Below are 144,179 nucleotides of genomic sequence, written 5' to 3' on the forward strand. Positions count from 1 at the left end.
TGTCAAATCCATCTTGCACATGCATACCTGTACTGATACCATGTTCCTCAAGAAGCTTAAACTTCCATTCCTTGTGCTTTGCAATGCATACTGCATCTTCAAAAGACTCGGGCCTCTCAACCTCGAACCGCAACCAAGGTGACAAACCATCAACAAAATAACTTTTCTTCAATGAACAAGGGGGGGTCTCATCCTTAAGAGCAACACACCAACGAGTCCATAAATCTGTAAAACCTTGTACATACGCATCAACACCTTGACAAGAACCTTGCTTAAAAGCATTGAGCTCATTCCATACTGCATTTGCATCTTCAAAAACCTGGAAACGCTCTAAAAAAGCTTCTATAAACTTGTCAAGACTCAAACCATAAGAAGAAGCCACTGCTTCTTTAGCTTCCAAATCCATGAACCAAACACGGGCCTCATCTTTCAAAAGCAATCCAAATAGCCTCAAAATCTTGTCCTCATCACACATTTTGTTGCTTATGCATGCCACCTCGACTTGCTCCAGAAATTCTTCCGCATCTTCACCACTTCTTCCATGAAATTCCAGATAAGAGAAAGCCATGGCTACCCAAGTTACAATGCTTTGAGAACCCCTTTGAACACACGTGCAAGAACCCAAGACTTTTGACTACCCAATCCCCAGAAACTTCAATGGAGCTCAGCTTTAGATAAGGACAAACACATGCACATCAAATGAGTTTTCATAGTTGATCATCGGAATTACAACAGGCAAAGGACATTCTAGGATCTCTCTTAATCTTCTTGGCCCAAACATAAAGACTATGCGCTGCTGGAAAAAAATCTTCCTAGACACATGAACATTTATCTGGATTCTCTGAGTTAAATGAAAAGGAGTGAACTGAGGTCCATCGTGATTATCCATTAAAATCCATCCATGTAGCTTCCAAAAAAGCACACTTGACTAATCCTCTGATTTTGCCAAAATTTCAGTAGCATAACAGCATAAATGGCTCAAAAGACCAAGAAACCAGCCATCATAACTTGGAAAAATTTTGACAGAGTTTCCCCAGAAGTAGAGCAGTAGGAACCCAAAATATAGACTGTATATGTATGCATAAACTATCAACAATAGAACCCGAGCATCAAATAGGACTCACTAGTACATAGCCTATAGCGAGGTCACAAAAAGGGTGCTCCAGCTACCTGTATCACCGAAAGGATCTCCACATTTGAGAATCCCCCAGCTCAATAAAAACCTCACGCTATCGACCCTCACACGAAGGCTAATGCAAATCACGTATAGTCAAGTCTCAGAAATGACTATCTTCCAGACCAAGTCTCAGAAATGGCTGGGACTGCCAAATACAACCAAGTATGGCTCCACAAATGCGTACAATGGCAGTTTCCACAAGTAACGTACAATCCAACAGACAATGCGCTCAAACAGGCGCCAAGTGATGCATACCCACAACAACTGCAAGTGACATCACTGCTAGTATATCACTGTACTCCAGCTACCTGTACCTGTGTGAATCACTTGTACCTGTACCTGTCCCTGTAACCTGTAACATGTAACCTGTAATTCTGAATCTCGAAGCTTGAAGCTCGAAGCAGAAGGTACTCGAAGAAGATCCTCCGTGGGGGCGCCAAAAGAATGTGAGCGGGATGAAAACACACACAGCGCCTCTATGACGACCCGACACACACTCTTGGAATGATACACACACACACACACTATGGGGCACCACTCGGCTTAGACAACACACCTGGCCAAGACAGGGAACACACCTCTGGAGTGAGAGGAGAGAGACTATCCACTTGCCCACTCCACACATACACACACACACACACACCCAAAAAACTCAGCTCAAAAGAGGAGAATTTTTTATGTTTAGATACAAATGAGCTTGGGCCAACACCAATGGGGAAAATAGCTCACACAGTATGGGTAAAATAAGCCAGATACAATCACAAACTGGAGCAGAAACTTCGCTCATAGGAGAAACTTACACAGCCAAAACAGCAGAAAAAGAGGGAGGAATTTGGAAAAATGGACAGCGCCATCGCGTCCGGAACGGCCCAAAACCCCAGTCTACAATGTCAAAGTGCTCAAATCCAACCTCGGATGAGCAGTTTACGGTCAAAACAGGCTCCAAAAACCCCAAAAACACAGTTGCGGCTGTTCCTCCTCTCTTCTCCACGTTTTTTCTAGTCTTCTCTCTGTTTTTTCAGTTCCCACACTTAGCTTTATTAGTTGGGCACCCTTGGCCTTTTAGATGACCTCAAACAGACCCCGAACAGTGTTACCATATACATGTGGTAGTGATGTGTGTGAACACACTAGGACCGCCGGGGCATTTTTTCCCTCTTTAGGAGGTTTTTTCCCCCGTGCATTGTATATACGCCCATCACTCTAGGGCTATCTATCTTTCCATCGCACACTAAGTAACACACTCTCTATTGTGTGCCTTGAGCTTCCTTCGTCTTCTCCAAGCTGTGTGTGTTTCTCTGCAACCCTAATTCCAACAATTGGTATCAGAGCAGGTCACATCCTCCCGGGCTTAGTCGCCAGCTGCTCCAGCACACGCCTGCTCACTTTCTCCGATTTCAGTGAGCTTTGGCGAGCGTTCGCAGGTCGACAAATATTTTGGGAGAGCTTGAAGAGCTTGGTCTGCTCAGAATTTTGATTTGGGCTCATTTCAGCCTCCGTTTCCACTACATGCAGTACTGTACAGGCTATTTCGTCATTTTGTGCAGATTTTCTGTCAGTGCCGTTTTCTGCATAATATGTGCCTTATAGTCTTCTACGGTTTGTGCTATATAGCACAAGTTGTTCCCGCTCCATTTCTCCTATTTTCGGGCAGTTTTCACATCAGGTGCAGCATTTACCATGGCTGACAACAACAACACAGATGTGTTCAAGATGTTTGCTGCTGAGGACAGGTTGGATGGGGACAACTACCCTATGTGGGCTTATATGATGCAACATGTTCGTGTGTCAAAAGGTGTCTGGAACATTCTGCAGGGCATTGATGTACGTCCTGGTTCTGAAGATGTAGGCGATGTTGAGGATGTTGCAGGTCTTGCTGCAAGGATTGCAGTTGTTAGAGTTGTTTTGCCTACGGTAGAACAAGCTCGTTGGGATGTTAAGGATGCGCAAGCTCATGCATTGATTGCGTTGTCTGTGAAGCGCACCATTATTCCTCACATCCGTTCAGCAAAATCTGCAAAACAGGCTTGGGATATTCTAGCAGGTCTTTATGCAAGCCGCAATGAGGCTAAAATTGCTTTGCTGCGTAAAGAGCTAGAGTCGAAGATTATGCATGAGGAAGATGATATGGACACTTTCCTTGCTAGTGTCAAGGATATCAATGAGCAACTCATTTCTGCAGGTGAAGTCATTTCGGACAGTTCCCTTGTGCAGACTGTTCTTAATGCCTTACCAGATTCCTACCAGACTTTTGCTAGTACTTGGAGACTGATGACCCAAGGAAATCCTGAAGTTGTCAAGTTTGATGCATTATGCACATTGCTGTTGCAAGAGTCACTTTCTAGAAAAAACAGGACTAGGCAGCGTGCAGTTGAACAGGCTTTTATTGCTTCTCAAAGAAAGGGTGGTAACAGTAATGCAGCCACTTCTTATGGTTCTGCTGTGAGTGGCAAAAATTCTGTTCCTAATGCTTCTGGTGGCAGCACTTCGTCTGGCAATTCTGGTGATAAGGGCAAAAAGAAGATGCGTTGCCATTATTGTAAAGCCAATGATCACTTGATCAAGTCGTGTCCTAAGTTGAAGGCCAAAGAGGCTAAGAAGAAAGAGGGTGGTTCCACTGCAAATGCTGGTTCCACTACAAATGCAGCCATTGTTGAGTCTTCTGTGAAAGGAGATTGTGATGCTGATGTTGATGCAGAATGGGCTTTTAGAGCAGAGTGCACTTACAATCCTTCCGTCCATGATGCATGCTTGTCAGTTGCTGCAGATTCACATGTGTGGTATTTCGACAGTGGTGCTACAAAGCACATTACCTCACATCGTGAATTGTTTACCTCTCTCGAATCTGTCCCTCATGGGAATTCAGTCACTTGTGCCAACAACGCCTCTTATCCAGTTCAGGGAGTTGGAAAGATTGTGCTCACTGCTGCTAATGGCAGTTCCTTCACACTTGTTGATGCACTTTATGTACCTGGGATCAAGAAGAATCTCTTGTCTGTATCCGCACTTGCTAGACTTGGACTTGTAGTCAAATTTGTGGATGACAAATGTACAGTTCATGATCTCAGTTTTGGTGATGAAATTGTTGCATCTGGGCTTTTGTGCCGTGGCCTGTATAAGCTCACTTTGTATGACAAGTGTGGACAAAATTTTGCAAATGCTGTTGTAGATTCAAGGGCTATTTCAGATGCAAAACTTTGGCATGCACGTTTTGGTCATCTGAATTTTGCCAGTTTGCTGCGTTTGCAGAAATCTGATATGGTTGCTTCTTTGCTGCCTCTTGAAGCACCTGTCAAACACGTTTGTGAAGGCTGTATTCTGGGTAAAATGCAGCGTTCTAAGTTTCCAAAGGATGGTTCAGTTAGGGCCACATGCAGGTTGCAGCTTGTGCATAGTGATGTTTGTGGGCCCATGCAAACTCCGTCCTTGGGCAATTACCTATACTTTGTGACTTTCATTGATGATTACTCCAGGCATGCATGGGAATTTCCGCTTAAAGCGAAGTCCGAAGTTTTTATGTGCTTCAAACAATTTTTGGCTATGGCTGAAAATGTCTCAAAATGTACTATGGGCACCCTCCGTTCCGATCGAGGGGGGGAGTATATGTCTCATGAATTTAATGCATTTCTGGCTAGTCATGGGATAAAACACCAATGTACAGTGCCTTATACACCTCAGCAAAATGGTGTTGCTGAGAGGAAAAACAGGTCACTAACGGAAATGGCACGATGTATGGTCAAAAGTCAAGCTTTGCCGCATTATTTTTGGCTTGAGGCCATCATGTGTGCCCCTTATGTACTTAACAGGTGTCCTACGAAAGCTTTGCAGTCTATTACTCCATATGAAGCATGGCATGATAGAAAGCCTTCTATTGAGCACATGCGTGTTTTTGGCTGTTTGGCATATGCTTTGGTGCCACAAGTGCAGCGCAGAAAATTGGATGATAAGGCTGTCAAATGTATTTTTGTTGGTTATAGTGCTGAAAGCAAAGGTTACAGGTTGTATCATCCGCAAACAAAACGTATTCTGGTTTCACGGGATGTAGTGTTTGTGGAAGATTCTGTTCAGCCCTTGCTATCATGTACTAGAGACAGTAATGTAAGCTCACAGGACATTTATGACACTTTGTTGCCTCTTTTCAATGGTGGAAATACGAATGTAAGTTCCAATGAGGCAAATGTACAGCCTATGGGGGTTTCTGAAAATGTTTTAGAACAGCCTATTACTGATGCAGATGTACATGATGTACTTGATGAGGAAAGGGCTGAAAATGAGCAGGCTAGAGGTATGCCAAAATGGCTGGTGCACACTTTGCGTGACAGTAAATTGGATGCACTTTTATCTAGTCGTACTCGTTCAGGCTCTCGCCATGCATCTTATGCATCAGATTGTTATGCTTTGGCTGTGTCTAGTTTACATGATGTTGAGGAGCCTCTGTCTTTTGATGAAGCACAGAATTCAGAAAATTGGATTGCTGCCATGAAATCAGAATATGATGCACTTATAGAGAATGACACATGGACTTTATGTGATTTGCCTCCTGGCAAAAAGGCCATTGGTACGAAGTGGGTTTACAAGTTGAAACGCAAGCCGGATGGTGAGATCGATCGCCATAAGGCTCGACTTGTTGCAAAGGGTTATGTACAACAAAAAGGCATAGATTATGAAGAGACTTTTGCTCCCACTTGTCGTATGACTACTCTGCGTTTTCTATGTGCATTGGCAGCTCATTTTGGTTGGGATGTACATCAATCAGACATTGTTACTGCTTTCTTGAATGGTGACATATTTGAGGAAGTTTATGTAACGCAGCCTCGCGGTTTTGTCATAAAAGGACAAGAGGACAAAGTGTGCAAATGTAAGAAGGCTTTGTATGGGTTGAAGCAATCTCCTCGTGCTTGGTATGAGAAAGCTGACACTCATTTGGTTAAACGAGGCTTTCGTAACAATCCAACAGAAAGCACATTGTATGTAAAGCGTGACGATGATGTATTTCTCATTGTGGTTCTTTATGTTGATGATTTGCTGATCACTGGACCAAATGAGAGACATATTGCTGAATTTAAGGCTGATTTGAATGCTACTTTCAAGATGAAAGATTTGGGGTTGTTGCATCATTACTTGGGTATACAGTTTAAACAGTGTGATGGTGGTATTGCCTTGTGTCAGAAAAGTTACATAGAGACATTGCTATGTAAGTTTGGACTTGAGGATTGCAAACCTATTGCCACTCCCATGGAAACAGGTTTGAAGTTGAGTCTACATGATGCTGGCGATCCTGCTGATGTCACTCTTTACCAAACTGCTGTTGGCTGCCTCATTTATGTATGCAACACAAGGCCAGATATTCAGTTTGCAGTCTCGCAGGTCAGCAGATTTATGCATAGCCCAGGGTCTAAGCATTGGCAGGCTGTCAAGAGGATTTTCCGCTACCTTAGTGGCACTTTACATCTTGGCTTGTTTTATCCCAAGGGGGGATCATTGCCGCCAGACTTACATGCTTTTTCGGACTCAGATTGGGCTGGTTGTTTTGACACGCGAGTGTCCACAAGTGGTTTTTGTTTCATGCTTGGCAGTTCATGTATATCATGGTTGAGCAAGAAGCAACCTACTGTGGCCACTTCGAGTTGTGAGGCTGAGTACAGGGCAGTCTTCACAGCTACGGTTGAGTGTGTATGGCTCAGACGCCTTATGGCTGACTTGGGTGTTGGACAGGACACTGCCAACACTATCTACACTGACAGTCAGAGCGCATTGGCAGTTGCGAGGAACCCAGTTTTTCATGCTCGCACAAAGCACATTGAGGTGCATTACCACTATGTCAGGGAGAGGCTCTCAGCAGGAGAGATCAGCTTGGCTTATGTGCCAACATAGGACAACCTTGCAGATCTTTTCACAAAGGCATTGTCTCGTGAGAAGCTTGAAGCTTTCCGCAAAGCTTTGGGCTTACTCCCCTTTGTGGACTGATCCTGTCCTCAAGGCATGGCACTTTCCTTTACTCATGTGCCAGCTCTCGTTCACCGCATCACTCCAGGGGGGATTTGTTACCATATACATGTGGTAGTGATGTGTGTGAACACACTAGGACCGTCGGGGCATTTTTTCCCTCTTTAGGAGGTTTTTTCCCCCGTGCATTGTATATACGCCCATCACTCTAGGGCTATCTATCTTTCCATCGCACACTAAGTAACACACTCTCTATTGTGTGCCTTGAGCTTCCTTCGTCTTCTCCAAGCTGTGTGTGTTTCTCTGCAACCCTAATTCCAACAAACAGGCCAAAAACTGACCTCGTAGTGCATAGTTGTCACCTTTTTGCATCATCCGCACACCTAGCACTCAGTTTTTTCAAATAATGCATCCCGCAACCACGTGAAGTGGCCCCAAAAAGTGGTCCTAATGATGACCTTTCTGCATAACTCTCACAAGAAAACACCCACGTTGTGTCCGTCCTCATCCGCGTGCAAATATTGACCCCGTTCGCCCTCCTGACGCCACTAGATGCCATCTGACGCACATGCTTATCCCATGTCATCGGCCCGTGGATAGCTTGCTCGAGAAGTTTTACGCGCTATAAACTCCTCATTATTGTAGAAAAAACATACTAGTACTGGTGATAGTGAAAATCGATGCACTATGTACATGCTGTCCTACCTGTACACATGTGGGCCCCACGTAACCACCTGGCTCTGGAAAATGGGCTATTCTTCATTTGATGCACCATGCATGTGTATGTACATATGCACAATCCCTTTCTCCAAAAAACTCCTGACAACGTCACCCTCTTCTCCTTCTTCTTCACCTTCCTCCTCTTCTGACAAAATCTATGGCTATTCTCCTAGAGAATACAAGAGGGGTGGACATCTCAAAACATATCCTACATGGCGAAGGTCACAAAAGTACAAGAAGTTCAAAGAGGGAAGAAAAAGTATCTTTTTGTCACCTATGATGGCACCTTTGGTGCCACCGACAAAGTATTGACCTTCATCCAGCAATTTGATGCGGCCTTTGGAGACGAGGGCTTCACGGAGTCCTCCAAGCTACACCATGTAGCTATGCACTTACAAAAATTGGCTCATCAATGGTGGGCTAGCCTTTGTGGCAATGGCAAAGCCCCAAAGACATGGAAAACTCTACAAGTCTCCATCATGAAGAAACTTTTTTCAAGCGATGCAAAGGACAAAGTGCTTTCCGAATGGTGCAGTTTGAAGCTTGTCTCCCATGAGTCTATCCACAAATACGTAGACAATTTTTGGGACTTACATCTCAAGGTTACTATCTTCCAAAAGATAGGCTTTGCCGAACAAAAGCAACCATTTTCTACGGGATTACCTAAAGAGATGGTCGAGTATATCAACTCTCAACGACCTGGTTCTATCACCAAAGTAATCCACCACACCATGGTTGCTTCACGCATCAATTTCCAACAAGGGGCTAGACAGAATGTCAAGCCCATGGAAAATAAAGGCAAAAGTGATGCCAGGGGGAAAACCAATGCCCAAAATCCTTTCCAAGGCAATTCCAACAACAACAACAATCGATCCAAGGAGAAGGGAATTTACAAAGGTAAAAACAAACTCTCTCCTGAAGAGGTTGAAGCTCTTTGCAAGGACCGTAAGTGTTTTAAGTGTGGGGAGCAAGGACATGGCTATCGTTCTTGCCCCAAGAAAAATGCTCGCAATGAGACTCCTAGGGCTTCCACCATCGAAGCTCCAAAAGAGGATGCTCATTGCAAAGGTGCACCTCTCTCCTATGCTTGAGGAAAGGTAAGGGAGCATGATGCCTTCATCTTGTTTGACCCTGGCTCTACTCACAACGTCATATCAACCGAGTTGGCCACCAAGTTGGGCATTCAAGCTTTCGAGATGGGAGATGCTGTAATGGCTGACAGTGCTTTCAAGGGACAATGAGCCTTTGTTACTCCCTTGATTGGGAAGTTGAGGCTCCATGTCCAAAGATATGTCGACAAAGAAGACTTTTTCATCTCTCCTCTCCAACATGAGGATGATATCCTGGGGGTACCATGGTTCAACCGCATGGCTGCCAACATGAAGTTCCCTGAAAGAAGAATCTACTTCACCTACAGGGGGAAAGAACATGTATATAGATGCTAGTGAGTTTGGTCGTACTATACCACTTGTAAATTCACCTGCTTTTGATAAATCAATGAAGAGCTGAGTTGTAGTGTACATGATTTTTGTGAGTCCCTAAAGGTCCTAACGTTTCATCAAATGTAAAAAGTAGTAATCAAGAAGAGTTAGGCTTGTCTAATTTTCCAAAAGGATTCCAAGATGTGTTCATCGATGATATCCCTATGGACTTACCTCCAAAATGAGGGGATGATGACCATTGAATTGAGCTCCCTGTCGGATTTCTCAACAAGAGTAGATCATGAGGCAAGTACAAGGATTGATAGACAAAGGGATGGTGAGGCCTAGCTCCTCTCCCTTTTGTTCTACAATCATTTTAGTGCAAAAGAAAGATGGTACATATCATATGTGTGTGGAATATCGAGCACTAAACCATATCACTATCAAAAACATATTTCCTGTGCCTCGGGTAGAAGATATGTTTGATAAGCTACAAGGCTCTACCTATTTCAGTAGGATTGACCTTAAAAATGGCTATCATCAAATAAGGATAGTGGATGAAGATATCCTAAAGACCGTGTTTTGTACAACGTTTGGTCTTTATGAATATCTAGTCATGCCTTTTGGCTTGATTAATGCACCAGCCACGTTCAATCGTCTAATGGAGAAAATCTTTAAACCCTATCGCAAATTCACTAGAGTGCTCTTTGATGATATCAACATCTACTCCAAATCTTTAGAGGACATAAGCAATATCCCCAAGTGATTTTTCAAGCACTAAGGGAGAGCAAGCTTTTTCTCAACCAAAAGAAAAATAAATTTTTCCTTCAAGAGATTCAATACTTAGGTCATATTATCTCTCAAGATGGTATCCGTATGGATCCATCGAAGTTAGAGGTAATAAAAGCATGGCCTAATTCAAGGAATCTACATGATCTAAGAAGCTTTATTGGTATGTGTGCATACTTTAGACGCTTCATAGAAAAATTCTCTCATATAGGAGGAGCATTACATGACTTAACAAAGAAGAACGTTAAGTATTTATGGATTGCTAAGGAGAAAAATGCTTTTGAGCTCAAAGAGAAGCTTACCTCCCAACCATTCCTCATGCTTGTGGATCTCTCAGTTCCATTTGAGGTCCAATGTGATGCTTGTGATGATTGCCTTGGAGCAGTCTTGCTTCAAGAAGGGCATGCCATAGCATATGAGAGTTGAAGGCTTAATACAGATGAACGTGTCTTAGGCATTTATGAGAAAGAGCTATTAGCTTTTCTACATGCCCTAGACACATGGAAGCACTATTTATTGGGGACTCCATTTATTCTATGAACCGATCACCAAAGTCTCAAGTACTTCATGACACAAACAAAGATTTTCAACAAGCGAATGAGGTGGGAAAATTTTGTTTCGCAATTTATTTTTCATATTGCTCATGTTGCTAGTAAGCACAATCAAGTGGAAGATGCACTTTCATGACGACCAAAAGTTAATGCGGGGTCTATAGCTACTCACGATGATCTATCTTCTATGATAGACGAGTATGCTACTGACCGTGACTATAGAGACATAATGTCAGCCCTTACTTTGGGGAAGAAGAGGAACCATTCACCTTGCAGGCTGGTTATCTTCTCCACGGAAATAGGCTATGTGTTACCCACTCCCTTCGTGAGAAAGCCATGTATGAATCCCATGCTCCTTTTTATGCGGGGCATAGAGGCATTCCTACTCTCCGAGAAGTAGAAATGTAGTTCTATTGGCCTACCATGAAAGTGGATATACAAGAGTATGTTTCAAAATGTGTGGTATGCCAAAAGACCAAGTATGATAGAGGAAAGTAACCTGGATTACTCCAGCCATTGCCTATTCCAAATTCACCATGGGAGTATATCCATGGATTTCATGGATGTCTCATCTAGGATCTCTAAATAGCTAGTTAGATTACAAGAGTTCGACTACACCATGCAAGTGGGAAACTCCACCAGGGCTAGTTTAGCGGGAATTCTTACTCATCTCCATTATGAGAAGAAGCTGAAGGTCAACACGGAAGCAAAAGAAGAAACGCCAATGGTAGAAAGTCCTAAGCTAGAAAGAGCTCACTCTCTATTCTTTGATGGAGCATACAAAAGAATAGTAGACCAGTCTGCAGCAGCAGCTGGCATAGTTATTTTCAATGAGCAACAAGAAAGAGTATTCTCCATCGGGCAGTTATTACACTCCCACTCCAACAACGAATCAGAGTATGCAACTTTAATTCTTGGGTTGGAACAATGTATTTCACAAGGAATTCAACGCCTAAATGTGTTTGGCGATGCTTTGCTTTTGATAAGGTAGATAAACGGCACTTGGGTTTGTAAAAATCAGGTTTTACTTGGTCAACTAAGCCAAGTAAGGATCTTCTAAGGCAGCTTGAATCAGTGAAACTATTTCATGCCCCCAGAGAAGAAAATTAGGAGGTAGATGCTCTAGCCAAAGAAAGAATACAGGACGTTCCCGTAGGAGCAATCAAACTGAAACTACCCCTCTTTCAAGGTAGTTATGCTATGCCTCATATCATTAACTTTCTAGATACATGAGAATGTCCAAAAGGGTACACCAAAGGCTAGAAATAGTGGCTGGTAAGGAAGGCTACCAGATACCGCCTTGTAAACGACCACTTGTATTGTAAGGGCAAGGATCAGATTCTCAGGTGAGTGCCAACCTCTAGTGAAATCACAGAGGTAATTTCAAGTTGCCATGATGGCGTCTGTGGCTGTCATTTTGCTCTAGATATCACGAGTAGGAAGATTCTACAAGCAGGATACTCTTGGCCTAGTCTAAACAGGGATGTACACCATTGGTGTAAAACATGCAAGGCTTGTCAAGTGGCCTGTGATCACACATTAACCTATGAGCCACAAACTCCTATCATCTCATATGGTCCATTTGAAAAATGGGGAATAGATGCAATCGGTCCTTTACCAAGGGCCCAATCAGGTAAATGTACATTATAATGGGTGTAGACTACATGACTCGATGGGCAGAAGCAACAGCCACCACCCGCATTACAGCCCAAGAGGTAGCAAAGTTCATTTTTGAGCACATCTGTTGCCGTTTTGGCACTCCTCTAAAGATAATATCAGATAAGGGACCAGGTTTCAGAGGCGATCTGGTGGGAGAACTGATGAAAAAGTTAGGCATCACACGCCGACATTCCACACCATACTATCCACAGTGTAATGGCCTAGTAGAAAAGGTAAACGGAATGATTTGCAAAATCATCACAAAATAGGTGAACAATCACACAGGAGACTGGGATAAACATCTCATGGCAGCTCTATGGGCCTACCGAACAACGTTCCGAACATCACTAGGTCTCACCCCTTTCCATCTAGTTTATGGGAAGGAGGCAATTCTACCCATTGAGGTACAGATAGCCAGCTTACGAGTCTTGGCTAGCGAGATACAACGCCCGATTGTAAATCTCCGAAACCACATCCTGGATCTGGAGAGGCTCCAACTAGATAGGAAAGAAGCAATCAATCACTATGCAGTGCAGGCAGAACGACGCCGGCTCACCTTCAATCAAGGGCTTAAACAAAAGGGCCTGGAAAAGGGTATGTTAGTGCTGAGATACGACAACAGATTTGACACCAGGAAGGACAAGAAATTTCAACCCAGATGGGAAGGACCATTCATTGTCAAAAGCTGCTATGACAACGACAGCTATAAGCTGATGGAAGCAGATGGGAGAATTCACAAGACTAGAGTCAATGGATGGAGGCTGAAAAGGTATTTTCTTAGGTTTGATCCAGAGTTCATGCCAGACATTCTAGAAGAGGGGGAACCCTCTAACTCCACAACTAAAGATGCAGAGGAAGGGCTAGAAGCATGAATGCCTCTAGCCAGATAGGAGGGCTAATGATGGTCGGTTTTCAAAACCGTGACCGTGAGAAACACACCCTAAGGAAGGGAAGGCTTATTACCAAAAGAGAAAAAAAAAACAAAAAAAGCTCTTTACCATTCACCATACCCCCCCCCCCCTCTCGAAGGTTAACCCCTAGCGGGGCACCGCCAGTTTGGCCACATCTCTCCATTATTGCTAGAAGACAAACCCATCTCTCTCCTACTGCTCGGCTCCGCCAATATTCTCTCTCTCTCCTACTCTACCGCTACATCACCCGGCCTGGTAGGCGCATAAGACATTGGTGCCTCTATCACAGCCCCGGCAGGCCACCACAGATATTGTATATTCTCCCTCTCTCTCTTTCAAATATTCTCCCTCTCTCTCTCTCTCTCTCTGCTCGTCCACACCCCAGCCCCGGCGGACCACTACATTATACCCACACCCCCCCCCCCCCCTCGTCCACACTCCCTTCAGCCTTATACCCCCCCCTTGTTTCTTCCTAACCGTGGCGGACCACCTCATATTCCACCCCTCCCCTACCTTCACCTAGCTCTAAGTTCCTTTGTCTCTCTCTCTCTCTTAGGAGCGGCCGTGCAAGCCTTAAGGGAAGCCACACTCTCTCTTCCTCTCTCCACTCACTCTCTCTCTCTATTCTCTACCCTCCCACCCTTATCCCCTCACCACCTCACTCTTTCTCTCCCTCTCTCTTACTCCCATGGTGGGAACCCGCCTTAGGGGGACCTCTCTCTCTCTCTCTCTCTCTCTCTCTCTCTCTCTCTCTCTCTCTCTCTCTCTCTCTCTCTCTCTCTCTCTCTCTCTCTCTCTCTCTCTCTCTCTCTCTCTCTCTCTCTCTCTCTGTGACTATTCCCCCCCCCCCCCCCGTTCCCGGCGGCTTCGCTCTCTGTCGCGATCTCTCCCCGGCCCTCGCGGGTGCTGTGAACACCATCCACCCCCCCCCCCCCCCCCCCCCCCCCCCCCCATCCTCTCATATCCCCTCCCCCCTCTCCAAAACTTGCCCCCTCTCTCCCTCGTGCTCTGTGCGCGCATGCCGCAGGCAGGCCCCCCCCCCCCGCTCTCTATTGTGCTCTCCTCTCTGCAGCCCGGAACGCTCACACACAACACACACACACACACACACATATGTGGCGGTGCTTTACTAACAAATGAGGTCCATGGCGTGTTTCTTGGCATGCCTATCATTGGGGTAGGCATGATAGCCGTGGTGTCATCAAGGGAAAGATGAGCTAGAATTGGAAAATTAAAGCTATCACTTGTGGGCTCAGATTGCACTGAGACCCCTGGAGAAACAACATATGGAGGATGTATCAGACTTACCGAGCGAGTCTCCATTTGCGATAAGTTTGGTTGTTTAGCCTTCCCTATATCCAAGAATCTCATGAGACCCGTTGAAGGCATGTGGATCCCCTTGTTCTGACTCTCTAGGTCAATAACCCTATGGATGAGCTCACAAACTCTTTGTTTGATCCTCCACACTAGTAGCACCCGTTGTGGATCGTAGGATGTCCCAGGACAACGGCAAGGCCGGACTAGGCAAGGGCAAGGCCGGGCTAGGCAGTGTGGAAAAGGAGTCCAACTAGGGCAAAGGGCTAGGAGCCATGCTATATAGTGGGTGGTTGGGAGGTGGACTCCTAGGTTCTAGTTCCCCTTGTCTAACATTGGTACAAAGAGCAAGGTTCCTATTTTTGGGAAAGGACGGGCATGGTGTTTGAGAGCCACACAAAACTTTGCATGCTTTGCATGTCGGGGTCAAGAGCACCGTGGAGCGCATCCCCTGTGAAGAGGACGACGAAGGGACTGCGTGGGCAACCCCGCTTGCGAGGAGATGGGCCAAAATTCTTCCTGCACCAAAGCTTCCCCTCTCGGTCTGAGCACTTCCCGTGCCTGTGGCAGGTGCTTTCGACCACCACCCAAGGCGAGGTGAGCAAAAGCTCGCACCTAGCGTTGCCTGCGAGCCACCATCGCCTGTGTTGAGTTTTTTTTCATACTTAGTGGACGCCCAACCCTTTGGGTTCGTGGACACCCTAAGTTTTTTCACAAACAAGGGACGGTACCCATAGCAGGGTACCCCCCCCCCCCCCCCTCTTGTGAAGCTTCGGGTGAAGCTCGACATATCGACAGGGCCAAGCAAGGACAAGGCCGGGAAATACCAAGCAAAAGTTCATGTTCTGCTGCGTATACTGCATATAATTTTTTCAAAAATTCATTCAAGTTGTCTTCAAGTTATCCAAAATACAAAGACCAGTGCAGTACGGGTGCTCAAGGCAAACACACCTACACTATCGGATTGTTTTCTTGGAACACGGAGCAAGATTACATCCTAAGCGGCAATTGGAGCACGAACAAAATTAGCAAGGCTAATAACCAGTATCAACGGGATTCTTTATTGGTATTTACCGATTGCGGTACATCAGGTATTTCTCTTGCTTTTCCTTGCACTGCACTATGTCGTCATGGATTCAGATATCAATATGACTTTTGATTTTGAGCAAAATACACCTGAGAGTCCTGCCCATGATGGCTCACGGCCGGATGCTCTCACGGAAAGTGCCCGCGACGCTATGGCAGGTGACGACACTTATGAACTGCTCGATATTCAAAAATTTCATGCACTTCAGACACGCATATCAGTCATGGAAGGAAATTTTAAATCTTTAAATGAAAACATCACTAAATTATCCATGTTCGTGATCCAGTTAATGCAACAGCAGTCCAAGGGTCCTACTGACACGCACATGCATGAGCACGTTGCTACACAGGGGCAAGGCCCTTCTGATCATGGACAAGGTCCATCTACCGATGCTTTGCACACTCTCACTGTAAAAGAGGTGGATGAGTTGTTGAAAAACACCAAACCACCGACTTTTAAGGGAGAAGATTGAGACCGCAATAAGGATGCAGTGAATATCTTTCTCAGCAAGTGGAATGGAATTCACGCCTTACGGCGTACTCCGGACGCAGTCAGAGCACTGCAAACAAGTTTAACTCTAGAAGGCAAGGCCTACAAATGGTGGATGTCTCTCAAGGAGAAGAATATCATACCACAGAGTTGGGCAGCTTTTGAAACTATGTTTCGCAAAGAATTCTTGCCTACAAATGAGGCAGATCGGAATTGGACGGCTTGGGACACGTGTTCAATGCACCAATACCCATCATTACTTGAATATATATCTCACTATCGGGATGTTATCCTCAAGTTGGAAGGCTTAGATACCTTTCAACAAGTACGGGAGTTTATACGTGGTCTGACCCCAAAGCTTAAGAAGCACGTCAAGACCGAAGACCCTAAAACACTTGAGGAAGCCATAGTGAAAGCACATATTCACGATGATCCAGATGAAAAGAAATCACATCATAATCACGTGCCTGCTAATACACATGGTAATACACGCACACAGTATGGGCACAATAAAAGGAAATTTATAGTAGCCAATTCAGAAGCATCTATAAAACCCAAGGGGTCCAGAGGTCCTCTCTCTCCTGAGGACTTTGATAAAGCTAAGAAAGAGAAAATTATGTTGTCAATGGTTAGGAAGCGGTCATGGCAAAAAGGATTGTCCCAAGGGGAAATATGTTGCTCATAGCAAGGAGAAAGTTGTGCACACGGTGCAACTGCTGCCTCTTGAGTCTTCCTCACGATTCTCTACAGTGGAAGTAACACACACCGAGGTGGTGCATGAATGTTGTCTCACAGCTTCCATGTGGCAACAGACCTTCGGACCACATGAGTTAGTACGTATGCACGAATCTCTGCAAGGGAACAAGGAGTGCATCTTGGTAGATGATGGTGCTACTCACAATTTTATCAATTACGGATTGGTGAAAAAACTCAAATTACCTCAAACTCCGAGTACCCACCGCTACAAGGTAGCAATGAGGAATGGTTGCATAGCCTAGGACCATCACTGAAGCGTAGCTATGAGCACAACAGCTTGATGTTCGAATCCCATGGCACATATGTGTTGTTGTTAGGAGAGAAGGATGTACCTTCTTCACCATTGATATGTACAGCTGAGCTTATGCAGCTCGTTTCTGATAATGAAATAGATCAAGTTTTGTTGTGTTACTCATTGTCTCATTTTCTCTCTAACATTGAATCTGTTGAACATTCCTCAACGCCGCATGCTTCTCTCTCATCTCTTCCACCAATGGCTACTTCCAAACAAGCAAAAGTTGCTAGTGAGTTACAAAATTTATTAAAGTAATTTCACGATGTTTTTCCTAATGATTTGCCACCAGGATTACTGCCAAAACACTCGATGCAACATAGCATCAATGTGGTTGCAGGCAGTAAACCTGTCAATAAACCGCCCTACCATATGAGTTACTCTGAAGCTGCTGAGGTGGAAAGTCAGCTTGCTGACTACCTTAGCAGAGGGTTTATCCAACCGAGTTCTTCACCATGGGCTTCTCCTATCCTATTAGTGAAGAAAAAAGACAGCAGTATGCGCATGTGCGTAGACTACCGTGGCTTAAATGCGGTTACTGTTAAGAAAAAGTACCCATTGCCACACGTGGATGAGTTGTTTGACAAACTCACTCATGCTCGTATTTTTACGAAAATAGACTTGAGGTCAGGCTATCACCAAGTCGACTGGCTGATATACCCAAAACTGCATTGTGAACAAGGTTTGGACACTACGAGTTTTCTGTTATGCCCTCACAACATTCATGACACTTATGGATAGTGTCTTGAAGCCGTATTTGGGCAAATTTGTCATCGTTTTTCTCGATGACATTCTAGTCTACAGTGCTTCGGAAGAAGAACACTTACAACATCTGAGGCAGGTGTTCGAATCGTTACAAACGAATAAATTATATGCCAAGGAATCTAAGTGTGATTTTTTGAAAAAATAAATTCACTATCTTGGGCATGTTATTTCAGCTAATGGGCTATATATGGATCAAGCCAAAGTGGATACAATCCGGCAATGGCCTTCTCCTAAAAATCTGGAGGAGTTACAGATTTTTTTAGGATTTGCAGGTTTTTATCGAAGGTTCGTTAAGAACTATGCTAATATTGTTGTTCCCATGACGGATCAACTAAAAGGCAAAGGCAAAGCTTTTCAGTGGGGACCCGCTCAACAATGCAGTTTTGATACGCTCAAGGATGCATTAGCTACAACTCCCATACTAGCTATTGTAGATCCTTTGAAACCATTTGTTTTGGAAACAGATGCCAATGACCGTGCTATTGGAGCAGTCCTGTTTACAAGATGGACGGCCAATTGCATTTGAAAGCAAGAAGCTTGATGCATCTCAGCAGAACTACTCTGCTTATGAGCGCGAACTCTATGCAATAGTGTCTACCTTAAAAACATGGTGGCATTATTTGTACGGTGCTCAGTTTGAGATTGTGTTTGACCATGAAAGCATTAAATGGTTTACACAACAAACAGATTTGAAGGGTCGGAAAGCCAGGCAAGCCGAGATTCTTCAGGAATATGACACCAAGCTCCATTATCGTAAAGGACGATACAATGTGGTGGACTGACGCTCTAAGTCGTATGCTGGAGATCAATTCTCTCTTGTTCACAGAACTTCGTAGTGAATTTTTGGATTCTCTAAATGGCAAATATAAGTATGATGAAGCATATTCCAAAGTGTGGAGCCATGTACAAATGAGGGATCCTTCTCACTCCAATGATGGTAGTGTAACGTTAACCTCCACACATAGTTCTCCTCTATCGAGTGATGAACTACAGTGATGGAAGCATGTCACCATCGACAATGGGTATCTACTCCACAAGGGGAGAGTTTGTGTACCGACGGACACAAACATTCAGCACCAAATTCTTTATGAATGTCATGATAGTCCAAGTGCAGGGCACCGGGTATTAAAAAGACTTATGCTCTCGTACGACGACAATTTTACTGGCCAGGTTTACATGGCTTTGTTCAAGCTTATGTCTTGCATTGCCAAAAATGTCAAGTTAAAAAAGCAGAGCATCTGAAAGTAGGAGGACTCTTACATCCTTTGGAGATTCCCAATGGAAAATGGGAAAGTATCTCTATGGACTTTATTGTGGGTTTACCAATCACTGTACGAGTCATGACCTCGTACAGTGGTTTACCAACCACTGTACGAGGTCATGACTCGGTATGGTTGGTCGTAGACCGGTTGACTAAACTAGTAAGTTTATTCCAACCAAATCAACGATTAAGACTCCAGAACTAGACAAGTTATTTGTGGACAATCTATACAAGTTATATGGGTTGCCAAGTAACATTGTCAATGATCGTGATCCTAAGTTTAACAGTCATTTTTGGAGGGCTATGTTCAAACGATTGGGTACACAACTAAACCTCAGTACAGCCGATCATCCAGAAACAGATGGTCAGATTGGACGAGTTAACCAAGTGCTAGAGGATATGCTAAGAGCATACATTAGCAACAAACAGTCAGATTGGAAAGAATATTTACCTATTCTCGAGTTTGCCTACAATAGTGCTAAGCATGTCACCACTGGATTTAGTCCATTCATGTTCATGTATGGTTTTCAACCTAGGTCGCCTGTTACGGTAGGGTTGGCAACCCAAAAGCTCCAACATGTTAAGGATTTTCTCCAAGACCAGATGGATATGTTGAAACTCGTTCGTCAGAATGTCCGACAAGCGCAAGATCGATATAAGAAGTACGCTGATGAGAAACATCGGCAAGTTACCTTTGAGGAAGGGGAGGAAGTATTTTTACGTGTGCCAGAACATTCAGAAAGTCTAAAAACTGGGCCAGCACCTAAATTATCTCCACAAACTTGTGGGCCTTTCAAAATACTCAAGTGAGTAGGTGATCGTGCCTACAAATTATTGCTACCTACACATTCTCGTATTCATGCGGTGTTTCATGTAAGCCGTATACATAAGCGGTTACATGGGGACGACAATGTCATTGACCAGTAGATTTTGGTTGATTTCGTTGAACCTCCTACCTTACCGCATGAACCTGAACGCATTCTCGACTATCATGATTTACGTACACGTCATGATGTACGTCAACAAGCCTTAATCAAGTGGAAAGATCGACCTGAGGAAGGCGCCACTTGAAAACATTAGTGTTCTTAAGAAGAAGTTCCCCACTTTTGTTTTCGAGGATGAAAACTCTTATTTAAGGGGGGAGTAATGTCAGGATAATGGCAAGGCCGGACTAGACAAGGGCAAGGCCAGGCTAGGCAGTGTGGAAAGGGAGTCCAACTAGGGCAAAGGGCTAGGAGCCATGCTATATAGTGGGTGATTGGGAGGTGGACTCCTAGGTTCTAGTTCCCCTTGTCTAACATAGGACATCTAACCAACCCATGTGATAGGTGTGACCTGTATATAGGTCGGATAGACTTTTGGTTTGTAGTTCGTACTCCCAGTTCTCATTTACGAACGCTCCATCTAGGATTGAGGTGATAGGGATGTCCTTTGAGCTAGATGCAATGTTGCTCTCTTTGGGTTGGCCCTTAGCGGTTGCTAAGTCAGGAACACTCGATTGCTCTCCTAGCAAGGATATTGACATAGGGGCTTTCGATTTTAAGTCTCTTCGTTGCCCCGCCTTGCGTAAGATCTCGATTTTTTTTTCCCAAGCCGCAATGATATATCGCTCAACTTCTTGTACTTCGGCAAGGCTTCTACCATCAGGTAATATAAACTCGGAGGGGAATAACTCTGAAGAGTCAGGGGGTGCAATGAATGGAGTATTCACGTCCACATTCTCTAAGAGCATGGGGTCTACGTTGGTCATGAATGGCGAATTTACTTCCCCACCCCCCTCATTTACATCCTTAGCTCCATGTTCGGAGCAAGTGGCTCTACTAAAGGTTTCCTTCAAGCGACTAAGCACGCTCGGCCCGGATCGTGGACCCATGGCATGCATGTCTTGACTTGAGCTATGGGGATTAGGCATTGGGAAACCCTCCATGACGTCGTAGTCAGAGGAAGAGTCACTAGCTGCTATGTTTGGGTGTTGGTTTGTACTACCTTGGGTCCCCGCCGAGGGCCCGGAACCTAAGGTAGGTGGATATTGAGAACTCGTTGTCGTGCTGCTCCGCTTCCATGACAAGAAAATGAGCAAAGGGATGTCAATCAGTTTTATTTGAATCCTACATGATTATTCAGCAGTAATAAGGGCTTGCTAACAAGCCAATTTTAAGTTAAAAGTGTGCAAGATGCAGCTCTAAGGGCAAAAAGATGTCTTGGTAATGCTAAACAGTGAGTATGCTTGTAGTGGTCATAGCTGGGATTTTATTTATCAAAGTTGAAGTACTCAAATTGCTCTACAGGCTTGTCTTTACGGCTCGACAATCGGAGCTACAGATAAGAAGTTATGACAGTTTTAAGTTGAGTCAGTAGAAAATTTGTACCGGATTGGGCAACAGCTGATGAAAGGTCGAAGATGATAGGGATGCATGGGTCCTAAGTGCTCACTTCCACGAGCATGTCGGTCTTTCCAGTTTGTCAATCGGGGTTTCGGATGGCAAGATATGGCCAGTTTAAGTATCACCGGGGGCCGGTTCCGTACTGCCCTGGTCGCCTTGATCAGTCAAGTTCATCTGGTAATGTTTGAGCTTCAAACAGATTCTGGGAAATGGAGCCGTCATAGCAGAATTGGTGGCAACTGAAGGCCCATCTCCACTAACAAGGTATTTTCGAGTTGGCCAGTATACAGGCTTAATGCAGTGCAGTGCCGATATGTACGCCAAATGTGGCCGATACGAAAACATTTTGCCTTGACGGACACTTATACTTGCATCTTGAAAGCTATGGTGGCATTCAATGCACTAGAGTGGGCAACACATTCAAGGTGATATTGCTACTCGGGAATGTTGGAAAATGAAGTCGTGCGAGGCTTTGCTTTGGTCGACATATGAGCTAAATGTGATGCCCATCAAACATTGGCCAAGGGCCACAACCTAGGCCACCCAAAATGGGCTAGGCCGCCCAATATTAAAAGGGGCAAGGCCATCCAAGGGCCACCCACAAGACCCTATCATATCAAATGGGTGTGAAGCCATAAATAAAAAAGCATGGCATGAAGAAAAAGATGGCGCAGACAGCGTGGAGGAAGGATGAAGGAGTCGCGTAGGCCAAATGGGTGCTCAGACGAGCTCGGCAAAGAAACAAAAGTTGGAGATCTCGTCAAGGCGCCCAACTTCCGTGCTGGTCCTACAGGATTTCGTGCAAGTCAAAAATCGGCCTGCCATGTCACCAGGGTGCCATTCCCATTAGTGACATCGCTAATGGGTTGGCTAATTTTAGAAAGGAGGCCCATGCAGCCTATAAAAAAGGGGCCGACTCTCTTTTAACGATCTCTCCTCTTTTCATTGAATCTCTTGCTCTTCGGGGGAAGAAAGCCACAGGCGTTTATGGTCTTTACAAGGTTTAACCTGTCTTAATCCATGTACTAATCGAGACAATCATTACTAAAATACCTTGAACTGCTGCTTCTTCCCGCTATGGCTTTATGAGCTTCGACTTCCAATGGCCTTAGGTGGTCCGATTCAGTTTAAGGCTACTGACTTAATTCGGGGTTTGAACAGGTTCAGGCGGTTTAGATAGCTTAGGCTTCGGATTAGAGAGCTTATGATAATGATGGTTTAATAAGATTGGTGCTTTGGCATAGAGCTCGTGATCATCAAGGCTTTTGATGGTTGAGCGGCTTGGCTTAAGGATATTAGGATTAGGCTCGGCTTAAGAGTTTGAGATTAGGCTCGGATTAAGAGTTTGAGATTGGGCTCAACTTAAGGAGTTTGAGATTGGGCTCAGCTTAAGGAGATTAAGGTTTAGGCTTGGCTAATGAAATTTGAGCTTAATCTTTGCTTGAGAGCTCTGGCTTTTCTTCCCCGAAGAGAGGGCGATCAAAATGAAAAAGAGGAGACACCTTCCCCCAGACGAGAGAGACTCCAAGAGATCCCCCCCCCTTTCCTTTATAGGTTGCATGGGCACTTTGCCTTGCTAAAAAATAGCCTACCAATTAGCGATGTCGCTAATGGGTAGCCACCCTATGACATGGCAGTCGTTTTTCAACTCAAATGAAATCCTGCAGGACCAACACCGAAGTTGGGCGCCTTGACAAGATCTCCAACTTTTGTTTCTTCGTTGAGCTCGTCTCAGCACCCGTTTGGCCTGCGCGACTCCTTCATCCTTCCTCCACGCTGTCTGCGCCATCTTTTTCTTCATGCCATGCTTTTTTATTTATGGCTTCACACCCATTTGATATAATAGGGTCTTGTGGGCGGCCCTTGGACGTCCCTACCCCTTTTAATGTTGGGCGGGAGGCCTCCCTTTGGTTGCCTTTGGGTGGCCATAGGTTGAGGGTAGCTTTAGCTTGTTTAAGTGCACCACATTTGGTATACATATCGCCCAAATCAATGCCTCTCATGACTTCATTTCCCAACATCCCTTCACTTAGCAACATCTCCTTGAATTCTTGTTGCCCTCTCTAGTGCTTTGAATGTCACCATAGCTTTCAAGATGCAAGTATAAGTGTCTGTCAAAGCAGAATTGGCAGCAATTGAAGGCCCGTCAACTAGCAGTGTATTTTCGAGTTGGCTAGTATACATGCTTAATGAAGTGCATTACCCGATATATATGCCAAATGTGGGCCAATACAGAAGCATTTTTTTTATATATCTAATGCCTTTCCTTGACGGACACTTATACTTGCATCTTGAAAGCTATGGTGACATTCAAAGCACTAGAGCGTGCAACAGAATTCAAGGAGATATTGCTAAGTCAAGGGATGTTGGGAAATGAAGTCATGAGAGGCATTGCTTTGGGCGATATGTATACCAAATGTGGTGTCCTTAAACAAGCTAAAGCTACCCTCAACCTATGGCCGCCCAAAGGCAACCAAAGGGAGGCCGCCCACCCAACATTAAAAGGGGTAGGGCCATCCAAGGGCCACCCACAAGACCCTATTATATCAAATGGGTGTGAAGCCATAAATAAAACAGCATGGCATGAAGAAAAAGATGGCGCAGACAGCGTGGAGGAAGGATGAAGGAGTCGCGCACGCCAAATAGGTGCTCAGACGAGCTCAACGAAGAAACAAAAGTTGTAGATCTCGTCAAGGCGCCCAACTTCGGTGCTGGTCCCCGAGGATTTCGTGCAAGTCAAAAAATGGCTGCCACGTCATAGGGTGGCTACCCATTAGTGACATCGCTAATGGGTAGGCTATTTTTAGCAAGGCAAAGTGCCCATGCAACCTATAAAGGAAAGGGGGGGGCCTCTCTTGGAGTCTCTCTCGTCTGGGAGAAGGTGTCTCCTCTTTTTCATTTTGATCGCCCTCTCTCCGGGGAAGAAAAGCCAAAGCTCTCAAGCGACGATTAAGCTCGATTTTCATTAGCCAAGCCTAAACCTTAATCTCCTTAAGCCGAGCCTAATCTCAAACTCCTTAAGCAGAGCTCTCAAGCAACGATTAAGCTCGATTTTCATTAGCCAAGCCTAAACCTTAATCTCCTTAAGCCGAGCCTAACCCTAATATCCTTAAGCCAAGCCACTCAACCATCAAAAGCCTTGATGATCACGAGCTCTAAGCCAAAACACCAATCTTATTAAGCCATCATTATCATAAGCTCTCTAATCCGAAGCCTAAGCTATCTAAACCGCCTGAACCCGTTCAAACCTGGAATTAATCCGATAGCCTTAAACCGAATCGGACCACCTAAGGCCATTGGAAGTCGAAGCTCATAAATCCATAGCGGGAAGAAGCAGAAGGAAAACGAAGCAGTTCAAGGCAGTTCAATAATGATTGTCTCGATTAGCACTTGGATTAAAACAGGTTAAACCTTGTAAAGAGCATAAACGCCTCCATTAACATTTGATTAAGCAGGGATACTATTGTTTTAAGCTCTGTTCCCATTAATTGTGTCTGTTTGCAACTCTTTTCCTCGCACCTCTCACAGCCAGGGGCCCTGTGCCTTCCCAGCTCACCTTTCGAATACAAATCCCCAGACATCGCGTAAGTCGAAATGCTCTCTAGTTGCTCGGTCTCTAGCACACGACCAGAGCTCAGATGCATGTGCCTTTGGCACCCTACAAGCGTCGACAAATAACCTCGAAGGTTAACCGCTACTTTTTTAGGCGTCCGTTTTCACTCATTTTTTGATGTTTTTTAATGATCGGTTTTTGGATTAGTGCGTGTGATAGTTCAAAACGAGCGTATTGCTCAGGAGGTCGTGATGTGCTTAACATCATAGTGTTTGGTTACCCGAAGCTCCATTGGTCCTCAAAAAGGTCGAATCTTACGTAGGCATGAGGCTAACATAAGTAATTTTAAAGGGTGACTAAGACCTAAGCCTGAGTGTGGGTTTGGGCTTGGGCTTGGGTCCGGGGAATTTTCTCGACCTTGGTCCTACCTTTAAAATGTTAATTTTTTTTTATTTTTTATTTTTTTAGAGATAAGGTCGCCGCGATCGCGTTGGGCGCGTGAGCACACACACACACCTAATCCACCTACTTACAACTAATAGAGCTAGTGTTATACACTAACACACTACTACAACAACTCATTAGCTAATAGAACTACTTATGGTACTTTACATATAACTAACATTATGGATCTACTACCTTAATTCTAACACCTTATCACATAGAAAACACTTTATGAACATAAAAAACAAAGTACTTTTCAATACCTTATTAACAAAACAATACACAGCATAACAAACTCCTTCTCAACAAACACACCTTCCTTCTCTACATTTCCTACATTTCAAAATGCACCACAAAGCAGCATAGAATGCTACTCAAACTTAATGTAAGGCATTTCCCTGGCAAGGGTGCCAAAAATGTGCGCGTCTGTCGCACGTGTCAATGCAAGAGACTTGCCGTACACTGTGTGCGAGCCACAAATGGCTGCAAGCACACAACCAGACTAATCTAGCAAGATCAAGAGATAAAGGGTGTGTCACTCATCGGCCTATGCTCACCTTTGTGGAGGATTCCTCGCCGCGAAGAAGAAGGAGCTACCGTCGTGCCGCGGTCAACCGCCTCACCGTCGCTATGCCGTCGTCGCAATGCTCGATCGCACACACTCCCTGTCTCTCTCTCTCTCTTTCACGCACACACACACACACACACACACACACAAGGAGATGAAGAAGAAGAAGATGGAGATGGAGCAAGAGCACTCTTCAATTGCACAAATGAAAGAATGCATGATTTTTAGGTTTAGGTGACTTTTATATGAGCTCACCCCATTCACACTTGGGCGCCCATACTTAGCCAACTAACCCTTGAATGTTCCTGTTAGAGTGCGCCTCTCATCGACGATCACTCTTACCCTTTTTCTATTGGACCGACAAGCCCGGCCCATGACTACTAGAAGTGGACGCCAGTGGTTAACATCGCTCCAAACCTCTACTCGTGTCGTGAAAGCTAACCAACAAATCCAAGCACTTGTTTTTAAGCGCCTCTTGTCGGTTGGGGTTAACTTTCAAGTGGTCGAGCTTTGTGTTTGCCATCTTTGTTAATGACTCCTCGACCTTTGGAGTAGACTGCGTGCCACTGTTGGTGGATGTGCCTTGACTTTTGATTTAAGAGGCTTTGGAGTCTTCTTCCCCTCATACCTCACTCATGTTAGTATTTTACTGGGTAGTAGAGGGTACATGGCTAACACAGTTCACATGAGACTCTATCATGGTAGTACTCATCTACCACATCATACAATTTACATGTGTGTTCCTATCATTGTTGGATGTAGTATTGTGTGCTTTATCCAGTCTATATTGGTAGAGTATAGAGCCTCACTTTTTGCGGCATGCCTAGATGCCTTTATCAAAGCCATGGTGTGTGGATCCCATAGATTGATCCCTGATTTTGAGGATTGTTGAATTCCTCATGCATACCCTCCTCACATGGATAAGCTGGTTGACCCATAAGTCCGTCCATTGATCCTTAGATTTTTGTATGCTATCCTCGTCATCTTCAAGTTACAAAATTCCCTTCTTCTTGGACATCCTCGCCTTTTTGGATGGAGCCATCAGTGCAATCTCTTCCATCTCCTCGCCACCCAAGTGTAAATCTTTCTTCGTGGATGGTTTTTTTCACGCTTTAGTAGATTTATGAGAAGAGGGGTTTGGGCTTGGGCCACTCTACATGTGGAGGCTTATGGCACGAGCTGGAGCACATGGTAGTTTTTTTTTTTTTGGGGGGGGGGAGCTTGAATAAGAAAGGAGAGGAAGGTGATGGAGACGTTTGCATGGCCGTGAAGCCATGCGGGGGCATCATGAAGGGGGTGTGGTGTGAAGAAGTAGTAAGAGGGTTGGGAGAATACATTTGGGGATGCATTGTCATCCCCTTATGACTTTCCGAATGTTGAGATGGGTCCATGATTCCTTCATACACAAACAGTTCAAAAGAATAGCTAGTTTTGGTATATATGTATATATATTTATATATCTATACAGCAACGATGATGGTTGCCTTCAATGTGTTTTCGCTAAAAGTTGATGCAATATGTAATTTTTATCGTCGTAGGCATTGTAATAAATTCAAAAACAAAGGCGCAACATTCCATTGCTTTGCACAAATGGAAAATCACCTTTTTGCTCTTGTCACTGTCGATCAAAGAAGGGAGCCCATCCAACAATGCACAAAGTGCATCAAAAAGCTCAAAAGGGGGTTGGGCTTACAGTTTGTGAATTGAACGTTCATAACAAAAGAATGTTGACAAAAGGGAGCATTCGAGAAAACTTTTGATGAGGCTAAAAATTGGAAGGTGGAGAGTGGGCTCATCCCATGTGGACAGAGGCACAAAGAAAACGCTAGATGTGTTTTTTTTTAATTTTGGGGGGAGGGGGGGGGGGGGGGGGAGATTTGAACCCTGGGGGCCTATCCAACCCCTCCCCATGCACACATGGTGATCATGATGGGAAACAAATGCATCCTAAGTAAACTTAGAGAGGGGCAGAAGTAAACTAAGACAAAAAAGATTAACCCGGACACACCCATGTAAAATTGGACGACCGAGCCTACCTCGCATCGCGTGCGCTTAGTTCTTCGTCGTAGATCCCATGATGAGGTCCTCATTAGAGACCTCGTGGAATTTAGTGGGGTGGGAGGTGGGCTTAGGACTAAAGAACATGGGGTCTTGAATAAAGACCCCGTCATGGGATCCACGGAGGAGAACTCCAGGCACAAAAGCAAAGATGCGTGACGCCGCCGGATTTGAAAAAAGCAAACTAGGATAAATTTTGTAAACTCTGACATCGAGAGAGTAAACTTAGACACGCATAAGTAAACGTAAACTTAGAAACGCTCGATGTTCTGCCGTGCATTGGCATGCTAGGCCCCTAACTAGTTTGCCTTGATTGCTTCACTATGTATATGGTAAGAAGTAAAAAAGTGATAGCGGTGTGGATTTTACTGCATGGCACAACTTTCGATGAAGGCTCAACAACATCTTTCCTCGAAGCTTTCGCCAAAAGCTCTATGACCTTGCATCACAAATGAGAGTTTACATGAAAAGATTATGGATGCAAACATTTTCATACTATAATAAAAACAAAACGAGATGCATTATGTGCATTTGAGATGCTTGTGCCCAAAAAAAAAAACCATACGTATGTATGGTGTGGAGTTGGCACCGTTCTCCACATTTATAAAGATACCGTAAGGAACGTGCCCTTCCCCCGCCACTTGTATCCCTTCCAATGTTGAAGGGGGACTTATGCTTCTCCTCCAGTGTTGGACTTTTTATTGTAAAAATATCATAATTGTACAAGGAAGAACTTATTACCGATGTTTTATAAACACATGTATCATTCCACGTTGCCATGTCATGGTGTATTGTCCGTGTGTCCCTTTGTTCGGCATAACAAGTCCTTGTCACCTTCATCTGAAATCTTGCAATAAAAATAATATAAATTTATTGCTTTATTGTATACATGATGTAATCTAAGAACTTTTGAGATCACATAGAGGAAATCAAAACACGAAATATAAGTGCACCTTTGCTATTGGTTGGCTGCATGAAGCACATTGTTGGATGGATTGGCTGCCGGACATCCCTTGCATTGTTGCATCACCTTCCCACCATTATGTGTTGGTCATCATCATCCCTTCTGCGATTTTTGCCAACATGTCGATTGTCACATTCACTTTTTCTATCATGCATACCATTACCTACATTAGTTTTGATGTCCGTGGTCTTAGAGTAGGTTGAAATCTTCCGGATGGTCCGTCCGTAAGCTCACACACATACACGTACACATACACATACACAAACTCGTAGTCTTTGGGGCTCCCCATCTGGCATACATATTGATCAAAGCACGGCCAAGCACAACATCTTTCCGGAAGAGCCCCAAGCCCTCGATTCACATCTGCTGAGAACAACCTAGAGGTTCCGCAATCAGGAGAGAGGTCATCGTTTTGCATCTACCGAAAACTGCCCCTATGGGGCAAATATTGCAATCGGTGCATTCTAGCTCCGGACGGGAAGCTTTTCGAGAAGTTCTGGTGCTCTCTAAACTACACCACATTTAGCAAACATGTCAATCAAGGCATTGCCTGCAAGCACGCCATCTTTTTCAACAACCCCTGACTAACAATATCAGCATGATTTTTTATGCCCCTACCAACATCTTGCATAGAGCCACATGCTTTCAAGATGCACGTGTATGTGATTGCATCAGGAGAGAGGCCGTCAATTTGCATCAGCTAAAAACAACCTAAAGATTTCTACCCTGCTCCTCTTGTGCATAACCCACAATCAATACACTCCAAGAGACGATGTTCCGGACAGGAAGCTCCTCAAGCACTTTCTGTGCTTTCTAAAGTGCACCACGTTTGGTGCACATATCAACCAAACCAAGCATGACATTTTTTGCAACAACCCTCGGACTAACAATATCAGAAGTGAATTTTTAAAGTGCACCACATTTAGCAAACATGTCAACCAAGGCATTCCCAAGCATGACATCTTTTTCAACATTCCCTGACTAACAATATCAATGTGAATTTTTATGCACATATCAGCATCTTGTGTAGAGCCACATGCCTTCAAGATGCACACGTATGTGAGTGCATCAGGAGAGAGGCCATCGCTTTGCATCCGCTAAAAATAGCCTAGAGATTTTTGGTCTTGCTCATGTTGTGCATATCTCGTAATCAATGCACTCCACGAGATGACATTCCAGACATAAATGTCGTCAAGCACTTTCTGTGCTCCCTAAAGTACACCAGATTTGGCCTACATATCGACCAAGGCATTGCAAAGCACGATAACTTTTTGCAACAACTTGAGACTAACCATATCAGAGTGAAATTTGAAGTCCATATCGGCATCCTGCATAGAGCCACATGCCTTCAAGATGCACGCGTAGGTGATTTCATCTGGACAAAGGCCCTCACTTTGCATCCGCTAAAAAATAGCCTAGAGCTTTCTGGCCCTGCTTTTGTTGTGCGTATCCTGCAATCAGTGCTTGGCATACATATCAACCAAGGTAGTGCAAAGTACGACATCTTTTTTCAATAGCCTTTAACTAACAATACAATTGTGAATTTTTGTGCCCACATCAGCATCTTATGTAGAGCCACATGCTTTCAAGATACATACGTAGGTGGTTGCATTTGGAGATAGGCCCTCGCTTCGCATCTGCTGAAAACAAATTGGAGCTTCTTGGCCCTACCCTGTGTGGAAAATCTTTCAATCAGTGCATCGAAGAGTCCATACTCCGGACAAAAAGCTCCTCAAGCACTTTCTATGCTCTCTTAAGAGCACCACATTTAGCAAACATGTCAACCAAGGCATTGTCAAGCACGATACCTTTTTTCAACAGCCCCTAACCAACCATATGAGCAATAATTTTTATGCCCATATCAGTAACTTGCATAGAGCCACATGCCTTCAAGATGCATACGTATATGATTGCACTTGGAGATAAGTCCTCGCTTTGCATCGGCCGCTCGAATCAACCTAGAGTTCTTTTGGCCCTGCTTTTGTTGTGCATATCCTGCAATCACAATGCACTCCAAGAGACGACATTCTGGACAGAAGGTCCTCAAGAGCTTTTTGTGCTTTACAAAGTGCACCACATTCGGCATACATATCGACCAAGCATTGCCAAGCACAACAATCTTTTGCAACAACCCCTCGCTAACAATATCAGAGTAAATTTTTAAGCCCATATCAACATCTTGTGTAGAGTCGCATGCCTTCAAGATGCATGCATAGGTGATTGCATATGGATGGAGGGCTCGCCTCACATTCACATCTTGTGTAGAGCCACATTAATTCAGACGTAGGTGATTGCATTTGGAGAGAGGCCTCGCTTCGCATCTGCTGAAAACAGATTGGTACATCTCCCGTACATCTCTTTTCAGTAGCCTTATACTAACAATATCATTGTGAATTTTTTTATATATCAGCATCTTGCGTGGAGCCACAATGCACATGCCTTTAAGATGCACGTGTAGGTGATTACGTCTGGAGATAGGCCCTTGCTACCCACCAGCTGAAAACAACCCACAGCTTCCTAGCCATGTTTGGGCATATCTTGCAATCAGTGCATTCCACAAGATGACATCCCACACAGTAACCTTGTCATGCTTTTGTTGTGCATATCTCGTAATCATTACACTCCATGAGATGACATTCTAGACACGAATGTCCTCGAGCACTTTCTGTGCTCCCTAAAGTACACCAGATGTGGCGTACATATCGGCCAAGGAATTGCAAAGAATGACATTTTTTTGCAACAACCCGAGACTAACATATAGAGTGAATTTTGAAGCCCATATCGGCATCTTGCATAGAGCCACATGCCTTCAAGATGCACGCATAGGTGATTTCATCTGGACAAAGGCCCTCACTTTGCATCCACTGAAAACAACATAGAAGCCCTTTTCGGCATCCTGCATAGAGCCACATGCCTTCAAGATGCACGCATAGGTGATTTCATCTGGACATAGGTGAATTTTGAAGCCCATATCGGCATCCTGCATAGAGCCACATGCCTTCAAGATGCACGCATAGGTGATTTCATCTGGACAAAGGCCCTCACTTTGCATCCACTGAAAACAACATAGAGCTTTCTAGCCTTGCTCTTGTTGTGCGTATCCCACAATCAATGCTTGGCATACATATCGACCAAAGCAGTGCAAAGTACATCTTCTTTTTCCACAACTAACAATACAATTGTGATTTTTTGTGCCCACATTAGCAGCTTGCGTAGAGCCACATGCTTTCAAGATGCATACGTTAGTGATTGCATTTGGAGAGAGGTCCTCGCTTCGCATCTGCTGAAAATAGGCTGGAGCTTTTTGACCCTAACCCTGTGTGGCAAATCCTTCAATCAGTGCATTCGAAGATTCCACACTCTGAATAGAAAGCTCCTTGAGCACTTTTTGTGCTCTCTTAATTTAAGGGTACCACATTTAGCAAACATGTCAACCAAGGCATTGTCAAGCACGATACCCTTTTTCAACAGCCCCTAAGGAACAATATCAGCAATAATTTTGATGCCCATATCAGTATCTTGCATAGAGTCACATGCCTTCAAGATGCGGAGAGAAGTCCTCGCTTTGCATCCGCCACTGAAATCGTTCTCTAGACATTAGACAGCAACCCCTGACTAATAAGATCAGAATGCATTTTTAAGCTCATATCGGCATCTTGCATAGAGTCACATGCCTTCAAGATGCATGCTTAGGTGATTGCATCAGGACAGATGCCCTCACCTTGCATTTTCTGAAATCAGCACAGAGCTTCTTGCCCAGCGTAGCCTGAAATCACCGCAGAGCTTCCTGCTCGCAGAAAGCTCTCACAGGTCGTGTTTGACGATTTCTGTCTTTTAGTTTAGCGTTTCATTTTACTGCTTTTTTATTCTACACTCAGACATTGGATTACCTCCACAAAGACTCAATTCTCTAGACATTAGACAGCAACCCCTGACTAATAAGATCAGAATGCATTTTTAAGCTCATATCGGCATCTTGCATAGAGTCACATGCCTTCAAGATGCATGCTTAGGTGATTGCATCAGGACAGATGCCCTCACCTTGCATTTTCTGAAATCAGCACAGAGCTTCTTGCCCAGCGTAGCCTGAAATCACCGCAGAGCTTCCTGCTCGCAGAAAGCTCTCACAGGTCGTGTTTGACGATTTCTGTCTTTTAGTTTAGCGTTTCATTTTACTGCTTTTTTATTCTACACTCAGACATTGGATTACCTCCACAAAGACTCAATTCTCTAGACATTAGACAACAACCCCTGACTAATAAGATTAGAATGCATTTTTAAGCTCATATAGGCATCTTGCATAGAGTCGCGTAGCCTGAAATCAATGCATAGCTTCTTGCCTGCCGAAAGCTCTCACAAGTCGTGTTTGACGATTTCTCTTTTTAGTTTAGTCTTTCATTTTACTGCTTTTTATTCTACACTCAGACATTGGATTATCTCCACAAAGATTGTATTAGTTTGGTCTTAAAGGTCGTTTTGGCCTTTTCAAGGCATTATATATATGATTAACTTGTCAGCAGAGCTTCTACCCAGCACATGCTGAAATCAACGCAAAGCTTCCTGCCAGCGTTGCCTCTAATCAGCGCAGAGCTTTTTGCACGCCCCCAAAGGTAGTTTTGAGGCATTATATATATGATTAACTTGTCAACAGAGCTTCTACCCAACACATGCTGAATCAACGCAAAGCTTCCTGCCAACGTAGCCTCAAATCAGTGCAGAGCTTCCTGCCTGCCCCCTCCCCCCCCTCTCTCTCTCTCTCTCTCTCTCTCTCTCTCCCTCTCCCCCCGGCCTGCAAAGAGCCCAAGATTAAAAGAGGGAAGATGAAGGCAAAACAAGAAGGTAACAAAGTAAAAAAATCAAAATTACCTGTGCAAGCGCTCTCTGTCTCTGCTGCAATAGATGCGCTCTCTCTCTCTCTCCTTCTCTCACAAACACAGACACACAATGTCTGTGCAGTCGACTTCTGACGACTTCAAGCCCCTACTTTTTTCAAGTACCCGCTTTATTTTCGAAAAGATAGCTTCATAGCTTCCATACCTTTTTCAACTTCTCTGTCCAATGAAAACCAACCAGCTGGACTGCCTCTCCTTTCAGGTTTTGCTCTTAGATAATCAAGGTAATGAATGCCTATCAGCCCCGCACGAGTCTTTTCACAGCCGCCAGGTCGTCTGAACCCGGCCGTGGAAAGAAGAGATCAGCGCCAACGATTTCATTCTCCTTTAACTTTAAGTTGTTGTGGGGCTCATAAGTATTGCCCCTTGATTGTCTGCTGACTCTGCTCTACGTGCTGCGAGGGTGGGCATGGGAGAGGCACCTGCTTTGATGAACAGCTTCTCTCACGAGAGGATGAAAGCTCTAGCGCATGGCTCTTCTTTGTCGGTAGCCTCCGCCACGTCTTCTTCTTCTGCACGCAGCGTTTCCATCAACCATGAAGGCGCACCCCTGAAGAAGAGTGTTTCCCTCTTTTACTGCGCTGAAACTGAAGACCTTGCCCGTAGTGTGGCTGCTCAATCTGACACTATCGAGCTCAGGACTATTAATTGGAGGTGTGTGCTCCGCGTTTCTTTTGAATCATGGTTTCTGTCTTTCAAACCTCTGCATTCTGCTTGCTAAAAGTCTCCTTGCAATGTAAATACGAGGAACATTTTACATACATCACAACTTTACTGAAAAGAGAAATGTTGCAACTATGGACTACTGTAGATGACCCTGGCCGGCTGATGAGAAGGCACTTTGTCCTGTGCTCATGAAGTTTTACCAAACTGGTGTTTTGTTTCTGCAAGAAAAGCATCAAAAACACCGGTATGCAACTACCCATGCATGCATGGGTGCACACACACGTGTGTGTTTGTGCAAACGTGCAAAGCTTGGGTAGAGATCTCTCCGAAAGGTTGTTTTTCGAGAACTGAGTTGTGTTCCGAGTGTCTAGACTTCAAAAGTAACATTTTTCATGTTTTGATTGCCGAATGTTTGTTTGCAGGAGTCTCTAGGGAGGCAGAGGAAGGCCCTAGGGTTTCATACCCTGAGTTTGGGAGTAGATCCACGGATCTAAGAGTGGTAGACTCTTAAGTTGGGATCAAGGAGTTGAGATTCCCAAGGAAGGATTTTGTGTCTAGGAAAGTAGAGTGTGCTAGAGTTACACCACTGTTGCTTCGCCATTTTGTACGGCTAGCAATTGTCCTGGGTTGGCCATCCATCGCACATCATGTAGATTGCATACACTTTTAGCACGTGTCTGGCCGGTCATTTTTTGAGTCTGGCTGGCTACACACATTTTTAGCCATTTTTGGGCTTATATGTTTTTTGCATCAGTTACACATTTTGCCCTACCTCAACCTACATTTTATAAATAGAATGGTTAGGGTCTTGTAGTCAGACTTGCGATCATATCGATCTACCTCTTGGACTACTCTTTGAGCACGCGACATGTCGACTCCGAAGCAGAAGGGACAACAACAACAATCCCAAAAGGAGGCCAGCGCGTCTTCTGCGACTATGGCCACTTCCATTGCTGGGACTACGTCGGCATCTGCCAACGCAACATCCAACAATTATGTCCTCACCCAGTTTGCTGAGGGGAGGAAGTTGGATTTACACAACTATTCTGTGTGGAGGACACGAGTCCGCACAATCATTGCCTACCATTGACTCTGGGAATGGTTGAATGATTTGACGCATTTGGCTACCAAGCCTTCCCTTCCCATTGCCACTCAAGACCAAATTGAGTGGGTGGATCGAGTCTGCACCTTTCTTATGATGAACCTCTCGAACTGCATCACGAAGGAAGTTTCCAAAGAAGAGCATGCACATCCATTGTGGAGACGAATCTTGACCGGTTTGTAGAGACCTCGTTTGCCAGACAGATCACACTTGAGTGGGAGTTGTACAATGTTCAGTTCAAGGATTTCAACTCATTTGATGGATTGACCCGCCGCATGCAAGAACTTCGGGACGACCTTGTCTCTGTCGGAGGCGACATCACCTCGGAACGCATGGTTGGCCTCTTACTATTCAAGCTTCCCCCATGCTTTGATCCCTACTTTTAGAGTTTGCTGACATCTGGACGTACCTCTTTTCCCACCTGGGACGAGATTCTTTCTTCTCTTAGAAAGATCGAGGGGCACTCCGCATTGTGAGCCGGATGTGTTGTTAATGTAGCGGGAGCTTTGATAGCTCAAGGAGGCAACAAGAAGGTAAAGGTAAGAAGACGAAGAAGAACAAGGACATCGAATGTTACCACTGCCACAAGAAAGGGTGTCATGTGACACATCCCAACCCTATGTGTCCGTGGACAAGCTACACCACAGCAGGGTTCAGTCAGTCCAGTCAGTTTAGATTTAGCAGTGATCTGGCACTTTTGTGAGTCTATTCGTAGACCGTGCATGCCCAGTCACTTAGCATAGATGCATATTCTTTGGTTGCACACAGCATGATCATCAGTATTCCCTTCAGAATCCATCAGATTCAATCAGGGGAATTTTCCAGTACATTTAGCTCATTTTCCCTATTTTTGGTTATTTTCACTTATTATTTTTAAATGACTTTCCGACAAAAGTAGGTAGGGTAATTTCGCTAAGTTAATATATAAGCAAACCCAAGTTAACACTTTCTGGAGAAGAGGCAGCAGGAGCTTCCCGCTCAACATGCAACTTCTTAGCAGTACCCCCTAGCACCTCCTGGCGTTTTTGGATTTCCCAGTCTCGCCTACCCTCAGATCTGGCACTCCCTTCCATTGCAGGATCGCCACCATTACCAGCACCACCTAGCCATTGTAGATTCTCTCCCACCGCACGCAACCCCCATTGCTAGCGTTTTTCCAAATCAGCCCCATCAGCGTTTTTGAATTCTGTCCGAGATCAGCATTAGCGTTTTTGCTAGCTCAGCCTTACATCAGCGTTTTTGAGTTTCAGCCCTAATTTGCAGCAGATACACAGCGTTTTCAGCCTATGGTACAGCAGCAGATCAGCCCCAAGTTGGTTGCAGAAGTTCCCCCAATTTCAGCCATAAAAACGCAGCCAAAACAGTCAATTTCAATCACCGAAACAGTCCCGAATTTCAACGATTAGAAGATCACAGATTTTAGCCCTAAGTCGTCGTCATCATTAGTGTCGTTGTCATCGGCATAGTTCAAGTTGCATCAGTCCATGCATCATCATTGTACACCTTAGTGCAATCAAAGTTAGACCACTCTCGCCGACGAGAGTGGGACCTTCGGAGAAGGGTTTTACAACCTCTCGGGTGTCGTATCTCTTCTCTCTCCTTCTCTCAGTCTCATTCACTTGCACGCACAATATCCACTCACTTTGTTCGTGATCATAGCACCCTCCATAAAGGCGGAAGGCTCTCTCCTTCCCTAAGAGCTAAAAGGAACCTTGAGCAATAAAGATCACTAATCTTGAGAAAATACAACATTCATTCCGCTGCACTTTACATTGGTATCAGAGCTTTAAAAGTGTTCTGCATTACTCAAGGAAAGAACCACAAGAATTTTTTTTGCTTGTTGCGGTCGCACGAACCCAAGCTTACTTGGGTGTGGCGACTCCTAATCGTGTTTTGTTGAAGAGTGACAGGAATCCTAAGAAAGAAGGGCTTGTCCAGCCTCCCCTTGTGTCTCTTTTCACTCATTGAGAGCGGACCGTGCACTTAGTAGCCAGCCAATCGACGTGAGGTGGGAAAAAGCAACCTTGGTGTGAGTGCAAGGCCGCTAAGAGGTGCGTCCGCAAAAAAGGGTAGAACTCGGGTGAAGAGAAGATCCTTCTCCAACGCGATTTGCAAGCGAAAGAAAACCTCAAGACTCTCAAGAACCCAAGAACCCAAGAACCAAGATTCTCAAGAACCCAGGTTCCTCGTGAACTTAAGAACCAAAGATCATAGTGCATGGTCGTCACCCGAAGCGGAATGGATACTTCGCATATAGGTGATGAGCATGAGAGAGGCGGCGAAGATTTTTCCCACCATGAGACTTTTTCGACCCTCCCCCTTCGCCATCTACGCCCCGAGTTGCACTCACTCCTATGGAGATGATGGTCAAGTCGATGCTGGACATGATGGCACAACAACAAGAAACGAATCGAGTTGCATTGGCACAACTTGTCAGCAAAGCAGAACAACAAGAAGCTAGGGACTGTGAGCGTGATGACAGAATTGCAAGAATTGCCGCAGACCAAGAAGCCAAGGACCGCAAGCGCGACGAAAGAAATGCCAGACATGCCGCACAACAGGAAGACAAGCGCCTTGCTTTAGAACGCGAGCGTGACGCAAGAAAAGAAAGAAAAGAACTAAGGAAGAAGGAAGCGGCAGCACAAGCCGTGGCCTTGGAGGCCGAGCGTGAAGCTCGAAGGGAGCTACGCACGCAAGAATTGCTTACCCAAGTCCTAGCCTCGAAGACCGAACCACCCAAAGATCGTGGGAGTTCCTCAAGTGGTACAAGCTACGATGCGGATTCCAACCATCCAGTCACAGAGAAGTTGACCTTCAGTAAGTATGACGGTAAGATGGATGCTACGGTTATTCATTCTTGGTTGCATCAATTTAATGCTTATTTTGCGACAACCAAGAAGACAGGAAATAGCAAAGTTTTAACGGCAGCTATGTACCTTGCCGGTGACGCCATCAATTGGTACCACGCATGGGAAGAGACACAGCTAGCCGCGCACCTATAGGCAGCCGACGGATTCATGCCCCTTTCCTTCGATTGGGCTGATTTCCAAGACAAGCTCAAGGCACAGTTGATGCCACCTCCGTACCTCGCACGATTGAAGGACGATTGGCGCTCTCTCAAGCAAAACGGTATGCCAGTCATGTCTTTTTCTAATCGTGTTTTGCAGCTAGGCACTCAATTACGAAAATCAGATGATGAGCGCAAAGAGGCTTTTCTCTTTGGATTGGACGAGTATATCAAGTACGATGTCGAGGTACTCGATCCAATCGATCTCAACAAGGCTGTATCGATTGCTCTCGCACAGGAGATGAAGCACAACAAGGGAAAGCCTAAGGAGAACAAGACTTCAACAAGTACCTCGTAGACTTCTCAGAACCCTCAGAACCGTAAGAACGGTAAGAATGATAACTCTTCTAACCAATCTTCCAACAGTCTCTCATGAAAGAATTCTTCCAATGAATCTAAGGGTAAGGCTAACACAACTGCTAAACCTAAGCTTACTCCAGATGAAAAGGTAGCATAAGGAATTGTAGGAGGATATATCACGTCGGAAGAACAAAACACTTATTCTAAAGAAGGTCGTTGTTTTCATTGTCACATTAAGGGTCACATAAAAAGAACATGTCCTAAGCTTGAATCGAATGAATCTAAAGAACCCACAGCACCCACTTACTCTGTCAATGCAAGAATGAGAACACGAGTGTGTCCCAAGTTTCTCAGGACCCTCCCATTGATGATTCTCTCATTAAATGTTATGGTCGCACGTCGGGGGACCGTTTTGTTATATTGTTTGACCTCGGTAATATGCATGATGTGATCAGTTTCTCTCTTGTTGAGAGAGCCCGCCTCAAAGTTAGTCCGAGATCTCCTATCGAGGTCTCTGGATTTTGTCCTGGTATGGACGCTCTCATCACAGAGGAATGCCTTGATGTGTTGTTTGCAATTCAACAGACTGCCTTCACTAGAAGATTTGTTGTTTCTCCTCTCTCAGGATGTGATATGATTTTGGGCATTCGATGGTTTCGTGATAATGATGCTCTCATGGATTGGCATAAAATGTGTCAGGTACGTTCATAGTGGACTCTAATATCATTGCATAAAATGTGGACTTTAATATCATTGCTGCACATACTTTACAGTTTATTTTACCGGTTGTCATTGAGGGATGTTTGTCTTTCGACATCCGTAACACAATCTACAAACTTGCAAAGCTGGTGCAATGGATCTCACAAAAGGAGATCAACGTAGACTCCATACCATTCGCCAAACTAAATGCTGCGGAGCTTGTGTGCATGTTTGAGAAACATTTTCCTACTACCATGCTAACCATGGCTAACACTATAACTCTCAATGCCGACAGTGATTCTCCTATTGTCATTCATGGAGAGGACATTGATCCTTCTCCATCTCTCATTGCTAATATGCAGGACAAGGTTGAAAGGATTTGGGATAAGGAGATTCTCTCAATCTCTTCTTCTCCAAAGCATGATACACAGGATTTGCATGATTATGAGAAGCATGATGATTTGAATGACAATGATAAGCATGATGATTTGGATGACAATGACCAGCATGATGATTTGCATGAAGAAGATGTGATTGTTCACAAGGATGATGTGTTAGTTGATGCTTTTTCTAGCGAAGCTAACCTCGTTGTAGATTTGATCAATCACCAAGAATCGATCTTTGCTTTTGAGTCGAGTTTGACAGATCCCCCACAAGAAGATTCGATAGATCGCGAAGAAGCGATCTTGGCTCTCGAGCCTTGGTCCAAAGAACCCTCACAGGAAGTATTATGTGTTCGCATGATTGATACAAGGTTTCCTGTATTTTAGTCAACATCGTTATGTGATCCCTTTTCCTAGGCATGACATATTGTATGTTGAGCACGTTTCTCTCATGCATGGGCACGAATATATGCGGATTGTTCATGAAAAGCTGAAAGGTATGTATGTAAGGAAGTCACATTCCATGTCTCTTCCTTGGCATGACACAGTTTCCGAAAGAGCACATGATAGTATGAGCACCACGCATGGGCATTTCCATTGTGATTTTCCACAATTGATTGATTTCGATCAAATAGAAAAGATTCGATTTCATTATTTGCATGTGTTTGATGAACGGTTTGTCACTCCGTCTCTATGTTCATCTACATTGCATACACAGTCTTTAGAGAAGACAAGATTTTTTTCCTTCACTTTACATGGAATGGGTATGTTCATGGTTTTGTGTTGGAGATGGTTCCAGGAATTTTCAGTCATGGAGATTCTTGAAGACGAAAGAAGCAGATCTCTAGACGAAGTTGACGCAAGAAAGAAGATTCAAACGACTTTGTGTTGCTTTCGGCGCGGCCCAAAGAAGCAAGCGTTGCAGACCTTTATGAAGTTCAAGTACCGCACAACCCACATCTCAGCGTGGGTCGGCGAAGAGTCCCTTCCAAGATTCCGGATGCTATTGGCGATCTCCCTCGACGCCATACAGTTCGGTACCAGTACCTCACTTTGAAAAGGAGGGGATGTCACGTGACACATCCCAACCCTATGTGTGTGTGGACAAGCTACACCACAGGAGGGTTCTGTAAGTCCAGTCAGTTTAGATTTAGCAGTGATCTGGCACTTTTGTGAGTCTATTCGTAGACCGTGCATGCCCAGTCACTTAGCATATCCTCTGGTTGCACACAACATGATCATCAGTATTCCCTTCGGAATCCATCAAATTCAGTCAGGGGAATTTTCCAGTGCATTTAGCCTATTTTCCCTATTTTTGGTTATTTTCACTTATTATTTTTAAGTGACTTTCCAACAAAAGTAGGTAGGGCAATTTTGCTAAGTTAATATATAAACAAACCGAAGTTAGCACTTTTTGGAGAAGAGGCAGCAGGAGCTTCCCGCTCAACATGCAACTTCTCAGCAGTACCCCCTAGCACCTCCTGGCGTTTTTGGATTTCCTAGCCTCGCCTACCCTCAGATCTGGCGCTCCCTTCCATTGCAGGATCGCCACCATTACCAGCACCACCTAGCCATTGTAGATTCTCTCCCACCACACGCAACCCCCATGGCTAGCGTTTTTCCAAATCAGCCCCATCAGCGTTTTTGAATTCTGTCCCAGATCAGCATTAGCGTTTTGCTAGCTCAGCCTTGCATCAGCGTTTTTGAGTTTCAGCCCTAATCTGCAGCAGATACACAGCGTTTTCAGCCTATGGTACAACAGCAGATCAGCCCCAAGTTGGTTGCAGAAGTTCCCCCAATTTCAGCCATAAAAATGCAGCCAAAACAATCATTTTCAGCCACTGAAACAGTCCCGAATTTCAACGATTAGAAGATCCCAGATTTCAGCCCTAAGTCGTCGTCATCATCACCGTCGTCGTCATCGGCATAGTCCAAGTTGCATCAGTCCATGTATCATCATTGTACACCTTAGTGCAATCAAAGTTAGACCACTCTCGCCGACGAGAGTGGGGCCTTCGGAGGAGGGTTTTACAACCTCTCGGGTGTCGTATCTCTTCTCTCTCCTTCTCTCAGTCTCATTCACTTGCACGCACAATATCCACTCACTTTGTTCGTGATCATAGCACCCTCCATAAAGGCGGAAGGCTCTCTCCTTCCCTAAGAACTAAAAGGAACCTTGAGCAATAAAGATCACTAATCTTGAGAAAATACAACATTCATTCCGCTTCACCTTACAAAGGGCACAAAGATTTAGAATGCAGAAAGAAGCGAGACGAGGCCAACAGGGAGAAACAGACAGCCTCCATTGCAATTGTAGCCTCTCACGAGACGGCGGGGACCGCTCTTGTCGCGACGACGGACCACGCTCTTGCTACATCGCAGTCATGTACTTGGGTTGTTGACAGTGGAGCCACCACTCACATGACTCCCCAACAGTCTTGGTTTAGCTCTCTCAGGGAGACTCACGGACAGACCGTCACTATGGGTGCCAACCAGTGTTTTGCACAGACGAGATTACCCTCTTTCGTTCTACCTCAGACTCGAAGTTCAGTTATGATGTGTGGGTCGTGCGATACTTGAACTTCATAAAGGTCTGCAATGCTTGCTTCTTTGGGCCGCGCCGAAAGCGACACAAAGTCATTTGTGGCTCCTTCAATGCTTCAACTTCGTATAGAGTCATGCTTCTTCCTTCTTCAAGAATCTCCATGGCTGAAAATTCCTGAAACCACTTCCAACACAAAACCATGAACATACCTATTCCATGTAAAGTGATTGGAAAAAATCTTGTCTTCCTCAAAGACTATGCATGCAATGTAGATGAACAAAGAGACGGAGTGCCAAACCGTTCACCACACACATGCAAACAATGAGAGCGAATCTTGCCCTGCTGATCTAAATGAATCAACTGTGGCAAAACACAATGGAAATGCCCATGCTTGGTGCTCATACTTTCGTGTGCTCTTTCTACAACTGTGTCATGCCAAGGGAGAGACATGGAATGTGACTTTCTTGAATGCATACTTTTCAGCTTTTCATGAACAATCCGTATATATCCGTGCTCATTCATGAGTGAATCGTGCTCATTGTACAATATGTCATGCCTAGGTAAAGGGATCACATAAAGACGCTGACTAAAATACAGGAAACAATCACAAATGAAACACTCGAACAATGCGTGTTGACGAATCATTCGAACACATAGTACTTCTTGTAAGGGTTCTGTGGACCTAGGCTCGAGAGCCAAGATGGGTTCTTCCTGTTAGATCGAATCTTCCTGTGGGGTTCTATGGACCTCGACTCGAGAGCCAAGATCGGTCCTTCGTGATTGATCAAATCTGCAATGAGGTTAGCTTCACTAGAGAAAGTATACACTAGCACATCATCCTTGTGAACAATCACATCATCTTCGTGCAAATCATCATGCTTGTGAGAAATCACATCTTGATCATCATACAAATCATCATGCTTGTCATCATGCAAATCAATCCAAATCATCATGCTTCTCATTATCATTCAAATCATCATGCTTATCATCATGCAAATCATGTGTGTCATGCTTTGGAGAAGAAGAGACTGAGAGAGTCTCCTTTTCCCGAAACTCTTGCATTTGTGCCTGCACTTGAGAAAAGAGTCGCAACATCTCTTTCATGTGTCGGTCGTTCATGGCTTTTCTTGCTTTGTTCTCTTGATCCATTTCTGCTTTTCTTTCGGCGTATTCACGATCAAATTCTGTCATTCTTTTTGCTCTTCTTGCTTCGCATTCTAACTTCCTGTCCATCATCATCATGCCTCCATAGGAGTTAGTGCAATCCTTTGCGTAGATGGGGAAGGGAGAGGGTCGGAAAAACCTCTTGGTGGGAAAAATTCTTCTTCGCTTCTCATGCTCATCATTTCCAAGCGAAGTATCCATTCCGCTTCGAGTGATGACTATCCACTGAAGTCTTGGGTTCTTGTGGTCTTGGGTTCTTAAGTTCACGAGGAACTTGGGTTTTTGGGGTTCTTGGTTCTTGGGGTGCTTGAGTTCTTGAGGTTCCTGCAGGTCTTGAGGTTTCTCTTTCGCTTGCAATTTGTGTTAGAGAAGGATCTTCTCTTCACCCGAGGTATGCTCTTTTCCACGGGCGCACCCCTTGTGTCACGTGACACATCCCAACCCTATGTGTTCGCGGACAAGCTACACCACAACAGGGTTCAGTCAGTTCAGTCAGTTTAGATTAGCAGTGATCTGGCACTTTTGTGAGTCTATTCGTAGACCGTGCATGTCCAGTCACTTAGCATAGATTCATATCCTCCGGTTGCACAGAGCATGATCATCGGAATTCCCATCAGAATCCATTAGCATTAGTTAGGGGAATTTTCCAGTGCATTTAGCCTATTTTCCTATTTATTGGTTATTTTCACTTATTATTTTTAAGTGACTTTCCAACAAAAGTAGGTAGGGCAATTTTGCTAAGTTAATATATAAGCAAACACAAGTTAGCACTTTCTGGCATAAGAGGCAACAGGAGCTTCTCGCTCAACATGCAACTTCTCAGCAGTACCCCCCGCAGCAGTAGACCATCACCATACTTCCCCATCCCTTGGCGTTTTCCCTTCACAGAAGTCATCGCTATCAACCTCCCGTGCTTGGCGATTTCAGCCTCAACCCACAGCCAGCCCTGGCGTTTTTACTAACACTAGATCATCAGCCTTTTCAGCGTTTTCTTCAGCTGTTACTAACGCTAGGGGAGGACAGCAAAAACATTAACATTTTGCTAGCGTTTTTGCAGCAGGTCAGCGTTTTAGTTTTCAGCCTTCATCGACAGCAGATCCATGCAGTTTTCAGCCTATGCACAGTAGCAGAGCAGCCCCCAAGTTGGTTGCAGATGTTCCCCCATTTTCAGCCATAAAAACGCAGCCAAAACAGTCATTTTCAGCCATCGAAACAGTCCCCGAATTCAGCGATTAAAGCCTACAGATTTTAGCCATCGAGTCGTCGTCGTCATCACCGTCGTCGTCATCGGCATAGTCCCATTGCATCAGTCCATTGCATACGCATTGTACACCTTTGTGCAATCAAAGTAGACCACTCTCGCCGACGAGAGTGGGGCCTTCGGAGGAGGGTTTTACAACCTCTCGGGTGTCGTATCTTCTTCTCTCAGTCTCATTCACTTGTACATACAATCCACTCACTTTGTTCGTGATCATAGCACTCTTTACAAGACGAAAGCTCTCTCTTTCCCTAAGAACTAAAAGGAACCTTGAGCAATAAAGATCACTAATCTTGAGAAAATACAACATTCATTCCGCTGCACCTTACATTGGTATCAGAGCTTTGGAAGTGTTCTGCTTACTCAAGGAAAGAACCACAAGAACCACAAGAATTTTTTTTTGCTTGTTGCGATCGCACGAACCCAAGTTTACTTGGGCGTGGCGATTCCTAATCGTGTTTTGTTGAAGAGTGACAGGAATCCCAAGAAAGAAGGGCTTGTCCAGCCTCTCCTTGTGTCTCTTTTCACTCATTGAGAGCGGACCGTGCACTTAGCGGCCGGCCAATCGACGTGAGGTGGGAAAAAGCAACCTTGGTGTGAGTGCAAGGCCGCCAAAGGGGTGCGTCCGCAGAAAAGGGTAGAACTCGGGTGAAGAGAAGATCTTTCTCCAACGCGATTTGCAAGCGAAAGAAAACCTCAAGAACCCCAAGAACCCAAGACCCTTAAGACTCAAGAACCTCAAGACCTTCAAGAACCAAGTTCCTCGAGAACTTAAGAACCAAAGATCCTAGTGCATGGTCGTCACCGGAAGCGGCATGGATACTTCGCATTCAGGTGATGAGCATGAGAGAGGCGACGAAGGATTCTCCCCACCAGGAGATTTTTCCAACCCTCCCCCTTCGCCATCTACGCCACGAGTTGTCCTCACTCCTATGGAAATGATGGTTAAGTCGATGCTGGACATGATGGCACAACAACAAGAAACGAATCGAGTTGCATTGGCACAACTCGCAAGCAAAGCAAAAGAACAAGCAGCAAAGGACCGTGCACAAGAAGCCAAGGATCGCGAGCGCGACGAAAGAAACGCAAGTTTGGCCGCACAATAAGAAGAAAATTGACTTGCTCATGAACGTGAGCGCATTGCTCTTGCCGCAAAACAAGAAGAGAATTGACTTGCTCTCGAACGCGAGCGCGATGAACGAGATGCACGAAAAGCAGAAAAGAACGCCGAGCGTGAAGCTCAAAGGGAGCTTCGCAATCAAGAATTTATTGCCAAAATCCTAGCCTCGAAGACTGAACCACCCAAAGATCGTGGGAGTTCGTCAAGTGGCGCAAGCCATGACGCGGATTCCAACCATCCAGTTACAGAAAAGTTGACTTTTAGTAAATATGACGGTAAGATGGATGCTACAGTTATTCATTCTTGGTTGCATCAATTTAATGCTTATTTTGCGACAACTAAGAAGACAGGAAATAGCAAAGTTTTGATGGTAGCTATGTACCTTGCCGGTGATGCCATCAATTGGTACTACGCCTGGCAAGAGGCACAGCTAGCCGCGCACCTAGAGGCAGCCGACGATTTCACGCCCCTCTCTTTTAGTTGGACTGATTTCCAAGACAAGCTCAAGACGCGGTTTATGCCATCTCAGTACCTCGCACGATTGAAGGATGATTGGCGCGCTCTCAAGCAAAATGGTATGCCGGTTATGTCTTTTTCTAATCGTGTTTTGCAGCTAGGTACCCAACTACGCATGTCGGATGATGAGCGCAAAGAGGCTTTTCTCTTTGGATTGGACGAGTATATCAAGTACGATGTCGAGGTATTCAATCCAATCGATCTCAACAAGGCGGTAGCGATTGCTCTCGCACAGGAGATGAAGCACAACAAGGGAAAGCCTAAGGAGAACAAGACTTCCACAAGTACCTCGGAGACTCCTCAGAATGGTAAGAATGATGACTCTTCTAACCAATCTACCAACAATATCTCATCAAAGAATTCTTCCAATGAATCTAAGGGTAAGGCTAACACAACTGCTAAACTCCAGGTAGCACAAGGAATTGTAGGAGGATACATCACTTCGGAAGAACAAAGCACTTATTCTAAGGAAGGTCGTTGTTTTCATTGTCACATTAAGGGTCACATAAAAAGAACATGTCCTAAGCTTGAATCGAATGAATCTAAAGAACCCGCAGCACCCACTACATTTGTCAATGCAATGAATGATAACACAGGTGTGCTCAAAGTTTCTCAGGACCCTCCCGTTGATGATTCTCTCATTAAATGTTATGGTCGTACCTCGGGGCACCGTTTTGTCATATTGTTTGACGCAGGTAGTATGCATGATGTGATCAGTTCCTCTCTTGTTGAGAGAGCCCGCCTCGAAGTTAGTCCGAGATCTCCTATCGAGGTCTCTGGCTTTTGTCCTGGCATGGACGCTCTCATCACCGAGGAATGCCTTGATGTGTTGTTTGCAATTCAACAGACTACCTTCACTAGAAGATTTGTTGTTTCTCCTCTCTCAGGATGTGATATGATTTTGGACATTCGATGGTTTCGTGATAATGACGCTCTCATGGATTTTCTGACTAACACTATAACTCTCAATGCCAAAAATGATTCTCCTATTGTCATTCATGGAGAGGACATTGCTTCTTCTCCATCTCTCATTGCTAATATGCAAGACAAGGTGGAAAGGATTCGAGATAAGGAGACTCTCTCAGTCTCTTTTTCTCCACAGCATGACACACAGAATTTGCATGATTATGAGAAGCATGATGATTTGAATGATAATGATTTGCATGATGATTTGGATGACAAGGACAAGCATGATGACTTGCACAAAGATGATGTGATTGATGATGTGTTAGTTGATGTTGTTCCTAGCGAAGCTAACCTCGTTGTAGATTGGATCATTATATTGGCTTTCGAGTCGAGGTCCACAGATCCCCCACAAGAAGATCCGATAGATTTCGAAGAAGTGATCTTGGCTCTCGAGCCTTGGTCCAAAGAACCCTCACAGGAAGTATTATGTGTTTGCATGATTGATACGCACGCATTGTTCGAGTGTTTCATTCGTGAAGGTTTCCTGTATTTTAGTCAGCATCGTTATGTGATCCCTTTTCCTAGGCATGACATATTGTATGTTGAGCACGTTTCTCTCATGCATGGGCACGAATGTATGTGGATTGTTCATGAAAAGATGAAAAGTTTGTATGTCAGGAAGTCACAGTCCATGTTTCTTCCGTGGCATGACACAGTTTCCGAAAGAGCACATGATAGTATGAGCACCAAGCATGGGCATTTTCATTGTGATTTGCCACAGTTGATTGATTTCAATCAAACAGAAAAGATTCGATCGCATTGTTTGCATGTGTTTGATGAAGGGGTTGTCAATCCGTCTATTTGTTCATCTACATTGCATACACAGTCTTTAGAGAAGACACGATTTTTTTCCTTCACTTTACATGGAATAGGTATGTTCATGGTTTTGTGTTGGAGATGATTTCAGGAATTTTCAGCCATGGAGATTCTTGAAGACGAAAGAAGCAGGTCTCTACATAAAGTTGAAGCAAGAAAGGAGATTCAGAAGACTTTGTGTCGCTTTTGGCGCGGCCCAAAGAAGCAAGCGTTGCAGACCTTTATGAAGTTCAAGTACCGCACGACCCACACCACAGAGTGGGCCGGCGAAGAGTCCCTTCCAGGATTTCGGATGCTGTTGGCGATCTCCCTCGACGCCATACAGTTTGGTACCAGTACCTCACTTTGAAAAGGAGGGGATGTCACGTGACACATCCCAACTCTATGTGTCCGTGGACAAGCTACACCATAGCAGGGTTTTGGTCAGTTCAGTAAGTTTAGATTAGCAGTGATCTGGCACTTTTGTGAGTCTATTTGTAGACCGTGCATGCCCAGTCACTTAGCATAGATGCATATCCTCCGGTTGCACACAGCATGATCATCGGAATTCCCATCAGAATCCATTAGCATCAGTTAGGGGAATTTTCCAGTGCATTTAGCCTATTTTCCTACTTTTAGTTATTTTCACTTATTATTTTTAAGTGACTTTCCAACAAAAGTAGGTAGGGCAATTTTGCTAAGTTAATATATAAGCAAACCCAACTTAACACTTTCTGGCAGAAGAGGCAGCTGGAGCTTCCCGCTCAATAGGCAACTTCTCAGCAGTACCCCCCGCAGCAGTAGACCATCGCCATACTTCCCCATCCCTTGGCGTTTTCCCTTCACAGAAGCCATCGCCATCAACCTCCCGTGCTTGGTGATTTCAGCCTCAACCCACAGCCAGCCCTGGCGTTTTTACTAACGCTAGATCATCAGCCTTTTCAGCGTTTTCTTCAGCAGTTACTAACGCTAGGGGAGGACAGCAAAAACATCAACATTTTGCTAGCGTTTTTGCAGCAGGTCAGCGTTTTAGTTTTCAGCCTTCATCGACAGCAGATCCATGCAGTTTTCAGCCTATGCACAGTAGCAGATCAGCCCCCAAGTTGGTTGCAGATGTTCCCCCATTTTCAGCCATAAAAACGCAGCCAAAACAGTCATTTTCAGCCATCGAAACAGTCCCCGAATTCAGCGATTAAAGCCTACAGATTTTAGCCATCGAGTCGTCGTCGTCATCATCGTCGTCGTCATCGGCATAGTCCCATTGCATCAGTCCATTGCATACGCATTGTACACCTTTGTGCAATCAAAGTAGACCACTCTTGCCGACGAGAGTGGGGCCTTCGGAGGAGGGTTTTACAACCTCTCGGGTGTCGTATCTTCTTCTCTTAGTCTCATTCACTTGCACGCATAATCCACTCACTTTGTTCGTGATCATAGCACTCTCTACAAGACGGAAAGCTCTCTATTTCCCTAAGAACTAAAAGGAACCTTGAGCAATAAAGATCACTAATCTTGAGAAAATACAACATTCATTCCGTTGCACCTTACACCTTGGCGGCCTTGTGCTCACACCAAGGTTGCTTTTTCCCACCTCACGTCGATTGGCCGGCGGCTAAGTGCACGGTCCGCTCTCAATGAGTGAAAAGAGGCACAAGGGGAGGCTGGACAAGCCCTTCTTTCTTGGGTTTCCTGTCACTCTTCAAAACCACGATTAGGAATGACACGCCTTGTCACGTGACACATCCCAACCCTATGTGTCCGTGGACAAGCTACACCACAACAGGGTTCAGTCAGTTTAGATTAGCAGTGATCTGGCACTTTTGTGAGTCTATTCGTAGACCGTGCATGTCTAGTCACTTAGCATAGATGCATATCCTCTGGTTGCACAGAGCATGATCATCGGAATTCCCATCAGAATCCATTAACATCAGTTAGGGGAAGTTTCCAGTGCATTTAGCCTATTTTCCTATTTATTGGTTATTTTCACTTATTATTTTTAAGTGACTTTCCAACAAAAGTAGGTAGCCATCAGAATTCATCAGCATTGCTAGCGTTTTTCCCAAGCAGCCCAATCAGCGTTTTTGATTTGCAGATTCAGATCAGGCCAGCGTTTTGGCAAGGAGGCAGAGCAAGCCAGCGTTTTAGTTTTCAGCCCTAAACCGCCTCAGATCCACAGCGTTTTCAGCCTCATGCACAGTAGCAGAACCACCCCAAAGTTGGTTGCAGATGCTCCCCCATTTTCAGCCATCAAAATGCAGCCAAAACAGTCATTTTCAGCCACCAAGAAGACCAAGAAATTCAGCATAAAGTAGATCCCAGATTTCAGCCCAAGTCGCCGTCGTCATCGCAGTCGTCGTTATCGGCATAGTCCCATTGCATCAGTCCATTGCATTAGCATTGTACACCTTTGTGCAATCAAAGATTAGACCAGTTTCGCCGACGAGAGTGGGGCCTTCGGAGGAGGGTTTTACAACCTCTCGGTGTCGTATCTCTTCTCTCTCCTTCTCTCAGTCTCATTCACTTGCACGCACAATATCCACTCACTTTGTTCGTGACCACAGCACTGTACAAGACGGAAAGCTCTCTTTCCCTAAAGAACTAAAAGGAACCTTGAGCAATAAAGATCACTAATCTTGAGAAAATACAACATTCATTCCGTTGCACCTAACATTGGTATCAGAGCTTTGGAAGTGTTCTGCAGTACTCAAGGAAAGAACCACAAGAACCACAAGAATTTTTCTTGCTTGTTGCAATCGCACGAATCCAAGTTTACTTGGGCGTGGCGATTACTAATCGCGTTTTGTTGAAGAGTGAAAGGAATCCCAAGAAAGAAGGGCTTGTCCAGCCTCCCCTTGTGTCGCTTTTCACTCATTGACAGTGGACCGTGCACTTAGCGGTTGGCCAATCGACGTGAGGTGGGAAAAAGCAACCTTGGTGTGAGCGCAAGGCCGCCAAGGGGTGCGCCCGCAGAAAAGGGTAGAACTCGGGTGAAGAGAAGATCCTTCTCCAACGCGATTTGCAAGGGAAAGAACACTCCAGAACCTCAAGAACCTCAAGAACCCAAGACCCCCAAGAACCCAAGTTCCTCGTGAACTTCAGAACCCAAGACTCGCAAGAACCCAAGTTCCTCGTGGACTTACGAACTCAAGACCCCAAGAACCCACGATTTGCAGAATGGTCGTCACTCGAAGCGGAATGGATACTTCGCTTGGATACTCGAAGCGGAATGGATACATCGCTAATGGCTGAAATCTGCAAATCTTGTATCTGTTGAATTTTGACTCTGTGTCGGTGATGATGTCGACGACGATACGCTGAAAACGCAGATACTGAAATCTGCTTTTTTGGGATGAAACTGTAAACTTCGTCGGATCTGACCGTGGTGCGAGGATTCGCTGCGGGAAGGTGAGGTTTGGGTTCTACTGCGGAAACTGATTGCTGAAAACTGAAAACGCTGAGTCTAAGGCTGATTCCGTCGTGAAGATCTGCAAAAACGTTGAGTTTGATCTGCAAACCAAAAACGCTAGGGTTGAAAATGGGTCCTGCTGCAAACACGCTGTGGATCTGCTGGTGAAATCCACTAACGCTAGTGCTGATCTGTGCTTTGCTGTCGCCAGGCTGCTGCAAGTGCAAAAACGCTGGCTGATCTGGGTTCTTGTCCAAAAACTTGTAAGGTGCTGCGGAATGATTGTTTGCGCTTTGCTCAAGATGAGTGCTCCAAACTGTGCTCAAGGTTCCTTTTGGTTCTTATGGAAGGGAGAGCCTTCCGTTCTTAATGGAAACTGCTATGATCACAAACAAAGTGAATGGACACTGTGCGTGCGAGTGTATGAGAATGAGAGATAGAGAGAAGAGAGATACGACACCAGAGACGTTGTAAAACCCTCCTCCGAAGGCCCCACTCTCGTTGGCGAGAGTGGTCTACTTATGATTGCACAAAGTGGTTCAATGCGTACGCAATGGACTGATGCAACTTGGACTATGCCGATGACGACGACTGTGACGACGACGACGACTTTAGGGCTGAAATCTGTGGTCTTCTATTTGCTGAATTTCGGGACTGTTTCGGTGGCTGAAAATGACTGTTTTCATGGGCTGAAAATGGGGGTTCTTCTGCAACCAATTAGGCTGAATCTGCTGCGTTTTCATCAGCTGAAAATCTGCGTTTTTGAATGCTGAAGATCTGCGTTTTTATGGCTGAAAAACGCTATCTGTCTGCAGGTATTCCTAGCGTTAGTAAAACGCTGAAGTGGGGCTGTTGGTCGCGGGGAAAAACGCCAAGGAACAAAGGTTGTTGGTGATGGCTGCTTGTGGAAACGCCAAGGGGGGGAAGAGGTATGGCGCTTATGCTTGGATGGGGATGGCTCACCAAGGGATTGCTTGGGGAGGTCTTGTTGAGAGAGGGAGGGAGTACCTGTTGCTTGGGAAAGCCTGCTGTGCTCCTTGCTCATCTGCCCAATTGTGCTAACTTGGGTTTGCTTATATATTAACTTAGCAAAATTACCCTACCTACTTTTGTTGGAAAGTCACTTAAAAATAATAAGTGAAAATACCAAAAATAGGGAAAATAGGCTAAATGCACTGGAAAAATCCCTTGATGGAATCTGATGGATTCTGATGGGAATTCCGATGATCATGTTGTGTGCAACCGGAGGATATGCATCTATGCTAAGTGATTGGGCATGCACGGTCTACGAATAGACTCACAAAAGTGCCAGATATAAACCGATTGAACTGACGGGAACCCTGCTATGGTGTAGCTTGTCCACGGACACATAGGGTTGGGATGTGTCACGTGACATCCCCTCCTTTTCAATGTGAGGTACTGGTACCGAACTGTATGGCGTGGAGGGAGATCGCCAACAGCATCCGGAATCCTGGAAGGGACTCTTCGCCGGCCCACTCTGATGTGTGGGTCGTGCGGTACTTGAACTTCATAAAGGTTTGCAACGCTTGCTTCTTTGGGCCGCGTCGAAAGTGACACAAAGTCTCCTGTGGCTCCTTCGATGCTTCAACTTTGTCTAGAGTCGTGCTTCCTTCTTCTTCAAGAATCTCCATGGCTGAAAATTCCTGAAGCCGTTTCCAACACAAAAACATGAACATACCCATTGTAAAGTGAAAATCTTGTCTTTCTCAAAGACTGTGCATGCAATGTAGATGAACAAAGAGACAGAGTGCCAAACCGTTCACCACACACACGCAAACAACGAGATCGAATCTCTCTCTTTTGATCTAGAGCAATCAACTGTGGAAATTCACAACGGAAATGCCCATGCTTGGTGCTCATACTTTCATGTGCTCTTTCTACAAATGTGTCATGCCAAGGAAGAGACATGGAATGTGACTTCCTTACATACATACTTTTCAGCTTTTCATGAAAAATCCGCATACATTCGTGCTCATCCATGAGTGAAACGTGCTCAACATACAATATGTCATGCCTAGGAAAAGGGATCACATAACGATGCTGATTAAAATACAGGAAACGATCACGAATGAAACATTTGAACAATGCGTGTGTATCAATCATGCGAACACATAATACTTCCTGTGAGGGTTCCTTGGACCTAGGCTCGAGAGCCAAGATTGGTTCTTCCTGAATGATCGAATTGTCCTGTGGGGGTTCTTTAGACCTCGACTCGAAAGCCAAGATCGGTTCTTCGTGATTGATAGAAACAACGAGTGTCACAAGGCGGGCACCACGTGCCAATAGAAAAACAGACTGAACAGACTTTTAGCACTTCAATAACTACTGAATTGAAAGAGAGAGAGAGACAACAGGTGACATGGAGTGGCGGAATTCCACCCCAGAGAGTATTGGCCCCAAATCTTGGCGCCCCTTTCGGTATTTCTTTATATTGCATCATCAAAGTACAAGCCGATACTCCAGACTCTGCACCTTCTCCAGGAAGCATGCCTGAGAATGAGCCCTACCCTCATATTTAAAGGCCCTTGGCCTAAAAAGCAGTTTACATGAAAAGCTTTCAAACTCAAAAGCTTCTGGTCCAAAAAGCAGTTTATATGAAAAAACTTTCAAACTCAAAAGCTTCTGGTCGAAAAAGCAGTTTACATGAAAAACTTTCAAACTCAAAAGCTTTTGGTCCAAAAAGCAGTTTACATGAAAAGCTTTCAAACTCAAAAGCAATGCCAAAAGCTGCCAGCGTAAATCACGGAAATCCGTACAGCCTGTCACGTCATCATGCCAGCGCAATTTTCGAAAATCAGCCACGTTGTTGCAGTTTTAGTGTTAGGGTTTTCAGAATTAGGGTTTGCAGGTTTTAGGATTAGGGTTTCCAGAATTAAGGTTTGCAGGTTTTAGGGTTAGGGTTTCCAAAATTAGGGTTTTTGGCAAAAATTAGGGTTAGGGTTTTCTGCACTCGGGCAACCACGTCATCACTTTGTGACACTTCTTCTGTTGCTTGTTCTTCTTAGGGTTTAGGCCCCTCAGCCGGTAGCTCCGTTCTTCAGTAGGTCGACACGTCAACAGTTTGTTACATCTTCCCTTCTTGAAAGAGAGTAATCGTCCGCGATTACAACATATTTGCAAAACAACTCAAGTTAGTTCAAAAATTTCCGAGGGTCATTCTGAGGGACAATCAATTTGCTCTTTTTTTTAAGGAGTTAGCTTCTCCTTTCTGCTCTTTTGATCAAGGAATTAGCTGCTCCTATTGGCTGTTTTGATCAAGGAGTTAGCTTCTCCTTTCGTCCAAATCGGAACTCTTGATATTCCGACGTAGTAAAATTAACCATCACACCCAGACCGTACTAATCTTCCACAGGTGTCTTGATGCACTAAAATTACATACCCAGGCAATCTCATCCAATTAGGAATATTCAGTGGTTGGCACATCACAATGCAACACAAATGCTTAATTATGCATGTTACAAGACATAGAAACATAAAGCTGCCGATGAACACTCCTCCCGCATAACCTAACAAGGTCCGGGCCGGGAGATATTCAACGACTCCCTCTTCACTCCTCCCGCATAACCTAAAAAGGTCCGGGCCGGGAGATATAGAGGCCTTTTACAACCAAACGCCCCCCAAACCGCAGCGTGCGTCGTTTGGAGGCGCTGAGAGTAACCACTGCTCAGACTTCTTAATACTCCTCCCACATAACCATCCAGGTTCGGGTTGGGAGTCACAACAACAATTATTTTACAAGCACACAACCAAACGCTCCCCAGGCATCGGCCTGCATCGTTCGGAGGTTTTCAAACATACAACGAAACGCTCCCCAGGCATTGGCCTGCGTCGTTCCAAGGTTCAAACAATACCAAAACAATATTTCTCACTTCTCCACCCGGGAGTAAAATCACCAATCATTGAAACCAGTATCAAACCAGAGTCAAACAATTCAAATCGGCACCAAAATAGGTTCAAAACAGATACCATCCATTTCAAACAAATTCCAAACACGATCACCAAACAAGATCGAACAGAACTCAAACTTAAAAAGCAATCTCGACATCAATCGAGCTCGAAAAGTCCACTGACTTTCCATCTTGAAACCTGCACCAAAAATTAGGGTTAGGTTCCTTCCATGAGGTCTTAGCCGAGCACAGCATGGTCTGTCAGCTCTTGGACAAACAGTGTTGCTTTGGCGGCGAAGGTAGTCCCAAGATAGCAATCGCACTAAACCTCCGAGGTCATCTGTTCGTGAAGAGACATCTACTGAGAGATGTCGAGAAATTTCAAGATATAATCTCCTAGGGTTTCCATGGCAAGCATTTCAGGATACCCCACTCTGCCAGAAGTTGCACTCCGAAGAAAGATGTTAGAAACCATATAACTTCGGGCAAAATTTTTCTTGAAAGCTTGCCAAGTCCTTGGAAGTGTGTTGCTTGGTAGCTGTAGATATCAACATCTGCATCGCACTACTTCTGAGAAAAACAGTGTCTCGAAACAAACCTGGATCCTTCTCATGTAAGTGATCTTAATGGCTTATGCCTTGTAAGACATGAGCGCGCCCGATGCGCGATGAAGTAAGGGTGGGAGTGGCTAATAAGTCCGGGTTGGAGGGCGAAGATACCTCGAATCAAATTCCAATAGCTCTGTTTGCTCTTTTGTAGGACTGGTACGCGAAGATACCTCGAATCAAATTCCAATAGCTTTGTCTGCTCTTTTGCAGGACCGGTATGCTTTCAGAAAAGCACACGCTTGATGCTCTGATACCACTGTCACAATGCGGGCACCACGTGCCAATAGAAAAGAATAGACTAAACAGACTTTTAGCACTTCAATAACAACTGAACTGAAAGAGAGAGACAACACGCGACACGGAGTGGCGGAATTCCACCCCAGAGAGTATTGGCCCGAAACCTTGGCGCCCCTTTCGGTGTTTCTTTATATTGCATCATCAAAGTACAAGCCGGTACTCCAAACTCTCCACCTTCTCCAGGAAGCATGCCAGAGAATGAGCCCTAGCCTCATATTTAAAGGCCCTTGGCCTAAAAAGCAGTTTACATGAAAAGCTTTCAAACTCAAAAGCTTCTGGTCCAAAAAGCAGTTTACATGAAAAACTTTCAAACTCAAAAGCTTCTGGTCCAAAAAGCAGTTTACATGAAAAGCTTTCAAACTCAAAAGCAATGCCAAAAGCTGTCAACGTAAAATCACGGAAATCCGTACAGCCTGCCACGTCATCATGCCAGCGCAAATTTCGAAAATCAGCCACGCTGTTGCAGTTTTAGGATTAGGGTTTCCAGAATTAGGGTTTGCAGGTTTTAGGATTAGGGTTTCCAGAATTAAGGTTTGCAGGTTTTAGGGTTAGGGTTTTCAAAATTAGGGTTTTCAGCAATTAGGGTTTCCAGAATTAGGGTTTCAGCAATTAGGGTTTCTAGCAAAAGTTAGGGTTAGGGTTTTCTGCACTCGGGCAACCACGTCATCACTTTGTGACACTTCTTCTGTTGCTTGTTCTTCTTAGGGTTTAGGCCCCTCGGCCGGTAGCTCCGTTCTTCAGTAGGTAGACACATCAGCAGTTTGTTACAACGAGGTTATCTTCGCTAGGAAAAGCATCCACTAACACATCATCCTTGTGAACAGTCACATCTTCTTCATGCAACTCATCATGCGTGTGAGAAATCACATCTTGATCATGCAAATCATCATGCTTGTCATTGGCACCCAAATCATCATGCTTAGCAATATCATTCAAATCATCATGCTTATCTTTGTCATCCAAATCATCATGCTGATCATAATCATTCAATTCCTCATCATGCTTCAAACAATCATGCAAATCCTGTGTGTCATGTTTGGGAGAAGAAGAGACTGAGAGAGTCTCCTTTTCCCAATCCAGTTGAATCTGTGCCTGCATTTGAGAAAAGAGTCGCCACATCTCTTGCATTCTTGCTGTGGTCTCGCGGTCATACTCTGCTTGTCTTGCTTTGGCTTCCAAGCGTGCTTGCTCGCTCTCACGTGCTATGGCTGCCATTTTTTCTTGGTACTGGCGCTCTATGGCTGCCATGTCTTCTTCGTAGGCTTTTCTTTCTGCTTCTCGTTCGGCATCTCTTGCTTTGTCTTCTAACTTCTTGTCCATCATCCTCTTGTCGAAAGCCTCCGTAGGAGTTAGTGCAATCCTTGTCATAGATGGGAAAGGGGGAGGGTCGGAAAAACCTCTTGGTGGGGAAAATTCTTCTTCACCTCTCTCATGCTCATCACCTCCAAGCGAAGTATCCATTCCGCTTTGAGTGATGACCATTCTGAAGTCGTGGTTTCTTGTGGGTTCTTGTGGTCTTGGGTTCTTAAGTTCACGAGGAACTTGGGTTCTTGGGTTCTTGAGGGTCTTGAGGTTTTCTTTCGCTTGCAAACCGCGTTTGAGAAGGATCTTCTCTTCACCCGAGTTCTACTCTTTTCCGCGGGTGCACCCCTTGGCGGCCTTGCGCTCACACCAAGGTTGCTTTTTCCCACCTCACGTCGATTGGCCGGCCGCTAAGTGCACGGTCCGCTCTCAATGAGTGAAAAGAGACACAAGGGGAGGCTGGACAAGCCCTTCTTTCTTGGGATTCCTGTCACTCTTCAACAAAACACGATTAGGAATCGACACGCCCAAGCGAACTTGGGTTTGTGCGACCACAAGAAGCAGAAAAAAATAAAAAAATCTTGTGATTCTTGTGGTTCTTTCCTTGAGTGATACAGAACACTGCCAAAGCTCTGAAGGAGTACGAGCGGAAGTGTGACGCGAGAGAGAGTGCGAGAGGAAGAGCACGACGATATGGTGAACTCGCTCTACTGTAATGTGTAGAGCATAGTGAGTTCTTATTAGGTTTTTACAAAAGAATATGTGTACATACCTGGCGGCCCGCGCACTTACCTGGGCGACCACATTGGGCTTTATACCCCAACAACCTCCCACTTAAAGTCCAATGTGGTACTTTAAGTGTGAGAGAAGCTACTATACAAGCTAATATACAAGAGATGTAGAGAAGTGATGTACTACCCTACACCTAACTGCTTGCGAAAATGCGCAAAGCTCTCTGAGGGAAGTCCTTTTGTATGTAGATCAGCAGGATTTTCGGTGGTGTGAACTTTGACAAGTTGAAGTTGCTTATCCTCAAGCATTTCCCTGATGAAATGATACTTCACATCCACATGCTTTGTCTTTGAGTGATAAACTGGATTGCGAGCCAATTGTATAGCACTTTGACTATCACAATATAACACAGGCATCTCTTCTTTGATTCCCAAATCTGTTACTAGTCGATTAAGCCAAATTGATTCTTTGCATGCCTCTGAAGCTGCAACATATTCAGCCTCTGTAGTAGACCGAGTAACACAATCTTGTAATCTAGAACGCCATGATACTGCTCCACCAGCCAATGTAAAGACATACCCTGACGTAGACCTTCGGTTGTCTAAGTCACCTGCATAATCTGAGTCTGTAAAACCCTTTACACTTAGCTCCTGACTCCCATAGCATATGAGCATACTCTTTGTAGCTTTCAGGTATCTCAATATTCCTTTCACTGCCTCCCAATGTTTCTTGCCTGGGTTTTGACATGTATCGACTTACTACTCCCACTGCAAATGCAATGTCTGGGCGAGTAGCAATCATTGCATACATTAAACTACCCACTGCAGACGCATATGGAATCTTATCCATTTCAGCCCGTTCTTCCTCAGACACAGGACAATCTTGTTTGCTAAGTTTCACATATGGTGGCAATGGAACACTCAATGCCTTTCCCTTCTCCATATTGAAACGTTGCAAAACCTTGTCAATATACTCTGTTTGAGATAACCAAATCAACTTCTTTGATCTCTCTCTCTCAATGCGCATACCAAGTATATGACTTGCCTCACCCATGTCTTTCATGTCAAACGATTTTGCCATCTTTGACTTCAAAGCTGAAATTTCTTCCAAGTGCTTGCCAACAATCAACATGTCATCCACATACAAAGTAAGGATCAGCCAATTGCCATCCTTAGCCTTCTTTGTATATAGACAGTGATCGAACTCACTACGTTTGTAGCCTTGAGAAAGCATAAACTTGTGGAACTTATGGTACCATGCCCTCGGTGATTGTTTTAAGCCATAAAGACTCTTTAACAACTGGCATACCAAATCTTCCTTGCCTTTCTCAACAAACCCTTCTGGCTGCTGCATGTAAATTTCCACATCTAAATCACCATGCAAGAACGCTGTCTTGACATCCATTTGGTGCAACACCAAATCTAATATGGCAACCAATGCAAGAAAGCATCTCAATGTAGTCATCTTGACCATCGGAGAGAAGACTTCATCAAAGTCAATGCCTTGTTCTTGCTTAAAGCCCTTGGCAACAAGCCTTGCTTTGTACTTTGGCTGACTATCATGAGCGGTGATCTTATACCTGTAAACCCATTTACAAGGTAAGAGCCTTTTTGCCCTGTGGTAATTTAACTAGCTTCCATGTCTGGTTTTTATGCAGAGCTATCATCTCTGACTGCATGGCCAATTGCCAATTCCCGGAGTCCTTCATTTGCACTGCTTCCTTGTAACATGAAGGCTCATTGCAATCAGTCAACATGACATAGTTCATAGATGGAACAAACCTATCAGGAGGTCGCGTGATACGTCCAGATCTACGCACAATAGGTGGCTCAGGCTTAGCCACAACCTGTGGTTCCAATCTATCCTATCCTTGCTCCTCTTGAGCCCTGACATTTTGTCTTGCACGTGCAGGTCCATTTTCTTGGAAGACAACTCTTCTAATCTCCTCAACCCTCTCTGGTTTAGAATGATATTTGGATTCATTAAGGTGAACATCATTGCTGCGGACAACCTTTCTGGATTCGGGATCCCAAAGTCTGTACCCCGTCTCACCAGAATTACCATAGCCTAGAAAGATGCACTTTCTACTCTTTGGCTCAAGTTTGTTCCTAAATTCCTTTGGACCGTGAGTATATGCCTCACAGCCAAAGACTCTGAGATGCTTGTGTGAGGGCATTTTGCCTGACCATACCATCTCTGGCACTGAATCCTTCTGCAAAACCTTGCTAGGAGATCTATTTACAAGATGAACAACTGTTGATACAGCTTCAGCCCAAAACCCATTTGGCAGCTGTGCATTAGACAACATACCTCTGACCTTCTCTTGTATGGTTCTATTCATCCTCTCAGCAACACCATTTTGAGGAGGATTGTAAGGAGCAGTAAGTTCACGTTTTATACCTTTTGACTCACAAAAGTCCTGAAAGGCCTTTGAAACATACTCTCCACCATTGTCAGTGCGTAAGCATTTAAGCTTCTTGCCACTCTGATTCTCCACAAGTGTCACAAACGTTTTGAAAACACTAAACGCTTCATCCTTGTGCTTGAGAAAGTAAACCCATACTTTCCTCGAGTAATCATCTATAAATGTCATAAAGTAAGAAGCTCCCCCTAGAGATAGGTTAGGCATAGGTCCACACAAATCACTATGAACAAGTGCCAACTGTGTATCTCTGCTACTGCTTCTATGCTTATGTGGCTGTTGTGTTTGCTTACCATACAGACAATGCTCACAGAATTCAAAATCATTAAATGAAAAGCCAGGCAAATAACCAGAACGAGACAAGATTTCCATTCCCTTCTTGGACATATGTCCTAACTGGCTATGCCACAAAGAAACGTTCGGCTGCTCGGTTACATTGATTACATTTTTAGAGACATTTGATACATAAATCATGTAAAGTCCTCCAGACTTTACTCCATGTGCTACTGTCATAGAACCCTTGGATATCTTCCACATGTTCTGTCCAAAAGTGGTGATGTAGCCAACATCATCAAGTAAACCTGTGCTGATCAAGCTCTTTGTAATTGCGGGAACATGTCTCACATTCTTCAGCGTGAAAGAAGAGCCATTCTGAAACTTCAATTGAACATCTCCAACACCTAAGATCTCACATGTCTGCCCATTGCCTAGCCGAACATGATCTTTAGTGGTCACATAAGAGGTAAACCACTCCTTGTTTGGAGACACATGAAGTGATGCCCCTGAGTCTATAATCCAGTCACTCAATGAATTTCCATCAGATGCTGTAAGAAGAGCTGAGTCCATTGTATTCTTCAAGAAGTAGATGTCTCCTGACACTAGACTGTCATCCTTTGCAACAGTGTTTGTCACATTTATTTCTTGAATCTTCACTGAGGACTTGTTCTTCTCACCATGGTCTTCAGCTTTCTCTTTGCCTTTTTCTGCTTTTCATTCTCTGCAGTCTCTTTTCATGTGACCCTTCTTGCCACAATGGTAGCATTCTATGTCACTCTTGCCTTTAGCACTGCGGGACTTGCTACGAGACTGATTCCTCTTTCCACCTTTGTACTTTTCTTTGGTCCTTCCCCTGACAACTAAGGCTGTTCCTTTGCCTTTGTCCATTGTCTTTCTATTGGTTTCTTCAGTAAGCAGACTTCCTTCTACACTTGCTATGTTCAAACCATCTGGAGGTGCAGAATTACTCAAAGCTGTGCGAAAAGTGTCCCAACTTTCCGGCAATGTGATCAACAGGAACATAGCTCTAACAGGTTCATCAAACTTGACACCTTGAGCTGACAATTGACTGTAGATGGTGTTGAATTCATTCAGATGATTGGACATAGGTGTCCCTTCTTTCATCTTCAAGTCAACAAGCTTCTTAAGCCAGTATACCTGTGAAGCTGCACTCTGCTTCTCATAAAGATCACTCAGCTTTAACCATTCTTAATAAGCCGACATCTCATCTGCTACATTGAAGTAAACGCTTTCTGCCAAAGTCTGCATAATGGTAGAAAGTGCCAATTCATCCATTTCGCTCCATTCATTTTCGTCCATATCTTCTGGTTTTATCCTCTTGAGCTTTATAGGTTTTATCTGCTTCTTTTGTACCAACACGTGCCAAATCTGCTTCTTCCACAATGGGAAATTGGTTCCATCCAGCTTCTTGATATTGTAAAGAGCAGTGTCCTGTGATCCAGCCATAGCTACGCTTCACAGTAGTTTACTTTCCTGGGAAAAATTCGGCAAAGTTTCCCCTGTAAACTGACCTCTGAACCAATATCAACTTGTCAAATGAACCAAGAAAGCTTCAGATTCTGCATAAATTTCGGCAGTCTCCTTTGTAAAATGGCTCTGGTGTACTAAAAAAACAGATCAAAAAACAGCTCAAAAAACCACTGTCTCTCCAACACTGTAAGCTGTGGGTAAACCCGTCCTGCACTTGTACTGTCTCTCACTGTCCTGTCACTGTCCTGCAAGCATAGACTGCGACAATGCCTCAACGGCAGTAAAGCAAAGATGCAATCCCAACTGTCTAACTCACAGTCAATACATCCTAGCTGCCTATCTAAGGGTGCTCGAGGGATCGCTCCAAGACCTGTATCACCGAAAGGATCTCAACATTCGAGAATCCCCCAGCTCAATAAAACCTCACTCGACCCTCAACAAAGGCTACAGTAAATCTGACAGTACATAGACTTCCCACAAAGTCATACATCCACAAATTTCCCACTGTATACTGTAACCGCTGCGGCGGTTGTTTGCTGTGTGACTCACAGCCATCAAACCCTCAACAGACATACATCATCTGTGACAATACATCCCATGTGGAAGTACCTGCAATGTCAGGATGAAATCTGGAATATCAAGCAGCAAACACAAGCTACCTGATGAACTAGTGAATGTCGCCTACAGTTTGTGTGTAGATGCGCCCGTGTCGTATGTGACACGCCTCCAAGAACTGTGAGCCGTCCTTCGATGTGTAGACAGCCACAAATCAACACTCTGGGAGTGCCGATATCCTCAGCACCTGCAGTCGTAGGCCGAAACCCCAAATTTGCAGAGTCAGATCTACACCCACTGAGACCACGTAGTCGAAAATGGCCTGCGCAGAACTTTGACGAAGCCGAACGGTGGCCGAGATGGCCGTGTCTTCGCCTGTCGAATCTCACTCCAATCTGAGCAGGTGACTCTGGCTACCTGCAAATGCTGCCCCGAGCCTCGATCTGAGCTCTGATACCAGTTGAAGGAGTACGAGCGGAAGTGTGACGCGAGAGAGAGTGCGAGAAGAAGAGCACGACGATATGGTGAACTCGCTCTACTGTAATGTGTAGAGCATAGTGAGTTCTTATTAGGTTTTTACAAAAGAATATGTGTACATACCAGGCGGCCCGCCCACTTACCTGGGCGACCACATTGGGCTTTATACCCCAACAAGCTCTGATACCAATGTAAGGTGCTGTGGAATGATTGTTTGCGCTTTGCTTAAGATGAGTGCTCCGAACTGTGCTCAAGGTTCCTTTTGGTTCTTATGGAAGGGAGAACCTTCCGTTCTTAATGGAAAGTGCTATGATCACAAACAAAGTGAATGGACACTGTGAGTGCGAGTGTATGAGAATGAGAGATAGAGAGAAGAGAGATACGACACAAGAGACGTAAAACCCTCCTCCGAAGGCCCCACTGGTGCAATGCGTATGCAATGGACTGATGCAACTTGGACTATGCCGATGACGACGACGACTCTAGGGCCGAAATCTGTGGTCTTCTATTTGCTGAATTTCGGGACTGTTTCGGTGGCTGAAAATGACTGTTTTGGCTGCGTTTTCATGGGCTGAAAATGGGGGTTCTTCTGCAACGAATTAGGCTGAATCTGCTGTGTTTTCATCAGCTGAAAATCTGCGTTTTTGAATGCTGAAGATCTGCGTTTTTATGGCTGAAAAACGTTATCTGTCTGTTGTTATTCCTAGAGTTAGTAAAACGCTGAAGTGGGGCTGTTGGTCGGGGGGAAAAACGCCAAGGAACAAAGGTTGTTGGCGATGGATGCTTGTGGAAACGCCAAGGGGGGGAAGAGGTATGGTGCTTATGCTTGGATGGGGATGGCTCACCAAGGGATTGCTTGGGGAGGTCTTGTTGAGAGAGGGAGGGAGTACCTGTTGCTTGGGAAAGCCTGCTGTGCTCCTTGCTCATCTGTCCAATTGTGCTAACTTGGGTTTGCTTATATATTAACTGAGCAAAATTGCCCTACCTACTTTTGTTGGAAAGTCACTTAAAAATAATAAGTGAAAATACTAAAAATAGGGAAAATAGGCTAAATGCACTGGAAAAATCCCTTGATGGAATCTGATGGATTCTGATGGGAATACCGATGATCATGCTGTGTGCAACCAGAGGATATGGATCTACACTAAGTGACTGGGCATGCACGGTCTACAAATAGACTCACAAAAGTGCCAGATCACTTCTAATCTAGACTTGACCGGACTGATTGAACCTTGATCATGCTGTAGCTTGTCCACGGACACATACGGTTGGATCTGTCACGTGACAGATCCAAAAACGCTGATCATGCTATAGCTTGTCCACGGACACATAGGGTTGGATCTGTCACGTGTCATTTGCAGTGATGCAAAAACGCTAGAGTCTTGGGGTCTTGCTGAGAAGTTGCTTGTGAGCAAGGTGCTCCTGTTGCCTCTTCTGCCAGAAAGTGCTAGCGCTAGGTTTCTATATATACAAACTTAGCAAAATTGCCCTACCTAGTTTCCAACAAAAGTCACTTACAAATAATAAGTGAAAAATGTCAAAAACAGGGTAAATAGGGCTATGCACTGTAAAAATGCTACTGATGGTTTCTGGCTGGAATCTGATGATCATGCTATGTGTAACCAGAGGATATGCATCTAATCTAAGTGTCTGGACATGCACGGTCTACGAACACTCACAAAAGTGCCATATCACTTCCTATTCTAGATTGACTTGATGCAATTGAACCCTGGTCATGCTGTAGCTTGTCCACGGACACATAGGGTTGGATGTGTCACGTGACAGGCATCCAACAAAGCTTTGGCACCACTTGCACTAGTTCACGTTGATTTCTGTGGTTCGATGAGCACTCCTTCATTTTCTGGCTCATAGTTTTTGCTTGTGCTTGTGGATGATTTCAGCAGGTACACTTGGGCTTCGTTCTTAAAGCTCAAGTCGGAGGCTTTCAGTTTCATTTCGAATTGGAAGACGATGGTCGAAAAAGAGGAGGACTTGCACGTCAAATGTATTCGCTCAGATAGAGGGGGTGAGTTCATCTAGAAGGACTTTGTACAATGGTGCAAGTCAGAGGGCATCTAGTGCCAGCTGACTACTCCCTACACTCCTTCCTAGAACGGAGTTGCTGAGCGGAAGAATCGGACTATCATGAAGATGGCTCGTGCGATGCTTGCACATGCTTCTTTGCCCCGGGTTTACTGGGGCAGAGACGTGCAACACGGCGGTTTACATCCAGAACCGTTCTCCTACCCATGCTTTGCAGGTAACGACTCCTTATCAGGCTTACTATGGGTGCAAGCCCTCGGTCTCACACTTTCGAGTTTTTGGGTGTCCCGCCTTTGTCCATGTTCCAAAGGAGAAGCGACATAAGTTAGACTTCAAGGCGAAGAAGCTCATGTTCTTGGGCTATTTACGAGAGTCTAATCGATGCCGGCTTTATGATCCTGACGCCAAGGCTACCATAGTTAGCCGTGATGTGACTTTCATGGAGCTTTTCAGCACACCTGCAGAGGGGGCAGCATCCAAGCCTATACCTTCCCTACCTCATCCTTGGCCAGCTCCTACACCCTGATCCTACCCCTACCCCTATCCCCAAAAGCAAGTGAGTAGTTGGGTGAACCCGTCAAGCAAAACCCGGGCGGAGGGGGGGGGGGGGGGGGGGGGGGGTTGTTTCTCAGCTGCGGGCAACGAGAGGGGGAGGCAGTGTGTGTGGGGGCAGTGGGCAGCAAACGAGAGGGAGGGAATGCTGGCGAGCAGTGGGGTGTGGGGGGGAGCGAGCTAGTCAGCATGCTGGCTGAACGCAGACAGGGCAGCGTGCAGCAAGGGTTGGTGCGCGAGGGCGGAGGGGGGGAAAGGAGAACGATAGAGAGGGGGGGAGGCAGGTGCAGGCGATGGGGGAGCGTGTGGGAGCAGTAGCGAGCTCTCTGGATCTGTAATTTTTGTGATGTTCAGTTTCTAATGTGGAGTGTTCTTCTATTGGCCGAGGCTCAAAAAGGACGTGGATGACTTTGTCGCAGTTGTTTAGTACGCCAGAAGGTCAAGTTTGACAGGCATAAGGCACCGAGACTTCTACAACCTTTACCCATTCCCTCCCGCGCCTGGGAAAGCATTGGTATGGACTTCATCTTTCATCTTCCCAAGACTCAAAAGTGGGCACGATGGCATTTGGACAATCATTGACAAATCCAGCAAACAAGCTCACTTGATTCCAGTCAAGAAGACCGTCAAGCCTATTCATTTGGCGAGATTGTTCATTACACAGATTTTTTGGTTACATGGCATGCCTAAGATGATAGTTTTGGACAAAGATTTCCGATTCGCAAGTTTGTTTTGGAGGGCAATTTGGGAGAACATTGGCACACGGTTGCAGTTCTCATCATCATTCCACCCGGCCGCAGACAAGTGGGCAATTTGAGGTAGCCAATTCAGTGGTTTTGGATTTATTGAAGTCTTACATCTCCGATCAGAAGACTCAATGGGAAAAGTACTTGCCTTTGGTGGAATTTGCCCACAATAACATGGTTCACTCCTCGACGGGGAAGGCGGTAATTGAAGATGCTAAGAAGGTCCCGCCTTTGCTAAGCACCAAGGACAAGATTTTTGAAGCAGATCAGTACACGAGGGATTTTGACACTACTTTTCCTAAGGTTCGCGAGGCTTTAGAGAAGTCTCAAGCATGGCACAAGAAGGCAACAGATGAACATAGACGCGACTTGAAGTTGAAGGAAGATAATTGGGTGCTCTTACGTTTTGAGAAGGTACGACTAAGAAAACGGAAGGGAAAGGAGCGGCTTTTTCCAAAGCTTGGCCCTTTCCAGATTCTAGAAAAGATAAATGATGTATCCTTCAGACTCAAGTTGCCAAACACTTGGAAGATTCACAATGCTTTTCATGTGAGTCTCTTGAAACCTTTCAAGGGGGTGCCAGTTGACAGGGAGCCTGATGAGCAACCTGAAGTGGAAGAGAGTGAGGAGATGCACGTTCCAGGGCCCATAAAGAAAGGAAAATGAAAGGTAAAGTGATTCCGCGGTTCTTAGTGAAATTCAAGAACTATCGGGCATTGGATGTGAAGTGGATAGAAGAGGAGGACCAAGCAGATACTCCTCAAATTTTGGAACGTTACCTTCAGGCTTTCGGCTTAGCTACGTCTATTTTGAAAGATCTCGCAGATCAACAAGGTTGAATCTGGTGCAGACGGGACTGCATGAGGGAGGAGTTACTCCGCTCCTTTGCCACAGATTCTCTTTGGATTTCAAGGATACTTATGTGCTGATAGTATTTTGCTGTATGACTTTATGAATAAGGAAATTGAAAATAACTTGAATTTGATTGATGTATACTCTCTTATGTGATTTTGTTCGAGTACAGGATTGAAAGACGAAATGACTGCAACATTTCGGTCTTGAGAATCTATAGACATGATCGCAATAAGAATTAGCTAATTCGACATCAGTGAGGTTCGGTGTGGATCTAGATGCGATTGTTAAATACGTTGCCACGAATCATGGTCTTAGATGTGGAATGAATTTTTATGTGAGTTGTCTCTATGCAAAGGCTAGATTTATGTTGTCTAGTGTGTTGGTACTTAGAGTCAGTGTCTACTGAACCGGTTTATGGCCTCTGTCTGTTTCTGCAGGCGTAATCAAGGGCGATTACAATCCTTTCAAGAATGGGGTATGTCACAAACTGATGACGTGGCATGCCAAAGATGGACCCAGTTATAAGTTGTCCCAACTTGTAGGGTACCTGCCGACAGGGCCTTAGGGACATTAGAGAAAGCAAAAAGATTGGCGGGCTGACTGCACGGATATTCGCAAATCGCGCTGACAGGTCGGTATGGAATTCCGGGTTTTGCGTTGGCTGAGGTGATGTGGCAGCGTAAGGATTTTGCAAATCCAGTTGGCTGATTTAGCGCCAGTTTTTGGGGATCCAAAGCCTTTGAGTTGAAGGCTTTTCATGTAATTGCTTTTCCATGGCCAAGGGCTTTTAAATAAGTCCCCTAGGCCTCTCTGTAGCTGATATGTGCTGACGAGCCTATGAGCAGAGAGGATCCACGGGCAATTGTACTTTGCTCAAGGATTAATACAAAAAAGAAATACTGAAGGAGCGCCAGTCTTTGGGGCCAATCTCTTTGGGCACAGAATTATGCCGGGCCGTGTCAACGCAATTGAACTGTGAAGTATTTTAAAGTGATTCTCTCTCGTCTGTCGTGCCCAATTCTCGACTTGTGGTGGCTAAGTCCGTTACAATGGCAAAAATTGCGAGAGAATTGTTGGTGGCTGAAAACGCTAGAGAGAGGAGAGAAAATGCTACAGCATGTAGAGAGAGATGTAGCCTAAACGCTGGAAGCTATGCTCACTGATCACAATATGCCTAAGTACGGGGGGGGGGGTCTGCATATATATGGAAATAGGAAATTGTCCCTACTCAGCTAGAAACCCACGATTCCAAAAATGGCTAATAAATCCCAATAAATGTTTAAACTCACTGAAAGTGACCTGCAACACACATAGTAGCGCAAGTGTAGAACACTCGAGACTCGGACATCGGGAAACCCTAGGAATAGGGGTCCTGCCTCATACCAGCCTATCGGGTGGGCAACATCGTGGAGTGCATTGCCGAGAAAAGGTACGTCTAGGTTGGGTGCAACCACAAAACAACCCTCACTCCCTAATCTGTTCTTGGGAGAGCACCTTGTGTTACCGGGGAACGCCGTCTCATGGGTAGGGAACGCTGGAACGACATTCAGGGCAATGCTCACCGCTCGGCTCTGAACGGCCAGCCGTTCCGGATAGGTAGGTGATATTGGAACGGTGCTGTACGACCAACTTAAAACAATTGAGGGAAATCAGTGCTAAGTGTATCAATCCTTTTCAATCAATGACCTTGTTGGAAGATAGTCCCTGTGATGGGATTGCAATAACATCTGACTTGGCCTTGTTCTCTCTCGCCGTATAGGATGGTAGTATTCTTAATGAATGGGGTTAACTATCCATAGACTGTAAAGATCCTTTGTCTCTCTAGTACGATTTAACTTCTAGATTCATTTGAGATCCAAACTCAAATTCCTCTATTGATGGAAGAGACACTCCTCTCCCATCATCGGTCTAGTTTACTCGTCTGTTTAGCTCACTCGCTTCATTGGCCTCTCTGACTTGTTTCCACAATTCGTCAAGACCATCTATTTCTTTACAACTCTCAGGTATAGCTATGTTAAATCCCTTGGAAGAGTTATCCGTGGTATTCAACATTATCCTTGGTTCTGATCGTAACATTTAATGGCCTAGTAACTTTGTCCAAAGAGTGCTGAGACAAATCAAAGACTCTATTGATACTCGTATTCAATCACACAGAACCGTAGAACGTGGAAATCTGTACGCTCCACGTCATCATTGATCTACGCCAAGTTTGGGTCTTGCTTTAATTTATGGGGATTTTTAGGCCCCTCGATCGGGGTCCATAAGTTGGGACAACTTATGGGTTAGGTATTTAAGCCTAACCCCCTATTGGGCCACTTGGCGGGGTTCTGTAAGTTGGTTGAAACTTCTTCTTGATCTTTTAGAGAGGTTCATGCCCCTTCTGTCCGGGCTCTGTCCTTTAGGCTATGCCATGTCATCACTTTGTGACATACCCCCCTCTTGAAAGAATTGTAATCGCCCTTGATTATGCCTGTAAAAGAGACATAGGACAAAGAGTAGTTTAGTAAACATTGACTCTTAAGTATTGACGTAGTAAACCACACATATCTAGCAAGTTGATAAACACTTTGTCACAAAGTGATGACGTGTGTGCCCGAGAGCATGCGGCAAAAGGCATTGGTTAAGCCAAAAGGCATCACCACAAACTCAAATAACCCAAAAGTCGTCCGAAAAACTGTCTTGTAGACGTCTCCCGACGCGATTCTGATCTGATGATATCCACTCTTCAAATCAATCCTGCTAAAGCACGAGGATCCCTATAATCTGTCGAGTATATCATCGATCCTAGGAATCGGAAATATGTTCTTGATGGTGATTTTGTTGAGAGCTCTATAATCGATGCACATTCTCCAAGATCCGAAAGGGGCGCCAGTCTTTGGGGCCAATATCTCTAGGCACGGAACTCCGCCGGGCCAGTGCAAATCTATTGTGAATTGTGAACTGTTTTGAAGTGGTTATTTGGTGCTGTTGTGATTGATTCTTGCCTTGGAGTGTCCAAGTCTGTTACAGTGGTATCAGAGCACGGCCGATTTCTCTTCCAACGGAAATCCGATCCCAAATTTTTTTCCGCGGCACCTATGGCTTCACGCAAGGATCAGTCGACTCCCTCTGCATCTGGAGATGCGGGCAGGGATCACAACCTCGGCCTACTCAGGCGGAGCAACGAGAGATGAAGCGTCGTCAATTGATCGGCGATGCAACAAAGATGATGCTCAGTTTTGCGAAGGACCCAAAATTGGTAAAATATATGAGCGAGACTTCTTTTTAGGAAGTGCACGAGCAGTGGCAGAAAACCACAACACCACCCCCGAAACCTGCTCTCAAGAAACCTTATGCTCACAAAGAATATTCAGAGAAGGAATTAGAAGAGGTGGTTGATGCACGGATTGCTCAGCTTTTTGACGCGCAGAACAAAGCTAAAAAGCACGGCAAAAAGCAGAAGAAAGGTGTTGACTTCCCGGGTTATTTGGATCATTAGTCGACATTTGACAAAGCAAAGAAACAGAAGAAGCATGTTCGATTTGAAGAAGTACCCAGTTCTTCTTCTTCCGATTCTTCTAGCTCTTCAGATTCGCGCAAAGAAGACAGAAAAGGCAAAAAGCGAAGCAAGAAACAACGCTTCGGAAAGGGCAAGAAAAAGGCAAAGAAGTCTAAATCTCGCCCAATGAGTGACAGTTCTACAGAGGACTCGTCTACAGACAGTTCAGACTCCGATGACGGAAAATTTTATGCGAACAAGAAGAATTTTTATAAAGCCAACTAGTATGACGTTCTGGAAGATAAAAGCAAGAAAGTCCGAGAGTTTAAGGAAGGTGGACAATCGATCAAATTTGACACTTTTTCAGGATACAAAGATGCTTCAAAGGTTCTGTCTTTTATACAGCAGTTTGACATCGCTTTCGCGGGAGGACGCTTCTCAGAGCACTCCAAGATTCGGAGAGCTGCCTCTAATTTTAAGGGGAATGCTCGAACTTGGTTGTCCACGCTTCTTCTAAACAAGACTGCGCCAGTTAAATGGCTGAAATTTAAGAAGCTTTTTATTTCTTCTTGGCTATCGCAAGAGTATGAACGCGATATACGAGCTGCTTGGAACCATCTTCGGATGACCAAGAGAGATACAGTGGATGCTTATTGTGAGAGATTCTGGAGCTCTTTTCTACTCGCCTCTTCATTCAAGAAGATCTCGTTCAGAGAACAGATCGAGCGGTTTACCTTGGGTCTACCTACAGAGATCCGAGATCACTGCTTGGAACAGAAGTCAGCTTCTATTTAGGAGTTGATGAGTCATGCGAAGCGGGGTTTTGCCATTCACTCTGGCAGTCTGACCTACCCCACCGATGAGGTCATGACACAACGAGCCGAACAGATTCAGCGAATGAAAGTAGAAAGAGAAAGAGCAACCCAGAAAAGAAGGATGCACGACCCAAGCTTACTCCTGAGGAGAGAGCTCGCTTCATCAGGAAGGGGAAGTGCTTTGGATGCGGGGAACATGGACATATCTCCGCGAAGTGCCTTAACAAGGCACCGAATGAACAAGACGAAGAAAGGCTAGAAAGTTCTAAAGCAACTGAGAGATGTGGCAGAAAAGGTAGATAAAAAGCAGAACTGGTACCACATGGCGTGAGACCTGAACCGAATCAAATGAATGAAAGTACAAACTTTGCCGTTTTTGGGGCAAAGTGAAGGATCAGGAAGCTCTTTTGAAGGAGCCAATGCCAACTTCTTTTCAGTTGGAATTGGCGGCTCGATTTGGAACTACGCCCGATAGGCTAAGGCCACAGGCGGAGGTAGTTCGAGTGGCACCCGGACGGGATGTCGCCATTACACCGAGCATTGGCAAACGTCGTTTGCAATGATAGGGGTGTTCAGGGCACGCGAGTGACGTTCTACTCGAAATCCCTTGGTACCACAAGAACTACGCTGTGGTTGACTACCGGGCCGAGAAAGCGACTTTGACAAATGAAGGGCTCAGAGATTGTACTTGATGAACTTCAGTTTCTTTACTCATTCTTTTGGGAGAGAACTGAACGATGGATAAAGGTCGATTATGTTTTGACCCGAACAAAAGAACGCCAAGATTTTTCTCCACACTCATGTCAATTGCTTTTTAGAGGGCGTGAGGATCATACCATTGATTTGATACTTGGAAGCACGCCACCAAACCGGCCACCTTACCGTGTGAGCCAAGCACAGAATGAAGAGATTATGAACCAAGTGAAAGACCTCTTGGAAAAGGGTCTTGTCCAGCCTAGTACTTCACCATATTGCTCTCTAGTGTTGTTGGTTTTGAAGAAAGACGGATCTTGGAGAATGTGCATCGATTATAGAGCTCTCAACAAAATCACCATCAAGAACATATTTCCGATTCCTAGGATCGATGATATACTCGACAGATTATAGGGATCCTCGTGCTTTAGCAGGATTGATTTGAAGAGTGGATATCATCAGATCAGAATCGCGTCGGGAGACGTCTACAAGACAGTTTTTCGGACGACTTTTGGGTTATTTGAGTTTGTGGTGATGCCTTTTGGCTTAACCAATGCTCATGCGACATTTAGCCAGATGATTTGGATTTTTCGAGAGTACAGGCTATTTGTTGGCACTTTCCTTGACGATATCATTGTTTTCTCCAAGAATGAGGCAGAACACAGGGATCATCTGCTTTAGGTCTTTCAAGCATTACGAGATCACAAGTTAGTGATTAATGCAAAGAAAAGCGAATTTTTCCTACCAGAGATACACTTTTTGGGACACATTGTCTTAGTAGCAGGAGTGCAAATGGATTCGGCCAAGATAGAGACTATCCGTGATTGGCCCGATTTGAAGAATGTCCGTGAAGTTAGAAGCTTCTTGGGACTGTGTTCGTACTACAGGCGGTTCATTCGAAAGTATGTAGAGGTTGCTTCCCCTTTGCATATCTTGACACAGAAAGGAGTCCCTTTCTCGTGGGGACCCACAGAGGTGACTGCCTTTCAGACATTGAAAGAGAAATTGACTACGGGACCAGTTTTGGCTTTGCTGGACTTGCAAAAGTCATTTGAAGTATATTGTGATGCTTGTGGTCGTAGTCTGGGTGCGGTCTTAATGCAAGAAGGCCATGTCATTGCTTACGAGAGCCGATTGTTCTCAAGGCCGGAGATGACAGCACAGATTTATGAGAAAGAGCTTTTGGCGGTTATTCATGCTCTTACTCAATGGCGGCATTACCTACTCGGAGCAGATTTTACTATCTTTACAGACCATCAGAGTTTGCGCTACTTCTTGTCACAGAAGCAACTTTCGGAAAAGCAGATGCAGTGGGCGAACATCTTGTCACAGTTTCACTTCCAGATTGTCCATGTGCAGGGACAGAAGAATGTGGTGGCAGATGCTTTGTCTCGAAAGCCGTTGGTTCTGGCTATTTCCATGAGGTGGGAAAAAGCAACCTTGGTGTGAGCGCAAGGCCGCCAAGGGGTGCGCCCGCGGAAAAGAGCAGAACTCTGGTGAAGAGAAGATCCTTCTCTAACACAGATTGCAAGGGAAAGAAGAACCTCAAGAACCTCCAGACCTCAAGACCGCTAAGAACCCAAGAACCCAAGAACCACAAGAACCCAAGTTCCTCGTGACCTAAGACTTCAGTGGATGGTCATCACCCAAAGCGGAATGGATACTTCGCATGGAGGTGGCGAGCATGGGAGTGGCGAAGAAGAGTTTTCCCCACCAGGAGGTTTTTCCGACCCTCCTGCTTTCCCATCTATGACAAGGATTGCACTAACTTCTATGGAGGCTTTCGACAAGATGATGATGGACAGTAAGCTAGAAAGCGACGAAAGAATAACAGACATAGAACATAAATATGAAGAACGAATGGCAGCCATAGCACGTGAACGCGAAGAAAGATTGGCAGCCATCGAGCGTAAGTACGAGCAAGCACGCTTGGAAGACAAAGCAAGCAGAATTTGATCGCGAGAACAAAGCAAGAAAAGAAAAGAGCGACCAACATATGAAAGAGTTCTCGCGACTCTTTTCTATTGTGCAGGCGTAGTTTGCACAGAATCAGGAACAGGAGACTCTCCCAGTCTCTTCTTCTCCAAAGCATGACACAACAGAATTTGCATGATGATTTGAATGATAATGATAAGCATGTTGATTTGAATGACAATGACAAGCATGATAATCACGATGTGATTTCTCACAAGTATGATGATTGGCAGGAAGATGATGTGATTGTTCACAAGGATGATGTGTTAGTTGATACTTTCTCTAGTGAAGCTAACCTCATTGCAGATTCGATCAAACACGAAGAACCGATCTTGCCTCTTGAGCCTAGGTCCCAAGAACCCCCACAGGAAGTATTATGTGTTCGAGTGATTCCTTAGCACGCATTGTTTGAGTGTTTCATTCGTGATCGTTTCCTGTATTTTAGTCACCGTCTTTATGTGATCCTTTTTCCTAGGCATGACATATTGTTCAATGATCACGTTTCACTCATGAATGAGTACGGATGTATATGGATTATTCATGAAAAGCTGAAAAGTATGCATGCAAGGAAGTCACATTCCATGTCTCTTCCTTGGCACGACACAGTCGTAGAAAGAACACAAGAAAATATGAGCCCCAAGCATGGGCATTTCCGTTGTGAATTGCCGCAATTGATTGATTTAGATCAGCAAGACGAGATTCGATCTTATTGTTTGCATGTGTTTGATGAATGGTTTGGCACTCCATCTCTTTGTTCATCTACATTGCATGCACAGTCTTTGAGGACGACAAGATTTTTTCCCGTCACTTTACATGGAATAGGTATGTTCATGTTTTTGTGTTGGAAGTGGTTTCAAGAATTTTCAGCCAAAGAGATTCTTGAAGAAGGAAGAAGCATGACTCTAGACGAAGTTGAAGCATCGAAGGAGCCACAGAAGACTTTGTCGATTTCCGCGCGGCCCAAAGAAGCAAGCTTTGTAGACCTTTATGAAATTTAGAGTACCGCACGAGCCACACATCAGAGTGGGCCGACGAAGAGTCCCTTCCAGGATTCCGGATGCTATTGGTGATCTCCCTCGATGCCATACAGTTCGGTACCAGTACCTCACTTTGAAAAGGAGGGGAAGCCACGTGACACATCCAACCCTATGTGTCCGTGGACAAGCTACAGCATGACCGGGGTTCAATTCAGTCTAGTCAGTCTAGATTAGGAAGTGATCTGGCACTTTTGTGAGTCTGTTCGCAGACCGTGCATGTCTAGACACTTAATTAGATGCATATCTTGTGGTTGCACACAGCATGACCATTAGATTCCCATCAGATCCCATCAAGAGCATTTTTACAGTGCATAGACCTATTTTCCCTATTTTTGACATTTTTAACTTATTATTTTTTAAGTGACTTTTGTTGGAAAGTAGGTAGGCAATTTTGCTAAGTTTGTATATAAGCAAACCTAGCGATAGCACTTTCTGGCAGAAGAGGCAGCAGGAACCAGTGTGTTCACAAGCAACTTCTCAGTAGGACCTCAAGATCCCTAGCAAATTGGCTAGCGTTTTTTGGACAAGAACCCAGATCAGCTAGCGTTTTTGCTTTTGCATCAGCCTGGCGACAGAACCACAACAGATCAACCTAGCGTTTTGCATTGCAAGACAACCGGCTGCAGCAGAAGACAGAAACCAGCCCTAGTGTTTTTGGGTCAGTTTGGACCTCAACGTTTTTGCAGTTCCGGCGCGACAAGGCAACAAGAAGACCAGTGTTTTCAGTTTTCAGCAGTTAGCACCCGCAGTAGAGTCCCCGAACCTCGCAGATCTCATCTTCTCGTTGCAGATCCTCGTCGCACGGTCAGATCCCGCGAAGTTTGCAGTTTCAGCCCGGAAAACACAGATTTCAGCATCTGCGTTTTCAGCGCGTCGTCGTCGTCGTCGTACCGTCGCCATCGACATCGTCATCGACATAGAGTCAGAATTCAGCAGATAACGATTTGTAGATTTCAGCCCTTAGCGTTTTCAAATTTCAGCCTGTCTCGTCGTCGTCCTCATCGTCGTCGACATCGTCGGCAAGTCCAACCATTGTAGAGATTTGTGCAATCATAAGTAGACCGCTCTCGCCATAGAGAGTGGGGCCTTCGGACGAGGGTTTGACAACATCTGTGGTGTCGAATTCTTCTCTCTCTATCTCTCAGTCTCATGCACCTTCATTCACAATGTTCACCACTTTGTTTGTGTCCATTGCACTCTCTCACTAAAGGAACGGAAGGCTCTCCCTTCCGTAAGTAAAAGGATTCCTTGAGCACAGTTCGGAGCACTCATCTTGAGCAAAGCTCAACATTGATTCCGCTGCACCTTACATTGGTATCAGAGCTTTGATAGTGTTCTGTATCACTCAAGGAAAGAACCACAAGAACCGCATAATTTTTTTTTTTTTGCTTGTTGAGGTCGCACGAACCCAAGTTCACTTGGGTATGTCGATTCCTAATCGTGTTTTTGAAGAGTGACAGGAAACCCAAGAAAGAAGGGCTTGTCCAGCCTCCCCTTGTGCCTCTTTTCACTCATTGAGAGCGGACCGTGCACTTAGTGGCTGGCCAATCGACGTGAGGTGAGAAAAAGCAACCTTGGTGTGAGCGCAAGGCCGCCAAGGGGTGCGCCCCCTGAAAAGAGCAAAACTCGGGTAAAGAGAAGATCCTTCTCTAACACAGATTGCAAGCGAAAGAAGAACCTCAAGAACTCAAGAACCCCAAGAACCAAGAACCCAAGTTCCTCGTGAACTTAAGAACCCAAGACACCAGAACCCACAAGAACCCAAGACTTCAGTGGATGGTCATCACTCGAAGCGGAATGGATACTTCGCTTGGAGGTGATGAGCATGAGAGAGGCGAAGAAGAATTTTTCCCACGAGGAGGTTTTTCCGACCCTTCCCCTTTCCCATTGTAATGTGACACATCCCAACCCTGTGTGTTCGTGGACAAGCTACAACATGATCAGGGTTCAGTCAGTCCAGTCAGTCTAGATTAGAAGTGATATGGCACTTTTGTGAGTCTATTCGTAGACCGTGCATGCCCAGTCACTTAGCATAGATGCATATCCTCCGTTTGCACACAGCATGATCATCGGTATTCCCTTCAGAATCCATCAGATTCAGTCAGGGGAATTTTCCAGTGCATTTAGCCTATTTTCCTATTTTTGGTTATTTTCACTTATTATTTTTAAGTGACTTTCCAACAAAAGTAGGTAGGGCAATTTTGCTAAGTTAATATATAAGCAAACCCAAGTTAGCACTTTCTAGCAGAAGAGGCAGCAGGAGCTTCCCGCTCAACAGGCAACTTCTCCGCAGTACCCCCCCAACATCCCCAGCGTTTTTGGACCTCCATCTTCGCGGGCATTTTCCAGCACTTGGCGCTTCAGGCCTTGCCTTGATCGCCATCACCCTCAGCATCCTAGCCATTGCAGATCCCCAGCATCGCCATCAAGTCCCATTTGCTAGCGTTTCCACACTTCAGCCTATTAGCGTTTTTGTCTCCAACAAGCCAGCGTTTTTGGCAAGGGTCAGAGGCAGCCCAGCGTTAGTACATTTCAGCCCTAGCCGCGTTAGAAAGGCAGCGTTTTCAGCCTATGGTACAGTAGCAGAGTCAACCCCCATTGGTTGCAGAAGGACCTTCATTTCAGACATAAAAACGCAGCCAAACCAGTCATTTTCAGCCACCGAAACAGTCCCGAAATTCAGCAGATAGAAGATCACAGACTTCAGCCATCAAGTCGTCGTCATCTTCACCGTCGTCGTCATCGGCATAGTCCAAGTTGCATAGTCCATTGCATACGCATTGTACACTTTTGTGCAATCAAAGTAGACCACTCTCGCCGACGAGAGTGGGGCCTTCGGAGGAGGGTTTTACAACCTCTTGGGTGTCGTATCTCTTTTCTCTCCTTCTCTCAGTCTCATTCACTTGCACGCACAATATCCACTCACTTTGTTCCTAATCATAGCACTCTCCATAAGACGGAAGGCTCTCTCCTTCCCTAAGAACTAAAAGGAACCTTGAGCAATAAAGATCACTAATCTTGAGAAAAATACAACATTCATTCCGTTGCACCTTACGTTGGTATCAGAGCTTTGGAAGTGTTCTGCATTACTCAAGGAAAGAACCACAAGAACCACAATAAATTTGTTTTTTTGCTTGTTGCAGTTGCACGAACCCAAGTTTACTTAGGCATGGCGATTCCTAGTCGTGTTTTGTTGAAGAGTGACAGGAATCCCAAGAAAGAAGGGCTTGTCCAGCCTCCCCTTGTGTCTCTTTTCACTCATTGAGAGCGGATCGTGCACTTAGCGGCCGGCCAATCGACATGAGGTGGGAAAAAGCAACCTTGGTGTGAGTGCAAGGCCGCCAAGGGATGCGCCGCAGAAAAGAGTAGAACTCAGGTGAAGAGAAGATCCTTCTCAAATGCGATTTGCAAGCGAAAGAAAACCTCAAGAACCTCAAGATCCTCAAGAACCCAAGAACCCAAGAACCAAGATTCTCAAGAACCCAGGTTCCTCGTGAACTTAAGAACCAAAGATCATAGTGCATGGTCGTCACCCGAAGCGGAATGGATACTTCGCATACAGGTGATGAGCATGAGAGAGGCGCCGAAGATTTTTCCCCACCAGGAGACTTTTTTGACCCTCCCCCTTCGCCATCTACGCCATGAGTTGCACTCACTCCTATGGAGATGATGGTCAAGTCGATGTTGGACATGATGACACAACAACAAGAAACAAATCGAGTTGCATTGACATAACTCGCGAGCAAAGCAGAACAACAAGAAGCTAGGGACCGTGAGCGCGACGACAGAATTGCAAGAATGGCTGCAGACCAAGAAGCCAAGGACCGCGAGCGCTACGAAAGAAACGATAGACATGCCGCACAACACGAAGACAAGCGCCTTGCTTTAGAACGCGAGCGCGACGCAAGAAAAGAAAGAAAAGAACTAAGGAAGGAGGAAGCGGCAGCACGAGCCGCGACCTTGGAGGCCGATCGTGAAGCTCGACGAGAGCTACGCACTCAAGAATTGCTCGCCCAAGTCCTAGCCTCGAAGACCGAACCACCCAAAGATTGTGGGAGTTCGTCAAGTGGCGCAAGCCCCGATGCGGATTCCAACCATCCAGTCACAGAGAAGCTGACTTTCAGTAAGTATGACGGTAAGATGGATGCTACGGTTATTCATTCTTGGTTGCATCAATTTAATACTTATTTTGCGACAACTAAGAAGACAGGAAATAGCAAAGTTTTGACGGCAGCTATGTACCTTGCCGGTGATGCCATCGATTGGTACCACGCATGGCAAGAGGCACAGCTAGCTGCGCACCTAGAGGAAGCCGACGGATTCACGTCCCTTTCCTTCGATTGGGCTGATTTCCAAGACAAGCTTAAGGCGCGGTTTATGCCACCTCAGTACCTTGCACGATTGAAGGAGGATTGGCGCTCTCTCAAGCAAAAGGGTATGCCAGTCATGTATTTTTCTAATCGTGTTTTGCAGCTAGGCACTCAATTACGAAAATCGGATGATGAGCGCAAAGAGGCTTTTCTCTTTGGATTGGACGAGTATATCAAGTACGATGTCGAGGTTCTAGATCCAATCTATCTCAACAAGGCGGTAGCGATTGCTCTCGCACAAGAGATGAAGCACAACAAGGGAAAGCCTAAGGAGAAGAAGACTTCCACAAGTACCTCGCCGACTTCTCAGAACCCTTAGAACGGTAAGAATCGTAACAATGATAACTCTTATAACCAATCTTCCAACAGTCTCTCATCAAAGAATTCTTCCAATGAATCTAAGAGTAAAGCTAACACAATTGCTAAACCTAAGCTTTACTTCCGATGAAAAGGTACCACAAGGAATTGTAGGAGGATATATCACGTCGGAATAACAAAGCACTTATTCTAAGGAAAGTCGTTGTTTTCATTGACACATTAAGGGACACATAAAAAGAACATGTCCTAAGCTTGAATCGAATGAATCTAAAGTACCCACAACACCCACTTCCTCTGTCAATGCAATGAATGATAACACGAGTGTGCCCCAAGTTTCTCAGGACCTTCTCATCGATGATTCTCTCATTAAATGTTATGGTCGTACATCGGGGCACCGTTTTGTCATATTGATCGACCGAGGTAGTATGCATGATGTGATCAGTTCCTTTCTTGTTGAGAGAGCCCGCCTCGAAGTTAGTCCGAGATCTCCTATCGAGGTCTCTGGCTTTCGTCCTAATATGGACGCTCTCATCACGAAGGAGTGCCTTGATGTGTTGTTTGCAATTCAATAGACTGCCTTCAGTAGAAGATTTGTTGTTTCTCCTGAGAGAAACAACAAATCGATGATTTGGGGCATTCGATGGTTTCGTGATAATGATGCTCTCATGAAAGTTGCGGCTAACACTATAACTCTCAATGCCGACAGTGATTCTCCTATTGTCATTCATGGAGAGGACATTGATCCTTCTCCATCTCTCATTGCTAATATGCAGGACAAGGTTGAAAGGATTCGGGATAAGGAGATTCTCTCAATCTCTTCTTCTCCAAAGCATGATACACAGGATTTGCATGATTATGAGAAGCATGATGATTTGAATGACAATGATAAGCATGATGATTTGAATGACAATGATCAGCATGATGATTTGCATAAAGAAGATGTGATTGTTCACAAGGATGATGTGTTAGTTGATGTTTTTTCTAGCGAAGCTAACCTCGTTGTAGATTCGATCAATCACCAAGAATCGATCTTGGCTTTCGAGTCGAGGTCCACAGATCCCCCACAAGAAGATTCGATAGATCCCGAAGAAGCGATCTTGGCTCTTGAGCCTTGGTCCAAAGAACCCTCACAGGAAGTATTATGTGTTCGCATGATTGATTCGCACGCATTGTTCGAGTGTTTCATTCGTGAAGGTTTCCTGTATTTTAGTCAACATCGTTATGTGATCCCTTTTCCTAGGCATGACATATTGTATGTTGAGCACGTTTCTCTCATGGATGAGCACGAATGTATGCGGATTGTTCATGAAAAGCTGAAAGGTATGTATGTAAGGAAGACACATTCTATGTCTCTTCCTTGGCATGACACAGTTTCCGAAAGAGCACATGAAAGTATGAGCACCACGCATGGGCATTTCCATTGTGATTTGCCACAGTTGATTGATTTCGATCAAACAGACAAGATTCGAGCACATTGTTTGCATGTGTTTGATGAACGGGTTGTCACTCCGTCTCTATGTTCATCTACATTGCATACACAGTCTTTAGAGAAGACAAGATTTGTTTCCTTCACTTTACATGGAATGGGTATGTTCATGGTTTTTTATTGGAGATGATTTCATGAATTTTTTGCCATGAAGATTCTTGAAGACGACAGAAGCAGGTCTCTAGACGAAGTTGAAGCAAGGAAGGAGATTCAGAAGATTTTGTGTCGCTTTTGGCGCGGCCCAAAGAAGCAAGCGTTGCAGACCTTTATGAAGTTCAAGTACCGCATGACCCACACCTCAGAGTGTGCCGGCGAAGAGTCCGTTCAAGGATTCCGAATGCTATTGGCGATCTCCCTCGACGCCATACAGTTTGGTACGAGTACCTCACTTTGAAAAGGAGGGGATGTCACGTGACACATCCCAACCCTATGTGTCTGTGGACAAGCTACAACATGATCAGGGTTCAGTCAGTCCAGTCAGTCTAGATTAGAAGTGATCTTGCACTTTTGTGAGTCTATTCGTAGACCGTGCATGCCCAGTTACTTAGCATAGATGCTTATCCTCCGGTTGCACACAACATGATCATCGGTATTCCCTTCAAAATCCATCGGATTCAGTCAGGGGATTTTTCTAGTGCATTTAGCCTATTTTCCTTTTTTTGGTTATTTTCACTTATTATTTTTACGTGACTTTCCAACAAAAGTAGGTAGGGCAATTTTGTTAAGTTAATATATAAGCAAACCCAAGTTAGCACTTTCTGGCAAAGAGGCAGCAGGAGCTTCGTGCTCAACAGGCAACTTCTCAGCAGTACCCCCCCAAGCATCCCCAACGTTTTTGGACCTCCATCTTCGCGGGCATTTTCCAGCACTTGGCGCTTCAGGCCTTGCCTTGATCGCCATCACCCTCAACATCCTAGCCATTGCAGATCCCCAGCATCGCCATCAAGTCCCATTTGCTAGGGTTTTCCACACTTCAGCCTATTAGCGTTTTGTCTCCAACAAGCCAGCGTTTTTGGCAAGGGTCAGAGGCAGCCCAGCGTTAGTACATTTCAGCCCTAGCCGCGTCAGAAAGGCAGCGTTTTCAGCCTATGGTACAGTAGCAGAGTCGACCCCCATTGGTTGCAGAAGGACCTTAATTTCAGCCATAAACACGCAGCCAAACCAGTCATTTTCAGCCACCGAAACAGTCCCGAAATTCAGCAGATAGAAGATCATAGACTTCAGCCATCAAGTCGTCGTCATCATCACCGTTGTCGTCATCGACATAGTCCAAGTTGCATCAGTCCATTGCATACGCATTGTACACCTTTGTGCAATCAAAGTAGACCACTCTCGCCGACGAGAGTGGGGCCTTCGGAGGAGGGTTTTACAACCTCTCGGGTGTCGTATCTCTTTTCTCTCCTTCTCTTAGTCTTGTTCACTTGCACGCACAATATCCACTCACTTTGTTCGTGATCATAGCACTCTCCATAAGACGGAAGGCTCTCTCCTTCCCTAAGAACTAAAAGGAACCTTGAGCAATAAAGATCACTAATCTTGAGAAAAATACAACATTCATTCCGCTGCACCTTACACCCATCTACGCCAAGGATTGCACCAGATCCTATTACGCTTGGAGGCCAAAGAATTTGATTGCAAGTACGCAGAAAGAAAAACAAAATTGGATCGCAAGAAAGTTGTTTATTCTTCCTCTCTCATTTCAAATGTGCAAGCGAAGATTGAAAGGATTCAGGAGAAGGAGACTCTCTCAGTCTCTTTTTCTCCAAGGCATGACACATAGGATTTGCATGATGATAAGCATGATGATTTGAATGATAATGACAAGCATGATGAATTGCATGATGATGATTTGCATGATCAAGATGTGATTTCTCACAAGCATGATGATTTGCATGAAGATGATGTGATTGTTCACAAGGATGATGTGTTAGTGGATACTTTCTCTAGTGAAGCTAACCTCATTGCAGAAAGTAACCTCATTTCCCTTCTTTCTTGGGATTCCTGTCACTCTTCAAAAACACAATTAGGAATCGACACGCTGAAGCGAACTTGGGTTCGTGCGACCTCAACAAGCAAAAAAAAATTTATTGTGATTCTTGTGGTTGTTTCCTTGAGTGATACAGAACACTGCCAAAGCTTTGATACCAATGTAAGGTGCAGCGGAATGAATGTTTGAACTTTGCTCAAGACGAGTGCTCCGAACTGTGCTCAAGGTTCCTTTTATTCTTATTGAAGGGAGAGCCTTCCGTTCTTAATGAGAGAGTGCAATGATCACTAACAAAGTGAATGGACATTGTGCGTGAAAGTGTATGAGACTGAGAGATAGAGAAGAGAATACGACACTAGAGACGTTGTAAAACCCTCCTCCGAAGGCCCCACTCTCTATGGTGAGAGCGGTCTACTTATGATTGCACAAATCTCTACAATGCTTGGACTTGCCAACGATGGCGACAACGATGAGGACGACGACGAGACGGGCTGAAATCTGGAAACTCTAAGGCTGAAATCTGCAAATCTTTATATGCTGAATTCTGACTCTATGTCGGTGACGATGTCGATGACGACGATGCGCTGAAAACGCAGATGCTGAAATCTGCATTTTCCGGGCTGAAACTGTAAACCTTGCGGGATTTGACCGTGCGGCGAGAATCTGCTATGGGAAGGTGAGATCTGCGAGGTTTGGGGGTTCTACTACGGAGTCTGACTGCTGAAAACTGAAAACACTGGTGCTATTGTTGCTTCCGTCGCGAAGATCTGCAAAAACGCTAGGTCTTTGGCTAATCCAAAAACGCTAGGCTAATTTGGGGTTCTACGGTGGAAATCTGCTAACGCTAGGGCTGATCTGTTGTCTATTGTCGCCAGGAATCTGCGAGTGCAAAAACGCTGGCTGATATGGTCCAAAACGCTAGGTTGTTGCTGTGGAACAAAAACGCTAGGCCTCTTGGGTTCTGCTGAGAAGTTGCCTGTTGAGCAAGGTGCTCTTGCTGCCTCTTCTGCCAATTAGTGCTAGTCTAGGTTTGCTTATATACAAACTTACTCGATTTGCCCTACCTACTTTCCAACAAAAGTCACTTAAATTAATAAGCGAAAAATGTCAAAAATAGGTAAAATAGGCTAAATGCATTGGAAAATTCCCCTGAAGGATTCTGATGGGAATGCTGTCACAAGACGGGCACCACGTGCCAATAGAAAAGAACAGACTGAACAGACTTTTAACACTTCAATAACAACTGAACTGAAAGAGAGACGACACGTGACACGGAGTGGCGGAATTCCACCCCAGAGAGTATTGGCCCCAAACCTTGGCACCCCTTTCGGTATTTCTTTATATTGCATCAACACAGTACAAGCCGGTACTCGAGACTCTGTACCTTCTCCAAGAAGCATGATAGAGAATGAGCCCTAGCCTCATATTGAAAGGCCCTTGGCCTAAAAAGCAATTATAGTAAAAAGCCTTTAAAACTCAAAAGCTTTTGGTCCAAAAGTAAAGCCAAAAAGCTGCCAGCGTAAATCACGGAATCGTACAATGTGCCACGTCATCAGCCATCGCAAAATGCGAAAATCCATATAGCCTGCCACGTCATCATGCCATGTTGCCCTTAGGGTTAGGGTTTCCAAAATGAGGGTTTCAGTAGTTAGGGTTTTTGGCAAAAATTAGGGTTAGGGTTTTTCCACGTCAACAGTTTGTTGCAAATGCTTATGATCATGCTGCGTGCAACTAGAGGATATGCACCTACACTAAGTGACTGGTCATGCACGGTTTACGAACAGACTCACAAAAGTGCCAGAACACTTCTAAATCTAGATTGACTGGACTGACTGAACCCTTGTCGTGCTGTAGCTTGTCCACGGACACATAGGGTTGGATGTGTCACATGACATCATAGGAGCTTCGAGGATATGGTCGACCAGTATGCCACAAATATAGATTTTGCAGACGTTTTCAGATGGATACGGGATGGGGAGACAATAGCGGGATATTCCATTCGGGATGGCTACTTGATGAGAAAAACCATGTTGTGTGTTACACAGCCGTTGAGGGAAAAGGTTATGGCTGAATGCCACTGTCCACCTATTACGGGTCACCGCGGCATTGCTACCACCATGAAAGGGGTAGAGAGATACTTCTTTTGGCCTAGACTCAAGAAGGATGTGGAAGAGTTTGTGCGCAGTTGCTTGGTATGCCAGAAGGTCAAGTTTGACAGACATAAAGCACAGGGATTGTTACAGCCTTTACCCATACCCACCCGCCCCTGGGAAAGTATTGCAATGGATTTCATTTTTGATCTCCCGAGAACACAGAGTGGTCACGATGGTATCTGGACTTATATTGATAGATTTAGCACACAGACTCATTTCATTCCAGTGAAGAAAACAGTCAAGCCGGATTACTTAGCAAGACTGTTTGTGGCCCATATTTTTAGATTACATGGCATGCCTGAGACGATTGTCTCCGACAGAGACCCCAGATTTATGAGTTTGTTTGGAAGGCAATTTGGGAGAACATTGGCACGGTGTTGCAATTCTCATCATCGTTCCACCCGCAGACTGATGGGCAATCTGAGATTGCCAATTCAATGGTTTTAGATTTATTGAAGTCTTATATCTCGGATTAGAAGACTCAATGAGAAAAGTGCTTACCTTTGGTGGAATTTGCGTACAATAACACGATACACTCTTCGACGGGGAAGGCGCCATTTGAGATTGTTGAAGGTGCTGGGAAGGTTCCACCCTTCCTAAGCACGAAAGATAAGATTTTTGAAGCGGATGAATATACGTGAGACATAGATACGGCTTTTGCCAAGGTTCGTTAGACTTTGCAGAAATCTCAAGAACGACAGAAAAAGGCAGCGGATCGCCATCGTCGCGACTTGAAATTGAAGGAGGTTGATTGGGTGCTCTTACGTTTTGAGAAGGCACGTCTGAGAAAGAAAAAGGGAAAGGAGAGGCTTTTTCCAAAGCTTAGTATACGATACTATGGACCTTTCCAGATCATTGAAAAGATAAATGATGTCTCCTTCTGACTGAAACTGCCTGATACTTAGAGGATTCACAATGCCTGAAACCTTTTAAAGGTAATGTGTCTGATGATGGGGAGCTTGATGAGCAACCCGAGGTGGAAGAAAACGAGGAGATCCTTGTTCCTTAACAGATTTTGGCACATAAGGATACGAAGAAAGGTAAAGTCTGAAGGCGGTTCTTGGTTAAGTTCAAGAACTACCCTTCATTGGATACGAAGTGGATGAAGGAGGAGGACCTAGCAGATACTCCTCGGATTGTGAAACTTTACCTCGATGCTTTTGGTTTAGCATAGTCTATTCCAAATGGAACCCAGAATTCAGCTTGGCCGGAAATCTGGTGCAGTGGGATGCACAAGAGGGAAGTCACTCCGCTCCTTTGTCAACAGATGCCTTGATTTTGATACTAAAGTCACTGATGTCTCTTTGAGCTTCAGGGATAGTGAGAGCTGACAGTATTCTGTTGGATGACTTTATGAAATGGAATTCTTGATTATGATACTGATTTGTTTTTGACTTCTTTTAAGTGCAGGAACTAATAGATGAAATGACTGCAACATTTTGGTCTAATTGATCTCGAATAGACATGGTTGCAATAGGGGTTAGTCAATCGGACATCGTTGAGGTCCCGATTGGATTTAGATGCGATTGCTAGCTACATTGCCGATAAATCATGGTCTAAGATCCGAATGAATGTTGAATGTCATGTGATGTCCTGTGATGTCGTGTGATGTGACTGTCGATTGGTACATGTGCTAGATGTGTGTTCCTAGTACGTAGGTACTAACAGTCAGTGTCTGCTAAGACGGTTTATGGCCTCTGTCTGTTTTGCAGGCGTAATCGAGGGCGATTACAATGCTTTCAAGAGGGGTATGTCACAAAGTGATGACGTGTGTGTCCGAGAGCATGCGGCAAACCCTAACATTGACTGCTGCTAAAAACCCTATTTCTAGAAACCCTAGCCCTAAAACCTGCAAACCCTAAAACTCTACTAGAAACCCTAAAAACAGCAGAAAACCCTAACCCCTAACCCTAAAAGGACAACAGGCTGAACCCGAAAAAAGCGCTGACATGATGACGTGGCACCGTACGGCCCTGCCCGGAAATCACGCGCTGGAAAAGCAGCTTTTGCTCTACGCAATTGGAAATAGAGAGAGAGAGAGAGAGAGAGAGAGAGAGAGAGAGAGAGAGAGAGAGAGAGAGAGAGAGAGAGAGAGAGAGAGAGAGAGAGAGAGTACTTTTGCTTTATTTTCAAAACTCAAGCGAGCTTGAGAGAGGAAAGAGCCTTTGCTTTTATTTTTAGGCTTTTGATTTGAAGCTTTTCGGGGCTCTGCTTTTGGCATCCCTTGTAAACATTAAATAAGTGGTTTGGGCTCCCACTGCAGAGCATCTGGACGTAGAGTCTGAGAGTGAGACCCGAACCATTCTTGTACTTTGAATTGAGTAATACATAAAGGAATACCGAAAGGGGCACGAGTCTTTGGGGCTAATATCTCTAGGCACGAAACTCCGCCGGGCCAGTGTAAATCTATTGTGAACTGTGAACTGTTTTGAAGTAGTTATTTGGTGCTGTCGTGATTGATTCTTGACTTGGAGTGTCCAAGTGTGTTACAGACTTCGTCTTCTTTTGCTTCTTCTAGGGTTTAGGTCCCTCGGCCGGGATCTACAAGTGGGCTTAGGTCTTCAATGGCTTGACATGTCAGCAGTTGTGACATTTGGTAACTTCAGTGTGAAGGATACGTCATTTATTTTTTCTTGTATCTGGAAAGGTCCATTGTCACGTGACATCCCAACCCTATGTGTCCGTGGACAAATTACAACATGATCAGGGTTCAGTCGGTCCAGTCACTCTAGATTAGAAGTGATCTGGCACTTTTGTGAGTCTATTCGTAGACCGTGCATGCCCAGTCACTTAGGAGAGATGCATATCCTCTGGTTGCACATAGCATGGTCATCAGTATTCCCATCAGAATCCATTATAATCAGTTAGGGGATTTTTCCAGTGATTTTAGCCTATTTTCCCTATTTTTGACATTTTTCACTTATTAATTTAAGTGACTTTCCAACAAAAGTAGGTAGGGCAATTTTTCTAAGTTTGTATATAAGCAAACCCAAGTTAGCACTTAATGGCAGAAGAGGCAACAGGAGCTCCCGCTCAACAGGCACCTTCTCAGCAAGAACCCATCAGAACCCTTGGCGTTTTGGTGTTCCCTCATCGCCCACACCCTCATCAGCCTAGCGTTTTGGTTTCCCTCAGCACCTCCCAAAGATCCCCTAGCGTTTGCAGTTCTCTCATCCCCGGGAGTCCCCAGAACCCTAGCGTTTTCATCAACAATAGCAGGCTGCCCCAGCGTTTTCTGTTTTCAGCCCTGAACATCGCCAGCAACCCCAGATCACCCCAGCGTTTTTTGTTTTCAGCCATTCCGCAGCAGAAGAGGCAGTGTTTTTAGCAGTCAAACACAGCAGCAGATTCAACCCTAAATGATTGGAGATGATTTCAATTTTCAGCCATAAAAACGCAGCCAAAACAGTCATTTTCAGCCACCGAAACAGCCCCAAAATTCAGCAGATAGAAGACCGCAGATTTCAGCCCTAAAGTCATCGTTGTCACCACCGTCGTCGTCATCGGCATAGTCACAGGTTGCATCAGTCCATTGCATATGCATTGTACCACTTTGTGCAATCAAAAGTAGACCACTCTCGCCGACGAGAGTGGGGCCTTTGGAGGAGGGTTTTACAACGTCTCTGGTGTCGTATCTCTCTTCTCTCTCTATCTCTCAGTCTCATTCACTTGCACGCACAGTGTCCATTCACTTTGTTTGTGATCATAGCACTTTCCATTAAGAACGGAAGGCTCTCCCTTCCATAAGAACTAAAAGGAACCTTGAGCACAGTTCGGAGCACTCATCTTGAGCAAAGCGCAAACATTCATTCCGCTGCACCTAACATTGGTAATGGAGGTTTGGAAGTGTTCTGTACTACTCAAGGGAAGAACCACAAGAACTATTTTTTTGCTTGTTGAGGTCGTACGAACCCAAGTTCGCTTGGGCGTGTCGATTCCTAATCGTGTTTTTGAAGATTGACAGGAATCCCAAGAAAGAAGGGCTTGTCTAACCTCCCCTTGTGCCTCTTTTCACTCATTGAGAGCGGACCGTGCACTTAGCGGCCGGCCAATCGACGTGAGGTGGGAAAAAGCAACCTTGGTGTAAGCGCAAGGCTGCCAAGGGGTGCGTCCGCGGAAAGGAGTAGAACTCGGGTAAAGAGAAGATCCTTCTCAAACACGGTTTGCAAGCGAAAGAAACCCTCAAGAACCTCAAGAACCCAAGAACCAAGACCCCCAAGAACCCAAGTTCCTCGTGAACTTAAGAACCCAAGACCCCCAAGAACCCAAGTTCCTCGTGAACTTAAGAACCAAAGACCCAAGAACCACAAGAATCCACGACTTTAGTGGATGGTCATCACTCGAAGTGGAATGGATACTTTGCTTGGAGGTGATGAGCATGAGAGAGGCGAAGAAGAATTTTCCCCACCAAGAGGTTTTTCCGACCTTCCCCCTTCACCATCTATGACAAGGATTGCACTAACTCCTATGGAGGCTTTCGGCAAGAGGATGATGGACAAGAAGTTAGAAAGCGAAGAAAGAATAGCAGCCATAGAGCGCAAATACCAAGAAAGAATGGCAGCCATATCGCATGAGCGCGAGCAGGCACGCTTGGAAGCCAAAGCAAGACAAGCAAGTGCTTCCTCTTCTGCGAGAAAGTGCTAGCGCTAGGGTTTCTTATATACTTGCTTGCTAAATTTACCCTACCTAGTTCCCAACAAAAGTCACTTAAAAATAATAAGTGAAAATTGGCTAAAATAGGTCTATGCACTGTAAAAACGCTCCTGATTGGTTCTGATGGAAATCTAATGATCATGCTGTGTGCAACCAGAGGATATGCATCTATTCTAAGTGCATGGACATGCACGGTCTGCGAACAGACTCATAAAAGTGCCAGATCACTTCCTAATCTAAATGAACTGAACCCATGTCATGAAGTAGCTTGTCCACGTACACGTAGGGTTAGATGTGCACGTGACATTCCCTCCTTTTCAAAGTGAGGTACTGGTACCGAACTGTATGGCGTCGAGGGAGATCGCCAACAGCGTCTAGGATTCCTGGAAAGGACTTGTAAGGTGCAACGGAATGAATGTTGTACTTTCTCAAGATGAGTGATCCATATTTTGCTCAAGGTTCCTTTTAGTTCTTATGGAAGGGAGAGCCTTCCGTCATTAATGGAGAGTGCTATGATCACGAACAAAGTGAGTGGACACTGTGCGTGCAAGTGGATGAGACTGAGAGATACAGAGAAGAGAGATACGACACCAGAGACGACGTAAAACCCTCCTCCGAAGGCCCCACTCTTGTTGGCGAGAGTGATGATTGATTGCACAACGGGTACAATGATGATGCACAAAACTGATGTAGATCTAGGCTATGTCGACGACAACAACCGGGGTGGCGATGACGACAATAGGACTGAAATTAGAGAGGTTCTAATTGCTGTCCAAAAAACGCTAACTGCTGAAAATCTGCTGTGGACGATTGCTGAATTTTGGGGATGTTTTGGGCTGCTGAAAAACGCTGCAATGCTGTGATGGAAAACGCTGGAATGCTGCTGTCTTTAGGGCTGAAATCGCTGCCTAACTTGCTGCGAATGAAAGCTGAAAACGCTCCGTATTGCAGCCTTTTGATGATGATGAAAACGCTGGAATGGCAGCCTGTAGCGACGGTGAAAACGCTATGTGCAAAGGGGAGCAATGCAGTCCAGATCTTGCTGAAAACGCCTGGGCAAGAGGGTGGCTGGCGATGATGCAAAACGTCAGGGCTGATGGGTGATGGAATCGCCAAGGGGATCTTGGAGAGTCTGCTGAGAGAGGGGGGAACCTGTTTCGCCAATGGCCTACTGTTCTCCTTGCTCATCTGCTGTTTAGGGCTAACCTTGGTTTGCTTATATATTTTCTTACCCAAATTGCCCTACCTACTTTTGTTGGAAAGTCACTTAAATTAATAAGTGAAAAATGTCAAAAATAGGTAAAATAGGCTAAATGCATTGGAAAAATCCCCTAACTGATTCTAATGGATTCTGATGGGAATACTGATGATCATGCTGTGTGCAACCAGAGGATATGCATCTATACTAAGTGACTGGGCATGCATAGTCTACGAATAGACTCACAGAAAGTGCCAGATCACTTCTAATCTAGATTGACTGGACTGACGGAAACCCTGTTATGGTGTAGCTTGTCCACGGACACATAGGGTTGGATGTGTCATGTGACATCCCCTCCTTTTTAAAGTGAGGTACTGGTACCGAGCTGCATGGCTTTCTTGTAGTCTGCCAACAACTCTGGATAATCCTTGAAGAACTCTTCGTCTACCCACACCGCTTCGTGGGTTCCTCGATCCTTGAACTTCAAAAAATATTGTCGCACTTGCTTCTTCGAACCATGGCGAAAGCGATGCAACAACACTTGCTCTGGCTCCATGACTTCAGCTTCATCGATGATCTCCTGTTCTTCTTTCGAAATGTCCTTTGGAGGTGTTCCCTGAAACACTTTCAACCAAGAAACATGGAAAACGTTGTGCATTGACCATGAGTTAGGCAACTGCAATTTCATTGAAACCTCATTTATCTTTTTAATGACTGGAAATGGACCATACATACGAAAAGACAACTTTGGACACTTCTTTCCAACTTGCTTAAGATATTGCTTCATGATTTTTAAATACACCCAATCTCCTTCCTTGATCGAAACATCTTGACGATGCTTATTAGCTTGCCGTGAATAAGATTCGTGAGCCTTGCTTAGGCGAAGCTTCACACTCTTAGAAATCTCATCCAATGATTGACTTTCAGCATTGGCATCAGGCATTTGATTGACCGAGCGAGTCAAAAGTGATTGGAACGGACGGCCAAAAGCTGCCTCATACGGAGTTCGACCAATAGCAGAAGAAAAAGAGTCATTCAAAATAGCCTGTACCAATGGGAGATAGAGCTTCCACTGAGACTGTTGATCATGCACATACGACTTTAACACCAAAAGCCAACTGATTGTAAATTTCTGTTTGACCATCTGACTGTGGATGAAAAGCCGATGAAAAATTCAACTTAGTGCCAAAATTTTCAAAGAGTGCGCGCCAAAAATTGGACGTGAACTTAACATTCCTATTTGAAACAATTGACTTTGACAAACCACAGAGGGGGTACCAATGCTTAATGAACAACCATGCTACATCTTGTGCAGTAACTGTGGCTTTACAAGGAATCAACATGCAAAATTTGTTGAAACGATCAACAATCGTTAAACATTGAGTGTTCCTTGAATGCAAACTTGGTGGTAGGTTAGTCACAAAATACATGGAAATATCCTGAAAAGGTCCATCGAGAATAGGCAACGGAAGCAAGAGGCCTTGCTGCTGTCCGCGAGGAGCTTTTACTTTTTGACATATAGTGCACTGTATGACATAACGAAACACATCTTTTCGCATTTTAGGCCAATAAAAAAATCTTTCAATTTTCTCCAATGTGGTGTTCATTCCCCTGTGTCCACCCGTGAGAGAATCATGTGCATCATGCAATATGGTTGGCCTGAGAGAGGGCAACACACATAAACGTTGACGAAAAAACAACAATCCATCACGAATGAGATAGTTGCTTGGCCCTTGGGAAGCAAGAGCCTGCAACCAATGCTTACCAAACTCGGAATCCGCATACTGATTCTTCATGCTGTCAAAAGACTCACCCTGAATAGAAAATGTGGTTCTTGGCTCAAGAGCCAAAATCTGTCCTTTGCGACTCAACGCATATGCAATAGGGTTAGCTTTTCTAGGCACATACTCAATCAAACCTCCAAATTGCTCAAAAAATTGTGACCACCGTGCTTGGCGATCACTCCAATGTGCACTAGGCATAGACTGGAGTCACTTGAGGGCTTGATGATTTGTGCGCACTGTAAACTCTCTACCATAAAGAAAATGCTTCCAATGCTTAAGAGAGTTAATGACAGACAAAAGTTCTTTATCATAAACTGAATAATTCTTTTCCGCACTATTGAGCTTCCGGCTAAGGAAAGCTACAGGACGACCATGCTGCTGAAGCACAACGCCTATGGCGACATGCTCGCATCCGTCCATACCTCAAAGGGATCATCCCAAGAGGCAAGGATAAGACACGGTATTTCTGTCACCGCAACCTTGAGAGTTGCGAAAGCTTCAATGGCTGCCTTGGGCAAGTCTACGCGGTGACGGCGAGTCTTGACCCCTTTCAAAGCATCAGTCATAGGTGCAGCAATGCGTGCAAAATTCTCTATGTGTGAACTATATGCTTGATATAAACCAAGAAAAGAACGCACACCATATGCAGTTTTGGGCAAATCCCAATTACGAACCTGTTCCACCTTCGCGGGATCTAGCTTGACTCCTTTTGCAGAAATGATGCCGACGATGTCGACGACAAGACGGGCTGAAATCTGAAAACGCTAATGATTGAAATCTGCAAATCTTCTATCTGCTGAATTTTGACTCTATGTCGATGGCGACGATGCAACGACGATGCCCTGAAAACGCAGATGCTGAAATCTGCGTTTCCGGATTGAAACTGCAAACTACGTTAGATCTGACCGTGTGGCGAGGATCTGCTGCAGGAAGGTGAGATCTGCGAGGTTCGGGACTTGCGATGCAGAGTCTTGATGCTGAAAACTGAAAACGCTGGTGCTTTTGGTGGTTCCGTCGCGGTGAATCTGCAAAACGCTGATTTGTCCTGCCGATTTAAAAACGCTAGGGCTGAAATTCGTCCCGATGCAAAAACGCTAGACTTCTGGTGGTCTTGCTGTCGCCAGGCTGCTACAATGCAAAAACGTTGGAGGCTCTGCAAGGCTGAAAACGCTGGTTGTTCTTGTGGCTGAAAACGCTAGGAGTTCCGCCCGGGGGGGGGGGTGTCTTGCTGAGAAGGTGCTTGATGAACACAAGGTTCCCTGCTGCCTCTTCTGCGAGAAAGTGCTAGCGCTAGGGTTTCTTATATACTTGCTTGCTAAATTTACCCTACCTAGTTCACAACAAAAGTCACTTAAAAATAATAAGTGAAAATTGGCTAAAATAGGGAAATTAGATCTATGCACTGTAAAAATGCTCCTGATGGGTTCCGATGGAAATCTCATGATCATGCTGTGTGCAACCAGAGGATATGCATCTATTCTAAGTGCCTGGACATGCACGGTCTGCGAACAAACTCACAAAAGTACCAGATCACTTTCTAATCTTACTGAACTGAACCCATGTCATAAAGTAGCTTGTCCACGTATACATAGGGTTAGATGTGCATGTGACACATTGAGTCTTCTTATCAGAGATGTATGAAATTAACAAGTGCAAGACCATTGAATTGGCTATCTCCGACTGCCCATTTGTCTGTGGGTGAAACGAGGACAATAAGTTAAGCCTTGTGCCTATATTCTCCTAGATTGCTCTCCAAAACAATTCAAGCAGTAACCTAAAATGTGCGACACAAATAACTTAGCGAAATGATCGGCTTTAACTGTCTTCTTTACTGGAATAAAGTGGGTCTGTTTACTGAATCGGTCGAAGACGGTCCAAATGTCATCATGCCCATTCTGAGTCTTCGGAAGATCGAAAATGAAGTCCATTGCTATACTCTCTCAAGGTCGTCTAGGAATGGGTAAAGGTTGTAGGAGATCGGGTGCCTTCTTCTGATCAAACTTGACCTTTTGGCACACCAAACAACTGCAAACAAACCCGTCCACATCCTTTTTGAGTCTTGACCAATAGAAATAGTTCTCCACACCTTTCAGCCTTGCAAAAGGTGGACAATGGCACTTTATCAAAACCTTGTTCCTCAATGTCGGAGTAACACACAACGTTGTCTTCCGCATTATATATCCTTCCTTTAGAGCATAACGTGCAATTGTTTCCCTACTCTGTAATTGGTTAAAGATGTCTGCAAACTCTGGATTTGTGGCATACTGACAACCATATCCTCAAAGTTTTTTTTTTTTTTTTGAGAAAAAGATCCTTCTATTAGTTAATGAAAACTGCCCATAGGGCTACATCCACCTCTGCAAGAGAGGGCTACAACAACCATGGTGGGGAGACTCTCCCAATGAAAAAACAGCATATGTACAATGGGGCTAAATCAAGAGATGGGAGGAGGGAAAAGCCACACAGGTGGACAGTAGTGCCATCTGAGCACCCCCTGGACCATGGAGTAGAACGGCCCAGGGTGCCAGAGTCGAAGGAAAGCCTCGCGGCGCTCCCGCATGCGGTCGGAGCTGCCTTGTAGTCCCTCAAGCTGTCCTCTGAGAGTATGGATCAGCTCTAGCCAAAAGTCACGAACAGTTTCTGCTGGTGGTACAAGGCGAGCCTCAAAGATGCGGAAACAACGGGCCCGCCATATGAACCAGAGAGCTAGGCCGTTGATGAGCTCCCAACACTCCGCTCTCTCACTGCTCCACTCCTGTGGAGTAAGGTCTGTAGCAGGCTGGAGTGTAGGTCGATCCCCCTGTATCACTATCATCCTGCTGGTGGAAGATAGCTCAAACTGAAGTGCCGGGCCCGTGAGGGTGGACCAAGCCGCTGCCCCCCAAGTGTACTGTCGAGCCGTGGAGAGGGCAGGCATCAACCGAAGAACTCGTAGCCACACCTGCTGGGCCGAGGGACAGTCCCAAAGACAGTGACGCTGACTCTCCACCAACTGGTCACAGGCTGTACATGCGGCCGAGAGACCACTATGTACAAGCCAGCTCCCTACTGCTGTGGCTCTGTGTGCAACCAACCACTGGAACAAGGTGACGCGCCTCGGCTGTCTGGAGTCCCACAGCCTCTGCCAAAAAGTTGCCAAGAACTCAACTGTGAGACCCTCCTCCTGCCAATGACGTGCTGCAGCGGGGCGGGCCTCACTCTGTGCTGCAAGTATATGACGTCCAAGCCGAACAGTGTACTGAAAGAAAGGGACTCCTGGGCGGTCTGCAGAAGAGAATGGGTCCCTCCATAGCCACTCACCAGGATCCCACTGTACTCGTGCCAGTGGACAGCACTCCCAAGCCCATAGCCTCCAGTGTCCTGTCTCAAGAGCTGCTGGGTCAGGGTCTATGACGCAAGTCCTCCCACAGATGCCCACAACTCGGATCCTCTGGAAACAACACTCTGCTACCTGCGGGGCCTCTACTGCAACTCTCTGTAGTCATCCCCCACCCTGAAGCTCGAAGAACAGGGCTGGGACAGTCTCTGAGCAAGCCCTGACTGAAATGAGAACCTCCAGTCGTGTGAAGGCTCCCATCCACCGGGGTGCTACTGGCTCGAGAGACTTGAGCCAGTCAGCTGGAATTGACTCTGAGATGTCCTGACACATGCTCTGAACCCCTCTCATGCCCTGTAGTTGGACAACCTGCACCTCCTCTGACAAACCTGTGAACTCTAGCCAGTCACCTAGAGAGCGCGCCGGACCTGCTGCCATGGGACCCCAAGAAACATGAGGCCTACTCCCAACCAAGTGGCCTCGCTGAGTGCTAACCATGGGGTTCCAGACGAGGGGCTGCCGTAGGCGCTCCTCCGTGCACGTCGGCTGTCTCTGCTCTAGGCCACGCCGTAATAGCTCCCAAGAACGAAGCAGACTCACAGCGAATCGGTCCTCCAGTCTCCTGCTCAAACCAACTCGACGCAACTCTGTAAAGATCCATCTGGTCGAAGGTTGCCAAGGGCCTCCTGACTGAGGCACCCTTGCACGAAGCCTCTGCAACAAGAACTCCTTCCAGGGCTCCTCGCCTGGAAGAAGTCCTCTGACGACGAACTTCCCTAGAAGGGCTCTGCTCTGCTGTGCTGGATCAATGATCCCAAGCCCTCCCTGAGAACAGGGAAGTGTGATGACCGACCAAGCCACCTTGGCTCGGGCAATCTGAGTGTCGCGACCTGACCAAAGGAAGTTCCTGATCAGCCTCTGTACCTAGCTGATGCAAGAACTCGAGAAGATCCAGCAAGAAGTGATGTACCACATAGTCGCCAACAACACCTGGTTGGCAACTACTACTCTACCAGCCAGCGAAAGTCGGGCTGAGCTCCAATGTAACAGCTTTCTCCTGATGGACAGGAGAAGAGGAGCAATCTGCTGCTCGGGGGACAAATCCAAACCAACCTGACAACCCAAGTACCGAACTGCAATCCCTGGAGGAATCCACCTGAAACCCTCTCCTGGCATCCAATCTGGCACAGGAGCACTACCAACCGAGAAAGCCACTGTCTTTCTCCAGTTGATCAGTGCGCCCGATGCACAGCAGAAGGTCTCCAAAGCCTGCCCACATCTGTGTAAATTGGCCTCCTGGCCCTCTAAGTACAAGGCTGAGTCGTCGGCAAACTCAGCGTCCAGAAGCTCATCTCCCCGTAGAGGGAGTGCTAAGCCCCTCAAACCAACCTGCTGTGACACCAAAAATCTGCTCATCGCCTCCGCATAGAATAGAAAGAGAAAGGGGGCAAGAGGACAACCCTGTCTGACCGATCGTGTGAGCATGAAGCGCTCACCTCTACCTCCTGCCAAAAGCACCTGACTGTGAGCCTGTCTGTACAAAGCTGACACCCCTCTGATCCAAGCCTCTGAGAAGCCCATCCTGCGTAGCGTGCCCTCTAGAAAGTCCCAGTCGACTCTGTCGTATGCCTTCTCAAAATCGAGAAGAAGAATCACAAGGTCCTCCCCACGGAGCCGTGCAAGGGCGGAAGCCTCCCAAAAAGTGAAGATGTTGTCAAGGATACTGCGTTCCTTGACAAAATCTGTCTGAGTCCCATGTATAAGGCTCTCCAAAAGTGGCTGAATCCTCAAACTCAGAGCCTTGGCAAGAATTTTGTAGGCTGAGTTGAGAATGGTGATGGGGCGCCACTGTCGAATCTCATCCAAGGAGCCACCCTCCTTTGGAATGAGGTAAATCAGGCCCTCACTCATGCTATCCGGCATCACTCCTGTGTGCAGAATGTACTGAAAGGCACTACAAAGATCTGGGCCAAGCAGGTCCCAATACTCCAAGAAGAAGCTGGGAGTCAGCCCATCCTCACCTGGACAGCTACCACGAGGGAGGGCCCTAAGAGCCGTGTGCAGCTCCTCAAGGTGAAGAGGTAACTCAAGCCTCTGCCGCATCTCCTTAGTCACAAGACAGGGCATCTGTGCCCAAACCTGCTCCCTGCATGCATCCTGTCTCTTTGACTTGGGCTCAGCCGACAGTAGCTCACGGTAAAAGTCAGAAGCGACTGCACGCATATCCTCAGGCTCACAAACAACTGACCCATCGGGTCTCCTCAACTGATTGACCTTGGCATGCGAGTGCCGAGGTCCCACTGTCTCAAAAAAACCACCTGTCACCCTGTCACCCACCTGAGTCCACTGAGATGCCTGTCGATGAAAGGCAAACTCATGGCGCCTCTCCTCTGTGCAAGCAAGCTCTTGTCGAGCCTGCTGTAACTGCTCCTCCAACCATGGACTGTCTGGATGCTGCTCCTGCATCCTCTGTAGTGAAGCAATGCCTCGTCTGAGACGCTGCTCCTCCTCTCTCGCTGTAGCCCGTCGAGCCAGAGACTCCTGGAGAAAGAAGTGGCTAAGCTGAGCTAGGCCTGAGGCCACTCTGTCGGCAGGTGGAGCCTGGCTGTCCATGCCCTCTGTCTATAGAGCCTCGACCCTCTCTCTGAGTGCTGAGTCCAACAAGACCCGCTCTGGGATGCGAAGCATCGTGCTCCCACTCCTCTGCCTATCTGCCACTGTGAGAATCACTGGTGCATGGTCCGAGAAGGATGTCCCTGCCAGGATGTCCACTGATCCCCCCAAGTCACTGAAGTGGTCACTAGTGTAGAAGCGATCTATGCGCGATAGATTCACTCCTCCCACTCTGCGGTCCGATCTAGAGAAGGCAAGACTCTCTGGAGGCCTCACAAAGCCAGAATGCTGCCATGTATCCGAGATTCTCAGCGTCATACAAAACCTCTCCCAAGCTGCTAACTCGACTCCATGCACAGTAGCATGGCTGCCTCCGATCCTGTCAGAAGGGTCCTCCAACATGTTGAAGTCCCCTCCTACACACCACTGGTCAACCTGTGGCAAAGACTCAACAATCTGTGACCAAAACTCTGCACGAGCACTCGCCACATTGGGCGCATAGATGTTCAGGAAACCCACAAGGCTACCCTGAACCTGCATAGTAATCCACTGAGCCCTGCCTGGTACAATAATCCCTCTGCCCACAATGGCCTGCTGTAGTGAGTCCGCAATAGTCATACATACCCCACCCTGGATGCCTCCAGGTCCAAAAGCAGCTGACCGAAAGGTATCATAGCGTCCACGCAAAATCTGACCACATCGCCGAATGCGGCTCTCAGACAAATGGTGCTCCTGAAGCATAAGGAGATCAATCTCTCCTCCCACAAGGCAACGCTGAAGCTCCTGACGCAATCGGCCCCGTTGTCGCTGAAACTGGGGCCCACCTAGTCCCTGCACGTTCCACGAGACGATCCTCATGGGGAGCGAGAGAGAACAGATGCTGCCGCAGCAGCAAGACGAGCTATCTTCGAAGCAGGCTTGGATGGGGAGTAATCCGAGCGTCCTCTAGATAGGCGAGATTGCAGTGAGTGCCTGGTCCAAGCCCAAGCAGAGCGAGCCGTGCGTAAAGCAACCTCCTCTGTCCAGGAGTCCTCATGAATGAATACATAGCAAGGCAAACACTGCGTATCAGCAAAAAAGTACACCACAATGTGTCTACATCCTGCTGAGTCTGGGGGTGTCACCGCAAACTTGGCCAGTGGCCACAACATCTGCAGCAAATCTGTAACGCCAAGTTCTCCCATGTGGTGAGAGAACTCGAGAACCTGTGTATGCAACCATCCCACCACTGAGTCGAGGGACCACTCTGTCTCAGTCCTGCCACAGAGGGGGAAGGAGAAACCAACTGCTGAGTCCAAGGCCTATGTCCCCCTAGCGGCGAGGAACAAAGTGTGGACTCTGAAGCAGGCTGCCTCGTGGTCTGCTGCGGAGTCGCCAAGAAAACGAGTAAACCTGTAATCGAAGAAATCCCAGCGGCGTCGGAGGTCAATGCTCGTCAAACCACGCGGGATAGCTGCAAGAGAAGATGTCTGAATCTGCAGAGGGGGCCGCATGAAGGGCTGACCCTCTCTCGCTAGGCGACTCGTGGCAAAGGTGCTGCCAAGAGATCTCCTAGCCGCCGGCGAGGGTCCAGTCTCCTGAGCCGACTGAGGTACTGAAGCAGGAGGAGGGGGAGAAGGGGCTTGGGGGGGCGGGGGAGAGGAGAACCGGGGTGGGGCGGCAGAGACATGGGGGGGGCGAGGTGGGGGGTGAGCGGTAGCAGAGGGCGGGGGAGGGCATGAGGAGGAGGAGGGGAGATCGGAAGGCGGAGCGGCTGGCGAGGGTGAAGCGGAGGTGGAGGCTGGCGAAGGAGGCTCCTCCTGCTCAAGAGGCCCAAAGCGGTTCCCCGTGGGAACCCACTGCTGCTGAGTAGGCACCTGGGGGCCACTCTGAGTGCCAGGCTGTCGCTGTGGCCCCTGGCGTCGACGGCCACGGGCCTGCTGCCACCCCTCCTCCGCTGGAGCCCCAGGCTCGGAGGGTGGCGCTGAATCTGTGCTTTGTGTCGCTGGCTGTGGCTGCGGCCCAGCCTTGGCAGGTTGGGGCTGAGGCTGGGGTGCGGGTCGTGGTCTCCTCCGTGGACAGGCCTTCGCTAGGTGGCCCATCTGTCTGCAAATGAAGCACTGGTTCGGGAGACCCGAGTACTCCACACTCTGTCGAAACCAACCCCCACTCACCCGAGGCAGAAGGATGACCTTCGGGAGCGTGTGGGTATCTCTGACCAAAACTCGAACTGAAGGGATGCCAGCCGCCTTGGCAGCTACTGATGCTGCCGTACGAGGTGTCTCCAGGACTTTCCCGATGGCGGAGCCAATCCTGGAGAGAAGTGGAAGGTACTCCCTCCGTAAACCCGGAAAGCAGACTGAGATGGGGATGTCTGCCTCCTCTACAAGCACATCCGAAGTCGGGTCAAAACCATGTCGCCACTGTCGAAAGTGGGCGCGTGATGCTCGGATGGCCAGTGGACTCATAGCAATGACCTTGGAGGCCATCTCGGAAGTCTCGAACTCAATCTGGTAGTACCCCCGTCCGAGAATCTGGACATCCAAGATCTTGCCCACCTCTGCGAGAAGGCGGGCCTGGAGAAGGTCTCGCAGCTCTCCTCTGCTAGGTCGAGTGCCGAGAACCTTGCGGATGACCGAAGTCGCCTGCAAGCGCTCTACCTCTGCGGCAAGGCTCGCTTGCTCTGTCGGCGAAAGAGCAAGTCGAATGGTGGGCTCAGCGGGGTCGGGTGAGGGGGCTTCAGGCGAGTCCCTCTGTGGTGAAGGTGGAGCCTCCATCTGTGTCTACTGCTCTGGCGTAAGAAGAGGACGACGGGAGGATGCTGCAGAAGGGCGCGCAAACACTGCTCCAAGGAGTTGGAACAGATGCCGAGAGTGCCGAAACTGCAGGGAGCAACCGAGGCGGGGGGCCCAAACTGATGGGTGAGCGGGCCGAGACGGGGGGGGGGGGAGATAAAGCGGGTTTGGGCTAAGGGATGAGGGCGTGAGGCGGCAGCATGGGATGAGGCCGAGGGCGGGTGGCGGCAGCAGGGGGCTGAGGGCGGGCAGAAAGGCTGGAACAGGGCAGCGCGAGGGGGGGGGGCAGCGGGGGTAGAGGGCAGGCGGGAGGGACAGCAGGCGGGGGGCAGCGGGGGCTGAGGGCAGCACGAGGAGGACAGCGGGCAGCACGTGAGGGAGGGAGGGAGGGGAGGGGGGGGGGGAGGAGGCGATGGCGATGGCGCAGCGGGAGAGTACAGCAGCAGCGAGCTGTCTGGGCCGTTTCCTGGGTAGGTCATATCCTCAAAGTTCTGATCATGGAGTACCGAAATAGTCGATATTTGTGGCTTTCGAGACAACGCATCTGCCACCGGGTTTCTTCTGTCCCTTAAGACGGACAATGTGAAAATGAAACTGTGACAAAATATTTGCCCATCTCATTTGCTTGTGCGAAAACTGTTTCTAGAACAAGAAGTATCTCAAACTTGGGTGATCGGTGAACACTAAAAAATCTACAAGTAGAAAATGGCGCCACCGAGTAAGAGCATGAATGACTGCCAAAAGCTTCTTCTCGTAAATTTGTGTAACCCGCTCTGGTCCCGAGAACATTCTACTCTCATAAGCTAGAACACGGCCCTCCTGCATTAAGACTGCCCCCAGACTGCGTCCACACGCATCACTGTAAACCTCAAATTGTTCCTGCAAATTCGATAGAATCAACAGTGGACATGTCGTCAACTTTTCCTTTAAAGTCTTGAATGCTGCAATCTTTGATGGTCAAAGTGTGCAACGGAGAAGCAATTTCTACAAACTTTCGAGTAAACAACCTATAGTAGGAACATAAGCCCAAAAAGCTACAAACTTCATTAAATTTTTCAAATCTGGCCAATCTCTAATAGTTTCGACCTTGGCCACGTCCATCTTTACACCCTCTAAAGAAACAATGTGTCCCAAAAAGCGTCTCTTTGGTAAAAAAAGCTTGCTCTTTTTCCAATTAACCACCAGTTTATGTTGCCGTAGTGCGTGAAAAATTTGTAATGATGGTGTCTATGCGTTGCCTCACTCTTGGAGAATACGATGATATCGTTGAAAAAGGTGCCTATAAATGATTGGCACTCTCTAAAAATCTTGTGCATCATCCTGTTGAACGTTGCAAGAACATTTGTGAGACCAAAGGTATCACCAAATACTCGTACAATCCAAAGGACTTCCTAAACGCGGTCTTGTATACATCTCTAAGAGCGATCTTGATCTAATGATAGCCACTTTTCAGGTCGATTCCACTAAAGCATGTAGAATCCTGTTAACCTGTCCAATATATCATTGATCCTTGGTATTGGAAACTTGTTCTTGATGGTGATTTTTTTGAGAGCTCTGTAGTCAATGCACATTCTCCAAGTTCCATCTTTCTTCAATACCAACAACCCTGGCGAACATATGGTGATCTACTCGGCTGAGAGTGAGAGAGAGGGTGCTTTTATAGCCTCTGGAAGCTGGCAGGAATAGAGTGGGTCTTCTTGGCATAAATAGAGTAGAGAGAATGTGCCTAGGGCTAGAGAGAGAGAGAGAGAGAGAGAGAGAGAGAGAGAGAGAGAGAGAGAGAGAGAGAGAGAGAGAGAGAGAGAGATGGCTTTTTCTTTCTGCTAAAAAGAGAGAGAATGGAGGCGCCCTCGTTTTTGCTGCTTTTTTAATACGGAGCTGCCCACTTATTAAGTGGGTGACCAGGCACTTAATAAAATGGTATGAACTTATTAAAAACTCACCAATACCTTATAAGCTGAAAACAATGCTAACACACTCACAACCCAAGCGTCTCTGGATGCAGTTTCATGCACAGATTGAATGCGAACATAGACTCCTTGGATGTGTGCTACTTAGCACGAATGATGGCTCCATTTATAGAGAGAGAGAGAGAGAGAGAGAGAGAGAGAGAGAGAGAGAGAGAGAGAGAGAGAGAGAGAGAGAGAGAGAGAGAGAGAGAGAGAGAGAAGAAGAAGAAGAAGAAGAGTATTTTATCATCGTAGGAAACTATCCCAAGAGACCTTAAAGATCCATCCGACGAGGAGAGTTGAACTCAAGAGAGAGACCTGATGGGGTCGCAACCAACCCTCTCAAGGGCGCCCACACCGTTGCTGATGTGGTATTTGCTTTTGAATGCGTAAATGGAATGTACACTCATGAATTACCTCAATGTAGACTATATTGACTCGAATGGGGAATGTCGCCGCAGTAACTCTTCAAAATGAAGCACCTTTGGGGCGTATTTGATGCACCTTTGTACCTGTCTCAATAAGGGGTTGTTGATGGCCACCAAGGGATAGATCTGGGTGTCACAAAGTGATGATGTGGCATGCCCAAATGGAAGAGAAATGACCAAGTGAACAAGAGAAACTGGGCCAACCAATTGAAAGAACTTATGGAGCACCAGCTAAGGGGCCTAAAACCCTAAAGACCAGAAGCTTGAACTCAGTAGCTGATTTTTATGCCACGTGGCTAGGTTGTACGGATTTTTGTAAATTAGGGTGGCTGTTTTTGGAGTTTCCAACGCTAGCTTTTGACAGCAGATGCTTTTGGGTTACGTGCTTTTAGAATGGAAGTTTTTCGGGGCTCCGCTTTTGGGCAAGTTTAAAAGGACCCTTGGTCCTCATTCTCTACGAAGCATCTGGGTGTAGCAGAGGACCCTCGGGGGTTGTACTGTTGCGACTTGTAATAATAAAGAAATACCGAAAGGGGTGCCAGTCTTTGGGGCCAATGTATCTGGGCGCGGAACTCCACCGTGCCGTCTCTCTCTCTCTCTCTCTCTCTCTCTCTCTCTCTCTCTCTCTCTCTCTCTCTCAAAGTTTAGTGATTTTTGCAGTTCTGTTCGTGGTTGCTATTGATTTCTCGCTTGGAGTGTCCAAGCCTGTAACAGTGGTGTTAGAGCTTAGAAAGATTCTTCTTCTACGGAGGATCGGATCCCTTTTGCAGCACATACGGGTTCTTGCGGAGAATTTGGCAGAGACAACACCTCTCATCGGGGAGGCGAAGAAAAGTTGGAACCCGGCACGGAACTGAAGAAAACATGAAGATTTGGGCAAATTTTTGGCGGGGAAGTTTGCCTGAGCGGAGTACATACGTCAACTCCAAGTTGACACGTGTGTGAGACTGATCAAGTACTCCAAAGACCCGAAATTTGTGGAACACCTGAAGGATTACCCGATTGATGAGATTCACTGGAGAAGGCGTAAGACCATAGAATTGTTAGAGTTCAGGTATCTCTCTAGATTCATCCAGTTGGTTCCAGTTTCTCCCAGGGATAGGTGTTACAGAGTGAGGATTGTTTTGTGGCTGTGCTCGACTAGTGTGAGGTAGGTAATTGTACCCCCAGAGGGGCTTGGAGCAGAGGCAGAGAAGCTAGCGTTTTGCTGCAGATCAGCCAGCATTTTTGGCCTGAAATCAGCCCAACGTTTTTGCTCAGCAGATCAGTCCCAGCGTTTTCATGGGCAGCAGGTGCAGTGCTCGGAGATCATCTCTACGGTGCAGTACCTCCTCAGGACAGCCCAGCCTTCACGTCGCACAACAGTCTGCACGCTGCTCAGATTCTTCTCCTTGTGTGCTGTTAGGGTTTTCTCTGCAGTTGCACACGTCACATCGCACAGCAGGGGCAGCCTTTGCGTCACATGGCAGCCTGCACGCACATCAGAGAAGAAGAAGAAGAGAATTTTAACGTTGCAGGAAACTATCCCAAGAGACCGAGAGAGAGAGAGACGGGGGGGGGGGGGGGGGGGGGGGGGCAAGGTAATGCCAAAGGTTGGATATGGGTGTGTGTGTGTTTTCATATTGCCAAAGGGCTCCTTGAATATTTTTCTCGACGCTAGATTGAGCCAAACAAAGGTGGGGTGTGTGTGTGTGTGTGTGTGTGTGTTTTCATATTGCCAAAGGACTCCTTGAGTATTTTTCTCGATGCTAGATTGAGCCAAAAAAAGGAAACTTTTTTTAATTTTTATTGAGACGAGAAGTTTTTGCATGAAACTTCCTCACATCTTTCTACTCAAGAATTTGATCGTCACGGGAATTGGGTTGTAATGCCAGATGCCCATTGAAGTGTAATAACATCCGTCAAAACTTGTGTACAAACCACTTATGCAAGTGTTCGAAAAGTGGAAAACCTAATCTAATGGACTTGTTGAGGCATGTAGGTCCTGCGAACAGGCTCAGAAAATGGCCGGTACCAAATCCCCTTGGCTCTAAGGCACTACTATATACAGGATTGGCTTTGTAAGTCTCTATAGCATGGCCACATGGCACATAGAGCCATGTGCACGCAGCAGCATACATATCACTCGTTGCAAAGGAGTAGCGCTCTCTTTGGCGAGGTGCCCACCCCACTCAAGAGACCTAGAAGCCCATATCGATGACGGATCAGAGCTATTAGAGTCCCATAGGAGAAAGAGTCAAGACATCTAGTTATGCAGAAATACATCCTTCTATAAGAGAGACACTCAATTGAGAGCCATTAGCGTCTTCAAAGACCAATACGGCCTGTGAGACCAAAACACTGAAACAGTGTCTACAATGCAACGTACCTTACATCTAATTGACACAGAAAACAAGCCTATTGGTAAAGGCTCATAAGTGCCTATCTGAAAGTACACCCATAATCCAAAATGCGCAAGATTTCACAGAAAATGTACTCTCCTTTTTTCTTACATTGTAGTGACTTAATGTTTCTTGCCTGCACACTCCGTTTGGTCTCATGTCTCGATTGTGTAACTCTCACATACTCGGAGGGATGCACACTCTAAACAATCTATCTAGACCTATCTAAGTGGATATAAAAACATCAATGTAGACTCTTTTCAGTTTTTTTTTTCTATTTCAATTTAGAGGGCCTCAATGCTAGCCAGACTCTTTTAAGTTTCTTTTCCTTTTCAATTTATCTAGATCAACAAAGTGGTTTACTTTCCTATCTAAAAACATGCAGACTCTTTTAAGCTTTTTTTTTTCTTTTCAATTTAGAGGGCCTCAATGCTAGCCAGAAAATGTCATGTGCACCTTTGTGTATAAGGGCACGCATCATCACGTTTGGTTCTGCTAACATGTTTTTCTTTTGTTTGCAGAACATTTGCGGATGGCTTTCCCAACTTGTTTGTGCCCAATGCGCACAGCATTCGCAGCCAGCATGTGGCTTTTCTAGCATCATTCAGCTCACCTGCAGTGATTTTTGAGCAGCTCTCCATTATATATGCTCTTCCTCGAATGTTTGTCTCATCATTTACTTTGGTACTGCCTTTCTTTCCAACTGGCACGTTTGAACGCATGGAAGATGAAGGAGACATTGCAACAGCTTTTACTCTGGCAAGAATACTGTCTAACATTCCAATTTCAAGGGGCGGTCCTACAAGCCTCGTCATATTTGATATTCATGCCCTACAAGTAAGCAACGAAAAAAATATGCCTGCTAGTCTCAAATGTATGACAATTCAGGTTTTTGTTTTCTATGTTTGGGGAATTGAGCTAGGGTTTAATGCAGAACAACAATATGTTAGTTTGGTATCGATTGGTGAAGGTGTTTAAGGTGTGAACAGGAGAGGTTCTATTTTGGTGACAGCGTGCTACCGTGTTTTGAAAGTGGAATACCGCTTCTTAAGCAGCGGCTTCATCAGCTTCCAGATGCAGCAAATGTAAGCCATTTTTGTGGTTTGTAGTATTGAAGAGCTAAGCAGCCAGACAGCATGGTGAACTTGGTGCATGGAAAGTAATCTGGCAGAAAACCTGTCTTGAATTTTAACCTTTACTTGTGCCAGATACATGCAGGTCACCATTGCATTTCCAGATGATGGTGCTTGGAAACGTTTTTATAAGCAGTTGCAACATTTTCCAACAGTAATGGATTTTGATTTCCGTTTTACCACTGTATGCATGGCTGTTTGGCGGTCTGTAATTATCAATCCATCTTGCCATCCTTATAATGAAGCAACCTCCATGGTTGGTTCTGCAGATAATCTGCACAAAAGTGAGGGAGGGAGAGAAGCGGATAGTGCGCCTTAAGGAAGGAGAGGCGTCTGGACAGCATGTGGTTATTGTGGATGATCTGGTCCAGTCAGGGGGTACTCTTATTGAGTGTCAGGTAATCTGTGCTTATATTACTATTCATCACTGTGTACTTTAGAAAGGTTCAACAACATTCAACGTACAATTTTACACTTGTTCTTTGTACCCGTATGTACGTATTATAGGATGGGAACAAATCTTGGTTTGCATGTATACGTGTGTTGAATGGCCAGTTCATAAGCTGTTAGCTGATAGGCCTTTTGCCATGCAGAAAGTTTTACTGGCACATGGAGCTGCAAAAGTTAGTGCCTACACGACTCATGGTGTATTTCCAAGCAGATCTTGGGAAAAGTTTTTGCAGAAAGGTTGGATCCAAGATCTCAAATGGTTTTTATTTTTGGTACAACCTCATTTCGATCAGTAATGCCAGTGCTTTGTTCTTTTAGCAGATAATGCTGAGCAGGGATTTGCGTACTTTTGGATCACCGACTCTTGCCCACTGACAGTAAAGGAGGTGCAGGGAAAAGCCCCCTTTGAAATTCTGAGTCTTGCAGGATCCATTGCTGCTACGCTTCACATTTAACGAAGGGGTTGGGGAGAGCTGTTAGCTTTTGTGCATGTGGCACATGACTATCCCATGGAATCCTCGCATCTTATCACCATGAGTTATGTACTTGAGTAGGTGCATATGCAGTTACACAGGTCCTAAATAAGAAGTCTTTGGATCTAGCAAAAACGCCCTTGCGGGGAGCTCAAGTCCTGCAGAACACAAAGTTGGTTTTACCCTGAGTGATATATTTTTCTTCTTTTTAGCTTCTTACATCGAACGAGTATTGGTAGCCAATAGCTGTAAAGCGCAGCTGTTGATGATCTGCTTTTACATGCATTTATTCTTGAATAGAACATCCAGTTCTGGCCGTAGCACGTGTTCTAAGGATCAATGTTTCTAAAGCATGTGCCATCCTCATCAAGCGGCAATCTTGATGGCGACTTTTGAGTCTGTCATAGGTCTCATGCAGAATGGAATCACCAGAACAATACCGCACTAACATATTGAAAATAGTGGGCATCGTGCAAGTCACTTGTGCACTAAGATTCCATGGACCCTAAATCGTCCCGTACATTTGGATTTGTTGGGAGGGAAAGCATAATCAAAACCTTATTTGGTAAAGCCTCAACCGCTTTGTGAAGCAACAAATTATAATTATTATGATCATTTCTACATATTTTCAATGATTAAAATAGAAGACTGAGAATTGACGAGAAATATTCTTTTGCTAGGCATCGGCAATGGCAACACGAGAGCCAAAGTTTATGGTCTTCGAAACATTCAAAAATTGCTTGGGATAGAGATTCAATAGGAATGGAAATGTTGGACATTGGCAAGGTTACTAAGAGGATTACGAAGCATTCACATGCCACTAAGAAATCTCTGAAGAATCTTACTTATTTTTCATTGAATCAAATCGACCTCTAAAAAGATCTCAAATAACTTTATGTAAGTCGAAGTACTTGTCACTTTGATAAGTGATCAAAAGATAGCGTGTTTGTGAGCTTAAGAGCTAATACCAATGCGAGAAGCTCTGTCTCGTACCTCCCTAGGATGTGCTCATCTTGGTGGTGGTGATGATGCTCATAGGCTGCCTCTTGTTATAAGACAACCCATTAACAACCTTTGTGTGGAAGGCTTTGTGAGTCTGGGTAGTACTAGCACTGGTTGACAAAGAAGCTTTTGCTTGAAAGTTGTAAAAAATTCTTGCTCTATTTGTGTCCATTGACAGTTAACCTTTTTCTCGGTTAAATCATCAATGCCTAGCTAGTACAAAAACTTTCCTATGCATCTTTGATATTAAGAGTACATCTCAATAAAACCTTGAAGCTCATGAAGGTTCTTTGAGATTGGCCACTCCTCTTATCACTCTAATTTGTTGGGGGTCCATTCTTATACAATCTTTAGAAATGATGTGACTTATTTTTTGTATAGCTTTTGATTTTGCACGCCTTGAAAAATTGTCCTTTAGTGATCCGTATGCTCATCAAGTTTTGGAGTAGAGAATATTATCATGTGTAAGCCCTTTGCTTACAAGAGAGTCTATCCATCACCTGTTAAATGTAACCGGTGCAACATTGAATTCGAAAATCTAAATGTGGTTTTATAAATGTCGTTTGGCACTATTCAAATTTGGTGATAACTACTTTTAAGGTCAACTTTGTTTAAATATGATAGCCTTGTAGTTTCTCAAACTAGTCCTCAATCACACACATTCGGTATGAACTATCCTACCTTTGCACTAAAAGTAGTGCAGAACAGGAAAGAGATTAACTTGGTATAATCTACCCTTCCCCAAAAATTCGTTTACTTGTGTCATGATCTCTTCTTGTTGTGCATAAGAAAATAAGGTTGTTTGTTAAAAGGAGAGCTTTTGTAAAATTCAATACCATGGCTATCTTCTCTGGGAGGAGGGAGTTTCCTTGGAATGGAGTCATGAACAAAGAAACACGCTCATGAAGAAAACCTTTAAAGACAATTCGTCGTCAGATGAGTCCTAATTATGAGGGTAGATTAACTTGGTTTAATCTATCCTTCCCCAAAAAATCGTTTACTTGTGTCATGATCTCTTCTTCTTGTGCATAAGAAACTTAATAAGGTGGTTTGTTAAAATGAGAGCTTTTGTAAAATTCAATACTATGACTATCTTCTCTTGGAGGAGGGAGTTTCCTTGAAAATCGAGTCACGAAACAAAGAAGCACGCTCATGAAGAAAACTTTTAAAGACAATTTGTCTTCAGATGAGTTCTAATTATGAGGGTAGATTAACTTGGTTTAATCTACCCTTCCTCAAAAAATCGTTTACTTGTGTCATGATCTCTTCTTGTTGTGCATAAGAAACTTAATAAGGTGGTTTGTTAAAAGGAGAGCTTTTGTAAAATTCAATAATATGGCTATCTTCTCTTGGAGGAGGGAGTTTACTTAGAATGGAGTCACAAAACAAAGAAGCATGCTCATGAAGAAAACATTTAAAGACAATTTGTCTTCAGATGAGTTCTAATCGTGAGGAGAGAAGCATGCTCATGAAGAAATTTTTTAAAGACAATTCGTCTTTAGATGAGTTACAATTATGAGGAGAGGATAGTTTTCCCGTTAGTAACATAATCGTATATGTGAAATATACTCTATTGATTTATAAGAAGCTTCTTGAGATACAAGTGGAATTGTGTTACCCTTTGTATTTGCATGAATTGCTACCTCTGCATCTCTATTATGAAATTTAGTAATTTTATTAGAGAATTCTAAATTGAATAACATGTGTATGCACCAAGGAGATCCTACCTAAACATCATCATCCCATCTTCATGCTGCAAGGAAGACACATAGGATTCTTCTTGAACAACATACCCTTGAATGTGAACTTGAACTTTTCCAATTAAAAGAGCGATTTGAGCGCCTTGTATTAGAATTAGTGTTAATGAGGGTAAGTGTTAGTGGCGTTCATGGATGATTAGAATAATGGAGTCAATCACAAACTGATCAAAGTAAACTCAATGTGTATGCAAATGGTAATAACAGTGCATTAGATAAAATGAACAAGGTACACAGTGCTTTTGTAGCCAAAAGCAAGGCCTCTCATGATGAGGAAGGTGATGAGATAAAGCCTTCCACTTGCATGTAGCACCACCTTGTGATGTAGCGGTGTGTGTGTGTGTGTGTGTGTGTGTGTGTGTGTGTGTGTGTGTGTGAGAGAGAGAGAGAGAGAGAGAGAGAGAGAGAGAGATGACTAAAGGATACATATCATGGACTTTATTTAATGCAGTCTTCATGTGTCATGGATGTATGCCCTGCAAGGCATGTATGCCTCATGAAACCAGGTAAAAGACAATTGCATGGCTAGGATTATCCCACTTAAACCTAGTCTTGGGAAATACTCTAAAATCTAGGATTATTGTGATTCACTGATGCATCATGGCTAGTTCTCTATGGATTGATTAGCTCATGGTTCATAACATGATCACTTGCTTTTTCCCTAGGATCAAAATTAGAGTACATCATCATAATCAAGATTGTGCTTGGTAGGGGATATCAACCTTGAATACGTGATGACGACTGAACATGTTGCATATATCTTTACAAAGGCCCTTGGACCCAAGAAGCTGTGACGAATTCGAGTGATGCATGGCGTACAAGAAATGACGTTGAGCTTGAGAGCGAGTGTTCAAATATCAAGCTCAACTCAATAGTCATCATCAGTGGCATGCCTTGGTGGAAACACATACCTTCACTACTAATACTATAGCTAAAATACACCACCTTGGTCTACCTACCAGAGTAATAGCACACTTATCTATCCAGCTTACTCACTAGACATTCATACTAGACCATTGTAATACAAGAGGAGGAGGAAGAAGAAGATTTGGCCTCCATCTGTGCGTGTCTGTGTGTGCACGCATGCACACGTGCTTGCAAGAGCTCAAGCTCTCTCCTTCTCTATCTCTTAGCATGGGCTTCTTGCAAGGCATGTCCTTTGTTGTCTTGCCATAGGCCCCGTTGAGAAAAGTCCTTAATAAAAAATAATTTTATTGTAATCTTGTGTTTTATCAATTTCGTGTTCTATTGTGTGTGTGTGTGTGTGTGTGTGTGTGTGTGAGAGAGAGAGAGAGAGAGAGAGAGAGAGAGAGAGAGAGCTTGCATGTGAGGGGAAGCGAGAGGGAGCATCCCTTTCAAAATCTCCTCACCAAATTCCCAAAAAGAACTCATGGACCCTCATTATGTTATGATTGGGCCAAGGTTTGGGATAGGAATGCCTTCATACTCTTTGTTACTAACTCTTCCCATAGTTCCATCTCTCACGATATAGCTATCAAAGTGAGCATCCACTCCTTTGAGATGGGTTCCTCCAAGGATACATATGTGACATTTGAGGGGCAAGGCTTAGGGATAATCCTAACCATTGTATTGCCCGCCCTCTTACCTCCTTTCATGAGGCATAGATGCCTTTGCATGACATATATCCCCCCCCCCCACATCTCAAGGGGGCTCTACATGCAAGTAGGAGGTTTTATCTCATCACTTACCTCATCATGAGAAGCCTTGCTTTGGGGTATAAAAGCAATATGTATCTTGTTCATTTTATTTAAAGCATTGCTATCACCTTTTGCATACACATTGAGTCTACTTCTTGATTAGTTTGTGATTAACTCCATTATGCTAATCATCCATGAACGACACTAGCACTTACCCTCTTTAACACTAATCCTAAGATGTGGTATCATAGATGACGGCCAGTTTGATTTCTTAGCCTTATTAATCCTAGGCACTTTCCATCTCTCTGCTAGATCAAGTGGTGCTCGCCATTTGATTGGAATCATCATTGTTGTGCACCTGCATCCTTTCTTTTCTTACTTTCCTTTTTTAGAGTAGGCATCTTGTTTTTTGATTGGGCATTTAAGGGCATCTGACCCTGAGCTATTTTTTAGAGTTTCTTGAAGTCAATCTTACCAAAAACGAGTGGCGACGATGTGGCCAGTGGCTTCTTCCGCATAATGCATGCCATAGCCTCCACAAGTGCAGTTTTCAAAGGGCTATGCACTTAATGCACTTGCAATAGCAACACCAGCTCAAGTGAGGATCACCATCCCCCTCAGATCTCATAAACCAGATGCATTTGCAAGCTTGTATGTCTCTCAACTTGTTGCACCTAGCTTCATTGCTCAATTCCACTGCCCTATAGTGCTCAACTCCCATTGCACTGATTGTGAGCCCGCGTTCGCCCTTGATTGAAGCCCTACAAATATTAGCTCCCATCACTCAATGTCGTTGCTCAAAGCTCTACGCCTTAACCTGCACCCCCTACATGTCCATAGCTGCAGATTCACTATGTCAAGCCTTGCCTTGCTGCCCTTTGTCATCGTCAACACCTATTGTCGCGCTCTACTATTGTAACGGGTTGGACACAACCATGATAAGTTACATTTGCTTGGTAAGACCTCTCAAATTCATCATGGGCAAGGAGTTTTCAACCAAATTTGACAGCTAGGGTTTCCATACCTGGCAAGCTAAAGTACAACCGGCCTCTATACTTGTACTCCAAATTCCTAAAGTAGTAATTGCAACCATACTACCTCACGTACCGCCACTGCAGCACCCCTGTACTCTACTTTTGTACTTGATAGGGAAATCATAGGTTATTTCTTGTTTCTCTATGTGATATTAGAACTCCCAAATGAAAACATGAATCCACTAGTCGCCACAATATTTATGCTATCAACCCAATTTGCATATGCGTAATCATAGAGTTGTAGCTCAACATCATCCCTATTAGAAGAGTGAATGGTCCAAAGTAGCACTTACATAGCACAATGTACACCTCATTGTATCCAAGTGTCTTCCTAAGAGACAACATAAATTAACTACCAATCAAACTGTGTAACTCAAGTCTAGATGTGAGATAGTCAAGTAGATCAAACTACCCACAATCTTTCTGTACATGGTAGCATTTTAAAGTACTTGAACTACATCATTTCCCAAATTCAAATTATGATCCAACGACACTTTAAATAGAAATTATGATCCAAAGGGCACTTCAAAGAAGTTATGATCCAAGGGACTTATAATCAGTCATACCATACTTTGTCAACATGTCCAAAACATATTTCCTTTGTGATAGCCATACACCCTCTTGTGTGCAAATAATCTCAATGCCAAAAAGTAACGCAAATCTTTTATATCTTTCATCTCAAATTCTTGCATAAGTAGAGCCTGTACATCCATTACGTCAACCTCATTATTACCACCAATAATCAAGTCATCCACATAAATGCACAATCCTAGTATCATTCTTTTACAAAGAATGATATGCATTAGACATCCAAAAGCCCAAAAAGAGATGAGGAATGCCACAATAGACTGTATAATATTGTAGAACTTCTATGAAAGAGGCATAGAGATGAATTGGATGGGGTCATGATGTAAGGCCAACAAAAGCTGCTTGGGCTCATCGCTTTATGCTCATTTTGCCTCTTCAATTGATGCTGCATCTGCCTGTCCCTTTACCTTTGTAGCTCACTCACGCTAGCCTAAGATATCCAATCACTTCTGCATACCAGCTTCATTTCCCTCCCTCGCTCTACTAACTTGGTGGTTTCTCCTTCACTCTACTAACTTGGTGGTTTTTTTTCTTTTCCTCTTCTTCTTCTTCTTTTTTTTGTGCACATCATCTTCTTTTGGCACTCAAGGAGGGACAAAGGCTTGTAGCCTTTGTTCTCAGCTTTGTCTTACTTTTGAATGTGATGTCATCTCAGACAAGTTTTTATATTCCAAAAAAAAAGTTCTTTCAATCATTTTTTTGGTTTTCCTGAATGTAGGCGTTTGTGAAGAAGCACCAATATTGGTGGGTTTTGATTGTTCTATCTCTCTACTACACTGGCTTGTTGCCAAGCTCTGCTAGAGCGCATCATATCTCTTTTTTATTGCTTCCAGATGGGGATCTTCCCACCCTGTCGCTCGACGGCCCCCCTCTCTACAATTTCTGAGGCTCGTCCTTTTTGCAAACCATCTGTCGGTGCTCTTCCCAACTACTCATCGACGGCCCCCCTGTCTTTAGTGCCAACACTCATCGATGGATCCTGCCTTTAGTGCCAACAGTCTCCCTTCTCTCGCTGATAGAATCGTCTACCTATGCCGCTCCTTGACTTCTCACGACAAGAGGTGCTGAAGTCTTGTGATAGCTAGGACATTTTTATCCCCGACGTTGCTAAAATGTCAGTATTAGCATCGAAAAGAAATCGTCTATGTGTGTCACCCTATGCGCGTCGCTGTAAAGTGACATTGCAGGCCCAAAATAATGATGGTGATAGTGACACCTTAGAGACCTAAATAGCGATGCCATAACATTAAAAAAATTGGTGGTAGGATAAACAATGCCCTATCACTTAATCAACCATATATACTGAACACAATACAATAGTATAGAATTGACAAAAGCAGTGTGAATTGATAAAAAACATAAAATTGACAAAAGCATAGTGAATTGACAACACCACTGTAGAACCAAATAAAATTACATTGTTGTTCACAATCTATAAAAAAGTAAAAGTATTGTACAACTAAATACATTATTGTTTACAATCTACAAAAACTGTAGAACCAAAAGCGAAGAAGTGTAGAACCGATTTACATCATTCTTCACAATCTACAAACTGACATATACACATCATCTCCTAATATATATGCTATATAGAAGTAAGAATAGCTAGTCCTAGCTAGGGCTAGTCTGACGTCAGCTAATCTGACGTCTTGTTGCGACCCAATGGCGTATTTGTAGGATTCCACAAAAAAGATGATAATTTTTTTTGTAAGTTTAAACATATAAATATAAAACAATCTAACAACTTATTATTAAAATACAATAAATTTTAGAGATTAAAATTAAGTAATTACCAAGCGAGGTCAAGAGCTCAGAATGTCCATAAGGGTATTTAAGCCCTTCCTGCCTGCAAATTCGCGCTTGTACTGTGTGGGGTCACATCTAGTCATCCAAGACATACAAAGAAAATGTTATGTTAAAATTTAGAATTACAAATATCCGAAACTAATAAATCAGCTAGAGAGCAATGCAACAACACTTACAAAGTCGGCCTCCAATGATGCCCATCCATCACTCCCCAAGTGGCGCGAGCTCCCTGCCTCTACTCGAGCTCTGGCCACCTCCTTTTACTGCTTTCACTTGCCGAGATTCTCGTGCGCTTCTCGCTTTGCAATCTTTCAATCTTCTTTACTCAGCCAAGTTGCTCTGCTCCACTCATGATTTCTTGCTTTCTTCACCTTGGAGTGCTTGTGCTTACAACACTTGCACATCCTCACCCTCATTAAGTCTTCATTGAAGCGCTCATCCCAATGAAACTCGTCATGCAGCATGCTGATGACTCTGTCTTTCAATTCATTGGTTACTTCTAACAATATGTAGTGTCGAAAAACCTAAGAGCACGGGCTGTACATGTGCGTACTCACCTTCTTGCCTTCCTTATCCAAGATCAATCTTCCACTGACGTTGATTGAGTATGACAAGCCCTCTCATCTAGGTCGCTTGAACCTAGGTGTCATTGCAGATGTCTCGGTAGGGGTCGCGAGTGGTGTCTCGAGAGGGGTTGCGGCGGCTGGAGGTGCCTCCATGGGAGTCTGGGATCCAAAGCGAGGAGTGTCATGTGGGGTGAGCCCCGGAGGAGTAGCTAGTGGTGTGTAGCGAGGAGTGCCGAGTGGGGTGAGTCCCGGAGGAGTAGCTAGTGGTGTGTATCCAGGAGTGCTTGAAAGTCGTGCAAAAGCCAGAGTAGAGAGCGACGCCGTAGCCGATGTGGAGGTGGACAAAGAAGGGGTAGATAAGGAGCCTCGACGACTACAAGGTGGTGTGGAAGCGTTAGTGGCGCCTCCTCCACATTAGCTACAACCTCCACCACTAGAGAGTTGATGCCTATAGGAGTGTGTAGATCGTCTAGTTGACACCGAGCTCTCGTGCAATTGAGTCCTTCATCTTAATTGATTTGACACACACAAATGTTTAGGCCTATTCAATCATTATGATTAGTGATCACAACACCAATCATTCATTTTCTCATTTGATAGATCATGCCATTGTATAGGCACACACATTAGTGCATTTTTTCCATGTTCATCAAATTGATTCATCATTAGCATGTAAATACACTAAAAATTTACACAATTGAATACCAATTGAGTGATTCATCTCAATTTTCCAAGCCAATTGTGACACATATATCAACTATTTGGCCAAATTAATCATCATAATTGATAAAAAATACCAATTATTCATTCAAGCACCGGATTGCACATGCCAATGAGTAGGCACACAGATCGACATTTAAGCCAAAATTTTATGCAAAAATTACATCAATTCCACATTGCAATGCTCAAATTGTAAACTTAATCAAGCATAAGTGAATGCATGCATGCTTGATTTCTAAAAAATTAGCACTATTTTTACCCAATCAAGTAATGCACACACTCAAAAATTAAGCACAAATGATCAAATTTGGCTCAATTGGCAATGCATTTAGGCTTACACTCCAAAGTAGATGTATACTTTGAAGGAGTGGGACAACGCGCTTGTGCATTTTCACCGTGTTGGAAGTCATACCACCTCCTCTGCTTGGGATCCAAGGAAGAGTAAAACACATCTAGATCCATACTTGCATTAAAAAAAACACTTCAAGTTAAAACATGTTAATGATAACAATTTGATTCACAATTTGAAGTTTAAACAATTTGATACTCACAATTTAATTTAGAATTTGAAGTTTAATAAGTTTAGTACAAAGACAAAAGGGGGCAAAACTTCTCAAATACAAAGTCTATCAAAAAAGGGAGCAAAATGATTGAGATACAATGTCCGTGACTTAAAGAGATCTCTCTCTCATCTTCGCATAACTCAACATAACTCCCTATGTCTATATAGAGCTCTCCATCTAAGAAATTTTTTGGAGTTTCATCTAGGAGATCCTCCCGCATGCATCCCTCCTTTAGAAGCATTTTCGGGCTCACATGGTTCCACATTCGTGGCTTCTCGTTTGTTTTCCTCTCGGGTATCCTCCATGCATGGCAAGGTAAATGGAAAATTGTAGCCTTATCCACCCGTGCACTGCGTGGGGACACCTCTATAACATACCACCAATTTGGTTACGACTTTGTAAGATGGAATATCACCTACAAGAGCAACGTATCTTACATAAGTAGTGAAGGCACACAAGTCCTCTAAAGTCGCATGGGGCAAAATTTACCGACTTACTTGTTCACAATGCTCAAGTAATATGAAAGTGTCTTGAAGGTAGGTCCACTTTTTGATTGAGTCCATCTCAAAGAATCCCGACTCTCCTCTGCGCACATATCATTACTGACCTATATATCCATACCCGATCACATGAGTTTGAGTCTCACATGAGCATTCTGTTAGCCCATGATAGTCACGCATCGTCCACATTAGAATGCCTCTGATCAAAGAATTGCATAGACCTGCATGTTGGCTCATATCCACCATTTCTATGCTTGTCCATAATTGTTGTTAGTGGATGCAGATATATGTCCATATTCTTCACTTTATACCGCCCGACACAATCAAGCTTAAAAATAGGTGTCCCTTCTAATTAGTCTTCAACCACCACAGGGGAATGTTGTAGTTGAAAATGAAAATTGGCCATACACTATAGGATGTCGTCCTCATACCAAATGGATTTACGTCATCCATAGCCAGGTCGAGACGCAGATTTCAAGCTTTCTAGAAAAATTTGGCCACGTGTCATCAATATGTTTTCATGCCACACAAATTGCAGGGATCCATAACACACCATCCAAAGATATCTTCTCCTCATGCCATGTTGCTAGAGCGGCCATGGACTTGCATTTGAAGAACTTCTTGATGCGAGGTAGCATAGAAAAATATCGTAGCACCTTTTGCGGCACTTTTTTCCAATTGGAGATCCATTCGATATTTCTTAGAATCACATTTTGGACACTTCTACATGTCCACATATTCCCCCCCTGAAAAGAATGCAGTCATTAGGACAAGCATGAATGGAATTGTAATCCATCCCCAACGTTCGTCTTGGGGGTTTCACTATTCTAAAATACCTATAGCACATGCATTCAAGAGGTATTTATAAAGCCCCTCTATACACACTTCACTGTGAATTAAAAGACCCCTCCTCTTTCATAAACGTGTAACTTTTTTTCAATTTTCTATTTTTAAACCCCTCTTGCACATGTAATTCTGTAACTATTTGATATTTACAAAACCCCTCCGAGTGAACTTACGTGCTACAGTTACATATTTTGAGGTGGACCCCTCGAGGGGTTTGTAGGTCACATGGCCAGCATAGGTGGAAGTTTTCCCTGTCGTGCAGAATAGTAGGCGTAACCAATGAGCTCCAAAAAACTAGAAACTACATTTTGGGCAAGAACTTTTAGCATACATATTGACCAAGGCATTGCAAAACACGACATAAAAAATGACAATTCTTTCGCCAATTTTTTTGTAAAAATTATTTTCGTTATTTTCTCCTAGTGGACGCGGACTATCATGACATCCACCCCCTCTAGACTTACACATCCTTTGACATGGGCCAACCATGTTCAAAAAATGCAAGTAAAAAGCTTTTTTGCATGCAACCGCTGATCCACTATAACCATGCTACCAATATCCTCCCAAAAGTTTTCTTCAGGTAAACATAATCCTCTAGGGTCGAAGGAAAAGCTCAAAACTTTCCCATCAATAGAGCATAACCATTCAATAATCCATAAACCCATTGCATCATCGTAAAACTTGTAAATAAATTACCATAACCTGTAGTCATTTTGACTACCACTTGGATCATATGGTTGTAGATCAACTGCCTCAGATCATGCGCATAACACTGACCTCCTGGATCAAATGACATAAGAAGATATTGCCCAAGCACTGGAGCTTCATTTAAATCAGCTGACCATAGCTGACTATACATTAACTGTCACTACCAACAACAAATAACCTTGGTGCAAGCTTGCTATTTTTGGATCAAATAACAACTAACGACACTGAGCATCCAAAAGAATCCATCCATATTGAACCTACTTCTTAAGATCCTTAAAATCTTGGATCGAATACCATTGAGAACACATATCATCCATATGCCCCGCAATAAAGTAGAGTTTTCCCTGAACCACAGTGTAACATCCACCAAATTTTCCACCTTTTTCTCATTACCAGCAAGCATACAAGAATACTGACTCTCTTTTACTAACGACACCGACATAATAAGCATCAATATGAAGAGTATCCAAACCCACTTATAGCTAGTACATCGTCCAAGAAAGTGAAGAAGCATGTGCATCCCTTGCAGTACCCATGGTGATTTAGCATCGTCACTCCCTCTGACTTCATATCCATCACGTACCTTTGAACAATCTATGCCTTAATCAGAGACATCTTTACTTGAAACTCCAACTTGACCTTGAAAAATAGCCGTTCACAACACCCTCATAAAGACCTGAATATAGCACATCAACTTTTGGACTCGTAAAGCCCTCAAAACCCTCATCATTTGTCGAAGAACTATAGGTTGCTTCCTCTCGAAGCTCATGAAAAATAACACAAGCAAAAATTTTCTAGGTATCATGCACTTCAGTCATTTCAAAAATATTAGGCACACAAAGACCACCCCTTTCATGCACCCCCTCTGAATAGGTACTAACATTAGAAAAACCATCCACAATGCTCTGTTCATACATACCACAACCTGCTAAGAAAACATCAACAATGATACCTTCTTCTCTCAACCCTGGTAAAGAAGCATTAGTATAAGCATCTTTGTCTTGGTCAGTGGCATCAACACTTGTAAACATATTGTCGTCAGCAATCATAGATTCATTTATACCCTCGCGCACACCTTGTGTTAACTCCACGATTTCTTGAACATCATCAATTCCACATAAATAGTTTTATCTATGCAATTTTCTTCACCAAACCCGTTGTTCTGCTTTACCTCAAATGCTCCCATGGTGCTAAAAGAATCATTAATATCTTGTAAAGACTAGTCTTGAACTTCTTGAGAACTATCCATGTAGAGGTCACTATCCTATGGAACACTGACCGTACAAGTTTCACCTTTATCTAAATCTTTACAAGAATCAATGATGGAAGTAGCTACCATGCAAGAAACCTTTGAAAAATTTCCATCAATGTCAGTCTGAGTATGCAATTCATTATTTACATGTGTTAGATTGCCTGAAACATGATCCTCTGGGACTAATACTTCCAAAGTTGCATCTGCGTTAGCTTTACTTATGGCATGAAACTGCTCCCAAAATTCATCATCGCTAATTATCTGTAATTGATCCCTATCACAGTCATTGAAAGCAACCAGCTTCTTCTTAGTCATTTGCTCTATTTTTAAGTCCATGTACTGGTTGCCCACTTTTACAAGTGTTGCTTCAAATTTTGCCCAACTATCCCCATGCGTGTCGATAAGCTCATGCATTTCATCTTGCAATTCGGGAACTATTAATTCCTCAATTTCTTTGATCATGTGCTTAGTTGAAATGCACATAAACTCCATCTCTGACCTACATCGTGCTAGGTATTCATCGCCATCATAGCCATCAAACCTATCTCTTTCAGCATAAACCTTATCTAAAGCGTCTTCCACTTTTGTCTGCTTCATCTTGTCGAGAAAATTCTCGCAATAAATTTTCTTGCTCATATCCATTCAAACCAAATTGCCCATAAGTAACATGTTGTTCTGCTGCATGCTTGCAACATGAAAACAACAAGTAGTTGTAACATCTGCTGCATCATCTTCTCTAGCAGTGTCGATATCTTTTAAAGCACAATTTTTACACTGCATCTCCCTTCGCATCAGGCTCACCAAAGATGTCGGGAGAAAAATATTCATGAAGTGGCATGAGGCTGCTCGCTGTGGAAAAAATTGAGAGAGAAGACGCACATTATATTGCTGATGAATTATGGACTTGAATAGAAAATCTAGCTGCCAACACAACTCTATCTTTTATTCCTTACTTCATAATTATGAGCGAAAGCCACAGAAGTGATGGACTTGACTGAGCACGAGAGAGGGCTTACACTTCCTCTTTTCGCCTTGCTCTTCCCCTTTTTCTACGACGCTTATCCTTTTTTTTCATATTCCCTTGGTTTGTACTACTACTCGCACAAAATCCAACAAACTACTCTTTAATTGCTCTAATCACGTGAACTGCCCTTTTGGTCTTTAAAGTGTTTTGAAACAAAAACTGTTTAAAGTCTTCAAAATAAAAAAAATAACACTACACCTCAACTCGAAACTATATTGCTTGTATTGCTTGCTCCTCACAAATGTCGCTTCTTGGCCCTTGCAAAGCTGGCCTCTCATCGATTGTTCTCGGAAGCTGCTTGGGCTCGTCGCTTTATGCTCGTTCAATCAACACTACAACTGCCTGTCCCTTTACCTCTGCAGCTACATACCTCCTTGTGTTCCCTCCCTCGCTCTACTTGGTGGTTTTTTTCCTTTTCTTCTTCTTTTCTTTAAAATTTATTTTGCACGCCGTCTTCTTCTGGCACTCAAGGAGGGGCAAAGGCTTGTAGCCTATGTTATCAAGTTTGGCTTGGTTTGAATGTGATGTCATCTCAAACAAGTTTCTACATGCCAAAGATAAAGTTATTTCAATCATTTCTTGAATGTAGGCACTTGTGAAGAAGCACCAACATTGGCAAGTTTTGATTGCTCTATCTTTCTATTGCACAGGCTTGTTTTCAAGCTCTGTCTCGTTGCTCTTTTTTATTGCTTGTAGATAGAGCTCTGCCCTCCACTCGCTGCTTGACGCCCCCCTCCTTGCAAACCCTGAGGCTCATCCTTTTCTGCAGACCATCCGGTGCTTTTCTTCCTCAGATGCTAACTAGTACAATAACTTGAGCTACATCTCCAAGATCTATGACATATGATATATCAATAGAAAGCACTTGAAACAAGGAATCCAAATGTACAACCTCCGACAAATTTTGATATTATTTGTAAAAAATTTACCGGACGCCCAACTTTTTGAAGATGTGCTAGCTTGAAACTGCTAACTAGCACAAAAAGTGCGACAGGTTAACATGCTTTCACCCATCTACAGTACAATCTCAACCTGTAACCATTCCGTGTGGTAAACGTGTATGAAAAAAGGCCAAAAAATACAAGTGACCGAATCTCGACTCTGATAGTACTAATGTGTAGCTCTACTCTCTTCGGTTCTATAGATATATGGCACGCTCAATTCCGACACACAGGTAGGGAGAAAACTCACATAAAAGCTCGTGGGAGCTCACCTCGCGTAGAAGCCGAATGTGCACACGCTTGGTATCGGTGCGTAGCTCTCGCCGTAGCTAACACAATGGCGGTGTCACTTCTCCAATGGCGGCTCCGTAGCTCGCGTAGCAAGAGGATAGACTCTCTCTCTCTCTCACTCTCTCTCAGACACAGTCACGGCGCTCAAAAAACTCACCTTGATTAATGATTCAAATTTGTTCTCTTAGGTTTACAAAAATTGGCTCTTATACCTCAACCTTGGAGGTGTGAAAACATCTCTAATTTGATTACATAAGCAGGTGAAACTACTTGGGGGATGCAAGCTGGAAAGTCAATTGAGTCCCGCTAATTACAATGAATCGGCTCCATAAAAAAAGGAAATGTCGGAAAGACATTTATTACAATAAGTGTTTACAAAAATATGAGTGTGAGCAAAAATGTATAGGTGTGGTCCTCCGCTCAACACCCTACAACCTTATTTCCAACAGTTTCGTGGAGCACAAACAAACCGACCAATGCTAATGGCCTCATATACAAGAAAGCTATAAATAAAAGGAGATAAAGGATGGAGATGACGGGGGCAATCCTAGAAGAAAACGAGCAACGTGAATAGGAGCATTATTAAAAGAGAACGCTAGACAAGTGGGGGAGCAACGCTCATTGTTTTGGAGCTAAGGCACCCTTCAACATAGAGGCAAAACTCATGTTTTGGATGTAAAGCTTAAAGGGGAGTCTTGGCTATCACTGCATAGGAGCTAAGGGAAAGAGGCCGCCACATGGTACAAAGGGTAGTATTGAAGCGATAAGGGTGAACAGATTAAGAAGGCCAAGGGGCACCGAGTAGAAGAAGATAGAAGTGAGCGGCGTTTGCAGGCTAACGAGCAGAAGGATTAAAAAAGGGAAAATTACCAAAATACCCCTCTAATTTGATGAAATTCCCAAAATGCCCTTCGTACTTTAGAAATTACAATCTGTCCACAAAATACACCTTAAATTTCCCAAAATACCCTTAAAACTTTTGGAAATTCCCAAGATACCCTACCAACACCCCACCTTGCTACATTCGTCCTATGTGTAGCAGTTTTTGCAGAGTGGCGTTTTGTTTTTGTAGGGTTGCGATGGTTTCAAGCATTTCTCAACGAGAAACAATGCGTTTTGGCAGGAGCCGACGAGTAGTATATTATGTCAAAATTGTGCTAGTTAGCATTGTCCGGGACATGAAAAAGCATGACAAGTTAACATGATTTCACCTAGATTCATAGGGTATTATCCTTACCTAGTGTAGAGACCCCCCTTTGAGTTTGAGGCTGATTCGATGACTCTAGATCATGTTTCAGATAGCATTTGTTCGTAGTACGGATTTCAATCACTTGTGTATTTGAGAACTTAGATTTGATCTCCTTGGTAGTGATTGTCATTTGAAGGTCGAGTAGGTGATTTGACACCCACCTATTTGTTTCCATGCGCCTGCGGGTCAAGCTCCGTCCTCGTCTGACATTCTTGTTTATCGGTTGAGTTCTCGCTATCATAGCCACCGCTAGCGGCGTAACCGCCACAACATTTGGCGCCACTGCCGGGGACAAGAGCCCTAAGTAGGTGACCTTAGACTAATCCTACGAGGTGATTTTTTTTGTTACTTTATATGTTTTAGTTAGAAAGGTCTAGGAGTGGTGGACTCTGAGGATCTTTGAGAGGTACTAGGAAACTTGTGGTATTCCTGGGTCTTTCGTGTTTGATAGTTTTTTAGTTTAGATTAGATTGATTTTTGTTGGTGTTGAGTGGTTGTTGAGATTGAGGTATTTACTAGTCCGTGTGTGGAAATGAATCTCCTTATACTCACAATTGCAAAAACCCATTTTATGATTAGAAGTAGCTTAGGTAGGACTTGATTTGATCCTGATCTAGAGCTATTAACTAGTGATTTATTTTTTTGATGTGTTTGTTTGCATGTTAGATCACTAAACTGTTGATTTGGTAGTGAAACTTGCATAAACAAAGTTCAGATAAATTTTCTTTGAGACTAAGTGTTGCTGAGCACTTAGGAGAGCTCTTGGAAGACTTCTGTGTTGAAAAACTGGAATTCTGCAACTTTAGACATCATACGTGTATGATGTCTTAGGGGCTAAACAGAAACCAAAACAAAAAATTTAACATTACCAAAGTGTTCAAAAGGGGGGTTTTTCCCTGAGATCAACATAAAACAAGGGCTTTAACAACCCTAGAAACTCAAAATACCAAGCCAGAGTGCAAAAAACGCAAAGAATAGGGAAAATTGATTCAGAGCTCATTTTTGCATTCAGACTTGATAAAAACACTTGAAACTCAAAGATAAACACTTGGAGAAGCTTAAAATATTTGGGCAAATCTGTGAAAAAAGACATCATACTCGTATAATGTCTTTTTGCACTTGCTGAAGTGATTTTTCAAATTTGACTTGACAAGGTTGTTACAAATACTATGCAAAGCTCAAATATCAATTTTGGACTAAAATTGGACAAAAAGACATCATACGCGTATAATGTCTTTTTCCTAATTCTGGGAATATTTTGATATTTTGCTGTCACAGATCCTTTGTACTAGTTGGCTAGAGCTTGTATTCCAAGTTTCATGTCATTTGGATCACATTTGACCCCAAGTAAGTCAAAAATCGGGAAATTGCCAAGAAAATCCTAATCTGGCCATAAATTGCACGAACAGAGTTCAAATTGAATTTTGTGAGTGGACAGAGTATAAGGGTGCTACTAGGAGTGAGCAAAGCAAAAATATCCAAAATCTGTGAAAAATGACATCATACGCGTATAATGTCTTTTTGAGCAAATCTGATACAAAATTTTCACTTGAGGTAACAGAAGTCTTCCAACTGACAAAACAAACCATTTGACCAAGTATCATTCAGTTTGGATCACTTTTGATCACAGAGAATTGGGATAAACAAACTGCCGAGACTGAAAAGTTAGATTCCTTTAGGGGGATTGATGAATTTGAGATCCGGTAGATATCTCCAGAATAACCAACTGAGACAAAGAGAACAAGCGAGTGTTATATCAACCGAGGAGAGCGTAAACCAAAGTGTAGTGCAACCGTTAGAGCTGATCCTTGAAGGAAGTATTTCCGATACTTCTTCAGAGAGATCTTACGAGATTTTCACTGAACACTTAGGATACTTGAACTTAAATGAAAGAGAAAACATGGCAGCAAGACTATCAAATCCTTCGGCCACAATGAAGCTATTGTTCATCAAGTATCAGTATGACAACAAGCAATGTGCCAAGATCTACAAAGATGGTATGGACTGCTACTGTGTGAAAATAGAAGATAGACCAAGTGAGTTCAAGGACTTAGTGCTTGTGAGCTATAGCGGAGATAGGTACCTAGATGATGAAGGTATCATGTACTTGGTAGTCCTGAATCCTAACATTGTGGACAAGTGGGGAATGATGGGCACGAAAGCCAAAGTAGATGAGGAACCTGCAGAGAAAGCACCAACAATGAGCTTCCCTAATGCGAGAAAACGAAACAACACAGACAACGTCTACGTGGGGTTATATACGTATAATAATGGAGAAGAAGATCTCTATTATAGATGCGAGGAACCCTACGTCGATGAGTTGATAGAGCAGAAAAGACTTTATGTCTTTACCTACACAGAGGGATCAAAAATGAAGATCATCGCATACAACAAGTATAGAAGACGATACGCAGCAATCGATAAAAAGAAGTTGGAAGAATATATGTACTTTGGTGGACCACTCCACTATTATTATGTCACTCCAAGCCCACTGAGACCAGCACCTACAATTTGTCATGCCAGACCCGATGGCAATAGGGGGAGAGAGGACACAAGTAACTAAATCTTTCAATCGACCTCATTATTCTATGCCAAGCCCCATGGGAACATTACATTCCAAAGAATCAATGGCTACGAATCAAGGTAGTGCGGTTTATATCTCTACACATACCGCAGTAGGTCCGACATTTGCAGCAACACCATCACATTTGCCTCGTAGTAGTAGATTCGTGGCAAGGGAGCCAACTAGAGCAACCCATGAAGTCCATGACGCAAGAGAAAGTTTTAGTCGGGATACAGGAGCAATGAGATTGGTGGTAAACAATAGACGCATGAGACCATCTCAAGTGGCTAAGTGTATGCCGAAGAAGTATAGTGGCTCAGGAGATCCGTATGCACATGTCTCACTCTTTAAGCAAGTCTTAAGAGCTGAGCAGATAACAAATTTCCACACACAATACGAAGGATTTGGTCTTACTTTAGAAGGGACGGCATTGACATGGTTTCAACCAGTGAATGGCGGAGGTTTCCATGACATTGACCATTTGCTGCGAGAGTTTGCCGAGGAATTTTCAAAAAGAGGGATCAAACACAACACGGTATCCCAAATATATGCTTTCAAACAGAAGGAGCAAGAAAAGGTGAAGGAAGATTCGCTTCGCTTCAAACAATATATAGAGAGATGTCCAGTACGAGAACGACCGCAAGATGATAGACTATCTGTCCTCTTTATAGAAGGGCTGAGAAATGACACTCTCAAGAAAGACTTGCACCTGAAAGCTTGTACAAGTTCTGAGAAAGTGACCAAAGAAGCATTGTACTAGTAGATAACTGTGCGGTTTATGGAGAGGTGACAACGGATATGGATGTCGCATCCAGTAGCTCATCATCCGTAGCTAGCAAGACTACCACTAAGAAGAATGTCCAAACAACAACAATGCCGAACATGGAACAAATGATAGAGGATGCTATAAGGAGATTAGCACCATACCCTAAACCAATGCCAAAACTAACGAAATGGTGTGCGATTGAACAAAAATGGACGAATCACTCAACAGAGGAGTGCTATTGCAACAAGGGTTATGTGAAGGAGAGTCAGTATGCACCTCGAGCTCAAATAGCACCACCTCAGGTACATCCAGTACCTCGATACTCAACGGGAAACGTACCACGACCTATGGGGATAGAAAGACCACAGCCGGTATTGGGGCAACAACCACCTTTACCAGGAGCAAGACCAGTGGGCATTAGATATGCACCCACCCTGGAGAATCAGGAAGAACAAGCTTAAGTGCCTGTTCATACCTATTACGAAGATTCCGGTGCACTCATGGCTCCTACTATGTATTACCCACCTGAAGAACCAAAACAACCAGAACCTTGGAGCATGATGGGAAATGTTGGACCACCAACAGCCGCACACGCCTCAGATGAAGAGAGGTATAGCTTGGACGTAAGAACACTTATGTTCATAGCTCATGGAGGGTTGTCAGGCCAAAGACCAACTTATCCACAAAGGGTAAATCAAGGGACACAAAGACCTGCATTAGGACCCTGTTATAGAGTGGAGGTGACCATTTGATGAATGTTTGTCCACACACAGAGATCATTAGAATAAATGCATATTGCACAGAGTGTGGTGTCACTCACTTCATTGAGGATTGTTCAAATAATCCCAATAAAGTGCAAAAGACGACATTGAACATGCTAGAGCCGATTCCTACTAGCAGTGGGTCTGAAAATGAAACTCTGATACCAACGCAAGTTGTTACTAGAGCTCAAGCAAAGAAAACCACTAGAGAACCTGAGAATGGAAAGTCAGAGACTGAATTGGCTAGTCAAGGACGACGAAGCCATAGAAACACATGGAAATCTAGGAAAGCACGCATGAAAATGAAAAAAGAACAGCAAGATGCGATTCTAGCTGAGGAATTAAAACAAACAAAAGACAGATTAGAGAAACTTGAGAGTCAAAACGGAATACGGGAAATGGACTCTGAAAAGTCGAAACTGAAGAGCGTCAAAGAGACAATGAGCGTGAGCTCAAGGGGATCAGTGTTAGTTGACAAAGTACATGAACCATTGGATGCACTGATGAGAGCTTACGAAGTGAGATTAAAGAGCAACCAAACACAAGAACAACGGTGGTTGACTTATCCAAACGTGGAATTGGAAAAGCAGAGACTCGAAATGTGTCAGTGAATGATCAAGATTGCACAAGCCTTGTTAGAACCACCTAGAGAACCAATGAATTGTGAAGCGGAAAACCCAATTCATCAAGAGACTATCCTCTCACGGGTAGTTGAAAAACCTAACAGTGCACAAAAGCCTGAAAAAATGCACGAGGATGAACGTATAGTGATCAACACAACATATCAAGAAATAGAGAGTTTTCATCCTGTGATACAAAGGTCTTACGGAAGAGATGAGGATTACAATGAGTTTTGGAAACAAGTGAGAGAGGCAAACTTTGCAAATGAGCTGAGTTGTCAAGCTAATCAAACTAATGGGAAAAAGGACATAAGGAATCCTCCCATAGAGGAATTTCAGGCAGGATCTCAAGATCTGCATTCTTAATGGGGAGATGGAGGCTCTGTTAGAACAGTAGAGAGTAAACTTCATTCGCTGAATACCTTACCTTCATACTTAGGAGAATACAAAGCAAAATCTGAGATTAGAGCGCTTCCCTCCCGAGGAATCTCTTCAGAAAAAGTTATGGACTCGCAAGGATTGATAGAGATTTTGTCCATACCAGTGACATGCACTATCACCCTAACTGAGCTTTTGAGACTGACCAAACATGTGGGCAAATGTAGGAAAATGCTTGGAGAAATTTGGAATAAAAGACCCAACTTCAAGAGGGCATACGAGAGCTGAGTAAGCCACAAAAAAACGCTAAGCCTGTACCTTTGAACAAGGTCGGAGAGTATTGCGAAGGCGAAGAGGGGAATACAACCTTACCAGTTGAATTCCAGGGAGTTAACAAGATGGAAATACTTGACAGCGGGGCTAGGGTAGCCATTACTAGGAAAGAAATCTGGAAAAAATGGAGAAAACCGGCGATAAGAAAAACGAGGTTGAAACTCCAACTAGCGGACGGACATATGGAGAGACCTTTGGAACTATTGACGGGAGCAAAGCGAACCCCGAACCCCGATGGCCTCTAAAACACCGGGGACCGAATGGCGCGCCTTGAGCCTGTCATGGTAAAGCAAATGGGGGGCACCACCTAGCTTCAGCGGCTAGGACGCAAACAACACACCACCATAACAAAGTTTTCATCCAGGAGAGATGGATGCTTGGGAGTAATGATGAAGAGGAAAGGGAATGAGATCAAGTGAGAGAGAGAGAGAGAGAGAGAGAGAGAGAGAGAGAGAGTGAGGGAGGGGGTATAGCGGCTTAGTAATTAGGCACCACAAAAGGATGGCGAATCCGCACACCCTTCACACATACACAAGCTCACTCCAAACACAAGACTAGGTGGCGATTCCGCACACCTCACATGGGCAAAAAATTGCAAGAAAATATACTCACAAAACCTCAAGCTTTATTTAGAGAATAAGGCGATGAAATGGGGAGCATAGGGTAGGGGAATGAGAAGGGAGAGCGTGGTAGAGCACATGGCGGATAGGTGGGAGTTGATGGCGAAGACTCGCACGAGGGTTATGGCCATCATCCTTCATTTAGTTTCCCTTCATCTTCCATAGCCCAAGGGTGTAGAGGTCATGCTCAAGACGAGCATGGTGATTACGATGATGGTGATGGTGTGGGTGTGTGTGTGTGTACTAGGCACACACAGTGCATAGTGTACTCTTTGTTGATGGTGTGTATCCTTAGTGTGATGGTGAACCCTCTTTATATAGGGGAGGAGGGGGGAGAAATTCTAGAATTTAGAAATGAAGAAATCATTATCTACATAGGCCATGTGACTTTGGGCCCCACTTGTCTGGCTGTGTGTATATGTGCCAGAACAGCAGTCTCATGAGAGAGAGACTAAGAGAGAGAGATGGGTTGATGAAAAAAGGTGAGAGGTGACATGGAGAATAAAGTAATTACAAGAGGGGAGAGAGGGGAGTGTGTTCAGAGGTGAATCTGTGTGCAGATGTGTGTGAACACAAGAAAAATCAGGTAACCACTGGGTGGGGATGGGTCTATGGGCACCTTTTTCAGTGAAACTGAGTGTGTGTGAGTGTGGGGGAGGTTATTTAGCTACAAGACAAGAGACATGGCACCCTTTAGAGAGAGAGGGGGGTATTTGGGTCATGGGATATGATAGGAGAGAGAAAGAGGGGGTGGGATATACTATTTTGGAAGATAGGGTAAGTTGTATGTGAGTTAGGGTGCATTATTGTGGTGAGTTATAATGCATTATTGGTGAGAGGTGGGGTAGCTTGAGGGGAGAGAGAAAGGAGAAAGGACAAGGGGAAGAGAGAGGGGAGTTGACCTTTTGAGTGGAGGAGAGGAAAAGGGACACTCGGCGGGGCAACAGTGAAGAAAAAGGAGGCAAGGTGGGGATGGGCTACCCCGCAGGCATGAGGTGGCCTATTTTACCTTTCTTATATATTTACATAATCATACTTTATTTTTTTCTTACTTTTTCCAATTCCTTTTATCACTCCCTCCCTAAGAGGGGGTTTTCATGGGGTGGGGACGAGAGAAGAGGGGTATGGGAGCTTGGCTTGTGAAAAGCCTCCATCATTAGCCCTCCCCTTTTGGCTAGAGGTATTCATGTCTCTAGCTCATCTGTTTGATTATTATCGTCGGAGGTGGCGGCTGATGGTGTGTCCTCATCTGGAATGTAAATTGGTGGAGCCTGGTCAAATCGAAGAAAATAAGGTTTAAGTCGCCAACCATTTACCCTGGTTTTATGAAGTTTTCCATTAGCCTCCATAAGCTGGTAGCTTCCATTGGCATACTTTTTCCTGATGATGAAAGGGCCTTTCCATCGGAGCAGGAGTTTCTTATCCTTGCGCGTGTCGAAGCGGAGCACCAACATTCCTTTCTTCAATTATTTTTTTTGAAGATGCTCGTTAAAGCTAAGCCGTCTATGCTCTGCTTGTGCTGCATAATAATTTATTGCTTCTTCTCTGTCCAGCTGCAGTCTTTCCAAGTTGATGATGTGATCTCTCAAATGCATGTTGGGTTGTTGAAGTTAGCTTGCCATTACTCTGAGGCTTTGTAGTTGCACTTCAATGGGCAAGATTGCTTCCTTACCAAATACTAGATGATACGGTGTGAATCCCAAGGATGTACGAAATGAAGTTCTGTAGGCCCATAAAGCTGGTAGTAGATACTTATCCCAATCTCCGGGATGATTGTTTACCTGCTTGGTAATAATTTTAGAAACCATTCCATTTACCTTTTCATCTAGGCCATTACATTGAGGGTAATATGGTGAAGAGTGCCTCCTTGTAATGCCTAGTTTCTGCATTAATTCTCCTACCAAGTCTGCTCTGAAACCTGGCCCTCTATCAGAGATGATCTCTAAAGGTGTGCCAAACCTACAACATATGTGCTCGTAGATAAATTTAGCTACCTCTACTGATGTGATTGTAGGTGTGGCTGTAGCCTCTGCCCATCTAGTCATGTAGTCGACCCCCATGATAATGTAGAATTTTCCTGAGTTGGCCCTAGGTAATGGCCCAATGGCATCGATACCCCATTTTTCAAATGGGCCATATGAGAGAATAGGTGTCTGTGGTTCAGGTATAAGTGACCTAGTGCTGGCCTTTTGACACAACTTACACGTTTTGCACCAATGGTGTACATCACGGTTGAAGCTAGGCCATATGAAGCCTGCCTGCAAGATTTTCCTACTTGTTATGTCTAGGGCAAAGTGACCACCACAAACCCCGTCGTGACAACTAGCAACTACTCCCGTGATTTCGTGAGAGAGAGGGACCTTCCTGAGTATTTGGTCCTTACCCTTACAGTACAAACCATCATTGATGAGTCGATACCTTGTGGCCTTCCGCGCCAGCCATTGCTTCTGTCCCTTTGTTAAATTTGATGGGCATTCCCCTGTTTCCAAAAAATGCATGATGTCAGGCAAGGCATCACTGCCTTGAAATAGAGGGAGCTTTAGTTTTATTGCTCCAACCACCACTTCCTGTAGTCTTTCACTTGCTAGGGCATCTGCTTCTTGGTTTTGAGCCCTTGGGATATGGTGTATTTGAACTTCTTCAAACTTACCCAACAAGGTTTTTACACCACTTAAGTGAGTCCTTAAACTAGGATTCTTGCATGTCCATGCTCCATTTACTTGCCTTACCAGAAGTAGAGCATCCCCAAATACATTAAGGCGTTGTACACCTTGCGAGACGCACCATTGTAGACCCTTGGTTAGTGCTACATACTGAGCTTCATTGTTAGAATGTGAATCTAACAATTGGCCCAACAAAAATACCTTTGCCTCTTTGTCATCAAAGACCACTATGCCTGCAGCTGCTTTGTCGGACGCTCGCTTGTAGGCTCCATCAAAGTAGAGAGAGTATGCTCCTTCTACCATCGGTGGTACTGGAGGTAATCGGACTTCTCCTTCCTTAGATTGCTTCTCCTTCCTCTCAAAGACTTGGTAGGTCATGAGTCCCCCCAAACTTGCCCTTGTCGTGCTTTCTACCTGTACCATGTAGTCAAACTCTTGCAGACGAACTAGCCATTTAGTAATTCTAGCAGACACATCCATGTGTTGTACAACATAGGGAAATATTTCATCCGTGGTTAGAATCACAAATTGCTTAAGCAGCAAATATGACCTAAACTTTGTAGTTGCAAATCTAAGAGCTAGGACTAAGTGTTCCACATGGGTGAAACCTTTCTCTCCTGCTGTCATCATTCGACTAGAGAAGTAGATTGGCCTCATGAAAGGTGTCGCCGTATCCTTTTGCAGTAGCACAGCCCCCAATGAGTCATCACCAACACTTGAGGTGACATAGAATTTTTCATCCCACTTAGGTGGTGAGATAGTTGGTAGAGTGGTTAAGACCTCCTTTACCTTGTTGTAGTGATGTTCGCTTTCCTCGTCCCAAGTGAAAGTTGATCTTTGAGTGAGTTGTTGCAGTGGTAGAACAAGTTGTGATAGTAGATGTATGAATCTACTTAAGTACCTCACCTTCTGTAGAAAAGAGACCAGTTGACGTGCGGTCGTTGGTGAAGGTAGGGCTATGAGTGCGGACACCTTACTTGGGTCGGCGTTGATACCTTTTGCTGAAATTTCATGGCCGAGTAGAATGACTTTACTCTCCCCAATGTGGCATTTATCCACATTTAATTGCCCACCTAGGCTCTGCAACCTGGCCAAACCTTCAGTTACCTTTTCTAAATGTGAAATACGGGAGCTATATATACAAAAATCATCAATGAACACTCTTATGGATGTTCCAAAGAACGGTTGAAAAACATATGTGACATATCTTTGGAATGTGGCAGGTGCATTTGTGAGACCAAATGGCATAACCCTGTATGAAAAACAACCCCATGGCGTGATAAAAGTGGTTTTTAGCTGATCTTCCAAGGCTATGCGTATTTGAAAATATCCAAAATAACCATCACAGACGGTATAGCATTCAAAACCCGCTACTTCATTCAGAATTTCATCCAAGAAAGGGAGAGGAAAGTGGTCTCTCTTTGTAGCTGCATTTAGTGGTTTGTAGTCAACACAGACCCTCCACTTACCATTCTTTTTAGGCGTCACCACTACGGGTGACACCCATTCTGAGTTTTCTACAGGATAGATGAATCCCGCCTCCAGCAGTTTCCTTACCTCAGCCAAGAGTGCCTTTTCTTGTATGACCCCCAGTCGTCGTAGCTTTTGCACAACTGGTTTTACCCCTTCCTTTAGCTTAATATGATGTTCCACCACTGTAATGCCTGTGATTCTTTCATAGTTGTCAATGAACAGGTTAGGAAATCCCATCAAAATTTGCAAAAAACTATCTTTCTCCTCAAGTGTTAATTCCGTAGACAACATACCCTTCAACCTACTTCCTCCTAGGCCAGGTGATTTGCTCTTCTCTTCATTGGGTTGCCCTTTTGGTGATGGATCACCAGTTGTGCTTACCCTTTGTGGATCCTTCATAATGATACCCATCACATCAATGGAACTGTCACTTTTGTCAATGGATGTGGTCTCCTCCTCAGAACTGGAAGATTCGCTAGTGGTTTCATTTGTCGATGTTTCCAGATTCATTTGCTTCTGCTTGCCAATCCTCATGTCGTAGTAGATTGTCTCCCCTTTCTTACCGGTCATGCGTAGAAGGCCAGTACCCCAGTCCTGTTTTTCCTTCATGGCCATCAACCATGGCCTTCCCAAAATTAGTGGATAGCCCTCCCCCTTAGTAGGAATTACAAAAACATCTACCTCTACCTCAGTGTTGAAAGCTTTGATTTTCACGGCACTTACCACACCCACACACTTTACTTTTGCGTTGTTTGCCATCTTTGCCTTGCATGGAGAAGGCCTGTCAACCTCGAGCCCTAATCGAAGCATCATAGCTTCGCTCATTACACAGATTTTTGCACCTCCATCAATGTAGGTGTTTCCAACCCTCTTTCCTTTTATGTTTACGTCGACAATTGGAAGGATTTCATCCATGTTGCATCCCGAAATTGCTCCAGCTACCTTTGTTTTGGAGCGTCTTGTACTTACCATTTTAGACCATTGTCGCCTTACTTTAGGTACAATATGTAGCAGCTGTGGCCATGTAATCTTCGGTCCTTGCTCTGCCACATCCAATGTTAGATCATAGGGCTTAGAAATTTCCCCTAGCTGGAAGTCGGTGATGCCCAATTTCCGTCGTGGCATGGATGGCCTCTTGCTAGTTTCTCCTCTCATGCTTCTCTCATCATCTGATTGTCAAGCCTTCTCCCTCCTAGCTCTTTTCACAGTCATGGCCTAAAGTGGTTCTAAAAAGGTTACCTTCTCCTTACCCTTGTCCCTCTCCTTTGCTCTGGGTGGATCCACTACTACGGCTTTTCCTTTCTCTTCTAGCCTTATGATGTTTACAGGGCGATTAGGTGGTGGGGCTAGTGGAAGAGGTGAAATGGATGCTTGTAGTGGTGTCTGGGGTGGACGTAGAATTTGTGTTGGTGGGGTTGGTGCTCGGGGTGGGGGTGTTCTTTCTCTAGGGGGTGACAATTGGTTCCTCCTACCTCCTCTATTATAGTTTTGTCGTGGTTTGGGACAATAGTACATACCGTGACCGTCTTCTCCGCAGTTGTAGCAATGATACTCCCTGTTTTGTCGTCGTGCTCTTCCAGGGTCTTGATCTCTTTCTTGACTCCTCCCTTGTTGTATTAAGTGGACAGAAAAATTCTGCAGTTGGTCAGTAATATGGGCCAACATATCTTGTTGGTCATATCTTACCCCAATAGCCGGTGGTGGTGGTGGAATGGTGGTTGTCGTAGTTGCTGGTCGACGTGATGTTGTTGTTTCTATTGACTCGGTTTCTTTGGCTTTCATTCGCAGCTTCTTGTCCTTAAGGCGAGCAATCTCAACGGCTAACTCGTACGTAGCCGGGAATCTACCTTTCAACTTCTCCTTGAGAAGCGGCCATAAGCCATGCGTGAACCGATCTTTTTTTAGGAAATCGGGTGCAGCTTTCCCCCTTGCCAGTGACTCAACCCACTGTTCCCACAAATCCAAAAATTTGGACTCATAAGTGGCATATTCTAAAAGACCCTCCTCCTTCAAGTCTCTCAACTTGTCCCACAACTTTTCTGAAGTGGTACCTCCCCCAAAGCGCCTATTAAAAGCGGTTTTAAAGGGTTCCCAGTCATCCTTGGTTGCTTGTGGAAGTGCATTGTACCATGATCTAGCTTCTAGCTTCATGAGATGCTTAAAGATTCTAACCCGGGATTCATCCGTATCTTTGTTGCTCACTACACATGCTACTTCAAAGTCATCTAGGAAGTCTGTTACCAAATCCTCCCCCTTCTTTCCTTTAAATGTTGGAAATGCTACACTTGCCATGATTACTGAGAGAGATCTAGAAAGACACACTGCTTAACTTGCAAAAGTTTTTTTCTTCCTTATAAGGAGGCGTGTATACCCTCTTATACTAGGACATAGATTAAAACTTCAAACGGTACATTGCCTTGTACCAAAGGTAGGACAAATGGTTGATCTGATACCAGAACCTCAAAAAATCACTCCCCACCCAGCATGGTGTCAATGACGTGTTGGTAGTGAGCCTTCAAATCCAGTATCACCTTGATTGAGCGTACACGTGTTGGTATGTGTGATCAGTCTTGAGGTAGGTTGTACTGATTCATGTGAAGCTTAGAGGTGCTTAGTCACTGTCCAAGCTTGTGGGAGAGGGTGGTGTTCTTTCCTGAAACAAACTCAGTAGATCCCTAGTTTCTCTAGTGAGAGTGTGAGCCAATGATTCCGTTATCTGTGCTGCAGCATCAGGTGCGACTTGAAAACTGACTGTGATAATTACCTCGGTGACTTGAGTTACCCGATTCTCAAAGTAGAATAGTGTTGATTCTCTATTGTGTAGAGCTCCTTCCATTTTGTTGTTGTGGGTTGGTTGTAGGTTGCGGACATGGTTTTGACCTTCTCCTTCTTCTTCTTGGCACTTGGCCTATGTATATCCACTGGGTTTGGCATGTTGGTTGACTCTCCCACTGCAAAGCGATTACCGTTACGCCTAGCACTCGAGCTTCGATGGAGATGCGGAGTTCTTCTAGTCCTGCTTGGAGCTCTTCTTCTTCTGTCGTCCAATTAGCAAATCCTGCTAGCCATTCATCCATTCACAATAGTTTAGGGGTTTCAGTCTTGTAAACTGAAGGGTTTCATGAAAAGATCCTCAGTGGGGGCACCAAATGACGGGAGCAAAGCGAACCCCGAACCCCGACGGCCTCTAAAACACCGGGGACCGAATGGCGCGCCTCGAGCCTGTCATGGTAAAGCAAACAGGGGGCACCACCTAGCTTCAGCGGCTAGGACGCAAACAACACACCACCATAACAAAGTTTTCATCCAAGAGAGATAGATGCTTGGGAGTAATGATGAAGAGGAAAGGGAATGAGATCAAGTGAGAGAGAGAGAGAGAGAGAGAGAGAGAGAGAGAGAGAGAGAGAGAGAGAGAGAGAGAGTGAGGGAGGGGGTATAGCGGCTTAGTACTTAGGCACCACAAAAGGATGGAGAATCTGCACACCCTTCACACATACACAAGCTCACTCCAAACACAAGACTAGGTGGCGATTCCGCACACCTCACATGGGCAAAACATTGCAAGAAAACATACTCACAAAAACTCAAGATTTATTTAGAGAATAAGGCGATGAAATGGGGAGCATAGGGTAGGGGAATGAGAAGGGAGAGCGTGGTAGAGCACATGGCGGATAGGTGGGAGTTGATGGCGAAGACTCGCACGAGGGTTATGGCCATCATCCTTCATTTAGTTTCCCTTCATCTTCCATAGCCCAAGGGTGTAGAGGTCATGCTCAAGGCGAGCATGGTGATTACGGTGATGGTGATGGTGTGTGTGTGTGTGTGTGTGCACTAGGCACACAGTGCATAGTGTACTCTTTGGTGATGGTGTGTATCCTTAGTGTGATGGTGACCCCTCTTTATATAGGGGAGGAGGGGGGAGAAATTCTAGAATTTAGAAATGAAGAAATCATTATCTACATAGGCCATGTGACTGTGGGCCCCACTTGTCTGGCTGTGTGTATATGTGCCAGAACAGCAGTCTCATGAGAGAGAGACTAAGAGAGAGAGATGGGTTGATGAAAAAAAGTGAGAGGTGACATGGAGAATAAAGTAATTACAAGAGGGGAGTGTGTTCAGAGGTGAATCTGTGTGCAGACGTGTGTGAACACAAGAAAAATCAGGTAACCACCGGGTGGGGATGGGTCTGTGGGCACCTTTTTCAGTGAAACTGAGTGTGTGTGAGTGTGGGGGAGGTTATTTAGCTACAAGACAAGAGACATGGAGCCCTTTAGAGAGAGAGGGGGGTATTTGGGTCATGGGATATGATAGGAGAGAGAAAGAGGGGGTGGGGTATACTATTTTGGAAGATAGGGTAAGTTGCATGTGAGTTAGGGTGCATTATTGGTGAGTTATAATGCATTATTGGTGAGAGGTGGGGTAGCTTGAGGGGAGAGAGAAAGGAGAAAGGACAAGGGGAAGAGAGAGGGGAGTTGACCTTTTGAGTGGAGGAGAGAAAAAGGGACACCCAGCGGGGCAACAATGAAGAAAAAGGAGGCAAGGTGGGGATGGGCTACCGCGCAGGCATGAGGTGGCCTATTTTACCTTTCTTATATATTTACACAATCATACTTTATTTTTTTCTTACTTTTTCCAATGCCTTTTATCACTCCCTCCCTAAGAGGGGGTTTTCATGGGGTGGGGACGAGAGAAGAGGGGTATGGGAGCTTGGCTTGTGAAAAGCCCCCATCACTATTAGAGAAAGTCGTAGTGACTTCTTGCGGAATTGAGTACGAGCATACCTTTGCTATTGTTGACTTTGGCAAGGAGAATAACTATGATATTATACTTGGAAGACCGTTCATGAGACAATTGAAAATGGTCCAGGATTGGGGTTACGACCACATATACTTGAGACATATGGAAACCACTACTCGTGTGAACCTAAAAGACCATAGCTACAAGGATGTGAGCCGAATGCTGCTACAATCAGGGACAATTATCCCTTGCCGATAACTGACATGTTCTAGAACGTGTATCGCGGAAAAGAGCATATTCCTTTCTAGATGGATTTTCAGGATATAATCAGCTTGCCATTGTGCCAGAGGATCAACACAAAACAGCTTTTGCAAAAGAGTGGGAAATTTATGCGTATCAAGTTATGCCGTTTGGTTTAACTAATGATCCCGCAACATTCCAAAGGCTGATGACGCATGCTTTCAAAGAGTACTTGAGGTTGTTTCTAGAAATATACATAGATGATCTGTGTGTACACTCTCTTCTAAGAGATGAGCATCTAGAACACCTAAGAAAGGTATTCGAGAAATGTAGGATATATCGCATTTGTCTCAATCCTGAGAAGTGTGTGTTTATGGTCCGAGAAAGCAAAATTTTGGGACATATTGTCTCACATAACGGAATATCCACGGATATGGAAAAGATAAAAGTAATAGTGGATATGCCTAGACCAACCAACGCAAAATAAGTGCAAAGCTTTATGGGACATTGTGGATATTATAGACGATTCATTTACATGTACGCTATAATAGGCCAACCACTTTACAGGCTAATAGTGAATTTCGAATGGACAGAGGAGTGTGAGGAATCCTTCAAGAAACTGAAAGAGGCACTCATTACTGCTCCAGTCTTGAAATCACCAGATTGGGAGAAGATATTCCATGTGCATATAGATGCTTCGGCATATGCAATAGGATGCATCCTGGCTCAGCCAGAAGAAGGAAACATGGATTTTTCAATCTGCTATGCTAGTCGACAACTCAACAATGCTGAAAGGAATTACACAACAACAGAGCGAGAGGGAATGATTTATGCTGTGAAGAAATTTCAGCACTATCTGCTAGCCAATAAGTTTGTGTTTTTCACAGATCATCAAGCCTTGCTCTACCTAGTGAACAAACTATGCAATACGGGATGGATAGTGAGATGGTTCATCATCTTATTAGAATTCGACTTCACGGTAGTAGTAAAGAAAGGAAAGACACATCTTAGAGCGGATCACCTTTCGAGGTTGACGAATGGAGAAGACCCTATAGGTGTAGATGACGACATGCCAGATGCGTACTTATTCAACATAGAAATGATACCAAAGTGGTCTCAGGATGTTGTTAGTCTATTAGCCTATGGAGGAGAGTTTGATAGAAAAGAATACAACCAGAAATAAGTTACTATTCAGCAATCCAAAAATCTTCAATTGATTGCAGGAAGGGTGTATCACTTAGGAACCGATAACATTTTAAGGTTATGCATCAATCCTGAAGAATATAACATATATCTACGAGAAGCACATGTTCAGGAATGTGCATTTCATTGTTCAAGAAGGAACACGTACAAGAATCTATTACAACTGGGAGTCTACTGGCCAGGAATGAAAGAGAGTGTACATGAATATGTCACAATATGTATTACATGTTCGTCAAGACCGCCAGCTGAGTATTCAGCATTGTATCAGATAATGATCGCTCTTGAATGGAGTCAATATATTGTTGAATATCTCACAAATAGAACTTTTCCAGAGGGAACCTCAAAAGCGCGTCAGAGAGCTGTAGAGACAGAAGTGTGAGATTACGCTTTAATAGGAAATAATCAACTCTATAAGAGAGGTTAAGACAACCAGCTTAGGATTTGCACATCAGAGTTAGAGTATGTGATAATCCTAGGGCAAGCTCGTGGAGGAGTAGGTGGAGGCCATTTCTCAGGTGATAAGACATCAAAAATTGTCTTAGCTGCAGGAATATGGTGGCCGACATTACACATGGACGTTGAGGAATACGTAAAACAATGTGATGAATGTCAGCGGACAAAAGTACCACTGAAAAGAGATGATATGCTACTTAGACCAATGATTAGAGCAAGAGCCTTTGCAAAATGGGGGATTGATTATGTTGGACCTATCTCACCTCCTGCATACAGGACTCATGCACAATACATCATTGTGGCAACAAACTATCTAACAAAGTGGGTTGAGGCAAAAGCAACTCAAAAAGTAGATGTCAGGACCACGACACAATTCCTGTATGAATATGTCTTTGTACGATATGGATTACCAACATAAATTGTGAGTGATCGAGGCACACACTTCATAAGTGAAGTGATAGAGATCCTTCCAGACGAATTCATGGTAATACATCGCAAATTAGCTCCATATCATCCACAAGCCAATGGAAAAGCTGAAGCGACAAGAAAAACCATATGCACGGTCCTTACAAAGATTGTATCTGATTCGAGAACTGATTGGGATCAGAAATTGCATTCGACATTATGGGCATATAGGGTATCATATAAAACATCCATAGGAACGACCCCATACAACATGGTTTTTGGTTTGAATGCTATTTTACCAATAGAATTTTTAATTCCAACACTGAGAGTAGCTATGGAATTAGAGTGGAAAGGATATGAGCTTTCAGATAGAATAGACGACCTTCAAAAGCTAGATGAGCTTCGCTTAAAATCCGTGGCTTTAATCTATGCTCAGAAAAGGCGACAAAAAGAGTTCTTTGATAAGCATGTGCGAACTAAAGAGTTTAAGATTGGGGACTTTGTCCTAGTATACAATCTAAAAGAGCATGCAAAAAAACTTAAAAAGCGAGGGATGGGACCTCTTGTGATTAAAGATCTATCACCAAGTGGGGCCGTCAAGCTTGCTACATTAGGCGGAGAAGAAATGCCAAACTGGATTAGTGGATGCATATTGAAGAAGTATCATTTTCCACTAACCCAAGAGATGCTTCTCAAAATACATCAAGATAAGCTGCAACTTCAGAAAAAGAAAAAAATTGTTGA

The 144,179-nt window shown here is 44.6% G+C and overlaps 1 protein-coding gene across 2 annotated transcripts; it reads left to right on the plus strand.

Annotated features, from left to right (window-relative positions):
• Nucleotides 1–34,265: 34,265 nt before the first annotated feature.
• LOC147424180 (Phosphoribosyltransferase family protein) lies at nucleotides 34,266–110,035 on the plus strand. Of its 2 annotated transcripts, none has more exons than XM_086501803.1 (7): nucleotides 34,266–34,655; nucleotides 108,181–108,496; nucleotides 108,649–108,744; nucleotides 108,878–108,976; nucleotides 109,062–109,190; nucleotides 109,386–109,479; nucleotides 109,564–110,035. In XM_086501803.1, the coding sequence occupies exons 1-7, from the start codon at nucleotides 34,411–34,413 to the stop codon at nucleotides 109,695–109,697; spliced, it is 1,113 nt and encodes a 370-aa protein (XP_086357929.1). In that variant the 5' UTR covers nucleotides 34,266–34,410; the 3' UTR covers nucleotides 109,698–110,035. The 2 variants fall into 2 exon arrangements, with proteins under 2 accessions (XP_086357929.1, XP_086357930.1); XM_086501804.1 differs by having other exon boundaries at nucleotides 34,268–34,655; nucleotides 108,878–108,946.
• Nucleotides 110,036–144,179: the final 34,144 nt, after the last annotated feature.

This window comes from Adiantum capillus-veneris, chromosome 26 (assembly GCF_014529385.1).
Source record: "Adiantum capillus-veneris isolate H3 chromosome 26, ASM1452938v2, whole genome shotgun sequence".
NCBI classification, from domain to species: domain Eukaryota; kingdom Viridiplantae; phylum Streptophyta; class Polypodiopsida; order Polypodiales; family Pteridaceae; genus Adiantum; species Adiantum capillus-veneris.

Coding starts and splice junctions, on each gene's coding strand:
- LOC147424180 (XM_086501803.1), top strand. CDS start 34,411: ATGGGAGAGGCACCTGCTTTGATGAACAGCTTCTCTCACGAGAGGATG. Junction 108,497..108,648: donor TTGATATTCATGCCCTACAA/GTAAGCAACGAA, acceptor AGGTGTGAACAG/GAGAGGTTCTATTTTGGTGA. Junction 108,977..109,061: donor TTGATTTCCGTTTTACCACT/GTATGCATGGCT, acceptor TTGGTTCTGCAG/ATAATCTGCACAAAAGTGAG.